Consider the following 144,179-nt stretch of genomic DNA (forward strand, 5'->3'; position numbering starts at 1 on the left):
ACAGGATTTTCATTAGTGAATTGCATAATCAATGGGAAGAGCTTGGGGAAACTATTCAAGAGCTATAATTGTTACCCTTTTCAGGCAAAACAATGATCTCCGATCCAAGAAAATTAGTTTGATAAAGTGAGATTTAAGTTGAATGCAGAAATCTGATACACACACACACACACACACATATATATATATATATAATATTGTCAATTTTTGCATATGCAGGAATGTAATATTTGGGGAATTCCAGTACCGGGAACGGGAGCAAATACAACTGGCCGAGAGCCATGATAAAAAAAATTTGGCTATGAAGAAGCAAAACCTTTTCTGGACGTGAAATTTATAGATGGAGAACAATGGCTGAAATTATAATCCTTTCTATCGTACCATATCCTTAGATCTCCATTTGTGACTGAAAGTGTCTGATGAACCAGCCTTTTTGTCAACAAAGGTTTTAAGTCCAGTAATAGAATAATACTTAATTTTTAAGTCAATTGGACATGATCAAGCTTTTAAGTCGAGTAGAATTTGAGCTAATTGGACTCAATGGATCGAAAAGTTATTTGGACCTAACTGATTCACAAAGTTTGTTTATTATTTGCGCCATATTGGATTGACAATTTGGATATGAATACTAAGTTAAATTTGGGATCAGAAGAACCTTAATGGGTTTGAGCCTTAATGGGTAAGTTAATTGATATTTGGTCCTAACTAAGCTTTAGTGGGTTTAAACTTGTCCAAAATGGAAAATTATTAGTCAAACTGGGCCTTAATGGGCTGAAAATTTTATTTTGGCTGACAGCATAATTAATTGGGCCTGTGGTAACTAAAATCGTATTTGAGCTTACTCGGCCTTAATGGTTCAAAAATTGCCCAAGCAGTTAGGTTAATGCATTTTTGGGCACGAAATTTTGCACTAAATCCAGTTATATTTGCCCTATATCCATTTTTAAGCTTATGTATCTGATTGAAAAATGAAAACAGAAAAGAAAAGCACCAGGCACATAACATAAGCATAGTGAATTTTTAATTTAACTGAATTTATGATCGATCATGTTTCAGAATTCAATGAACTAATACGTTAACTAATTGATTATGAAATTGGATTTTATAATTTTTTTCTTTTGCCGTATCTTGACATGACGGTGAAAGGGTTCAAAAAATCCGTTTTCCTTTTTAAATGCTAAAATCATTTGTTTTGGTCTTTTAACCCCCTATCATAGGGTGGACCTCAAAAGATATGAAGAGGAATGAATGTATAAGCATGTAGTTCTTCCAGTCCTGGCCGCCCCTGGGCCAAGATCTTAAACTCTTGAGGATTTGAAGCATATTTATTTTATTTATTTATTTTAATTTCAACTACTAATTATCTGCAGCCAGTCTCATGGGTTGTGTCTATAATTCTTTCACATTAAGATGATGATGAATTTCTCTACATGTATTACATGCAACGGGGAGAAAACTTTTGGCTAAATCCGTACATGTATGTTTAAACTTCCATCTAAGCATGTGCATATATATATTCTTGTAATTGTTTAAAATTCCTATGGATCTGTAACATGACCATGTGACCATGCTTAAATAAAAACAAAATGTTTGCATACAACAAATACCATGTGTTAGTTGTAATGTATTAGCAACTGCCTGGACAGTCACCTCTGCTTCCACAATGCATGTATTCTTCACTACGCAGCCAGTGCCCGAATGATAGAAATACGCAAAAGAAACAAAATTTGCCCAACCACTTTCTTGGCTTGAGGCAATAAACCAGTGACTAACTGCAAGAAAAAACAAAATTTTAAGTTCTGATACATCCATGATATAATTTATTTGAAGATTTTTTTTTTTTTTTTTTTTGAGGATGTTTGATGAATGTTATTAATAGATAATTTGAGCTTTTAGACCTTTTCCAGAAATGTGCCTGCTCTTCTGTTGATCCTGGATACGCAAAGTGAACTCTGCAAATATTTTAGAACTAGCCATAACAGTGGCTGAATCTGCCAAAGCCAAATACATGGAGATATGAGTGCCCGATCCATGTCATCTTCCTTTCGGATAAAGCTGTATTTTCCTGCATCAGGAAGGTGAACTCTAAATGAAGGAAAAGCCCCTGAAAATTATCAGACAGGATTGGGGCAAGAAAAAGTATCTTATTAATGGATACCATTTCTGATCGCCTGCAAAAAATTCTTGTGATTCATGGTATTCTGAATCTAATTGGGAAAAGTTTTCAATCTTCCAAACATGCTTGGTACTGATGGCATCTTTTATCATTGATAAGCATTCTCCTTTTCCTGAGCTCATTTCCCTCGTAACAAACACTTCAGCTCCAAATATACAAGTGTCATCCAGTAGGTATCCGTTGGAAACATCATTAAACGTTCTAATTGGGATGAACTGATCAAATCCCCATTAATGCTTTAATCTGTGAAAGCGCCTGTCTTTTTCTTCGGCATCTAGGCATGGCAAAAAGAAAATTAATTTCAAAGCATGTATCTTCTTCTATGTATATATACATTCTAAAGTTAAATACCGCTACAAAATCAGATAATATATATATATATATATATATGTTTTGAAACTGTCAGTTTCACTGCATATAGCAAATAAAGCTACATGGAACTAATACCATGAACTATCAAGTAGTTGTCCTTGCTCTGATCAAGCAAGAAAAACCTGAAAATAGCGTGGACTTCCCAACTATGACGAAGGAGAGAAGTAACATCAGCAAAAACCAAGTAGAGAGAAAGGTACTCTTTCTCATTTCTGCTTTTGTTTCCATTCGGGTGCAGGACGCACAGAAATAATAAGCTAGGCTATTGCAGTTCCCCATATAAAAACAACAGGTTGCTAAGTACCACGTAAAAGATATTAATAATACCATTTATGTCCACGAGCTTCAAATTCTCCAGATTCATACTTTTCCATGCCATTCTTTGATAAGTAATGAAAATGACTGTATCTTTAGTATCAAACGACTCGGTGCTGTTTCTGATAAAGATCTCGCAACCTCTGCAATTAGAAGTGTCATTACCATTTGTAACAGTAACTCAATAAGGGCAAAAAAATATGAGCAGAAATTAATAAAACACTGAACCAGCAAGGTATTGCATGCACAAAAGCATTGACAAAGATATTTAAGGATAGCTACCGTCTAGGCTACTGGAGACAGGATTAGCCATGGAGAAAAGTTTTGGCAACAATTTCTTAATTAGACGCAGCCTAGTAGGATCAATAAGGCTTGTTTCTTTATATATACATTATAAGGATCATATATATACCTATAAATTAAGTGTTATTCTAAACGTAATGTTTATAGAGGATTCGACTCTTATCCTTTGCTTAGAGAGGATTGTTGTGATAAATCAACAAGCATCCATTCTTTACTTGCTGAATGAAAGATTGATCATCAAGTAATTATGGTTTTCAAAACCAAAAGAAGCAATTTAATTTCAAGTAAAAGTTTTTAAAAAATATACCATGTACCTTTCCTCGCTGTCTCTGCAATCCATTGAAATGAGACTAATAGAGCAACACGCTCCTTGAAAATTCTTCCATGGCTAACTTCACATTTTTGTAAATGTATATAATAGTGGATCTCATTTTAATTTATTTTCCTTTTCTAAGAGGGTCTTCCAAATGAAAAGATTTAGATGAAGATGATGAAGTGAAATTGTGAAATTTTCTGTTAAAAACAATTAAATAAAAATAAAAATAAAAAATCTAATAGATTGAAAGCTTTTTTTACATAAATTAATTGTACAAAAATCTTTAAAAAATTAATAAGTTTCGTTATTCTTTTAGATAGGTATTTTTACAAAAAAATTCTAATATAATTTTTACCAAATATTAATAAAATTTAAATTATAAATAACATTTTCAATAATTTTTTTATATATTATTAATTTTATCATTGAATTCTATTAATCTATTATTTAAATTTTTTAATTAAAATTTTCTTAAATCATTTTTAATAAAAAATTTCATATAAATGATTTCTTCAATTTCACATAAACAATTTCATCTAATTCTTGCCGCTTTCAGATAAGCCAGCCCTAGTGGCCTCCACCAATCACCCACCGGACTGAGGGTGGGCGTCGCCAATTTAGTCAACTGGTGTTTGTCCTCATACACATCCTTCACTAATTTTAGTGCAAAATTTTCATATGCAGTTGGACTGCAATTGCTGAATTAGATTAATTAGATTTTATAAATTGAGAACGTCAAAGTCCCCAATGGTTATTTATTTCAAATATTTCAATCATGTTAAAGTTCTAGTTAATGAAAAGAAACAAAAAAGAAAATACTAACTTAATCTTTAATGACTCTATGCAATGTTGGTGTATTAGAATAGTTCATCGCAATCTCCCAGAGCCTTTGATCTTGATCCAAAGCTTGAAGGCTACCCCAAAGTAGGAAAAGAATAATTGAGATTCTTGAGCTTCATAAACACTCCAACATGTGCCCACTTGACTCCTGTAGTTAATTGAAGATCTCTTTATTTAATTTATGAGATATTATTCATTTTAATTTAAATGTTTCATGATTTTATTTAATAAAAGATATCTTATAAATATAGGTTAAGATCTTTTCATATATAACATAATAAATTCTCATAATCTTCCTCTATAAAATTAGGATGTCGCAAACTTCTTTGTTAAAAGTTAACATCCCCATCAAACCTGACATAAGTTACACACAAAATCAGAATCACACTAAACATGAGGATTCTAGAGGTGATTCCCATCGTGTAGCACTTACTCGATCAAAATTTTAGAGATAATTCTCATAGTGCAACACTTACCTCTTGTCCAACTAATGACAGCTTTATATCATTTTTAAAGATCCGTACTCAACTTAAAAAATATTATTCGTTTTGACCTAAAAATCTCATAGTTTTATTCCATAAAAAGAGTCTCACAATTATAGGTTTAGGTTTCTATATATATAATAGATTTTCACAATCTTTCGATGTGGGATTGGGATGTCATATTATTAACATATATAGCTATACATGTGACATCTTAATCCCATATCGAAATGTACCGAGAATTTGCTATAATATATATATAAAGACTTAAATCTATACTTATGATATGCCTTTTATGGGACAAAACTGTAAGATTTTCGGGTCAAAATGGACAATATTTCATATGTTGGTTACAAGTTTTCACAAATTATATTAGAGTGGTTATCAGTCAGATAAGAGCTAAATGTTACACTGTGGGAGCCACTTTTAAAATCTCGAGGGAGCTAAATGCTACACATTGGAAGTGTGATCCTGATTCAGTAATTCTATATGTGTTTTATGTTAGACTTGACGATAATATCAAACTTTAATATGAGAGAATTTATGACACCCTAATCTTATATCAAGATATTTTAAGAATCTATTATGGTATATATGTAAGATTTAAAATTCAAAGCGGATAATACATCGCAAGTTGGGTATGAGTCTCCACAATACATGTGCTTGCCCTACTTTCATAATAAACAAATGATAGAATTATTGATGTTAAAAAGGTGGTTTCAACTATTTAAGTCTAAGTATCCATTTTTTCAGGGAGATTTTGCATTCAATGGTGGTAAATGACATATACTAGAATTTGAATATAAAGTATGTCATGATACTGCTCAAATTTAGCTCTGACAATAAAAGTTTTACATCCAAATTCAGGTTTAACTAGCATTAGGCTCAATAGCATAACTGAGAAATCAAACACCTATACAAACAAAGCAAAGAATTAGACTTGGTGATTTATGTATTCTTATTATGTAAAATATTGAAATTTATATATTCATGTCTATTTTACACAAAAATTATGTATCAAAATTCATGTCGACACAAAAATATGAAATATATTCTTTTAGTTTTTGTTAAATACATATATAATTTTTGCTAAAATTTTAAACTGTATTATACTCATGTCTTTTTTTCATATTGCATTCATGTCGTATCACCATATTGTGTTTTAAATTGCCAAATTTACAAAGAATAAAGTTTTATGTTATATGAGAATTCACCATATTTCTTGTCTTATCCAGCATGTTTTAAATTGTGTGTAGGCTTTATAGTTTGAAATTAAAACATTATTTTTCAAAACATTAGTTAACCAATCTCTTTCAATTAATCTCTTTCATGCTTAAAATTCTTAGCATATTTCTTTCAAATACCTTCTCTCCATATTTTCTTCCCATCGTAATTTGAATTCTCATTATCGTTTTTTCCTAAATTTTATGTTGTATCTAATTGCACATTTAACATACATTTTGCTTTTAGAAGTAGTCAAAATTAAGTAGCAAATGGAAGACCCAAAATTTATATGAAGGCTAAATATGAAAAAACATCTCATCACAAAAGTAAAAAGTAATAGAGAAAGAATTCCAATGAAAAACAAAAAGGAAAAAGTACCTTTAGCAAGCATTACTTAAGGTACCTAAACATCAAATGCAAACACCTTTAATTCCAAGTATTTCCCTAGCAATCTGTAAACTCTGTCCAACGAACTTACCAACAAAGAAAAAAAATAACCAAATTAAACAAAATTAGCAAGTAATTAAATGGTGCTTAAAACTAAATTGGTTATTCCAATATTATAATCAATATTCACAATCTTTCAAATATTTCAAATAATATAGGTTTAAAACACCTAAAAATCCCTATAATTCAACTTTGTAACAAGAATTTCAAAAGCTTATCCAAGTATATAAAAATGAGGGAAAAGCTTCTTTATAAAAAAAATTAATTAATTCAAAGACAAGAATAAAATAAAAAAATGAATGAATAAGATAAAATCATATAAAATTCTTGTTTCTTCTCGAGAAAGAAGCGATCGAAGGAATAGTTAGAGAGGTCATAAAGAAGCTTGATGATGTAAGCCCAATGGCTTGTTGATGGTGTTTCACACCATTACTATTGTTATTTTGATGCAAATCAAACAACTATTTAGTCAAACCTAGTAGATTGGTCCATTGACATATTTATTTCTTTGTTCTCCCTCCCTTTATCTCTTTATTTCTCCTTACGTTACCATTTAGTCTTTCCAACATTGATTGCAAATTTGGTTGGTTTATGCTTTCCCCTCTTTTTTATTTTTCCTTTTTCTTTCTCTATCATTCCATTTTTTTTTCATTATCATTTGTTTGGAGAAATTCAGAAGGTTTGATCTATTTTTTTCAACAACGAAGAATCATTAAAATAATTAATAAATATATCCAATCAATTAATAACAAATTTCATTCATAGAACCCCTTAAGGAATTTTTTTTTTCATATATATAGGTATAAATAATTAGGTGGCAATTTATTTGAGCTGCAGAAACTCATGTCAAATGGAATTTCAAATCTTTGGTCAATTTCTTTTTAACATCTTAATAATTTCTACCTAACACAATTTATAATACCTTAATTTAGAAAATTTTGACATGTCACCTTTCAAATTATTCAAACATAAATATAATTTTAAATTTAATTTAAATTAAATTAAAGCAAGGTAAATGGATATGTTTCTTTCTAAAAAATTATTTTACTTTATTTCCTAAAATAAAATTATACTAGTTTATCATGGGTGCACTAATTGTTCTTATTTATGTTAATGTGTAGGCACATAAATAACATTACTTAATCACTTACAAGTTCAAAATATAAAACATATATGATTAAGATATCAAATCATAATAAATTTAAAATTTTTAATTAAAAATTTGGACAAAACATACAAACAAAAACTATTTAAATATCTCTTTTAGAATTCTTTAAACAAAATGTCCCCTTTAAGATTTTTAAGTGCCAACTATAAGGATCCGCATTTTGTTCAACCTCTCCATCTTCATAAAGCATACGTTTCATTGTCACATAATTATTTTCTTTTTCCAACGCCTAAAACAATATAAAAACAAAATTATTAATATACAAATTTTTAAACATATAATGGGTAATTAACAAAGTACATCAATGTTACAGTCCATTCCTGAATTAATTTTCAAATTGGAACTTAAATCCAAACATTTTGCTCATGGCTAAAACAAAAATCATCCATCCTCAGGACTTAGACCAAATTTATTTTTTATCTACAGTGATATTGTAAAGCAGGCTAATATGGCATTATTCCACAAGACAACATTAGCAACATAGATACCAAGCAAGCATCACCCTTTTTGTCCCATAGGGTTAGAACTTGAAAATTACACTCTCATGTTCAAAATTGTAATGGAATTTATTAAATAGTAAATGTACCTTCAATTTTGTAACTTAAAGGGCAATGGATTTTCAAATGTATAAGAAAGCAAAGCATTAACCTTTTTTTTTGTTTCTAATACAACAAATGACATTTGCATACACTTCATTGCTGACATCTTAATGATAATTAGTACTCAGCAGCATTTTCATGCAATGTAGGAAAGCAAAGAGCTCTAAAGATGAAGGAGAACAATAGAGTAAATGACATAACATGTAAAATATCTCAAACAACCAGCAAATTTGATGTCAAAACCATTACCTGATGACATAACATGTAAAATCATAATTTGAATATTACACCAAATTTGAGAAACACCCACTTAATCCAAATCCAAAAAAGAAATTCAGAAAAGGAGAAGAAAATTAAAAAAAAAAAGAATGAAAAATAAAACAAAAAGGAGAGGATTATTTTAAATAGAATATTATATGATGAAAGACCTGCCATTAACACCAACAAAAGAGAAAAATAAATGTACAACCAAATATAAATGTTGTCCACCAATATTCATATTGATATATCGTGCTATTTATATTCCCCTAATTTGTAACTTTGCACTATACACTAGGACAAAATTTAGATGAAATTTTAAGGAAAAGTTATGAAGTTTTTTGTTAAAAATGATTTAATAAAAACTTTAATAAAAAATTCAAACTAGTGGATTAATAAAATTCAATATGAAGATCAATAATATATAAAAAAAATTAAAATTTCATTTATAATTGAAATTTGATTAGTAATTATTTTAATGGTAATTTTTCTTTAAAATTCCTATAAAAAAATATCAAATTTTATTAAATTTTTTTTCAAATGTTATATATTGGATCTATATGATAGAATATTTCAATTTATTGGTTTTGATTTTCGATTTTAATTTTTATTTAATCATTTTTTATAAAGAAGTTTATAAATTTTACCTAAAAAATTAGATTTAAGCCTTTCTCCCTTGACAACATATATGATGATGAACAATACTTAATAATTACTTCACCTTATTTCATAGCAACTTAGAAATCCTACCTGTGATCCTAAATCACTAAGATGATAAGATCACTATCTTAAGGAATGACTTGATTCTCAACCTAAAATATGATAAAGTTTTATCACCATGGGAAAGTCATTTTCAATATATTTTCTTATTCAATTACCCTAAAAAAATATAGTTCACATTACCTCAAGAAACAAGTCATTAAAAACAAAAAAAAAAAAACCTGATTATTTTAATCACTTATTCTAAAAAAGATTTTTGTTATAAATTTATATTGACTAGAAAAAATATAATAGAATTTAATTAATAATTTTTTTAGAAATTATTTTTTATCAAAATTTATTTATATTTTGTAATTTTCTATAAATAACATTTAACTATTTTATAAATTGTTGATTCAATAAATATTAAATATTTTACTTTTTTTTATAAGGTTATTTTGGATATTTTATACTCTATCATTTATTTTTTATATAATACGAAACATAGTAGTTTAAAAGCACTAATGACTTATAATATTGTACAATGATAATGAAAGATCACTGGTAATCAAATCACTATGGTGATCTTATTGTCATGGTAATTAAATCATCATGGTGATATTAAAAATGATACTAAATACTACTTAAGAATTTTGTTAAACAATAAGTTATCTATTTTAAGTTAATTCATATTTGGTATTTTTTAAGTTTAAAAATGACAAAATAATAAAGGATACTATGATATCTCTAAAATAAAAATTACATTTGAGATTTTTAAATTTAAAAAATATATATCTAAATTATTAAAAAATCTATTTTAAAAAAGATATATCTTTCTTTGGCTAATATATCCAAAATTGTATATTTTGTTGTCAAAATTTTGATATTTACCACTTTCAAAGAGAAAGGTAACTCTTTTTTCTGACATGCTTTAACAAATAATTATAAATTTTAAAATCATTTTTATAACTTAATTTTATCTTTCAAATTTAGATGGATTAGAATTCTTAGCATTATTATCTATATAGATTTAAGCAAATTTTTTGAAGTAGCTTATACATCAAAAAAATAAATTATCGATGTAGACATTGTTATCATGGTTCTATGTATTTAAACATGAAGATGGACATTCAATAGCGCTTAATGCACGTCCAGGGACATTCATCCACTTTTGATTACTGTTGAAAATTTTTGTTTTTCGTTTTGGGTTGTTGTTGAGGAACTTTTTCACTCTCTATTTCTTGGCTTTTGGTATGGTATACTTAAGGAGAGATTGGGTGATGAAATCTAGGGTTTATTTGTAGAGCTTCGTTCCATGATTAAGAAATTCATTCTAATGAATTTCGGTTACTTACATTTCTAAACAAGAAATTAAGTTAAAATTAACATAATTACATTGATTAAATCTTAATATATCTTCCTAGCCACTAGACGAAGAGCATTCTTTTTGTGTGCTGTAATACTAAGTATGACATCCAAGTCTAAGTCTTCCAAGTTAATCCCAAACAAAATTTCCTAATCAAATTTGTAAACAAGATTAGCAAAGGCAAGCTCTACATTTGCAATTCCCATATGTATTCTAGGACAACCCTTTCTACCACCACCAAATGGTATAAGCTGGAAGTCCAATCCTTTGTAGTTAATACACTATAGGAAAATGGAGATTTAGTGGCTATTTTATAGCGACATTTTTAAATAAATGCCATAAAGTTTTGTGTTTTTATAAGATTAACGACATTTTTTTTATAAAACGCCACTAAATTCTTATATAGCGGCTAACGGACTCCTTAAAAAGCTCTCAAAATACTAGAAAGAAGGATCAAACTTAGAACCTTATAGTTAATAGCTGTATACTCTAACTGACTAAGCTACTCTAGTATTTTTAGTAAGGGATTATTCAAGACATTTTAGGTCAAAAAAACCTTGAATAATTCCCAATAAAAATTGAAGGAGATTATTCAAAGCTTTTTGATAAAAATACACCTTGAATAATTCTTAATAAAAAATGACATGGGATTATTCAAGGCATATTTGGCTAAAAATACCTTCAATAATCGATTATTCAAGGCGTTTTTGACAAAAAAATACTTTTAATAATTAGTAATAAAAAATTAGAGGGGATTATTCAATATATTTTTGGCCAAAAATGCCTTCAATAATCCATTATTCAAGATATTTCTAGCTAAAAAAGCCTTCAATAATGCCTAATAAAAAATTAGAAGAGATTATTAAAGGTGTTTTTGGCCAGAAACGCCTTGAATAATGTCAAAAAATATATCAGAGGATTATTCAAGGCATTTTTTTGCCAAAAACACCTTGAATAATCCCTTTTTAAAATTAAAGGAGATTATTGAATGTGTTTTTGACCAGAAAAGCCTTTAATAACCCCATTATTTAAGGAGTTTCTGACAAAAAATGTATTCAATAATTCGTTATTGAAGGCGTTTCTGACTAAAAACACATTCAATAATCTTCAATAAAAAATTATAAGGGATTATTGAAGGTATTTTTTACTAAAAATACCTTAACTAACCAATTATTCAAGGCGTTTCTAGTAAAAAAATAGCTTCAATAATCTAAAAAATAACAGGGATTATTCAACGTATTTTTCACCAAAAATGTCTTGAATAATCCTCTTATAAAAATTGAAAAGGATTATTAAAGGCATTTTTTTTCCAAAAATGCATTCAATAATCCCCAATAATGGGCAAAAATATCTTGAATAATCACTACAAGAAAATGACGTATTAGCGACAGTTTTGTAACGGTCATTCACTTACAAACACTACTAGCTTCTGTGTTTTTATAAAACTTAAGGCATTTATTATCAAAACGTTATTAAATATTCAAATAGCGATGTTGTTACTTATAAACACCACCAAAGACTTGATATCAGCGACGTTTCTCGACTAAAATGCCTTGAATAATCCTTCCTTAAAATTTTCAGTGAATACTAAAAGCGTGTGTAAACACCCAATTTGGTCCAAGCCTGGATCAATTGGGCCTGGTCCAAATGGGTAGGCCCATTTTGTTTTTGTTTTTTTATTATTTTTTTTATTTTCTAATTTACATATTTATATTTATATTTATTTTATATTTTTTCTTCTTTGTATCTTATGTATTATTTCTTTATTTATTATTACTATTTATTAATATATATATTTTTATTTTTTTATGTTAATATATATGTTTATTATTACTTAGCTATTTATATATTATTATATATATGTATTTATTATTATTTATCTATTTATATATTATAATTTATCTATTATTTATTTTTATTTATTTGTTAATATTTTGATTTATCTGATTATTTTTTAATTATCTATTAATATTTTTATTTGATTTTTATTTTTATTTTTTTCGGCTAAGATTGGATTGATTTGAAGAATCCCATCGTAAAATGGGATTCAATCAGAGTTCATATTGGATTCAATGATTGAATCTCAATCCAAGGAAGAGTTGGGATTGATCAGAAACTTTTTTGATCAATCCCTATAAATAAATCTAATCAATCCCTATAAATAGATCCACGGATCAAAGGATTGGAGGATAGAAAAGGGCAGACTCTGGCTGAAAAATAGTGAACAGAGAAGAAACAGAAGTTAAAAGGGGTTTTGGTGCGTTAGAATAAGCTCTAGTAATCGGTGAAAATTTTTGGAGAATTTTTTAGGGAATTTTTCTTTTGGAAATTTTTGAAAAATTTTCAGATTTCAATTGAATTTTTCGACGATGTTTGCATTTTTTGGTGACTTTTCTGATCAAGTTTGAATTTTTTGGCCAACTTCCCAGTTTCTGGCGACTATTTCCAGAAACTGATCAGTTTTTCGGTGAACTTCTGACGAAAAACCCAGATTTCGACGAAAATTTTTAGAATCCAACGAGAATTCAACCAAAGTTCTTTGTGGTTTAGAGGAGGGTAGAGGAAAAGAAGGGAAGAGAGAGAGAGGAGAGGAGAAATCTACTGAAAAATAGAGGGATTAGCCTTTTATACCCGTCAAAAACGACGTTGTTTTGGCGTTACTGTTCCCAAAAGATCCGTGCGTTTTACCAAGATCCGATCCGACCCGAGCGCCAACCCGCTTTCGCCCCGCGTGTGACCCGCGTCTTTGAGCTATTTCCCAAGTTGAGCCGACACCCCCGAGCCACGTCTCTAAGCCATTTTTCTTCTTCAAGTCAAGCTGAGCCGAGCCATTTTCAATTTTTTTAATTATTTATTATTATTATTATTATTTATTAATTAGATTAGAATTGTTTAATGTTTTTATTTTATTTTATTATTTTATTTTCTTTAAATAAAATTCAAAAAAAAAATTTTTGAGAAAAAGTTGAAAGTATCAATTTTCCTTGAAAATAAGCTTTCTAAAAAATATTTTTGGGGAAAAATTGAAAGTATCAATTTTCCTTGAAAATAAGTTTTCAAAAATGGATTTTTGAGGAAAAGTTGAAAGTAACAATTTTCCTTGAAAATAAGCTTTCTAAAAAATATTTTTAAGAAAGAGTTGAAAGTATAAATTTTCCTTGAAAATAAGCTTTCTAAAAAAGATATTTTTGAGAAAAAGTTGAAAGTATCAAATTTTCTTAAAAATAAGTTTTCAAAAAATGAATTTTTGAGGAAAAGTTGAAAGTATCAATTTTCCTCGAAATTAAAATTTCTAAAAATATTTTGGGAAAAAGTTGAAAGTATCAATTTTTCTTGTACAAAAACAATCATTTTTTCCTTTTTTTTATTTTCTTAAATTTTTTTTAATGTTAAATAATCCGACGATGGAGCCTCTGCAAGTGAAATAGTAGTTTTCTTGCATACTCTTGAGGTGAATGAATTTTTTCAATTTTTTGCTAAAAGTATTAGAGTCAATTGAGAATAATTTTCAATAATTAATTACTTGGTAAATTTTTAAGGCTTATTGGATAACATAAAATTAAGCTGGTACCATCTTTTGATGGGCGTTATGAGGATGCTATAACCTTCCTCACACATAACCAAACTCTCGAGCCCTGTTCTGGTTAGTAGAATTGAACCTATTCTTTTAGGGACCCTTAAGCTTAAGTGTCCCTTGAAATGATAGATTCCTTAGGTGGCCAACCGCGCCTAGATAAAAAAAATTGGTGTTGACTTCTTAAGTCAATGTCTAGTGATGGATCCTCAGATCTAGACGTTATGACAGCTTGACGACTCCACTAGGGACCTTTGAGAGTCAGGCCAGCAAATAAATTTGTGTTATCCAAAAGCCTAATAAAATTGAACCTTTTTGTATATATATGTTATTATTCATTCATGTTTATTTATGTCATTCATATGCATGTGCATAACATGAGCTCTATACCCGAGCTCTGTCTCTCTAGGAGGGAGTAAAGTACCTATTGCTTTCATGAGGTTTAATGCCTCCGCAGTGGCTAGCGAAATACTCTCACTCAAATTGAACCTTTTCTATTTGTAGCCTGTAATGGGTGAAGATTAGGGTGCCTTACTAGTCTGTGATGGACAATGATGTAAGGAGCAATTTGGAAACCTTTAGACTTTGACCTTAAACCACATAAAGTGAACCTTAGAAATGCCTAACCTATAGATAGAGCCATCACTCTTCCCTTTTAGAATTGACCAAAAGTATATGATTCATTCCTTTTATTCTGTGTGATGTTTAAATTTACGTAGTTATTTATTTATTTCTTTTTTCTGGGCATACTAACCTTTTCTCTCATTCTTTTGCATTGGTTCATGCTCATATCATATAGTTGCATAAAGAACATTTGCTTAAAAGACGATCTTCAACAAATAAATTTTTTCATGGACTCTACTGAACGACTAGTTTGTTCTTCATCCGTATTAGCACCTTGTGAGACACCAAACGAAGTAAGAATCCAGTAAAAAAAGATTCAATTGAAGATGGAGGATTGTTTACCAATCGGATATGATTTTACTTTATCTCAAGAAATATCTATCCTCTTCAAATAAAATAATCTAGAGGATTTGGTTGATATATGGAAGAAGATGAGTCCGTCAAGACAAAAGTAATTTTGCCAGAGACACGGTCATATAGCACACCTTCTAGCAGTCGTTGTTGATGATCAACTAATTAGACTTATAGCATAATTCTGGGATCCTGCATACAAGTGTTTTATTTTTAATGAAGCTGATATGACTCTAACCATAAAAAAATATTCAATTTTATTGGGTTTGTACCTCAAGGCTCCTGATAAGATATATGTCAAAACACACAAGTCAGGATTTCGTAAGGATTTGGCTCAACTCATGGGGATAGACAAAGAAGTTGTGGATTATCATACAAAGAAAAAATAAGAACAGGTTTGCTTACCTTAAAAGTTCCTTCATGAGTTTCTAGTGTAACATGCCAACGAAGAATGGGGGTTAGATATATTTGCCTTAGCCATATACAGAATGGTGATCTTCTCAAAGGTTTTGGGTTATATTGAGATAGCAGTGGTTGACTTCTTTGAGAGTGTGATCAATGGCTGTAATCCTTCAACGATAATATTAGCAGAGACTATCAAATCTTTAAGTTACTGTCATTAGATTGGAAGGCGCTTTATAGGTTGCATACAGTTATTATACTTATGGATGAAAAGTTATTTCAAATGGGGAAAAGGTGCTTTCTCGAAGCTTTATATCCACAATCGAACTTCGATCAAGAAATTCTGTGAAAATGGGTGGTCAGAATGAAAGTCTAAAAAAGAATGGATAACTTTCCTATAAAACCAGTATCGATGTAAGATGGTTGGCCCCATAGATGAATTGTGAGCCTATGTTGTATAAATGTAGGGATAATACAGTGATCCCACTTTTGGATTTATGGAGAGTGACAAATTATGCACCACTCCTAGTGAGAAGGTAGTTTGGAGAAGAATAGTTCATTTTTATGACTTATGAGCTTCATCAGTTAAATTTCTCTTACAGTGAGCTAAAAGCATTTCAGATGATGAATGAGATGATTAAAACATGGAAAAATCTTCAAAGAGTGAGTTATGGACCGTTTACTAATAAAGTACTCTAAGGTATTTGGTTTGGAGAGCAAAACAAAGACAAAAAATGGTATTCACTTATGAAAGCTTTCAACTGTCAACAGGAGAGAAACTTGAAAAGATACCATCAGAATTAGAGCTTGTAACAAAAGAATTTGAGTCTGAAAAGGGTAAGTTAAAGTAAAAAATCTAGAAGCTTCAAGAAGAAAAAAACTAATGGAAAGATAGAGCTGAAAGTCATAAAGCTAGAGTTCACAAGATTGCTAGAGAGCGTGATATAGCTGTTAAAGACTTAGCAGAGTTACACCAAGAGCATAAAAGGTTATGTGTAAGAAAAAGGGCCAAAAAGATAACCATTATTGAGCTAACTGAAGAGAATGCAAGATTGTAGTAAGAATACGTTGAATTGGAAGAAAAAAGTACCCAAGTACAGATAGAGAATAACATGCTAAATAGTTATCTGAACAAGCTAAGACAAAAGGTGAATAAACAAGAAGGCCATATTGCTGCATTGGTTAGAGAGCATAGAGAGTTATCATACTAAGTCTGGTGTGGTAAAAAAGAGAACTTAGGAAGACAGAAATACATTGAGCACCTAATGACCCAAATCTGTAAAGGGGTATGCAAGGTAAGAGAGATGGTGAAAGAGGTAGAGACATTGAAACAAGTGGTGGCCCCAGTAGAAGAACATGGACAGCGTCTGTTGAACTTCATCGAAGAAGTCAAGGCTTAGTATGAACAGATCAAACAATTTTATGGTTATAATTCTAGGATGTTAAACTCATTGTAAATAAAAGTTTTTTGGAATAAATAAATTTTTTTAGTTAAATACCATCTTTAAGGCAAATATTCTTTGCATACATGCATTTTTCATTCATTGCATTATCATTCATTACACTTAACAAAGTAACCATGAGATAGTCATGCAAATTTACTAATTTTAAGAAATGGTACTCAAGGTTAGCGAGAACCCTATCCATCGATACAACACAAGATCTAGAGCCAGATAAATAGAGCAGAAAAACTCTCACAGATTTGAAAAGCTAGAAAAAGCACAAGAAAAGATCAAAAATAAGTTGAGCAAGATTTTAGATGCTCTCAATAAGCTAAACAAAAAAAAAAGAGTAGAAGAAAACATAAGCCAACAAGTTCCCTATTGCAAGAAGTGGTTGATCCTTTGTATCTACTAGGTTGTGGTCCACCGCAAGCCCAGTCTGCACAAGAGATTCCACCATAACACTTCGTATATCCTACATATCCTAGAATGCCATTAGCCTTCAACCTAGGACATTATCATAGCTATGTAAATCTTATCTTTACTGAAAAGGTAGTAGAACTGATTCCTAATTTGGATGATTTAAAAGAGAAGGAGAAAGAAAAAGTAAAATTGATGGAGTCTCAGGGAGATCTAAAGATTAGTATGCTTGAACAAAGGTTACGGGCAGTAGAGGGGATTGGATTTTATGGCTCTGTTGATGTTGCTAGATTGTGCTTAGTCTCGAATGTAGTCATTCCGCCTAAGTTCAAAGTATCAAAATTTAAAAAATATGATGGTATAAAGTACCCCAAAACTCATATCACCATGTATTGCCAGAAGATGGTAGCCCATGCTCATGATGAAAAACTCTTGATGCATATTTTTCAAGATAACCTTACAGGCTCTGCTGCCAGGTGATATGTTCAGCTGGACAGAACCCACATTTGTTTTTGGAGTGATATGGCTCATGACATCATCAGTCAATATCGACATATTATCGATTTGGCTCCTGATCATTTATCTTTATAAAACCTGAAAAAAAGGGCAAACGAGTCTTTTAAAGAATACGCCTAGAGATGAAGAGATGTAACTTCTCAGGTACAACCTCTTCTAACTGAGAAAGAGACTACGATGCTATTTGTTAGCACTTTGAAACCTCTCTATTATGAAAAAATGATAGGGAATACAACCAAAAACTTTGTTGATATGGTAATTTTGGAAGAAATTATCGAAAGTGCCATCAAGAATGACAAGTAAGAAGGAGGTGAAGCATCCAACAAAAGAGTCTCAAAGAAGAAAGAGACTGAAGCTCAGGCTATGAGCTTTAATAGATAGCAATTTGAGGGTTATCAATCCTACTCACCACAAGGATACCTTTCATATTATCTTACTATAAATAACACTTTTCCTTACCTATACCAACCATTTGTACAGTCACTTTATCCCCAAACATATTAACCCTCTTTTAGACCTAAGAATACCATATACAGTCCTAACACTCAACTTACCATAAGATTCCAAACTCATCTAACTAACCCAATGAGTGGTTCACGGGAGCAACGAACTACTCATGAAAAACTCGTATTTGACTCAATCTCAATGACTTACATAAAATTATATCGAGAGCTCTACAACAATCATTTGATTGCTTCTAGTAAGTTAGAACCCCTCAAGCCACCTTACCTCAAGTGGTACGATCCGACAGCCCATTACGACTATCACTATAGGATTGCTGGTCACTCCACCAAAAATTACACTACCCTGAAACACAAAGTGTAACGATTAATTAAGGATGGAATGATTAGCTTTGATACAGGAGGGGTGACTGCACCAAATGTTAGTGGTAATCCCTTGCTTATTCATAATGTGAATGCTTTAAGTGAAGAACAAGAGCATCATTTAAAGAAAGAAGTGGCAGAGATTAAGATGTCTTTTAGTCAGCTGTTTGGTATCTTGTGGAAAGTTGACATGATATAACTAGTGAGTCTACACAGTTATCATGAAATATTTATAGTCGGTATTAGTTGTAAATATCATAATGGAGCAATGGGCCACTCTATCAAAACTTGTGAACAGTTTCACCAAGAGGTACAAAAATTCTTAGATTCATACCAGATGGAGGTTTATGAAAGAAAAAAAAATTTAGGAAGTATTGAGATGTCCATGACTGATAAGCCTACAAAAGTGTTTCCAAAGCCAGTGACAATTTATTATGGGAACAAGCCAAAATCAATCATAGATAAACTCATTCACAGGTTGATAACTTTTAAAGTTTTGACTTTTTCTTAATACAAGGATGATAAAGTTATACCTTAAAGATATGATTGTGATACAGTAGTTCAGAGGTAAGAAGGGGATGTCTCTAAAATTGACACTTCCAATATAATTGGTGTAGGAGGTATTACCCAAAGTGGAAGGTGTTACACTCTAAAAATATTAGAGAAGGCTAGAAGAGAGAAGGCCAATGAAGGAGAAAGATGGAATAACCCTGAAGTAGAACCTGAAAAAGATTGCCCGAAGTCGGTATCAGAAAAAGAGGTTTATGAATTCTTGAAGCTGGTAAAACATACTGAGTATTCGGTTGTTGAACAGTTGAATAAAATGCCAGCTCGAATCTCATTACTATCACTACTGATAAACTCAGAGTCACACCGAAATACCGTATTGAAAGTGTTGAATCAAGCATACGTGGCACATAATGTATCTATTGAATATGTGAACCACTTGGCTGAAAATCTAATCATGTCGAATCATATTTCGTTCAGCGATGATGAGATTCCCTCAGAGGGAAAGAGAAATGCCAAGGCTTTGTATATCACGATTAAGTGCAAAAGCCATATCGTAGCCAAGGTCTTTATTGATAATGGCTCTACTATCAATGTTATGCCTATGTCAACTTTGGTAAGGCTACCTATTGATTACTTTCATATGAAAGATAGTCAAATGATCATGAAAGCTTTTGATGGGACCAGAAGAAAAGTCCTAGAGGATATTGAGATGCCCTTACAAATTGGGCCATGCACTTTTAATATGAAGTTTCAAGTGATGGATATCTCTCTATCCTATAGTCGTCTATTGGAAAGGCCATAGATTCATATGGTAAGAACTGTGCCCTTTACTTTGCACCAAAAGATCAAGTTTAATGTAGAAGGTCAATTAGTAGTGGTAGTTGAGGAAGAAGACATGCTAGTGACCTAACCATTGAATACTCTATATGTAGAGGCTACCAAAGAAGCATTAGAATGCTCCTATTAATCTTTTAAGCTAGTTAATTCTGTTGGTGAAGGACTTAAAAATTAGCCCTTTTCAAGGATAGTGATGAGCCAAGTCATCAATAAGGGCTGGTATCCAGGACTAGGGTTGGGTAAAAACTTACAGGAAATAAAAGAAACCTCGATGGTGATAGACAATAGTGAAAGGTTAGGCCTAGGCTATGAGGTAGTAGAATGGGAGATCAAGAGAAGACCAGCAGGAAAAACAGCAAGACTAATGGTTATCCCAAACTTGTATGAAACTTTCAGACCTAAAGGATTCATATACCCAAACACAAAAAAAATATGGAAAGCACTTTTGCCCAGTTAACTATTGATGTTATTGAAGATGAAGTGGAGATTAATCAAGAAGAGTGGGTTTGCCTTTGTCTGTCAGATTATGAGCTGAATAATTAGAGTGCCACTGAAATGCCTATGACTTTTGAAACTAATACAATGTAATTGTAACATCTCAATAGCTATTTCCCAAGGCATTGGGGTGATATTTCTTGTTTGGGTCATTTATCTTTTATTATTTTAATAAAAGTTAGGAATGATGCATTTTCATTCATTTTTTCTTGTGTCTTCATTATTTCTATCTTTTCAAACACATCTTGCCAACATACCCCATTTCATCCAATTTTAGGTCCTTAAATGAACATGAAGATAATCATGATAATAATCAAGAGGTTAGTTTTAAGAATTCAATTAACACTGATGAACTTGACAATGAAGAGAATTATGAGGAATATGTTATGCCTTCGGACCTAATGAGATTGATTGAACAAGAAAATAAGCCAATTGAGCCTTATCAGAAGATAGTTGACTTAGTGAATCTAAGAGATGAAAAGAATAAGAAAGATGTCAGAATTGGTACTTCACTTTCATCAAAAAATAGACAATGTTTGACAGACCTACTTAAAAAATTTGTAGATGTATTTGCTTGGTCTTACTAGGATATGTCAAGGCTAAGCACAGAGATAGTGGAGCACATATTACCCTTAAAGCTAGAATGTAAGCCAATTCAATAGAAACTGAGATGAATGAAGCCTGAAATGCTACTAAAGATCAAAAAAGAGGTGAAGAAACAATTTGATGCAGGTTTTCTATAAGTGGCTAAGTATCCATAGTGAGTAGCCAATATAGTACTAGTTCTTAAGAAAGATAGAAAGGTACGAATATGTGTAGACTATTATGATTTAAATAAGGCTAGTCCAAAGGATAACTTTTCTTTACCTCATATCGACACACTGGTAGATAACACGACTAGGCATTCAATTTTCTCCTTTATGGATGGTTTTTCAGGGTATAATCAGATAAAAATGGCTGCAGATGATATGGAAAAAATTACTTTTGTGACCATGTGAGAAACTTTTTGTTATAAGGTCATGCCTTTTGGGTTAAAGAATGCTAGGGCAAAATATCAAAGGGCCATGGTAACACTCTTCGATGATATGATGCACAAAGAAATCGAGGTGTATGTAGATGATATGATTGTAAAATCATATGAGGATGAAGATCATGTCACCAGCCTCAAAAAGTTATTTGAAAGATTAAGAAGGTTCCAGCTCAAGTTAAACCCAGCCAAGTACACCTTTGGGATAAAGTCAGAGAAGTTACTAGGCTTTATGGTCAGTGAAAGAGGAATTGAAGTCGATCCAGATAATGCCATTCAAAATTTTCACCTTCGAGTACACCAAAAGAAGTTTAAAGTTTTTTTAGAAGATTGAATTACATTTTTCGATTTATCTCTCAACTTATCTACAAATGTGATCCCATATTTAAGCTTTTCTGCAAGAATAACCTTGGAAAATGGAATGACGAATGTCAAGTGGCTTTTGATAAAATTAAGCAATACTTGTCAAACCCTCCAATGTTGGTGCCACCTGTTTCAGGAAAACCTTTAATTCTATACTTAACAGTATTTGAAAATTTAATGGGATGTGTGCTGGGGCAACAAGATAAGTTTAGCTGAAAAAAATAGAGCTATTTACTATCTGAGTAAAAAGTTCACAGAGTATGAATCCAAGTATTTCTCATTAGAGAAAATGTGTTACGCATTAACGTGGACTGTCAAAAGACTTAGACAGTATATGCTCTATCATACCACATGGCTCATAGTAAAACTGGATCCAATTAAATATATCTTCGAAAAGCCTTTCTTATTTGAAAGAATTACTAGATGGCAAGTAATACTCTCGAAATATGATATTATATATGTAAGCCAAAAAGTAATAAAAGAGGGTGCCATAGCAGAGTTCCTTACCGATCGTGCTACTGTAGAATATGAACCAATGAGGTTGAAATTCTCTGATGAAAATCTAATGACTATTTCCCAACTGAAAAAAAGAGAGTATAGTAAAAAATGTTAGAGAATGTATTTTGATGGAGCTGTCAATGCCTTGAAACATGGAATTGGGATAATTCTGATTTCTCCAGAAGAACAATACTGCCTTGTAACAGTAAGGTTAAATTTTAATTACATAAATAACATTGCTGAATATGAGGCATGTGTCATGGGCCTACAAGCTACTATAGATAGAAGAGTGAAAGCATTAAAAGTGTTTGAGGACTCAGCTCTAGTTATATATTAGTTGAAAAAGAAATAGGAGACGAGAGATTCAAAACTTGTTCCATATCAGAAGTATATTCTAGAGTTGATAAAATAATTTGAAGATATCCAGTTTGACCATTTACCTCGAGAAGAGAATCTGATTATCGATGCATTAGCTACTTTGGCTGCAATGATTTAAATTAATAACAATACTAATATTTAGTCCATCAGGCTAGATGTTAAGGATATGCCAGCTCATTGCTCTAATGTAGAAGAGGAAGAAGATGAAAAGCCTTGGTATCATGATATTTTACAGTATATTAAAGATTAGCAATACCTAGTTTAAGTAACAAAAAATGATAAAAGGGTCATTCAAAGATTGGCTATGAGTTTTTTTCTGGATAGGGATGTTATATACAAAAGAAGTCGTGATCAAGTATTACTAAGATGCATAAGTAAAGCTGAAGCAAGAAAAATCATTGAAGAGGTGCATGATGGAATTTGTGAGGCACATACCAGTGGACATATGATAGCGAGATAGATCATGAGAGTGGGATATTATTGGTTGACAATGGAGAGTGATTGTATTGACTATACTTGTAAGTGCCATAAATACTAGATATATGCTGATAAGATCCATGTTTCACCATCTGCTTTATATGTTATAGCACCACCTTGGCTATTCTTAATGTGGGGCATGAAAGTCATTGGTCTTATCAGATTCATTTTTATGATGATAGATTACTTCACAAAATGGGTGGAAGCAGCATCATATGTAAGTATAACACGATCTGTAGTTTACAAGTTCATAAAGAGAGAGATCATCTATAGATATCAGAAAGAATTATTTCAAACAATGCCAAAAATCTAAACAGTAAGATGATGCAAGAAATATGTGCTTAATACAAGATCAAGCATCATAACTCGACACCATACCATCTAAAAATGAATGGGGTAGTTAAGGTAGCCAACAAGAACATAAAAAAGATTCTGAAAAAGGTGATCGAGACTTATAAAGATTGGCATGAGAAGTTACCATTTGCACTGATGCATATCGAACATCAGTGTGCACCTTTACTGGGGCAACCCCATTTTTTTTAGTTTATGAGATAGAAACTGTACTTTTAGTGGAAGTGAAGATTCCATCCTTGAGGGTTCTAAAAAAAATAGAGTTGAAAGAAGCTGAATGGATTCGAAAATGCTATAAACGGTTAAATTTCATAGAAGAAAAGAGATTGATTGTACTCTGCCATGGTCAGTTATATCAAAAAAGAATGATGAGGGCACATGACAAAAAGATTCGATCTCATTACTTTTGAGAAGGAGAGTTGGTCTTGAAGAAAATCCTCCTAATCCAGCACGATAATAGAGAAAAATGAACTTCGAATTAGAAAAAGGTCGTATGTGGTGAAACAGGCTTTCTCGAGTAGAATGTTGATATTGGCTGAGATGGATGGAAATGATTTACCCCATCCTATAAATTTTGATGCTGTGAAAAAATACTATGCTTGAAAAAAAAATGAAGGAAAAAAATGAAAAAAAATGAATGAAAAAGGAAGACTCAAGGTGAAAACCTTAAAAGGGCGATTTGAGTCAAGGGGTTTATCTAAGTTGAAAATCTGAAAAGGCAGCTTAGATAATGAGAATACAACATCAAATTTGAAAATTCGTTGGCATAGAGACTAACAAATTCGGAGGAGCTCCAAGTTGTTAAATACATCAGATGGTTGGATTTTCAGAAAAACCTTGAGATATGTTATCATGATTATCCGATTGTTCATTTTTGGGCTTTGTCCTCATACTTATCCTTGTAACTCTTTCTTGGCCGAAGTTTGCCAACATTTTGTTTATAAAAGACATTCTACTTCACTCTTTATGTCCATTTTCTAGCGACTGTTTCTTAACCATTCTTATCATTTTCTTCTTATTACCCTATAATGGAAGAAATGTGCAAATGCATTTTTACTTTTTGAATTTGAAATAATGATTAATGAATGAATAATGACATAAAAGATTTTTACATTACATTGAATAAGTCAAAAGTGATAAAGACAGAATCAAGATGTTCAGTTCTTGATAAAGACATTGAATTTCGAAAGAGATTTCTTACAGAAAGAATGTGAGTGAAAGAGATGATTAAGAGCTACACTTGCTCGATTTTAGAAGAGCAGCGTAATTTGGTTTTTGAAGAATCAAAGGGTTCGATGCCCAAAAAAAAAAGCTTGAGAAACTTGAGTACTACAATTGAATAGGAGTTAATTAGCCAACATTTGCATAGCATGCATTGAATTTCATATGCATTGCAGCATATAGTACATTCAAGAAAATATAGTGTATGAATTCAAGAAGCAAGGGTATTCCAACATCCCACATAAAGAAGACAGATGTGAGACATTTTAAAATCTAAGAAAAAGCTTGTCAGGTAAGTTTCTAATCCTTGAAATAAGATATCTCTCAGTATCAGGGTTGATTTGTAAGACCTTTGGGCATAATCCCCTGAAATTCTTTCAAACATGATTTTTAACTCCTTTGGACATGATTGCCAAGGAGCCATTTACTTTTCAAAAGTTGTTGAGCCTCTGATTAAAGGAGCAATTTATTTTTTTAAAGTCATTGAGCCTCTGATTATAAGAGCCATTTATTTTCCAAAGTTGTGATACCTCTGATTAGGGGCTCCATTTATTTTCTAAAAGTTGTTGAGCCTCTGATTAGAGGAGCCATTTACTCTTCAAAAGTCGTTGAGCCTCTGATTAGAGGAGCTTTAGTTATTTTCAAAGTTGTTGAGCCTCTGATTAAAGGAGCTTTATTTATTTTCAAAGTCGTTGAGCCTCTGATTAGAGGAGCATTGTTTATGTTTTTCAAAGTCGTTGAGCCTCTGCTTAGAGGAGTTTTGATCAAATCTTTAACAAAAAGAAAATGAAAAAAGAGGTCGAGTTGAGTCTTGAATGGATGTCTAAGTCTTTATGTAATTTCTGTTTTACAAAAAATGTAAAAAGAAGGGCAACTGTAGACACCCAATTTAGTCCAGGCCTGAATCAATTGGGCCTGGTCCAAATGGGTAGGCCCATTTTGTTTTTGTTTTTATTTTTTTATTTTGTATTTTATATTTTTATATTTATATTTATATTTTTTCTTTTTTCTTTTTTGTATCTTATGTATTATTTATTTATTTATTATTACTATTTATTAATATATATTTATTTATTTTTTTATGTTCATATATACATTTATTATTACTTAGCTATTTATATATTAATATATATATGTATTTATTATTATTTATCTATTATTTATTTTTATTTATTTGTTAATATTTTGATTTATCTGATTATTTTCTTTTAATTATCTATTAATATTTTTATTTGATTTTTATTTTTTTTCTTTTTTCTTTTTTTTCGACTGAGATTGGATTGATTTGAGGAATCCCACCATGAATTGGGATTCAATCAGAGTCCATATTGGATTCAATGATTGAATCCCAATCCAATGAGAAGTTGGGATTGATCAGAAACTCTTCTAATCAATCCTTATAAATAGATCCACAGATCAAAGGATTGGAGGACAGAAAAAAGGTATACTCTGGCTAAGAGAGAGTGAACAGAGAAGAAATAAAAGTTAAAAAGGGTTTTGGTGCATTGGAATAAGCTCTAGTAATCGATGGAAATTTTTGGAGAATTTTTTAGCGAATTTTTTTTAGAAAATTTTTGAAAAATTTTCAGATTTCGGTTGAATTTTTTGGTGACATTTTCGGCCAAGTTTGAATTTTTTGGCCAACTTCCCAGTTTTCAACGACTATTTTCAGAAATCGATCAGTTTTTCGGTGAACTTTCGGTGAAAAACCCAGATTCCAGTGAAAATTTTTAGAATCCGACGATAATTTAACTGAAGTTCTTCGTGGTTTAGAGAGAGGAGGAGAAATCTACTGAAAAATAGAGGGATTAGCCTTTTATACCCGTCAAAAACGACGTCGTTTTGGCGTTACTATTCCCAAAAGATCCGTGTGTTTTGCCAAGATCCGACCCGACCCTAGCTACAACCCACTTTCGACCCGCATGTGAACCGCGTCTCCAAGCTGTTTCCCGAACCGAGCCGATACCCTCGAGTTGCGTCTCCGAGCTGCTTTTTTCTTAAGTCGAGCCGAGCCGTTAAGTCGACCTATTTTCAGGTTTTTTTATTATTATTATTATTTATTAATTAGATTAGAATTGTTTAATATTTTTTATTTTATTTTTATTTTTTTATTTTATTTTCTTTAAATAAAATTCAAAAAAAAATATTTTTGAGGAAAAGTTGAAAGTATCAATTTTCCTTGGAAATAAGTTTTCTAAAAAATATTTTTGGGAAAAAGTTAAAAGTATTAATTTTCCTTAAAAATACGTTTTCAAAAATTGATTTTTGAGGAAAAGTTGAAAGTATCAATTTTTCTTGAAAATAAGCTTTCTAAAAAATATTTTTGAGGAAAAGTTGAAAGTATCAATTTTTCCTATACAAAAACAATCATTTTTCTCCTTTTTTATTTTCTTGAATTTTTTTTAATGTTAAATAATCCGACGATGGAGCCTCTACAAGTGAAACAGTAGTTTTCTTCCATACTCTTGAGGTGAGGAAATTTTTTCAATTTTCTGTTAAAAGTATTAGAGTCAATTGAGAATAATTTCTAATAATTAATTAATTGATAAATTTTTAAGGCTTATTGGATAACACAAAATTAAGCTGGTACCATCTTTTGATGGGCGTTGTGAGGGTGCTATAACCTTCCTCACATGTAACCGAACTCTCGAACCCTGTTCTAGTTAGTAGACCTGAACCTATTATTTTAGGGCCTTAAGCTTAAGTGTCCCTTGAAAGGATAGATTCTTTATGTGGCCAATCGCACCTAGATAAAAAGATTGGTGGTGACTTCTTAAGTCAATGTCTAGTGATAGATCCCCGGATCTAGACGTTATGACAGTATATTTTTGGCGGACAACACCTTCAATAATCACCTAATAAAAAATTGTCTGAGATTATTGAATGAACGCCTTTAATAATTGGATCAAAAAATTTCACAAGCTTATTGAAGTCGTTTTTGTTAAAAAACGCCTTCAATAAATATCATAACAAAATATTTGTATCATACAAATATTAACCATAAGGTTGTAGGTTTGATCCCTCATTTTAGCCTTTTTTGGGTTTTTGCAGAGATTATTTATAATTGATTATTGTAGGTGTTTTCTTGGCAAAAACGCCTTCACCAATTGCTTTAAAAAATTTTACAGAGAATATTAAAGACATTTTTCGCAGAAAAACACCCTTAATAATCCATAGGAAATATATGGAGCCGATTCTTGAATGTATTTTTGGCTAAACTCGCCTTTTATACTCTAATTAATAAATTTTTGTTGTGATTATTAAAGGTGATTTTTGTCAAAAACACCATCAATAATCCATAGACTAAAGTTTGATTGGATGCTTGAAGGCCTTTTTGGCTCAAAACACCTTTAATATTTCAGTCAATAAATTTTAATGGTCGGATTGTTGAAGGCAGTTATATCAACAAACACCTTCAATAAAATTTTATTAGGGATTATTCAAGGCGTTACCTATAGGAAAACGCCCTTCATAATCAATTTGATTAATTTTTAGTTGGTATTAATTTATACAAAAAAGACTCGACGGATTTTTAAAGGTGTTTTTTGCTCAAAACGCCTTTAATATTCCACACAATAAATTTTTTATGAGATTATTGAATGCGATTTTGATAAAAAAACATAATTAATATTCTAGATGATAAATTTTGATGGTTGGATTATTGAAGGAGATTATATCCAGAAAAGCCTTAAACAACATTTTGTTAGGGATTATTCAAGGCGTTACCCGTAGGAAAACGTCCTTTATAATCCATTAGATTAATTTTTAGTTAGTATTATTGAAAGCATTTTTTTCCCAAAACCTCTTTAATATTTCACATAATTAATTTTTGAGGTGATTATTGAAGGTGGTTTTGATTTAAAACGCCTTCTAAATTTTTTGTTAAGGATGATTCAAGTATTTTCTTGCTAAAAACGCCTTTAATAATCCCATCAAAAAAATATATTTGATATTGTATATGTCAAGTCAATTGTAGGTTTATGCCTAGAAAATATTTGGTTTTTACATGTGATACTACGAATTATATTTTGGAATTTACATAATGAACATTGTTGTATTTCAATAAATTGACCACACATCCGAAATTAAAACTAATAACGTTGCCATATTAATATACTTTTATGAAATAATCATATTCAATAATTTATTAAGTACACAGTGTATTCATATTAAATATAACAATAATATTAAAACAATACCCCAATGTACAAACTTAAAATTTTCATTCAACATGACATATTCAAAACATTATAACACTTTGTTCCTTATATATTTATATTCAACCAACAATGTCTAACCTGAAGGTTTATCAACATTGATAAATGATAATACATAATCACACCATTCTTTATAGACTTCATTTAGTTCCTCTTCCGTGAAGCTTTATTTACTCTCCCACTAAAAAAAAAAATCAAAAGTAAATGCTAAGAAATGAGAACATAATGTACATTTTTTTTTTTTAAAGATATAGTGAGTTTATGAAATTTATACTAACCTTGAATGGTGTGGTCATAAAATCATGTAACACTATCTTCTACCTACAACGAAGGACATAATATCCACATCAGTATTACCAAGTTGACGAGGTATTTGAAAATTAAATTGAGTGGGTTTAAGAAATATTTATCTATACAAACTCAATATAAAAGAATATATTTCATATTTACCAGTAATGACACTTATTTTGGTTTCTTTATCTTTTTATCGAATGCAGATATTACCCTAAATTAAAAAGAAAAAAGATTACCTAATATATAAATAAAATTACTTATGAAGAAACAGAAGATATATAATATAATAAAGTATAATACCTCTTTATAAAAGTTTGAATATCGATGTTAGGCATCACCATTGGATTAATTGAATTAAGTAAGTACGGCATTAAAGATTTGGTGTCAATCACAATAAGCACCCAATGATGACTGCAAAATAATAACAATGATATACTTAGATTACACATCAGATTAGATTTAGGTAAAGTTGGAGTAATTAAGGTTGGAATATAGCTTACTATGCATTATACGAAAGCAAATAATAATCAGTTGGTGTTTTTATGCATAGGATCATATGACTAGCATGATAAGCGACTGTCCCACTCTACTTACTAATGAAGTTAGGGTCAATAAATCTAAATCTGTTGGTCAACTGTCTCCCCTTGAGCTCTTTATATAGGAAGCTACACGATAACAATCAACACCGCTAGTTGGTATTACAACCTAATATAGATTACTACATATTGAATGTGCATATTTGTATTTATAAACTAGCCTCATATAAGCAACGATCTCAGAAGCTGATAATTCATCCAGTTCACAAAATTCTTTAACCTTCTCCATAATAATGAAAAAAATGATGGTTTATCAAATAACCCTTCCCATACTCAATGGTAATGAAGTTTTCTCCGAAAAATGTTTCAAAAAATATTTGGATAACTCATCCATGAAAGCCTAAGCAAGGGTCATACTGTGAGTTCAAACATCCTACTATAATATTTAATGAAATATAAGTATTAAAACTAAATCAATCAATATAATAAACAAATTAATATTAAAATTATAAACAATATCATAGTTCTTGGGTGGTAGTGGAGGATGGGTTCGCTTCCTTACTAGCAACGAAAGCTTTTCCTATGGGGACCATGTTGTCAGACTAGTGTACTAGCATGTTATGCTACATTGATGCCAACATGGACTCCAAAGCAACTAGTCTTTACTGTTGATCATTGAGGCATTTCTCCTAGTCATTAATTCATTGTTGTTGTTGCTTAATGATTGCTTCATATTATGCATTTCTCATTTATGGGGTTAACAAAAAACTTTGATGGCAAGATAAATTTACTAACCCCACAACCCGACTAGGCCTTTTTTTAGCCCCTAATGCTAAAGACAAAGGATCTTCGCCATACTGGGTTGCCAGTTCACCAGATTGGACTTTGGCAACATAATCATCTTAAAGGACAATAATAAGATAGGCTGTAACAACAAATCTATACAAGCTAGTATACATTCATGCATACAACCACAATGCCAATCATACATTATATTAAAAAAATAGTTATACATATAATTTTTTTTATCATTTTCTCAGTTGCTTCATCTGCAAAGGATCTATCCTTCTATAGATATCTTTTTTTCTAGACATCCCATCTGGAAACTTCTGTGCCAAAGCTTGTTGATTTTTATTAAATTACATCAATAAAAGAATCAGAATGTATGAAATGAATGTTCATAAATATTCATTAATGAGTATAAAATAAGTGTGCGAATACATATAAGCTCATACTTCACATTTGCATATCCCTTTCTCATTGTCCGATGGTGATATTGTTATTTAGCCCGAATGTCCCGTTGCTATTCTTTGATTTTTTACAAAATCAATAAATTACGTCAATCATATATGAAGATCAAAGGCTATATTGCGTAATGACTTACAAATAATTTTTTTGGTAATGGGTTTACATACTGAGAAATCTTCTAAAAGTAGATATTGAATAAAATTTGTCCAATCTTCAACACTAATCACATCTGCATATGCCACAGGTGGAATAGCCAATACATCACCTTCATTAGCCAACAGTAAAATATATTAAGTTGTCAATCTGCTTTTAAAGTCTTTGAACGCTTTCCTAGCAGATTGCAACACAATGTTTTCATAATTAATTGGGACATCGAGCCATTCCTAAATAAGTTAACACAATTAGTATGAACACATTGAATTTTAATTAAATGATTAGTTAACAAACTTTACGAAATAGTTGAATAAACATACCACAACCAACTGTCATATCTCATCCTTTAGATTATCATAAACTCCTCGTCAATCGGTGTACGTAATGAAAATCCTACAACGAACGATGGCTCCAATATGAGTAGCCATTTTAGCAGCTCCTTCAAACATAGACTACCCATTTTGATTGAAATCAACATGAATTTTTTTGTCACTCACTTTAATTTATTTATTTGGGCCCCTTTTTTTTATTTTCCTACAACTATGTCTTATGTATGTTCATTAGAAAGAGAATGATATTGTTCAAAGTCCATGATACCTGTAATGTTGATCATAATTATACAAATTATATAATATGATCGTCTAAATTTAATACTGTACATTATTAAATACAACCAATATCATACTGTGTACAGAAACAGCATTCAGTATACCAATCAGCAATGTACTTAGACACACCATTCAGCAAACCACTCAAAAACACCATTCAACATATGATTTAGCCTCTCAATATCATACAAAACCATTCAACAAAATAATATTAGACAACAAGGTTCAGCAAATCATTCAACATATGATTCAGTCCCCCAATATCATACAATACCATTTCGAAATACAATATCATACAACAAAGTTCAACAAACCATTCAGCATAGGATTCAACCCTTCAATATCATACAATACCATTCAGCAAAATAAATCAGACAACAAGGTTCAGCAAACCATAATATTTAAGGCGTACTATATACAAATAGCATACATGCAATGGAAGGTGCTAAGACAACTATGCTTACGGTGAAGTTAATGAAAATATATAAATGCATATGTAAATATTAAGGAACCAAAAAAAAATCTCTATCGATTATTATAAATAATACAATAAACTAAAAAAAAAGACTTACCGGTAGAAAAAGAGGTGTGCACTATTCATTTGTTGAAGGTCGGTGGTGACGATAAGGATAAAAAAATCAATGGTCTAATAGAAATGTGTTTAAGGGTTTGTTTTAGTTGAATAACCCAGCTTTTAATCACTTTATGTACTAGCGGTTTGTCATTCTAATATTCAAGGCATAGAAATGAATATATAAATTATTATTAAAGGTATTTTTCTAGAAACAACGCCTTCAATAATCCCCTTAAAATTTTATTAGAGATTATTGAAGGTATTTTTTACAAAAAAAAGGCCTTCGGTAATCCAAAAAATAATTTTCCAACTAAATTATTCAAGGTGTTTATCCTCAAAAAATGCCTTTCATAATTCTTAAAAATTATTAAAGCCATTTTGAGTAGAAAATCGCATTCACTGATATGTTTGTGATAAGGATGGAGTAAATTATTGATGGCCTATTATGTAGAAAATGCCTTCAATAATTATGGACTTCAAAAGTTTATAACAAATTATTGAAGGCATTTTGTAATAAAAGACGCCTTTAATAACCCCAAAAAATTTTTTTAGAGAAAAATTATTGAATGTGTGTCTTATCAACAAATTCCTTCAATAATTATGTAATAAGTTTAAAGAAATTATTAAAGGCAGTTTTTTGGAATAAATGCCTTATCTAACCATAGTTGTATATTGAAGTCTTTTTCAATAGAAGACACCTTTAATGATCTCAAAAATTTTTAAAAAAAATTATTGAAGGCAGTTGTTGTCTGAAAACGCCTTCACTAATTATCTAAAAATTTAAAAAGAATTATTAAATGCATTTTTCTTGAATATACACCTTCAATTATCATGATAAAATTTGCATTATTGTATATTGAAAGCGTTTTACAGTAAAAGACGCTTTTAATAATCTCAACAAAATTTAGAAAACGTTTATTATCAAGAAACACCTTTAATATTTATGTAGATAATTTATAATAAAAGATTTATTTTTGAATATACACATTTATTAACCGTGTTAATATTTGTGTGACATTATATTAAAGGCATTTTATAGTAGAAGACGTCTTTAATAATCTCAACAAATTCTAGAAAGAAATTATTAAAGGTGTTTATTATAAAGAAACACCTTCAATTTTTATGAAGATAGTTTAAAATTTATTTATTAAGGTGTTTGTCAGTAGAAGATGCCTTTAATAATTTTAAAATTTTTTTAGAAGAAAATTATTGAAGGCGTGTATTATTAACAAATACCTTCAGTAATTATATACTAAGTTTAAAAGAATTATTAAAGGGGTTTATCTGAAATAAATGCCTTTTATAACCATAGTGGTATATTAAAGGCGTTTTCCAGTATAAGACTCTTTTAATAATCCCAAAACTTTTTTAAAGAAAATTATTGACAGCGGTTGTTATCTAAAATTACCTTCACTAATTATCTATAAATTTTAAAAGGAATTATTAAAAGTATTTTTCTTGAATATACACCTTCAATTATCATGTTAAAATTTGTGTAGCTGTATATTAAAGGTGTTTTACAATAGAAGACGCCTTTAATAATTCTAACAAATTTTAGAAGGTGTTTATTATCAAGAAACGCCTTCAATATTTATGTAGATAATTTAAATGGAATTATTGAAGGCCTTTGTCAGTAGAAGATGCTTTTAATAATCCCAAAATTTTTTAGATGAAAATTATTGAAGGCGTTTCTATGAAATAAATGCCTTCTATAACCGTAGTGGTATATTGAAGGCATTTTCCAGCAGAAGCCGCTTTTAATAATCCCAAAATTTTTAAACGAAAATTATTAAAGGTGGTTATTATAAATAATGCCTTTAATAATTATGTACATAATGAAGTGTACTCAGTGAAGGTGGTTTTCTAAAATAAGCGCCTTCACTAACCATTAAAAATTTTAAGTTCTCGATTATTGAAGATGCCATTAATAATACCAATAATTTTTATTAAAAATTATTCAATGCGTTTGTACTTAAAATGAAATAAAATAAAATAAAAGCATTTAGTAATGGCATTTTTCTACAATAAATGCCTTCACTATCCCTTTTAAAAGTTAAGCAGTGAAATATTGAAGGCGCTTTACGCTAGAAGATGCCTTCAATAAATTACTTAAAAAAATAAAACAAATTAGTCAAGGCATTTTTCTAGAATAAAAGCCTTCAATAACCCCTTAAAATTTAAGTTGTGTAATATTAAAGGCGTTTTCAATAGAAAATGCCTTTAATAATTCCAAAAAATTTTTAAAAGGAAATTTTTAAAGGTATTTTTTTACAGAAAACCCTCTTTACTGATATTATAAGATAAAAATAAAGGAGTTATTGAAGGCGTATTATGTAAAAAAATACCTTTAATAAATACATAAAAATTTTAGATGAAATTAGTGATGGCATTTTTTATGGCATAAAAACCTTTAATATTACATAACTTTTTTGCTACAACTCTGTTGAAAGCGCCTATAATATATTCAAAAATAATTTATGATGAAATTATTGTAGGCATTTTTCTTAGTAGATGCCTTCTATAATCTAGTCCAATAAAAATCTTCCCAAGCTTAGTGCATTTAATCACCAACTTCAAGCTTTATCTTCATTATTATATTATTTCTTTTTTCAGACCAAGTACAATTTGCTTTCCCTTCCCTTCAGCTTTTAGTATTCGAGCATTATCTTTTAGAACCCTATTTCGACTATTCATTACTTATTTACTTTAGATTTTACTTTATTCGACTATTCCTTCAGCTTTTGCAATTAGCAATTTTCTTTTTAGTGTAAACAATTTTCTCCAAAACTCACCTTATTTTAACCTCAACTACAAATACTCTTGGGTACTGTCTATGTTAGCAGCAGAGTTTTACATTCATAATATCTGATAGCTGATAAATTACTTCACAAAGAGTTCTCGTTTTGTGTAAGTACTAATCTTGTTATTATTTTTTGTTTAAAATATAGTAAACTTAAGTATTGTACATGTTCATTTTCATATAAATTATTTACATACATTTGGTCTGATAATGTAGCGAGTACTAAATGGATAAAAGTTAGATGCAAAAGTCAAGATTAAGTCAAGAGTACAGAGATGGAGTGGAAAATTTTTTTTAATTTTGCATTTGAGAATACTAGTTAAGATAATATGATATTATGCCCATCTATGAAGTATGCTAATATTGAGTAACAAATACATCAAGTTATTTTTGAACATTTAATTTGTATTGGATTTTTTTTAAAATATGTTAATTGGTATTTCATAGAGAGTTTGTAACGTAAAGGTCTTCCACTCGAATTCCTTCAACTTCAAGGGCTCTCTAGTACCAATATGATCTTTTTATAGCAGATGGCATTGAAGGCATGTTGCGAAATGCTTTTAACATTCATAACTAACATTTTCATAATATTTCTCCCTAAAATGAAGGATTTAATCAGTCCAATGTTGAAATGCATGAATTTGGTGAACCTAGGATAGGTGTACATGACCAATAACCTAAAAGAGAAGCATTAGAGTTTTATAGGTTGCTTGAGGATATGAATGAAAAACATTTTGAGGGATCGAAGCATTCAAGATTTTTTTTTTGTTTATCTTTTTCACTTGAAATGCTTATGTGGATAGACGGGAAATTCTCTGACTTTATTATTAGAGTTTATGAAAGAAATGTTTCCTTTTGTAAAAATCTTTGAATCTTGTAAGGAATTAAAGAAGATAATCAAAGATTTAGGTCTCGGATATGAGAAAATTCATAGTTGTTCCAACGATTGCATGTTGAATTTAGGGGATAGAAAAAATCAAGAATCTTATCATTTGTGTGGTATTTCTCATTGGGTGGATAAAAACCTCGATGAAAGGTTGAATGAGGATGATGATGATGATGAGGTATGTGTCAAAAAGAAGCCTGTTAACAATTTACACTATTTTCCATTAATACCAAGACTTCAACGACTCTTCATATCTTCTAAAACTACAGATTCAATGAGGTGGCATCATGAAAAGTGGACAGATGATGGACATTGAGGCATCCTATAGATTATTTGGCATGAAAATCATTTCATTCTAGGTTTTTAGACTTTGCTTCTGATCCTTGAAATGTTATGCCTAGACTAGCATTTGATAGATTTAACTCATTTAAAATGATCAGTACTTCTTATAGCACTTGGCTAGTTGTATTGATCATTTCCAATTTACCAACATGGATAGCTATGAAACAATAGTCATTTATATTGTCTATGATAATTCTCAAGGAAAAAGGTTCGTGTAATGATATAGATATCTACTTACAATCTCTTATTAAAGAGTTAAAGCAATTATAAGAAAGAGTTGAGACCTATGATGCATCAAAAGAAGAGAATTTCAATATGCGTGCTGCTTTATTATAGACTATCAATGATTTTTTTTATTATGTAAATTTATTTGGTTAGAGTATAAAAAATCATTATAGTTGTCCATGTTGTGCTGCACAGACATGTTCAACGTAGTTACCTAATGGTATGAGGTTTTGTTATATGGGACATCGTCGATGGTTAGATGATAACCATTGATTTAGATTCCAAAAATATCTATTTGATGAAACTAAAGAATTGAGAAGATTGCCTTTACCCATTAGTGGGTCAAATATCTTGTCAAAGTTAAAAGATATCAATTTCACTTATAGAAAAATGACTTTATCTAGAAAAAGAGTGAAGGACATCTTTAAAGGTGTATGGCCTCGTATTACATAAGTTGGTGATACTCATACTCAAGTTGGTGATCTTGATATTTAAAGTAATAAAAAAGATGATGAAGTATATGACCCCAATAAGTTTGAGTTGTGAAAAAAAGTATCTTTTTTTGAGTTACCTTATTGGGAATATAATTTATTATGCCATAATCTTGATTTGATGTACATAGAGGAGAATGTTTGTAAAAATTTTATCGAGATAATTGTCAATGTGAATAGAAGATCCAAAGATGACTTAAAGAGTTGGCTTAACCTAGTTGATACGGGGATTCTCCTAGACCTTCATACAAAGTTGCTTCCTAATGGCAAATATCGATTGCTTGCTACTTGTTTTGGGATTTTTAAAGGTAAAAAAGATGTGTTTTGCAAGGTTTTAAAAAATGTCAAAGTTTCAGATGGCTATGCGTCAAATATATCGAGATGTATGAATCTGAAGGAGTAAAAACTTTCTTCCATGAAGTCACATGATTATCACATTTTGATGCAAGCTTACTTTTGATTGCTTTATGCTCATCAATGTCAAACCAAGTCACTTCTGTGGTAATTGAATTAAGTAACATATTTAAATCTCTATGTCAGAAATGTATGAATATGGAAGAGCTTGACAAACTTCAAGATCGAACCGCGATTACTTTATGTCATTTAGAGAAAATCTTTCCTCCAAACTTCTTTACTATTATGATGTATTTAGTTATCCACCTTTCATATGAAGCAAAAATCGATGGGCCAGTTTATTATTGATAGATGTATCATATTGAAAGGTATTATTTCTTAATAGATTGATTATGTTTTTATTGATGATCAAGCCACTCTACTTAAAATAACATATGACTAATGTTTTATGTTATAGGTTTTTGGGGAGGTTAAAGTCTTATTGTCACAACAAAGCTATCCAAAAGGTTCTATTGCTGAAGGATATTTAATAGAAGAGTGTATGATATTTTATTCTTGTTATTTGAAAGATGTTGAAACAAGATTTAGTAGACTATCGAAAAATGTTGGTATGCGGTATACAGACTTTGGCTACAATTATCTTTTTCAAAGTTTTGGACTACAAATAGGCAAAGCTGAATTGATGGATTTAGATGATAAATCTTGGGCATAAGTGCATTGATATGTTCTTTTTCATCATAACTCAATTGAATCATTTTACATGTAAGTTTTTTAGCACGAAATTATTCATTACATTAAGCATAATTTATTGTCTTTTATTTTTTTTTGTTAATACTTTATCATGATGCTTTATAATGAGTATAAAAATAATTTGAGAGATTCTGCACATTATCAACGATCAAACCCTTAAGAGCTTTATAAGTTGTTCGTTGAAAACTTTCATGAATGCTTAGGAGCAACTGTAAGTAATGTCTCATTATGAGAAATCTATATAGAATGCTTACGGTATAAATAATATTAATAACATATATATAGTTATTCCACTTTTATAGGTTTGGAGTGGAAGGCTTGTTAGTGAAGAGGTGAAGTGTCTTTCATACGATTTGAATCGGATTGTGAAATGATACAAAAGTTTCATCATTAATGGATTTAGATTTCACACTAAATCTCATGCGAGATTTAGAAGTACATAGAATACAAGAGTTGTTGCGACTTCATCAACTACTAGCTATGCTAGTGCTAAGGATACAAACCCTTTTGAGAAAAATATTAACTATTATGGCATGATTAATGACATTATTGAGTTAGATTATTATGACAAGTAAAAAGTTATCTTATTTTAATGTGATTGGGCTGATGTGAATAGTGCAAAAGGTATTAAGAAAGATCAATATGGATTTACACTTGTGAATTTTTTTTCGATTAATTCGTACTGGACAACAACTCATTGATGAACCTTATATTTTTTTATCTCAAGTCAAACAAGTATTTTACTCTAAAGATCCTAAAAAATTGGGTTGGTTTATTGTTTTTTGAAACACACCTAGAGACTTATTTGATATGAGATTAGATACCAGAAATGATGTTGAACATGAAACTGAATGTTATCCTTTTGTTAAACAAAACTTGGATGAAAATATCTCCAGTACCTATGCTCAACAGGTCTGCGAAGATGTTACCGAAGACATCTATGAACCATGAAATGATGCATCTATAATTTTTAATTTGAGTGTTTAAGACATAATCTAGTAAATGATTGTATGTAATTAATATCACATTCGCTGTTGTATAATTATTGTATTCTAAATTATACATTGTCTTTTGATTTAATTAAATCGATATGTTTTTTTATATATCATAGGTTTTTGATTTCTTAACTTCTCAACGGCTTTATATATGTTTTAAACTAATATCTTTTCTATATTCACTTTTATGATGTAGGTAAGCTATAATGCGGAGAAGTAGGTTGAAAAAAAAATATATCAGAGATATTAGTTTAAAACCATCTACGGCACCTATAGATATTGGCTATGGATTGAATCTTTTGAAAAGAAATAAATGTACTGTCAGATCTAACTTCGTCACTTCTAACCCTTCAACTAATATTGGATCTGACAATACTAAAGGTCAAGGTCTAGATAATATCCCATTAATTTATTATGCTTTAAATTTGAATACAGGTATGATATACTCCAATTTTAGAATTCAAGTATAATGATAAAAGTTTTACGATTTTACAAATTTATTTTTTATTTATTGCAGTTGATAACAATGGTCAATGGAGGACCAGAGTTTGGACAACTTTGAAAGAATTGTTTGCACTACCTCCTAATGAGCGTATTATAGTGTCTGCAAACTCTAATAGGCAACCAATTGGTAAAGAGGCTCAATTGTTGGTCGAATTTCTAGGCATGCTAGCCTGTAATGGAATGAAATTACCTATTCATTATGAAACATGGCATAAAGTTCCAGAATAAGTTAAGGCTGATGCTTTAAACTTTATTGAGGTATTAGTATAATTAATTAGAAATAAAATTTTTTTTATTTTACATTTTATTTACTTATTCAAACTTTTCTTATTGTATTATTACAATCAAGATTTGTATTTGAAATACCAATTTCATTTGTGCTTAAATCATTGGAAAAGAAATGGAAAGATTATAAGCATAGTTTGAAGAATAAGTATTTCAATCAAAATATTTTTGTAAAGGCGATGATGAAAAATCTACCACGTAATGTGATTACGTGAAAATATGAACAATTAGTTAGATTTTAGTTCTTAAAAAAAGAAGAGGTACTAGTTTATAACTTTGTATAGTATAATGAAATGAAGAAAGCGTTTTATGGTTTAAGTTGGTAATATTTGTATTTCTATCATATATGTAATTATTTTTTATGACAAGAAAGAGAACAAATTGGGATTGATAGCAAAAAGCAACAGAAATATTCCCACACAAGTGGATCAAAAAGTTTTGCAAGAAAACAGAAAGAAAAGTAAGTTTATGATAATAAACTTATTCTAATGAATGAACTTTTTCTGCCATTAAAAGGTAAATATGTAAATTAACAGTTATTGTTTTGTTTTAATAGTTTCGATAGTTTCAATATATGATATTAAACTTATCAAAAGTTTTAAACTTAGTTGACACATATGATATGTATGAAAAAGTTATTGTTTACGTATATTTAGGTAAAAATACAAATTTGTTGTTATTATTGTATTTTAACAGTTTGGATAGCTTCAATACTTGATATTAAACTTGTCCGATTGATTGAGCTTGGTTTCTATGGTTGATATGGGAGAAAAAGTTGTCATTTATGTCTATTTAGGACTATTTTGGCATATAAAAAGCAAATATACAAATTAAACTTTTGGATGGCTTTCAACATATTGAATGGATTCAATCTTTGATATTAAACTGGGAGAAAATAATTGAATTTGGTTTCCATGATCGATATATGTGAAAGCCCAAAATGTTTTTATTGTTTGTGTATGTTTAAGAACTATTGTGTTGTTACGAGGTCAAAATATAAATACATTAGATTTAAATTATTCAAAATGTTAATACTTAATTGATAGGCTTGATATGCATGGATAAGTTACGGTTGATATGTATCCCATCAAATAATATATGTTTTTGTATAGGAGAATGAGATGGGTGGTACAATTGGACATGTGAAACTTTTTCGCATAGCACACCCAAAAAAAGATAGATTTTACATGAATGTCGAAACGCAAGAAATTATGATAATTTGTATCATCTATTTTAACAAAAAATTAATATTTACTATTTTTAACATATTATCAATTAATCATTAAACTTGATAGTTGTATATGACAAATTCACAGGAAAAAGCAAAAGAGAAAATGGCTGCTGAGATTGAAGTAGCATCTGATGGTTCTCGTAATATGCAAGAAATGGAAAATCAGATATTCATAGAAGTTGCTAGAAAAGACAGGCATGGATGGGTCCGAGTCCTTGGATTGGGTCCAACACCATTTGCCTACTATGGATATAGCTTTCAGCAATTTACATCATTGGCAAGTCAGTCTTCACAAGATATTTCAATATTGAGGGGGGAGTTACAAACTATGCAACAACGTTTTCAATAAATTGAAGTAGAAAGAGAATAGGAGCATGCCAAAATTGAGGAAGAAAGTGCTAGAATAAAGCAAAAGCATGCAAAATTTCAATAGTTGCATGATCGAGTCTATCATCTTATGAATTTTGTACAACAATAATTTTCAGGAAATGATTTGGGTGCTCCACTAACTCAGGTATTATATTTAGTAAATATTTAAATTTTTAAATATAACAAAAGCTTACAATGAAGTGTTAAAAATTATATGATATTATTCAATAGGTTCTTGAACACGCTAGTGACCAAGGTGGAAAATTTTCTTCATCAATTGGCAGCCAGCAAAATGTATGTAGTTATTAATTTCATGCATTTTAATTTTTATTTTCGTAATGTTTTTAAAATATTTGAATGTTATTATATTAATTATTAAACTTTGTATTAATTAGATGCATACTTAAATGTGAATTAAATTTATATTAATTTCAGTTTCTAAATTTAAGCTCTTTAATGAAATTAAAATTTATTAACAGAAATTAAAAAAAATACATTTTTACATAATGGCAGCGTTTGCATTCAACAATATTGCTGAATGAATAATTTAATGGCATTTGTATCGTAAAATGTTACTAAAAGTAGCGGCGCTCTTACCAGCAAACGCTGCTAGTAAGTGGTATTTTTTATGCAAACGCAACCAAAGTAATGTCGTTTTTCTCATAAAAATGTCACTAAATTAGCAATGTCTCAAATATACAAAAGCCGCTAATATGGAGGCGTTTTTAGATACAAATGTCTCTAAAGTAGTGGCGTTTTCAGTTACAAATGCCACCAAAGTAATGACATTTTTCTCATAAAAATGTCACTCAAAGATACAAACACCGTTAATATAGAGGCATTTTCAGATACAAATGCCTCTAAAGTAGCGACGTTTTCAGTTACAATCGCCACCAAAGCAACAATATTTTTTTTATAAAAATTTCACTAAATTAGCGACGTCTCAAAGATATAAATACTGCTAATATGGAGGTATTTTTTTATACAAAAGCATCCAAAGTAGCAACGTTTTCACTTACAAATGCCACCAAAGCAACGGCATTTTTCTCGTAAAAATGCAACTAATTTAGCGGCATTTCAAAGATAAAAACACAACTAAAATGATGGTGTTTTTTTTTAAAACGCTATTAATTTTTACGATGCGTGTATAGCCGGCACTCTAAGTGGCATTTTTCACAAACACTATAAATCTATTAGTGGCATTTATAAACGTCGCTAAACATTAAAAAAATGCCATTAAAAACCTGTAGTGAATGGGCAAAAATGCCTTGAATAATTTCAAAAAAATTATTTTTAGTAACATAAAACTCCCCATTTTAAATGTATTTTAGTGGCATTTTTAAAAGGAAATGCCACTAAATAAGGTATTTAGTGGTGTTTTTAAAAAGGAATGCCATTAAAAATTCCCCAAAATTCCCAACCCTACCATTTTTGTCATTTTCAGTCTTACGCATTTTACATTTTTCTAGTCGATTCTTTTCATTTTCAGCCTAATTCTTTTTTATTTTTTATGGGTTTCCTCTCTATTTACGGCCTTGATCTTCTTATTTTTCATGAATTTCCTCTCCATATAAATTTCCTCTTAGCAAGTAAAGTCTTGAGATGCTAATATCATTTACAGTTTGTAGAGCTTGAGGAACTAGAAGAGCTTGAGGCAAGGCTTGGTTTGTTGATGAAATTATTTGCAGTTAGTAGTCAACAGAGATCAATTTCCTTTCCATTTATTTAGGTCCACTTGAATCTTAGCTGCAGTTTGTCTCTCTTTTGAGATTTCTCTAAGCTAAAATCATTATAAAGAACAAATTAAAAGCAATAAGTTATATTTAATAAATTGAAAGTATCTATACTTTATGGTTCAAATTTGGTGTGGTACTATGATTTTTACCTGAAGTCAATTGGCTTTGATGGCCATAGTTTTAGGTTCCTTATAAAAAAAAGGCTCAATACCAACAGCAAACATGTTGCACCAAGGGCATAATAATTTCAATATTAGCTCTTTCAATCAATCCAAAGAGTCGAACAAAATTCAACTATGGCTCAAAGATATTGTTAAAGTGGTTCATTTCACTTAATTATTAAGGATGGTAAAAATAGAGATAGAGGTGTTTTAAATAGCTATTTATCAAATACTTTTTTGTCGAATGTTTTTTTGCTTTTGTTGGATTGTTTATTTTTAATTTTTTTTCTCATATTGTATATTAATATGTAAAAATACTAACATATTTTTTTTTTTGTTTATTTTCAGTTTGAGATTAAGGTTTGCTCATCATCAATTGCTCTATTTCTATCAATCTTGTTTTTGCCCATTACTATTTTAAATTTGTAAAGATATTTCCCTTTTCAACAAAAAATCACATTTGATTAATTCAAGTAACTCATTAGGAGATCTAAATTTGTTACTAATTTAAGTGTAATATTTAGTTTGTTTTCATATAATTTATTATATAATTTTGGTTTGATAATATAGCAAGTATGAAATGGATAAGAGTTGGATGCAAAAGTCAAGATTAAGTCAAGAGTACCAAGATAGAGTAAAAAATTTTCTTAATTTTGCATTTGATAATGCAAGTGAAGATAATATGATATTATGCTCATGTTTGAGGTGTGCTAATATTGATTGGCAAATCTATGAAGTTGTTTTAGAGCATTTAGTTTGCATTGGATTTATCTTAGGATATGTTAATTGGTATTTTCACGGAGAGCCTATACCATCAAGTTCAGCGACTAGAGTTTCTTCAACTTCAAGGGCTCTCCAACACTAACATGATCCTATTAGACAAGATGATATAAAAAGCATGTTGCAGGATACTTTCAACATTCATAACCAACATTTTCATAATTTGTCTCCTCAAAATGATGGATTTAATGAGTCAAATATTGAAATGAATGATTTTGATGAACATGGGATAGGTGGAGGTAACCAACAACCTAATGGAGAAGCATAAAAGTTTTATAAGTTCTTAAGGATATGAATGAAAAACTTTATAAGGGATCTAAGCATTTAAAGTTATCTTTTTGTGTGTGTATTTTTCACTTGAAATACTTATGTAGATGGACAAGAAACTCTTTGACTTTATTATTGAAATTTATGAAAGAAATGTTTTTTTTTGCAAAAATTCTTAAATCTTATAAGGATTCAAAGAAGATGATCAAAGAGTTAGGTCTTGGATATAAAAAAATTCATAGTTGTCACAATGATTGCATGTTATATTAAGGTGATAGAAAATTATCAACAATCTTGTCATGTATGTGATAATTTTTATTAGTTTGATACAAATCTTGAAAAAAGGTTGAATGAAAATGATGATAAAATTCGTATTAAAAAGAAGCCTATAAAGGTTTTACAATATTTTTCATTAATATTGAGATTTCAATGACTCTCATGTCTTTCAAAATTATAGATTTTATGATGTGGCATTATAATAAGTGAATGGATGATGAATCATTAAGGCATCATGCTGATTCTTTGGCATGAAAATCATTTTACTTTAAGTTTTCAAACTTTACTTTTGATTCTCAAAATGTTATGCTTAGACTAGCATTTGATGGATTCAATCCATTCAAAGTGGTGGATACTTCTTATAGTACTTAGCTAGATGTATTGATTCCTTACAATTTGCCATCATAGATTACCATGACGCAACAATCATTTATTTTATCTATAATAATTCATGGGGAGAAAGGTCCAAGAAATGATATAGACATCTACTTACAACCTTTGATTGAAGAGTTAAAATAGTTATGAAAAGGAGTTGAGACTTATGATGCTTAAAAAAAAAAACTTCAATATACGTGCTGTCTTATTATAGACTATCAATAATTTTTCTACTTATGCAAATTTAACTAGTTGAAACACCAAAGGTCGTTATGCTTATCCATGTTATGCTACGTAGACATGTTCGAAGTGATTACATAACGGTAAAAAGTTCAGTTATATGGCATATTGTAGATGGTTAGATGATAATCATCAATTTATATTTCAAAAATATCTCTTTGATGGAACTAAAGAGCTAAGGAGAGCGTAATTACCAATTATTGGGTCTGATATCTTGTCAAAGTTAAAAGATAATAATTTTATTTATGAAAAAATAACTCAATCAAGAAAAGCAGTAAGAGAGTTCTTTAAAGGTATCCAACCTCGTATTTTTCAAGTTGGTGATACTGATATTCAAGTTGGCAATATTGATTTTTAAAGTAATAAAGAGGAAGATGAAGAAGATGACCCCAATGAGTCCGAGTTATGAAAAAAATAAGTATCTTTTTTTACTTGCATTATTAAAAATATAATTTATTATGTCACAACCTTAATGTAATGCACATAGAGAAGAATGTTTGCAAAAAGTTTATATGAATAGAAGATCAAAAGATGACTTAAAAAGTTAACTTGACCTAATTAACATGGAGAGTCACCCTGACCTTCATCCAAAGTTACTTCCTAATGACAAATCCCGATTGCCTCCTGCTTGTTTTGGGATGACAAAAAGTAAGAAAATGTGTTTTGCAAGGTGTTGAAAAATGTAAAAGTCCTGGATGACTATGCATCAAATATATCAAGATGCGTGAATTTGAAAAAATGAAAACTTTCTTCATTGAAGTCACATGATTACCACATCTTGATACAAGACTTACTTCCTCTTACTTTATGTTCATCAATATCAAAGCAAGTCACTTCAGTTATAATTGAATTAAGTAACATCAATATCAAAGCAAGTCACTTCAGTTATAATTGAATTAAGTAACATACTTAAAGCTCTCTGTGATAAAGTTCTGAATGTGGAAGAGCTTGACAAACTTCAAGATCAAGCCACTATTACTTTATGCCATTTAAAGAAAATCTTCCCTCCAAACTTCTTCACTATTATGATGCATTTAGTTATCCACATTCCATATGAATCAAAAGTTGGTGGATCAATTTATTATCGATGGATGTATCCTATCAAAAGGTATTATTTATTAATAAGTTGTTAGTGTTTATGATACCATTCTAATTAAAAAGATATATGACAAATATTTTATGCCTTAGATTTTTAGAGAGGTTAAAGCTTATTATCACAATTAATGCTATCAGAAAGGTTCTATTACTAAAAGATATTTAGCAGAAAAGTGTATAACATTTTGTTCTCGGTATTTGGAAAATATTGAAATGAGATTTAATAGACCATAAAAAAATCTTGGTATGTAGCATATTGGCTTTGCCTACACTTATCTTTTTGAAAGTTTTGGACAACCAATAAGCAAAGCTGAAGTGGTGGAGTTAGATGATAAATCTTGTATACAGGCACATCGATATGTTTTTTTTCATCATGATTCAATTGAATCATTTCGCACGTAAGTTATTCGTAAAAAGAAACCATTCATTCTATTAAGCATAATTTATAAACTTTACTTTTTACTGTTAATACTTTATTTTGATGCATGTAGTGAATATATAAATAATCTGAGAGCTCGTGCACATTATCGACAATCAAACATTCGAGAGCTTGACAAGTTGTTCACCAAAGATTTTCATGAATGGTTAGAAAAACTATAAGTAATACCATACTTTCCATTTTGAGAATTATACATAGAATGCTTAGGGTATAAATAAAATTAATAACATATATTTTATTCTACCTTTGTAGGTTTGGAGTGGAAGGCTTGTTAATAAAGTAGTAAAGTATCTTTCACAAGGCCCGAATATTATGAAACAATACAAAGGGTTCATCATCAATGTATTTAGATTTCACACTAAATCCCATGAGAGAAGTAAAAGAACACAAAATTCAGGAGTTGTTGTTACTTCATCAACTACTAGCTATGCTAGTGCTAGGGACATAAACCCTTTGAAGAGAAATGTTAACTACTATGGCATAATTAATGACATCATTAAGTTGGATTATTATGGCAAGAGGAAGGTTGTCTTATTTTCATGTGATTGGGCTGATATGAATAGTGTGAGAGGTATTAAGAAAGATTAATTTAGATTTACAATTGTGAATTTTTCTCGATTAATTCACACCGAACAATAACTAATCGATGAACCTTATTTTTTTCTCTCAAGTCAAATAAGTTTTTTATTCTGAAGACCTCAAAGAATCGGGTTGGTTTGCTGTGTTTCGTAACACACCTAGGCATTTATTTGATATGGGACTAGATACCAAAGATGATATTGAATATGAAACTGAATGTTTTCCTTTTACTGACCAAAACTTGGATAAAAATATCTATAGTACCTTTACTCAGTGAGTCCGCAAAAATGTTGATGAAAACATTTATGAACCATGATGGATCATCTATATTTTGTAATTAATATGTTCAAAACATAATGTAATAAATACTTTTATATAATTTATATGACATTCACTTTTATATATTTACTGTGTTATGAATTATAGATTATCTTTTAATTTAATTAAATCGATATGTTCCTTATATATCATTGGTTATAATTACTTAACTTTTCAATGTCTATATATGTTCTCTAGATATGTTCTTTATATATAATTGGTTATATATACAATGTTTGAACATTTCAATTTTTAACTAATTTTTTTTATAATGTAGCTAAGTTACAATGCCGAAGAATAGATTGAAGGGAGTATATATCAGAGATATTAGTTCAGAATCATCTACGACACCTATTGATCTTGGCCATGGACTGAATCCTTTGAAGAGAAATGTGTCTATTATCGGTTCTAACTTAGTCACTTCTAATCCTTCAACTAATATTAGATTCGGTAATACAGAAGGTCCAAATTTAGAAAGTATCCCACTAATTGATTTTACTTCTAATTTGAATGTAGGTATCGTAAACCCCATTTTTAGATTTTGATTATAATCATTAAAGTATTGGAATTTACTAATTGACATTTTATTTTTTGTAGTTGATAACAATTGTTAATGGAGGATCAGAAGCAGGATAACTTTGAAAGAATTGTGGACAATACCTCCAAAAAAATGTATTATAGTGTTTGCAAACTCTAATAGGCAACAAATTGATGAAGAGTGCCAATTGCTAGCTAGATTTTTAGGAATGATTACCTGTAATGGCATGAAATTGCCCATTCATTATGAAACATGGCACAAAGTTCCAACAGAAGTTAAGGTCGAAGCTTTAAACTTTGTTGAGGTATTAGTATAATTAATTACATATTAGAAATATTAATTTTTTTAAAATTGGTCTATAAATTGTAACTTTTCTTTTTGTATTGTTATAGTCAAGATTTTTACTTGAACTATCTACTTCATTTGTGCTTAAGTGATTGGAAAAGAAATGGAAAGACTATAAGCATAATTTGAAGAAAAAATATTTCGATCGAAATAGTATTGTAGAAGCCACTATAGATAATCTACCCCATAGTGTGATTAGGTGGCAATATGAGCAGTTTGTTAGATTTTGATTCTCAAGAAAATAAGAGATATTAATTTATAACTTTTAATATATTTTTAATAAAAAAAGGTATTTTATGTTTTTAGTTAGTAATATTTGTATTTCTACAATATATAGGATTGTTTTTTATGACAGGAAAGAGAAAAAATTGAAATTGCTAGCAAAAAGCAACAGAAATATAACCACATGAATGGATCAAAAAGCTTTACAAGAAAGCAAAAAGAAAAAGGTAAGTAACACATCAAATAAAAAAGTTATCGTTTATATCCGTTTAGCACTTTTTGTGTTATTAAATGGCATAAATGTAAATATGCAATTATTTTTTTGTTTTAACAGTTTGAACAGCTTCAATACAATATAGTAAACTTGTTTGAATTATTGAACTTGGTTTCCACGATTGATATGTGTGAAAAGTTAGCATTATATCTTTTTAGGACTTTGTTGTGCTGTTAAAGGGAAAAAATATAAATATACAGTTATTTTTTTGTTTTAATAGTTTGGATAGCTTAAAAACATGATATTAAACTTATCCGAATCTTGGTTTCTATTATTGATGTGAGAAAAAGTTATTGTTTATATCTATTCAGCATTTTTTTGTACCCTTAAAAGGCCAAAATGCAAATTTTCTTTTATTATTCTATTTTAACAATTTAAATAGCTTCAATAAATGATATTAAACTTGTTTAAATGATTGAACTTACTTTTCATGGTTGATATATGTGAAAAAGTTATCGTTTATGTCTGTTTAAGATTTTTTATGCTATTAAAAAGCCAAATGCAAATTTGTATTTATTATTTTGTTGTAATAGTTTAGATAGTTTCAATACATAATATTAAACTTGTTGAATAATTGAACTTAGTTTTTATGATTGATATGTGTGAAAAAGTTACTGTTTATGTGTTTTTAGGACTTTGTTATGCTGTTAAAGGGTAAAAATGTTATTTTGCATTTATTTTTATGTTTTAACAATTTAGATAGCTTAAATACATTATATTAAACTTTTTGAGTGATTGAACTTAGTTTTCATGAATGATATGTGTGAAAAAGTTATTGTTTGTATCTGTTTAGCACTTTTTTATGCCATTAAAAAGCTAAAATGCAAATTTGTGTTTATTATTCTATTTTGACAGTTTAGATTGCTTCAATATATGATATTAAATTTATCCAAATGATTGACTAAACTTCGTTTCCACGGCTAATATGTGTGAAAATGCTATTGTTTATATCTTTTTAGGACTTTGTTGCATTGTTAAAAAGTAAAAATATAAATTTGTAATTATATTTATGTTTTAACAATTTAAATAGCTTCAATACATGCTATTAAACTTGTCCAAATGTTTGAATTTAGTTTCCACAATTTGATATGTATGAATAAGTTACAATTTATGACTGTTTAAGACTTTTGTAACGTTAAAAGGTAAAAGTGCAAATTTACAATTATTCTGTTTTAATATATTAGATAGCTCCTATTACATTTTGTTAAATGTGTCCAATCATTATTGCCACACTTGATACGTATAAATAAGTTATGGTTGATGTATATTTAACAAAAATAGTGTTTTTTTTATGTAAGAGATTGAATTAGGTGAAAAAATTGGACGTGTGAAACTTTTTCAATTAACCTACATAAAAAAAAAATGGATCTTACCTAAATGTTAAAACACAAAAAATTATGATAATTTTTTGGATTCATTTTTTATAAGGCGTAAATATTTACTATTTCAAATATATTATGAATTAATTATTAGACTTTATAGCTTTATTTGATTAATTTACAGGAGAAAGCAAAAAAAAAAAATAACTATTGAGATTGAAGCAGCACTCGATTGTTCTGTCAACATACAAGAATTGGAAGATCGAATTTTCACAGAAGTTATAGGAAAAGAAAGACATGGATGGGTCCGAGGCATTGGATTGGGTCCAACACCATTTAGCTACTACAGAAATAACTCCCAACAATTTACATTCTCAACAAGTCAATCTTCATGGAAAATCTCAATATTGAGAGAAAGATTGCAAACTATGCAAGTGAGCAGCAAATGGAAGCAGAAAGATCTGAGGAGCATGCTAAAATAGACAAGGAGCGTAAGTAGTTGCATGATCAATTTAACACTTTTATAAATTTTGTGCAACAACAATTTCCAAAGAACAATCTATGTGATCCACCAACTCAGGTATTATATTTAGTAACTATTATATTTTTTAATATTAGAAATAGTTTATTATTAAATGTAAAAACTTGTTTTACTTTTTTCAATAGGTTCTTGAGTAAGTTAGTGATTGTGGTAGAAAAAAATACTTCATCAAATGACAGTGCTCTAAATCTAAGTAGTCATCAATTCATACATTTTAAATTCCTAGTTAATGTACTGAAACAATCTAAATGTTAATGTATTAAACTTTATGTTATATGTATACTAAAACAAGTTATGTATTTAGATATTTAAATATTTATAATATTTAGTTTATAAATTTAAATTCATTCTTATGATTTTGAAAATATTTATCTATTTTTTTATTTAATTATAGTAGTAAATCTTAAAAAAAAAAAAAGGAGTAAATTCTCTCATTTAGCAGTGTTTGTATGTAAAAACGCTATCAAATTAGTGACGTTTTTATAAAAATGCCATTAAGTTTAGCTGTGTTTATACACAAATGCTACTAAATATATTTTAAAATGCCACTAAATTAGCAGCATTTGTGACTTCAAATGCCGTTAATTTAGTAGAGTTTTTTCTTAAAACACCGCTATTTTCTCTTACGCAAGAATAGCCTGCACTTTTAACAGCATTTTTTACAAACACCGCAAATCGTATAGTGGCATTTAGAAATGCCACTAAACATGAAAAAAAAACACCACTAAAAACTTATTTCCCTGTAGTAATAGAGCTGCCAATGAATCTCTCCGGATGAAACTCTTCTGGGTTTTCCCGGGTCTCTTCCTACTGCCCATGAATTCACCTACACCAAGGTTTTGGCAGCTATCTCGTACCCTCCTACCTTGCACTCTCGCATTGTTTCTCTTGGCAATAATAATGAAACTACCGGATGCAATCTGAACGTTTCTTTGTTCACAGCTTTAAGATAAGTTAGACCTTGAACATCATCTTCATTTACAAAACCTTTTTTCCCAATCAAAATTTTGACTTCCTCTTGAATTTTATTCGAACACCACGGATTTTTCATTAGAACGGTCATGGCCCAAACAACAGTGGCGGCGCTAGTGTATGTTCCAGCAATAAACACATTCTGCATCAAAGAACAGACGTCAGACCTGATCAACTTATATGCTCCTATGATTAATTTGAAGCTAGAAAACTAATGATGATATATAAACTTAAAAAATTTGGAGATAAAATCATGAGTCATGACCATTAACGCAGCTTTTATGCGATACACAGTGAGATTAGTACTTGTAAAGTCACGATCCTTGGAGATCTGTAGTAAGATATCGACTATGTCATCTTGCTCAGGTTTTGGCCTGTTTGGATCAAGATGTTTATCAATGAATTCTTGATAAAAGGTATCAAATTCTTTGAAATTCTTTTCAAGACGATTGAGCAATCTAGAGAATCTATAAGCCCAATCCATGAAAGGAAAATAGTCAGGAATGCAGAAACTGGCGAACAGGACTTCACTTTCATTAAGCAGCCCGTGTAATCTGCTTCTTTCAGTTTCCTTTTCTTCCTCTTCTCCTTGATACTCTTCTTCATACCTCTCGCCGAACCCTACTCTACAAATTATTGTACTGGTAAGACGAATCATGGCCTCACTCAAGTTAACAGGTTAACAATCAACAGATAATTTGAATTTTTTTTAATCTGGCGAGCAACTTCATGTTCTCGGATGGTACGTAGAGTTTGACTCTGTTAGAGTTGAAGAGATGAACAGCACAAATTTTCCTGATCTCCCTCCAATAAGCATTATATGGTGAAAAAACTATATCTGAACCATTATAAGATAATTTATGGGCAGCACGTAAAGTAGGCCTGCTACGGAAATCGAGGTCATGGGTTTTCATAACCTCTTTAGCCATTTTTGCTGAAGAAACTATCAGGGTTGACCTAAATCCAAGTCGAAACGACATTAGATCAGAGCCATATTTTTGAGAGAGTTTCCAAAGAAAAATATGAGGGGCAGAGTTATCAAGCATCTGCAAGTGCAAGTGACCAATCAAAGGAAGAGCTAGCGGGCCAGGGGGTTGAAGAACATTGTCATTGTTTCTACGTTTGAGGAGAATGAAAAGGGCTAGAAGAAAAAACAGCAACACTACTAATACCTTTGTATATTCGTAATCTATTACTCAATCTATATATAGTGAAAATTGAGATGAGGAACAGTCCCTTTATATAGACTAATTAGCTCGTGACTTTTGAGACCCAAAATTTTACTAATCAATCAATGCTGCCAACGTATCTATATACTGTTTGGATTTTGGAACGTTGTTCATGCATGCATGGTAGAAATTAATTGCTGCTTTTACGATGGTCTTCGGTTAAATATATAGTTGAAAATTAGCTTCTCTTTTTCTCTCTCTCTTTTAATGGAAAATTTGTTTTTTAATCATTATGGTTTTGACAATTTTGCTTTCTATTAATTGCTTTCTATTTTCTTATTACCTGCTATTTGATTGAAGGGAGAGTGAAAATTGACTTGATACTAATTTTCGTATTTTGAGTACATAAAATTATTGCGAGGAACAAAAAGCATGAAATCAAAGATAATGCTTTTGTATGGTATGAAACAATTTTCTGTTTCAAAAATACAAGGTTGAAATTAAGGAGGTGAATCTGTATAACCTCTTTCTTTCTTTCTATGATTCATGATCATGCAAGAAAATGAAACTGTAAAATACATAAAGACAATATATCTTAAGATTGCATATATGTAGTTTGTATTAAATCATAAAATAATCTTGTCATTAGCATTAACTGGCATTGCATGTATCTATTATTTTATTTGTCTGTTCATGTATTTGTACTTACTAGACTATACTCTTGTAGCTTAATGTACGTTCTATTATATATAGTTAAATTTGAAACTATGCCTGCCAACTCTAATTCTCTATTATCACTTCAGCTATATATATTCCAATAACGTTTCTCATTAATTAGATACTTTTTCTTCCTAAATAAAATCAGCATGTTGGATAAGTAAATTACTAATATATGCCAAAAGAAAAATCAATTCAGTTATCAATATATTTCCTTACACTTAAGCTTTTTCACAATATGCTATACAAATTAATATTACTCATTTGTCACTACCGTCTAACCCAAAGCTTAATTGTATAAAACGTTTAACCCAAACCAAAGCGAGGGGCATAACACTAGTATATTTAACAATGTTCAATTAGCTAGCTAGGTTTAAAAAATTCATTGTAATTTTAGTTGACGACGCATCTCTATTTGAAATAATTAAGACACATACTTACTCATTCACACATCAGGAAGCTGGAAAGGTTAGGGTTCCTTCCATTCTTCAAAATCAGATTCTTCGTAACCCAAAATAATTCTTAAGGTATTGAGTTGAATTTCAACCCTAAACCCAATGTAATCACTAATCACTACTCAAAATTAATTAAGTCTATCCCAACTGATTAATTTATGCGGCCCAAGATAATACCTAATTATTAACAATGAGTGGTTAGTGGGTACTTATGTGTGCTGCACTGCTTAAGGTATTGGAAGTTAATTAAAATATTATTCTAAAAAATTTATATTTTATGCATTATTTTTATCGAATTTAATAATAAAAAAATAATGCATTAATTTTAGTTTTTTTAAATATCATCTTAATCGGTACTTAGTAATGAATCAGAGCAGTCGTAACCCCTAGGCGCAGAGAACTATTAAGGATCTTTAAAATGTTATCAATCGCTATCACTTTTCCTGATGGTTCATTTCTCTTCACTTCGTCGTAGAGTAAACGCCCCTCTCATCACTTTGTCTATTTTCATTTCTCTTCATTCTTCAAATTAAATCTCTCTCTCTCTCTCTCTCTCTCTCTCTCTCTCTCTCTTTATAATTTTTAAATGATATTGAATATTTCTAATTTTAAATACTAATTTTAGTATATACAATTAAACAAAATATTTATTTTACAATTTTTTTTATCATTCCTAAATTGACTTTAATGATACAATGGTTGAACTTGAACCCTTTGATGCGAGGTTCAGAGCTTCAAACAATCATTATTGATTTGGTTTGATTATAACTTTTATAATTTATAATTTTATTTATAATATTTAAAATTATTTTTATAATTATTCCATAAGACTCATTGAACGATTTGATTGAGACTCAAAATTTTAACATATCAACATCTGAACACTTTGCATTAAGCTATTCATTTAAATCAATTAGGGGGGAAAATTCATATATATATATATATATATATATATATATATATATATAAGGCAATTGTCTCACCATTGATCTACATTTCCTCTATAAGAGAAATTTAAAAAAAAAAAAAAAAAGGCCCTGATATTAGGCAAGTACAAGTTTTTAGTGCATGACCTGATCATTAAACTCTTTGTGCGATCTGATTCGCCAATATTTAACAAGTAAACCGATGCGTTGCAACCGCTCAATTTTCTCAAGAAGCTGGAAGCAAAGAAAAGAAAACCGACTGTGTATCCTTTAACCTTTTGCTGGGCCTTGGGATCTCCCTACATCAAAACAAAAGGATTCCTTTCAATTTTCCTACTTTCATTATTAGGTCTCAGTCACATCGCAAAAACAATAGTTTCACAATGCTATAATTGAAGGGGGGAATTGCCCACTTCATCACTTGCCTTTAAACAAACAACTGCCAAGCTCACAAATATGATTTCGTCCCTCTGCTCTGGTAATTAAAACCATCTAACTGATTATAATAAAAATTCTTATTTTCTTGATAAAATTTCTTTGATAATTACCAACCTTTTTCTTTCTTTTTGATTAATCTTAATTTTCGTATAAACTTCATCTTTGATTAGCTGATTTGCTGCCAAACCTAGAGTACACTATTTGGTGATATATTTACAACCCTCCTTCTCAATCATCCAATTTTAAATCAACAATATATGATGGTTCCATTATAATTTTTTCTTTTTTGCTTCAAGTTTGAATCTTGCTCTCTCTGTGTAATTGTTCAATAGGAAATGTTAATGTGCGAATCTGTAGATTCATTTCTTGGGATAACAACTTAAGGTCTGGTTTGGAATGGTGAAAATCATAATGAAACCACCTGACATGACATGGTGCCGTGCGCTGCTGCTTTTGGGAATTTCTGTTTTCGGATAATTATTATTACCAACGTTAGTTGATTTTGGTATCCAAGTGTAGCTCTTTACAAACTACCTAAAGACTTTTGTGATTCATCTTGTTGGTGGTTAATGATGTCTTATGCAGTATCATGTTGGATGAACCGCCATAGTAAGAATTATTCATTAATGCGATTATATAAATTTATATAACTGCATCACGAATTTGTTATATTTCTAAAGAAATACCTTGAGATTTCATGTTATTGATCATAAACTATATATGAAAATGTGAGCTAGTAATTCTGAAACTTTATATACCTTTTTAGTTTTATGTATTATGAAATGCGGAAAGGAATATATAGTTAGAATTATTAGGTTTAAGGCACTTGGACTTTTGTAAAGCAAAGGGTTAAGAAATTAATGAGATAGATAACATACACAGCTGTAAGAGCAAAATATTCTGGTTCTAAGAAGCTTAACAAAGAAAGTAAATGGAGCAGAATTTCTTTTTACCCACAAAGTTGTTTTGGGAAGAAAGTAGGGGCACTTAGCTCTTTTTTATATTTTTGCAGACATGGTTGTTCGGTTGAAATCAATGCATTATTATTATTATTATTATTATTATTATTATTAAATAGCAGATAACTTTCTCTGCATCCACATATATCCCCTCCCCGTCTTGCAGAAGCCAATACCTACCATAGGAACTTTCCCACTTAGTTTCATTCACGACTCTTAAAAGTGTCCTTTGACTAAAATAAGGCCTTTCCATTGGTATCGTTTTGTTCCAACACACACCCTTATAATTAGTTTCTTCAGTTTTCAATTGTACTATGACTTCATCTTAATCGATTTTTATAAGTATTTTCCTTTCTACTAAAAATTTTATTTTAGCTCCCGTTTCAAAACTCTCGTATTTATCCATCCATATTATTAATTTTAATTATTTTCACTAAAACTTGGATCTTTGCTCAACCTTTTACCTCTCACACACTAACAACTCTTCAACTTTTTTTATTTCCTTTTTTATTTTTTATTATTTTTTTAACATAAAAAGTAAAGGTGATGTCACAGGATTTTTTTTTTAGAAAAATAAAAAAATAAGATATTAAAATAAAATTATTTATTAATTAATTTTATAACAAAAATAATTAATAAAAATGTCCATCTTTGTAATAAATAAATTTCTTATTAATTGATATTATAACAAAAAATAATTAATAAAAGTTGCCAATCTTTTAAATTAATTAAAAAATAATTATTTAAACCCTAATATTTAATTGAATATAAAATTATAATACGCACTAAAAAACATATTATATGTATATTTAATAAAAAAACATAAAACTATCATATAATGTTTATATGTCAAAACTTTAAGAAATAAAAGCAATATGTATTCTTGAAAATTATGCTCAATTATTCATTTATTTTAATATTTTTCTCTTATATTTATTTATAGATATAAAATTTTGAGCTTTTATCAATTTGTTATTGTTTATTATAATGCAAAAGATAATAAATATTTTGTATATTAAAATTCATACTATAAAATTTTCAAATTTTAGCCCAACTTTGACCTCTTCTTAGTTGACGTTTTGGTTTTTAACGACGTTTTTTTAATCGTTTAATGGTGTTTTATTAGCACCACTATAAGGTTGCGGCGTTTTCGAAAAAACACCTCAATATTAGCGGCGTTTGTATGTAAAACGTCACAATTTTAACAATGTTTATATCTTAGAGACGTCGTTATTTTCAATGACGTTTTTATGAGAAAAACGTTGTTTCATTGATGATGTTTATAACAGAAAATGCTGCCACTTTGCATGATGTTTGAATATGAAAATGCCTCAATATTTGCGACATTTGTATCTTTTAGGCGTCGTTAATTTAGTGGCATTGTTATGAGAAAAACGCCATTGCTTTAGTGGCGTTTTTATAAAAAATGCCACTGAACTAGCGGCGTTTGCTGAAAAAAAGCATCGCTACTACTAGTGGTGTTTTATGCTATAAACGTCACTAAATTATTTATTTAGCGGCATTGGACAACGCAAACACCGTCATTATGTAAAAGTATTTTTTTTAATAAATTTTATAATAAATTTTATTTTCAATAAAGAGCTTAAATTCAGAAAATAAAATTAATATTAACTTTATTCACGTTTAAATATACATCTAATTAATACAAAGTTTAATAATTAATATAATAACATTCAAATATTGTAAATACATTAACCAATAAAAAATTAAAATGTATGAAATGGATGACTACATACATTTTGCTGGCTCCCAATTGATGAAGAAAATTTTTCACCTTGGTCACTAACGTGCTCAACAACCTACTGAATAATACCATACAATTTTTAACACTTCATTGTATGCTTATTTTTTATTTAAAAATTTTAATATTTACTAATATAATACTTGAGTTGATGGAGCACCAAGTTTATTTTTTGGAAATTATTATTGTACAAAATTCATAAGATGATCAAATCAATCATGCAACTGCTGAAATTTTATACGTTCTAGCTCCATTCTAGTACGTTCTTCAATTTTGGCACGCTCCTATTCTCTTTTTGCTTCCATTTGCTGAAAAATGTTGTTGCATAGTTTGTAACTCCCCTCTCAATATTGAAATGTCTCGTGAAGACTGACATGCTGAGAGTGTAAATTACGAAAAGTTATATCCATAGTAGGTAGATGGTGTTAGACCCAATCCAAGGCCTCGGACCCGTTAATGCCTTTCTTTTCTAACAACTTTTATGAATATCTGATTTTCTATTTCTTGCATGTTGAGAGAACCTTCAGATGCTACTTCAATCTTAGCAACCATTTTTTCTTTCGCTTTCTTCTGTGAATTTGTCATATACAACAATCAAGTTTAATGACTAATTGATTATATGTTAAAAATAGTTAATATTTATTTTATGTTAAAATAGATGATACAAATTACCACAATTTCTTATGTTTCGACATTCATATAAGATCCATCTTTTTTGTGTATGTTACGCGAAAAAGTTTTACATGTCCAATTGTACCGCCTATATCATTCTTCTATACAAAAATATATGTTATTTGATGGGATACATATCAACCGTAACTTATTTATACATATCAATCATGTCAATCAAGTATTAAAATTTTGAATAACTTTAATCTCCTTTATTTATATTTTGGCCCTGTAACAACACAATAGTCTTAAATATACGCAAAGAATAAATGCATTTTGGGCTTTCACACATATCGATCATAAAAACCATATTCAATTATTTTCTCCCGATTTAATATGAAGGATTGAAGTCATTCAATATGTTGAAAGGCATGCAAAATTTATTTGTATATTTGCCTTTATATGCAAAAATATTTTCAAACAGAGATAACTAACAACTTTTTCTCCCATATCCACCATAGAAACCAATTTCAATCAATCAGACAAGCTTAATATCAAGTATTGAAGGTATTGAAACTATTAAAAATCAACAATAACAACAACCAAATAATAAATGTATAAATATACGTAAACAGTAACATTTCATACATATCATCTGTGTAACTAAGTTCAAAACTTTCGATAAGTTTAATATCATGTATTGAAACAATCAAATCTATTAAAACAAAACAATAAATGTTAATTTTCATATTTACCTTTCAACAGCAAAAAAATTCATTAATTGGAATAAGTTAATTATCATAAACTTACGATTTCTTTTTGCTTTCTTCCAAAACTTTTTAATCCACTTGTGTGGCTATATTTCTGTTGCTTTCTGCTACCAATCCCAATCTGTTCTCTTTTATGTCATAAAAAATAATTGCCTATATGATAGAAATACAAATATTACCAACTTAAACCATTAAACACTTTCATCATTTCATTATATTATACAAAGTTATAAACTACTGCCTTTCCTTTTCTTGAGAACCAAAATTTAACTAGTTGTTCGGGTAGATTTTGCATCATCTCCTTTACAGTACTATTTCGATCGAAATACTTATTCTTCAAACTATTCTTATAATCTTTCCATTTCTTTTCCAAGGACTTAAGCACATATGAAGTTGGTATTTTAAGTACAAATCTTGACTGTAATAATACAATAAGAAAATTTTGAATAAGTAAACAAAATGTAAAATAAAAAATTTGAATATATCTAATTAATTATACTAATACCTCAATAAAGTTTAACGCATCGACCTTAACTTTTTCTGGAATATTATGCCATGTTTCATAATGAATAGGCAATTTCATTCCATTACGGGCTAGCATGCCTAGAAATCTAGCCAATAGTTTATCCTCTTCACCAATTGGTTGCCTATCAGAGTTTACAGACACTACAATACGCTCATTAAGAGGTAGTGGCAATAATTCCTTCAAAGTTGTCTGACGTCTAGTCCTTCATTTACCATTGTTATCAACTACAACAAATATATAATATATTTGTAAAATTGTAATACTGTTATGATTATACTCGAATTCTAAAATTAGAGTATATCATACCTGTATTTGAATTTAAAACATAATCAATTGATGGGGGTACTATCTAAACCTGGACCTCTCGTATTACCTGATCCAATATCAGTTAAAAGATTAGAAATGACGAAGTTAAACCCAATAGTACGTTCATTTCCCTCCAAAAGATTCAGTCCATAGCCAATATCTACAGGTGTTGTAGATGGTTCTGAACTAATATCTTTGATATGTTTTCCTTTTAACCTACTTCTCCGTATTGTAGCATACCTACATCATAAAAGCGAATATAGAAAAAATTTTAGTTCAGAAGATATATAAAGACATTTTTAATTTAAGAAATCAAAACCTACGATATATAAAAAACATATCGATTTAATTAAATCAAAATATAATGTATGATTTAGAAGACAATCATTAAACAATAGCGAATGTGACATTATTTACATATTATTATTTACTACATTATGTCTTAAACACTCGAATTATAAATTATAAGTGCATGAAATCATGGTTCGTAAATGTCTTCAGTAATATCTTTGTGGACCCACTGAGCGTTGGTACTGGAGATATTCTCATCCAAGTTTTGTTCAGCAAAAGGATAACATTCAGTTTCATGTTCAACATCATCTTTGGTATCTAACCCCATATCGAATAAGTCTCTAGGTGTGTTTCGAAGAACAACAAACCAATCTAATTCTTTTTTATCTTCAGAGTAAAATACTTGTTTGACTTGAGATGAAAATACATAAAGTTCATCGATAAGGTGTTGTCTTGTGTGAATTAATCAAGAAAAATTAACAAGTGTAAATCCATACTGATCTTTTTTAAGACCCCTCTCACTATTCACATCTGCCCAATCACACTGAAATAAGAAAACTTTCCACTTGTCGTAATAATCCAACTCACTGATGTCATTAATCATGCCATAATAGTTAACATTTCCTTCTAAAAGGTTTGTGTCCCTAGCGCTAGCATAGCTAGTAGTTGATAAAATCACAATAACTCTTGAATTTTGTGTACTTTTAAATCTCTCATGGGATTTTGTGTGAATCTAAATCCATTGATGATAAAACCTTTGTATCGTTTCACAATCCAATTCAGATCGTGTGAAAGACACTTCACTTCTTCACTAACAAGCTTTTCACTCCAAACCTATAAAAGTGGAATAAATATATATGTTATTAATGTTATTTTTACTGTAAGCATTCTATGTAGAAAAAAAATAATGAGAAGTATGGCATTACTTACAGTTGCTCCTAACTATTCATGAAAGTTTTCAGCGAACAACTTATCAACCACTCGAGGGTTTAATCATCGATAATGTGCAGGATCTCTCAAATTATTTCTATACTCACAATAAAGCATCATGATAAAGTATTAACACAAAAAAAAAACACAATAAATAATGCCTACTGTAATGTATAATTTGCTTGCTAAACAACTTATGTGTGAAACGATTCAATTAAGTCATGATGAAAAAGAACATATCGATGTGCTTGTGTCCAAGATTTATCATCTAACTCCACTAATTTAACTTTACCTATGGGTTGTCCAAAACTTTGAAAAAGATAATTGTAGGCTGAGTCTGTATGCTGCATTCCAACATTTCTCAAAGGTCTATTAAATCTCGTTTCAACATCTTTCAAATAACAACAACAAAATGTCATACACTCTTCTACTAAATATCTTTCAGCAATAGAACCTTTTGGATAGCGTTTGTTACGACAATAAGACTTTAACCTCCCCAAAAACCTATAACATAAAATATTAGTCATATGTTATTTTAAGTAGATTGGCTTGATAATCAATAAATACGTAATCAATATATTAACAAATAATACTTTTCAATAGGATACATCTATCGATAATAAATCGACCCACCAGCCATTGCTTCATATAGAAGGTGGATAACCAAATGTATCATAATAGTGAAGAAGTTTAAAGGGAAGATCTTCTTTAAATGGCATAAAGTAATCACAGTTCGATCTTAAACTTTATCAAGCTCTTCCACATTCATACATTTTTTATATAGAGATTTAAATACGTTACTCAATTCAATTACCACAAAAGTCACTTGTTTTAACATTGATGAGCGTAAAGTAATTGAAAGTAAATCTTGCATCAAAATGTGATAATCATATGACTTTAATGATGACAGTTTTTGTGCCTTCATATCACACATCTTGATATATTTGATGCATAGTCATCTAAAACTTTGACATTTTTTAAAACCTTGTAAAACACATCTTTTTTTACTTTAGAAATCCTAAAACAAGCAGCAGACAATCGATATTTGTCATTAGCAAGCAACATCAGAAGGAGGTCTGGATGAATCCTCATATCAACTAGGTCAAACTGACTCTTTAAGTCATCCTTGGATCTTCTATTCACATTAAAAATTATCCCGATAAAATTTTTACAAACATTCTTCTCTATGTACATCAAATCAAGGTTATGGCGTAATAAATTATATTCTTAATAAGATAACTCAAAAAATATATTTTTTTCACAACTCATACTCATTGGGTTTATCTACTTTATTATTCTCTTCATCACTTTGAACATCAAGATCACCAACTTTTGTATGACTACCATCAACTTGCATAATATGAGGTTAAACACCTTTAAAGATGTCCCTCACTCTTTTTCTTGATGGAGTCATTTTTTCATATGTGAAATTGATATCTTTTAACTTTGATAAAATAGTAGACCTACTAAGGGGTAAAGGCGATCTCTTTAACTTTTTAGTTCCATCAAGATATTTTTAAAATCTAAATCGATGATTATCATCTAACCATCGATGATGTCCCATATAACAAAATTTTTTATCATTATATAACCACATCGAACATGTCTGTGCAGCATAATATGGACAAGCATAACAATTTTTTGTACTCTAACCAGATAAATTCACATAAATAAAAAAATTATTGATAGTCTATAATAAAGTAACACGTATATTGAAGTTCTCTGTATTTGATGCATCATAGGTCTTAACTCTTTTCCATAATTACTTTAACTATTTAATAAGAGATTGTAAGTAGATGTCTATATCATTACCAGGACCTTTTTTCTCAAAAATTATCATAGACAATATAAATGACTGTTACTTTATAGCAATCTATGGTGGTAAATTGTAAAAAATCAATACAACTAGCCAAGTACTATAAGAAGTACTCATCATTTAGAAAGGGTTGAATCCATCAGATGCCAGTCTAAACATAATATTTTGAGGATCAAATGCAAAATTTGAAAACCTAGAATAAAATAACTTTCATGCTAAAAAATCTACATGATGCCTCAATGATCCATCATCCATCCACTTCTCATGATGCCATCTCATTGAATCTACAATTTTAGAAGACATGTAGAGTCATTGTAGTCTTGGTATTAATAAAAAATAAGGTAAAACCTTAACAAGCTTCTTTTTTATATATACCTCATCACCATCATCATTCAATATTTCATCGAGGTTCTGGTCGACCCAACGAGAAATATCACACAAATGACAAGATTCTTGATTTTTTTTATCCCTTCAATATAACATGCAATCATTGGGACAACTATGAATTTTCTCATATTCGAGACCTAAATCCTTGATCATCTTCTTTGATTTCTTACAAGATTCAAAAATTTTTACAAAAAGAAATATTTCTTTCATAAACTGTAATAATAAAGTTAGAGAGTTTCTCATCCATCCACATAAGCATTTCAAGTGAAAAAGATGAACACAAAAAGATAACCTTGAATGCTTCGATCCTTCAAAAAGTTCTTCATTCATCTCCTCAAGCAACCTATAGAACTTTGATGCCTCTCCTCTAGGTTGTTGGTCACGTACACCTATCTCAGGTTCACCAAATTCATGCATTTCAACATTGAACTGATTAAATCCTTCATTTTTGTGAGAAAGATTACAAAAATTTTGGTTATGAATGTTAAAAGCATCTCACAACATGCTTTCAATGTCATCTGCTATAAAGGGATCATGTTGGTAATAAGGAGCCTTTGATGTTGAAGAAACTATAGTGGAAGACCTTGACAGTATAGAATCTCCATGAAAATACCAATTAACATATCCTGATAGAAATCTAATACAAATTAAATGCTCATAAACAACTTGACACATTTGTCACTCGGTATTAGCACATTTCACATATGAGTATAATATCATATTATCTTCATTTGTATTCTCAAATACAAAATTAAAAAAAATTTTACTACATCTCTGTACTCTTTACTTAATCTAAACTTTTGCATCCAACTCTTTTCTATTTATTAGTTGCTACATAATCAGACCAAATGTATAGAAATAATTAATATGAAAACGAACATGTACAATTGCATAGTTTACTATGTCTTAAACAAAAGATAATAACAAGACTAACACTTACACAAAACGATAACTCCTTGGTGTGAAGTAATTTATCAGCTACCAGATATTATGATTGTTAAAACTATGCTGCTAACGTAAACAGTACTCAAGAGTATATGGTATTGAAGTTGACATAAGGTGAAATAAAGTGGGTTCTGTAAAAAAATTTTTCATGAAAAAAAAAATCGTGATTTCCAATAGCTAAAAGAATAGTTGAATTAAGTAAAAGCTAAAGTCAATAAGTTATTAATAGTTAAAATAGGGTTCTAAAAGATAATGCTCGAATATTAAAAGCGAAAGAAAAGGAAAAGTAAATTGTACTTGGTCTGAAAAGATATAATAATGAAGATAAAGCTTGAAGTTGGTGATTGGATGCGCTAAGTTTGAGAAGATTTTTATTGGATAGGATTATGGAAGGCGTTAACTAACAAAAAATGCTAACAATAATTGCCTCATAAATATTTTTTGAATATACTATAGGTGCCTTGAACATATCACCACAAAAATTTTAACATTGTTATTGAAGGCGTATATCCAAGAAAGACACCTTTAATAAATCATATCACAGTTTGTAGTTAATTACTGAAGACAATTATAGAAAATAACGCCTTTAATAATTTCAATAAAAAAAATTTTGCTGATTATTGAAGGTGTCCTTTATTATGACACGCCTTTAATATACCACGATGGTAATGGAAGGCGTTTATTTGAACAAGCACTTTCAATATACATTTAAACTTAGTAATCCATTACAGAAGGTGTTTGTTAGAAACAAACGGCTTCAAAAATTTTTCACTAAATATTTTGAAAATTATTAAAGGCATCTTCTATTATAACATACCTTCTATATACCACTATACATATTGTAACACTGTTATTGAAGGTGTATATTTAAGATAGATGCCTTTAATAATTCCTATCATAGTTTGTATATAATTACTGAAGGTGATTTCAGATAATAACGCCTTTAATAATTTTTTTAATAAAAGTTTCCATGATTATTAAAGGCATCTTTTATTATAAGCCGCCTTCGATATACTATATTAGTAATCGAAGGCGTTTATTAGAAAAAGAGCCTTCAATTACTAAAGGCGTTTATTAATAACAGATGCCTTTAAAATTTTCTCACTAAATATTTTGAGAATTATTAAAGCCGTCTTCTATTGTAAAATGCCTTCTATATATCGCTACATATATTGTAACACTATTATTGAAGGCGTATATTTAAGATAGATGTCTTTAATAATTCCTATCACAGTTTGTATATAATTACTGAAGGTAATTTTAGATAACAATGCCTTCAATAAATTTTCTAATAAAAGTTTCCATGATTATTAAAGGCATCTTTTATTATAAGCTGCCTTCGATATACCATGATGGTAATCGAAGGCGTTTATTAGAAAAGGCACCTTCAATTACTGAAGGCGTTTGTTAATAATAAACGCCTTCAAAATTTTCTTACTAAATATTTTGAGAATTATTAAAGGCGTCTCTTACTGTAAAATACCTTCTATATACCGCTACACATATTGTAACACTGTTATTGAAGGCGTATATTTAAGATAGATGCCTTTAATAATTCATATCACAATTTGTATATAATTACTGAAAGTGATTTCAGATAACAACGCCTTCAATATTTTCTCAAAAAAAAATTTTCAGATTATTAAAGGCGTCTTTTATTATAAGTCACCTTCGATATACCACGTTGGTAATTGAAGGCATTTATTAGAAAAGGTGCCTTCAATTATTGAAGGTGCCTTTAATTACTGAAGGCGTTTGTTGATAATAGACACCTTCAAAATTTTTTCACTAAATATTTTGAGAATTATTAAAGGTATCTTCTATTGTAAAATACCTTCTATATACCACTACACATATTGTAATACTGTTTTGAAGTCGTATATTTAAGATAGACGTCTTTAATAATTCCTATCACAGTTTGTATATAATTACTGAAGGCGATTTTAGATAACAACACCTTCAATAATTTTTTTAATAAAAGTTTCAATGATTATTAAATGCGTCTTTTATTATAAGTCGTCTTTGATATACCACGATGGTAATCGAAGGCGTTTATTAGAAAAGGCACCTTCAATTATTGAAGGTATTTGTTAATAATAGACGCCTTTAAAATTTTTTCACTAAATATTTTAAGAATTATTAAATGTATCTTTTACTGTAAAATACCTTCTATATATCACTACACATATTATAACACTATTATTGAAGGTGTATATTTAAGATAGACACCTTTAATAACTTCTATCACAGTTTGTATATAATTACTGAAGGCGATTTCAGATAACAATGCCTTTAATATTTTTCCAAAAAAAATTTTTCGGATTATTAAAGGCGTCTTTTATTATAAGCCGCTTTCAATAATTTGTTATAAATTTTGAAAATCCATACTTATTGAAGGTGGTTTTTTTCTAAAAATGCCTTTTATAATTTCTAAAATTTAGAAAAGGTATTTTTTTTATAAAAATCGCCTTTAATAAGTTAGGTGCACAATTTTAAAGGCTTATAATTAAAGGCATCTTTTTTGTAAGAAACATCTTTTATAATCTCCAATAAAATTTTTAAATGATTATTGAAGGCGTTGTTCCATGGAAATGCTTTTATTAATTAATTTTATATTCATTTTCCTACCTTGAACATAGAAAGTTACAGAGTCTTGGTAAACAGAACGATTAGAAGCTGTGTTATTCTACCAAATAAATCAAACCCTTAAACACATTTCTATCAGACCATTGCTTTCTTTCTCTAATTCCTCACCTCCGACCTTCATAAAATCACCACTGCAAACCTCTGTTTTAAATTGGTAAGTATTTTTTTTTAGTTTACTATATTATTTACGCCTTCAATAGAGAATTTTTGTTTTCTCAATTCCTTAATATTGGCATATGCGTTTATATATTTTTATTAATATTGGCAAGTATGTTGTTTCTATGTAGTATGCATTCCTCTAGGTTGTGGTTTGCTAAACCTTGTTGACTGATATTGTATTGTCGAATGATATTGTATGATATTGGGTGTCTGAATAATATTTCATGCTGAATGATTTGTTAAACTTGTTGTCTGATATTATTTTGTTGAATGGGTTTAAATGGGGGTTGAATGGTGTTTCTGAGTGGTTTTGTTGAAGGGTGTGTATGAGCACATTGTTGAATGGTGCGTTAAATGATTTTTCTATTCTCAGTATGGTATTGGTTGTATTAAATTAAGTACAATGATCAATTTAGAGGGTCATATTGTGTAATTCGTATAATTATGATCAATATTACAGGTAATATGGACTCCGAACATCATTTTTCTTCTAATGAACATGCAGAAGAAAGAAGTGTAGGCCAAAAAAGAAAGGGAAGGGGCCCAAATAAACAAATCAAACTAACTGATAGTAAAATTCATGTTAACTTCAATCAAAGTGGACAGTTTGTGTCGAAAAAAGCTGCTAAGATGGCTACTCATATTAGAGCCATCGTCCGTAGGAGGATTTCAATTACGTACACCAATTGGCAACGAGTTTCTGATTATCTAAATGATGAGATATGGCAGTCCGTTATGGTATGTTTATGCAACTATTTCGTAAACTTTGTTATATGGTCATTTAAATGAAATTCAATGTGTTGATACTATTTGTGTTAACTTATTTAGGAATGGTTCGATGTCCCAATTGAGTGTAAAAAGATTGTATTACAATCTGTTGGAAAAGTTTTCAAAAACTTTAAAAGCAGATTGACAATCCAATATATTTTATTAATGGCTAATGAATGTGATGTTTTGGTTGTTCCACCTATAACATATGCAGATGTCATAAGTGTGGAAGATTGGATAAATTTTATTCAATATCGACTTTCAGAAGATTTCTCGGTATGAAAACCCATTACCAAATTAAACCATATGCAGATGTCATAAGTGTGGAAGATTGGATAAATTTTATTCAATATCGACTTTCAGAAGATTTCTCAGTACGAAAACCCATTACCAAATTAAACCAAGTTTATAAGTCTTTATGCAATATAGCCTTTGATTTTTATATGTGATTAACGTAATTTCTTGATTTTGTAGAAAATCAAAGAATAACATCGGTACATTCGAGCCAAATGGTAATATCACCATCGAACAACAAGAAAATGATATGTAACTATGAAGTTTAAGCTTGTATGTCTTCGCACACTTGTTTTATACTCATTAATGAATATTTATGAACATTAATTTCATACATTCTAATTCTTTTATTACGGTAATTTAATGAGAATCAGTGAGCTCAAACACAGAAGTTTCTAGATGGAATGTCTAAAAACAAGGATATTTACGGAATGATGGATGCTTCGCAGATGAAGTAATCGAGGAACTGATAAAAAAGATTGTATGTATAACTACTTTTTTACTATAATGTATGATTGACAATGTGGTTGTATGCATGAGTGTATACTAGCTTGTGTAGATTTGTTTAACAGCCCAACTTATTATTATCTTTCAGGATGATTATGCTGTCAAAGTAAAATCTAGTGCACTAGTAACCTAGTATGGCGAAAATCATTTATCTTTAGCATTAGGCGCTAAAGAAAGGCCTGGTCGGATTCGTGAGGTTGGTAAATTTATCTTGCCATCAACGTATTTTGGTAAACAAGCAAAAACCCCCACGAATGAGAAATACATAATATGAAGCAATAATTTTGTAAGCAACAGTAACAAATTAATGACCAGGAGTAACGCCTCAATGACCAACAGCAAAGACTCACTGCTTTGGAGTCCGTGTTGGCAGCAATACAACAGGTAATGCCAGTACCCCAGCCTGATAGCATCATCCACATACAAGAAGCTGTCGATGCAAGTAACGAAGTGATCCCATCATCTACTACCACCCAAGAAGTAAGATTTTTGTTATAATTTGAATATTAATTTGATTATAATATTGAGTGATTTAGTTTTAATACTTATAGATAAGTTTAATATTGTATGAGGATATTCAGCCTCAACGTCTGACCCTTGCCCAAGCTTCCATGAATGAGTTAACAAAATATTCGTTGGACAAATGTACCAATGAAAACTTCATATCCATTGAAGCTGAGGAAGACTTATTTGATAAACAATCATTTTCTTTCATTGGTGTGGATGAGGTGAAAGAATTTTGTGAAATGGATGAATTATCAGTTGCTGAAATCATTACTTATATGAGGTAAGCTTATAAATACAAATATGCATATTAATATGTAGTAAGTTAGTATTAGGGTGTAATACTAACTAGCAGTATTTATTGTTATCATGTAGCTTCCTATATAGAAAGCTAAAGGGGAGACAATTGACGAACAGATTTCAATTCATTGACCCTAACTTTTTTAGTGAGCAGAGTGGCACAGTCGTGTATCGTGCTAATCATGTGATCCAATGCGTGAAAAGATCGGGTAATTATTATTTGCTCCCGTATAATGTGTAGTAAGCTATATTCAAACCTTAATTACTCCAATCTGCTCCATTCTATGATCTTATGCTTATTCTAAGTATATCATTGTTATTATTTTACAATTGTCATTGAGTGCACCTTCTTAATTCAATTAATCCAACGAGGATGCCTAACCCCGATATTGAAACTTTTATAAAGAGGTATTACAGTACTTTATTATATTATATATGTTCTGTTTCTTCATATTGTAAATTTTTTTTTAGGTTCCCAATAATTTTTTTCCTTTTCAATTTAGGGTAATATCTATATTCAATAGAAGATAAAAAAACCGAAATGGGTGTAATTATCGGTAAATGTCAAATTTATTCTTTTAATACTGAGTTTGTGTAGATAACTATTTTCTAAACCGACTCAATTTAATTTTCAAGTTTTTCGTCAACCCAGTAATACTGAATGTGGATATTATATCCTTAATTTTATGTGGGAGATTGTGTTACATGATTTTATGATCACACCATTCAAGGTTAGTATAAATTTCATAAACTCATTATATATTCAAAAAAATAAAATTGTACATTATGTTCTTATTTCTTAACATTTACTTCTTATATATTTTTTTAGTTGGAAGGTAAAAAAAGCTTCACAGAAGAGGAGCTAGATAAAGTCTGTAAAGAATGGTGTGATTATGTATTGTCATTTATCAATTTTGATAAACCTTCAGGTTAGACATTGTTGGTTGATTGTAAATATATATGGAACAAATTGTTATAATGTTGTTAACATATAATGTTGTTAACATGCAATGTTGAATGGAAACATTAAGTTTGTACATTGGGGCTAGATATTGGTTTAATATTATTGATATACTTAATATGAATATAATATGTGTAATTATTAAATTAATAAGTACGATTATTTCAGAAAAATATATTAATATGGCAACGTTATCAGTTTTAATTTCGGATGTGTGGTAAATTTTTTGGAATACAACAATGTTCATTATGCAAATTCCAAAATGTAATTCATAGTATCAGATATATAAACCAAATATTTTCTAGGCATAAATATACAGCTGACAATAAACATTTTTTCTAGGCATAAACGTACATCTAACTTCACATATCAATTATGTTTATTTGATGCGATTAATGAAGGCATTTTTAGCAAGAAAACGCCTTCATTCACCCATACGAAAAACATTGAAGGCGTTTTTTACCAAAATCGCCTTCAATAATTCCCCTAAAAAATTATTGTCTGGAATATTAAAGGTATTTTGGACAAAAAACACCTTCAATAATACCAACTAAAAATAAATCGAATGGATTATGAACGGCATTTTCCTATGGGTAACACCTTCAATAATCCCAACAAAAAGTTATGATGGCATTTTTGGATATAGCCGTCTTTAATAATCCGACCATTAAAAATTATCCCTGCGAATATTAAAGGCATTTTGAGCTAAAAATGCCTTTAACCAACCCATCCAAGCTTTGTTTATGGAATATTGAAGGCGTTTATTATAAAATCGCCTTTAAAAATTCAAAACAAATTTACTGGATTATAGAATGTGAGTTCGATCAAAAATGCCTTCAATAATCGACCCCATATTTTTCCTATCGATTATTAAAGGCGTCTCTTAACGAAAAACGCCTTCAATATTCTATGATAAATTTTTTAAAGCAATTGGTGATGACGTTTATACCAAGAAAATGCCTAGAATAATCAATAACAAATAATATGTGCCTTAACCCAAAAAACCCTTGAAGGACGGATCGAACCAATAATTTTATGGTAATTAAACATCTATACGATGCTAACAATTTGATAAGCTTAATATTGGTTGAGCTTTTGAAAAAAATAAATTTAATAAGACTGAAAAAAATTTTGGTCTAAATATTAACATTGTTTCTTGTAGACAACACCTTCTTTAATCTCATACAATTTTTTATGACGTGATTATTGAAGGCGTTGTTTGTCAAAAATACGCCTTAACTATTCATCGAAACTTTTAATAAAAAATATTCAAGACGATTTAATTGAGAAGCGTCTCTAATATCAAGTCTTCGTTGACGTTTATAAGTAACAATGCCACTATTTAAATATTTAGTAGCATTTGAATAATAAACGCTTGAAATTTTGTAAAAACACAGAAGCTAGCGACGTTTGTAAGTGAAAGACTACTATAAAATTATCGCTAATACATCATTTTGCTGTAGTGGCCTATGCACATGTTAATGCCTTTTCATTTCTTCAACCCTTTTTATCTTTTTTTTTTATTTTTTATTTTTTTCTTCTCTTTTTTTTGGTTTTTTTCTTTTTTTTTTTTCCTAAACATGCACGTATGGCTTACATAGGAAGATTTTTTTTTTTTTGGAAAAAATTATAAAGTTGATGTTTTAACAAAATTATTTATCAATTGATATAAAGACAAAAAAATAAAAAATGCCAATTTTTAAAATTGATGAAAAGTTCAATTACTTTTTTTATCCAAATGCTGAATTTGATATAAAATTATAATATGTGAAAACAAAACATTTTAAATGTATATTTAATAATATATATATATAACAACTTTATAGTATGCGGATGTTAATAACATTAAAAAATTAAGATAAATATGAATATGTATGTTTAAAAGTTATGCTTGATAATTCATCTATTTTAATTTTTTTTCTCATATACATCCACTATAAATCTTACAAATCTGACCAACTTTGACCTTTAGCAATCCTCATGCTGGGTTCTCACCTCTTCAACTCTTTTTTTTTTTTTTTTAATCTTTATCTTTATCTTCTTTGCCTTTGTTTTATGAACACATATAATAACAACGCTTTTTGGAGCAATTAAAAAATAAGATATCATTCTTAAGTGGATTTAGCTTTCTTTTGTTTTTTTAATTGTTTATTTTAATATTTTTAATTATATTTAAAAATATAAATTTAAAAAGAGTGAATTTGGATTTGATTTATTATATAAGGTGTTAAAATGAAATGCACACATTATACACAAATTAATTGATAAATTTTCATTAATAATTATATTTTTTTTAAAATTATAAATAAAACTATACTAATTAATTTATTAAATACATCATTAATAAAACCGCAACAATGCATAGATGTACTTCTAGTTATGATAAATTTTAAATTGGTACACAACAAAAACAATGCTACAAAAATAAGCATCAGGTACATATTTGATGCCAATTTGAATAACAATTTTCCAGTTGTCATCCATTGATATCTATTGAAAGAGAATATATTACTTATAATTATAGCATTATAATTAATCAATTATGATGTTAAAATAATGTATGATTTATAAAAAAAAAAAAAAAAGAATTATATGAAACCTATATTATAAGTAATGATTTTTTATAAATAATTTTAATATAATCGAACAATTATAAAATTGTAATAAAAAATTAACAAGTGATGAGACAAGACATAAAAATGATATTACTAAATGACCTCATAAAAAAATATTGAACCATTCCTATTCAATGTTGAATATTCATCTGCTTTTGTAAAAACCTTCCGTTCAAATACAGTACAATTACTTTCCATCAATGAGCTATTAATTCGATATTATCGAAAACGATTTGGCATATTCATTTACTTAAATAACATAAGCCTTTGGATTCAATCCAAAATTCGTAATGCAGTGTGTTAACTAATATTAAGTGATTTGGCATTTATGAAAAAAAATGTTAGAATTACTAACTACTTAAGTCAATGCTTAGACTTACTTGCTAAGGAATTAGAAACCAAAGAAAAAAAACCCAATAACTTCATTACTAGCTTAAATATTGCTTTTTGACAAACAGATTTTAGAAACACATAACCTGATTCATGATTGGCCTGTCATCGCAAAACGCCGAAGCACTCCGTGACGCGACAACGTCCGCGTTAGTTTTAAAAATTGAAACGTCAAATTACGACGTTTAAGGGAGTGGCAGTCCCGATATTAACGAAACCAATCGGGACCATTATCGTCAATCCATTCTCTGGTTTTCTGTTTTAATTTAAACCACGCCAACGGCCCTTTTCAACTCTCCTGTTACCAACCCTTTTTTTTTTCTTTTAGTTTTGTTACTCATTTTTATTTTACAGGTCTAGGGTTTCTCTTCGTAGAAAATGTTGCAGAAAACCTCTTTTCCTGTCTACAAGTTGGGGGAGTTTTCGGAGCAACTATCCAGGTCAACCATGGCTTGATTCTTTGATTTTTCCGGTACAATTCTCTCTTCAAACCCCCCTGTTTATAGCCAGTTTTACTTTTACCTCTGAAGCTGGTTTGCTTTGAGTGATCTTTACCCCTTTTTACAATAGCTGGACACCTGAAAACTTGAGATTATTCATTTAAAGATTGATCTGGAGCTGGTTTTGTGGTGTTTTGTTGAGCTTATTATTGTTTTATTGAGTTGCTTTTGATGGATGCGTGGGGTATTTTGAGTGTTGTACCTTTGTTTCTTGAAATTGCTTCAACTAATATCATAATTTAAATTGTTTTTTTGGGGATTTCTAAGAGTTGCTAACTTACAAGGCTTTTCCCCTCTTTTCTTTTTCCCTCTCTGCTTCCAAATCTAGTAGCTGAATGGAATATGCTTCCGTGTATGCCATCGCTGCCTTTTCGTGTTTGTTTTTCTTTAGTGTTTTCTATACCTGAAATGCTTTCTTTTTTGCCCTTTTTTATTTTTTTCCTAACCCAGGGGTTTTCTACGGGTGTTGGTTTGACCAACCAAAATAGAAGCCTCTTTCTTGACCATGTGATTTTCTTATAGGGTTCCCCTTGGATTATTTTATTATCTCTTTTACTTGGCTCTTTTAATTAAGTGACTGGTGCTTGTTATGTGCTACTCACTTATGTATGGTTTTTTTCCTCCCATTTTAAGTATGACCAGGAAAAAAAGGTTTTACTGGAGATTCATCAATCAATAATAGGTTGCCCATTTTTACTTTCTCTTGTTTGACTAGTAAAATGAAATCCTTGGTGAGCTTTGCCGAAGCAGTAGTGGATGCATAAAATTTATGCTGTCTACTTTTACAGGGGTGGCATTCTTCAAGTGGATATGTATAGTATTTCTGAACATCCAAATGCAGAAACAATCCTGGTAAATTTTCTTAGTAATTCAAGACAGTTGCTATTGGGTATTTTAATCAGTTAAAAAAAATCTTGTTTGATGGTTTGCTTGGGCTTCTCTTATGTATTCTTGTGCGTCTTGTTATTATTCTTGTATTCCTGTAGATGTGTATTATCAATGACATTTGGTGTATTGAGTTTCAGATTCAAGTTTCTTGGCTAAAACCACATAGGAAAAGTCCACTTCTTGAACAAGTATAAGCTATGTACCAGGAAGGAGCGCCTGAGTTTGTTATTGATCAGGGAATGTACTACCCTACTGCCACCAACTATGGATATAACTGTACTGGTAATTTAAATTCCTTCAGTGTGATGTACATGGGTGGTACTTATAGAATCTCAAGTGTATCCTGTTTATTGTATTTGGACAGGTTTTGAATCACCCGTTGAATGGGAGGACCACCAAAATATTTTTAGTGCGGATGGTCCAGATGTCCAATATGTGGTGGGTAAACTAATCTTTCTAACTCTATAATAGATACATTTGAATAGTCAGACATGCATTCAAGACAAGTTGCTTCTTAGTGATTTATCATTTCAAATTTTGCTTAAGGCCTGCTTTCTCTTCTTCAGGGTGCCCAAACTGAAACTTTGCCTTATGTATGTTACACACCTAGCTATGGATATGCACAGTCTCCATACAACCCATACAATCCTTACATTCCTGGTGCTGTGATGGGTGACAGCCCATTTGTAGGGGCACCACAATATTACACTGTTCCCCCTTATCAAAACCCCATATCTCCAACTGCTTATGTTCCTTTTGTTATTCAACCTGATCGCATTCGAAATAGTTCAACAGAATCTTTGTTTGATACTCATGCTTCAATTGCTAATAGACCTGATGGAAGAGGAGTTAAACATGGTCTTGCTTCAGCATCTGTAGTGTTTCCTAGAAACACTTCAAAGTCTGCTCCAAATCAGACAGATTCCATGAACAGGGTATTGGATGGACAAAGTAAGCATTCTGCAGTCCATGGAAACTTTCTTGATAGTTCTGGTCCAGCTACAGCACGTGTTCATCAGGTGCATTTACTTAGGTTCTAATTTAAACTTACATTGAATTGGACTTTCTTGAATTTTGATGAAATGCTGTGGCTTCTTACCAAGTACCGCATTTGAAGGTTCTTATCAAGTAATTATTTTTGTAGGGTAGAATTGCTTCTGGGTCCATTCAGCCCATTGGCAACATTCCTGGTGGGAAACTTTCATTTCATCGTTTTCAATTAAAAATGGATCTTCCTGTTGGTAATGCCTTCCCTGACTATGGATCAAGTGCTCCTGGACTTGGTGCACTGGATAATCTTCAATCCAAGATCCATGTTGGCAGGGTTTTGAGTGATGTGCATGGATTCCCAGATACATTGGGTGAACAGAATCGAGGTCCTAGAACCAACAGATTAAAAAACCAACTCATGGTTAAAGCCTACACAACTAAAGCTGGAAATAGTGATGATGCTGAAGGAAACGTCATTATCTATACTGACCAATATAACAAGGATGATTTTCCAACTGACTATGTTGATGCAAAGTTTTTTGTAATAAAATCATATAGCGAGGATGATGTACACAAGAGCATCAAATACAATGTTTGGTCATCTACACCACATGGGAACAAGAAACTGGAGAGTGCTTTTGAAGGTGCACAGAAAAAAGGTGTGGGGAAACCTAGCGGCTGTCCGATCTTCCTGTTCTTTTCTGTGAGTTCTATACCTGTTTGGATATTACTGGACTTATATTGACTTATGTCATTATAGATTTTTGTTAAATATAAGTGGCTTGCAATTTTCTGATATTCATTAACTACTTCAATGTGGTACTTTGTCCACACAGGTTAATGCCAGTGGACAATTCTGTGGTGTTGCGGAGATGATTGGCCCAGTTGACTTCCAGAAGGATATGGATTTTTGGCAGCAAGACAAGTGGAGCGGAAGCTTCCCTGTCAAATGGCACATCATTAAAGATGTTCCAAATAGCCACTTTAGACACATCATATTAGAGAACAATGAAAACAAGCCAGTGACTAATAGCAGGGATACACAAGAGGTATGTTCAGAAATTTAGCTTTCTTCTAATTGAAGGCAAACTATGAACATAGAAACTAGTTTACTATTCTTTTAAGTTTATTTCTCCTGAGTCTTGACATGGCAATCAAGGTTGGTGAATTTTGATTTGCTTACTCCAGGATTATGGTCTTGATAAGACCTTCATGTTGTTGTTTTGTTTCTTATAAAATGTTTGCCCAAGTGCAGATAATGTACAAGCAAGGTATGGAGGTGCTGAAAGTATTCAAAAATCATACAATGAAGACCTCTTTACTTGATGACTTTATGTACTATGAAAATCGTCAAAGAATCATGCAAGAAGAGAAAGCCAGGCTACTAATTAAAAGATTTGACAGCCCTGTCCTAGCACCTGCATTGGATCCTGTCAATAAGCTAAACCATGTTGAGCTACTTCTGAATGACAAGGAGAAAACTGCCAAGCAAAGTGATCCTGACATGTTGAAGAGAACTGTTCCTTCATCTAGTCAGCAGGTGTCTGCAGATTCTGATATAACTAATGCAAGAACAATGGATGAAAATTTAGAGCAAATTGCTAACAATGCTGCAGCTACTTTAAAGATTGGCTTGCTCACTATAAATACAAAGCAGGATGAGTCTAAACCTTCTGCGGATGCTACAGTTGGTGCTATGAATGCTACTGCTGTTGAGGTGGTAACAGTAGGATCAATGCCTCTGAAAGTCAATGGTTTTGCTGAATCTTCTGGTTTTCTAACAGTTGGTACTATTCCTCTTAATCCCAAGATCCTGCAGCTTGGGGAAGGAGGTGTTTCTGCTAAAAGGTGTACCACTAATGGTACTGAGGCTTATGATTAACTGGGGCTTATCTGTCGGCTGGAACATACTCAAACCTGGTTGTTATGATGCAGTCTTGACTGTTGTAAACCTGAGTGTATCATGGTACTCATTGTTACAGAATTGTTAGTGTAAATACTTGTTCAGGTCAGCTTTTGCTGTTTTTAACTCCCCCCCCCCCCCCCCCCCCCCCATCTTTACTTACCCAAGCTGGTTTCCAACCCATGGATACTTTAAACTGACAGAGTGTTTTAGTTTTTTGTTGTTTTTTTTTTTTTTTTGCGGGGGGGGGGGAGGATTGCTTTCAATTTCGTTTATGAAATTGCGGGAATACTCTAAAATTTTATTTTGCATTTCAATATTGATGCAAAGAATTCGCATTTGTTTTGCAATATACACCATATTACCAGTGTTTCTCTATTTGAATGCCTACTCTTTTGGTTTGGTTTTTGATTCAGAATTCTTACTTGATTTTGGGAGCTTTATTGGATCATGGTTCTAACAGAGGTTGCCATATATATTGCATTGTGATTGGAAAGGGCAAAATTGTTCCTTAATTTGTGAGAGTAAAGAAGTGGAAGAAGTGGGTATAATTTAGAAATACTCCGTAAAGATGCACTAGATGATGCGATGTCGTTTACGTCTAATGACTAATGATATATCATCAAACTCTCTAATTCTAACGAGGAAGAAGCAAGACTCACTCAGTCACCTCTGATGGCAAAGCCAGATGTTAGACAGACTGTGTTAACACAGGATGATGAGTTTTTGATCATTGGTTGTGATGGCATTTGGGATGCAATGTCAAGCCAGTTTGCTGTCAAAGGCAGCAAGATGACCCGGAAGAATGTTCCAGAGAATTAGTCAATGGAGCATCTTGCCTGAATTCATCAGATAACCTCAATGTATATGTTACCTGCTTTTCCTCCCCCGCTCATGTTGAGTCTTGTCCTGTCCAACCTCTCTGAGGAGGCGAGGAATAGATTGAAGAGCTTGTTAGAATGCAATTGAATGTAAACAACAATTATTTCTTGTTTATTTACCGTTACTCCTACTGGGAGAAAACATTGCAATCTGTTTTTGGCTGAGTTTAGAAAAAGCAGCCAGCAGTCTTGTAGAATATCAGAGGCATTTTTTTTAATCATGTTATGGGCGTCTGGTCTGGAGGTGTAATTATTTTTAAGAGTTAATTATATTTTTGGTATATAAATTAAAAAATGTATAAATTGATACAAGAAATAAAGAAAATGTACGAGTTCTTTGGGTCCGATGAGCCCATTAACGTTTTCGGGCATCTTAGTTGGAAAATCAAAGGAAAAAGTCTGATCATAACCAACGGATCAGATTGGTATTTCATCTGTACCAAACTCCAAAAATCCAGGTTCCAAATATTCTAGTATTCCTCGTGTCTTTTATTGTACTGGGAAGAGCAGCATCTAAGTCATGGTCAGCATCTAAGTCATCTGTATACCTTCTGAGGTATGCGCTACGGTTTCATTTAAAAAAAAACTTATGGGTGCTGAATCGACTTTGATTATAAATATTTAGAAAGATTTGGAGATGGGTGTATGGGTTTCTTTGTTTTTCTTGTTTTCTTTTGTTTTAATGTTGTGAAGGTCTTGAATTATATGGAGAAAATGGTTATAAAACTGATCCTGCTATTGAAGTGGTTGTCTCCGTTTCTGTTCTGAATGCCCTTTAAAAAACTGTGATTGACTATTCTATTTGTAACGTCGAAAATGGCATTTGCTAGTTGTATCTTTTTGGGCATATATTTTTTTAAACAAAATGAAAAGAAAAAAAGATGATTTCTTTTTTTTATCTTTATTTTTAAAAGAATATAATCTTTTCCAATTCTCTTCAATTAATCAGTGTTGAAAATACCCACTTGATTACTATATGATATGCTTTGATCTTTCAGTCTTCGGATGAACTATATTAGTTGCCTTCCTAGTTCCTAAAGGCTAAATATCACATTAGAGTTTTATCTTTCTAATGTTGCTTTATTACATTCAGGCAGTTCTTCATTCCTCCCACATGTGCCATGAAGCTAAGCATTCATTTGCTGCCCATGGTGTGAAATTTTCTTCTGTTGAGGTTGATTTGCCCGCCATGATGGCCCAAAAAGACAAAGCTGTTTCTAATCTTACCCGTGGTTTTGAAGGTCTATTCAAGAATAACAAGGTAAACTATGTCGAAGGCTATGGTATGTTCATTTCTCCCTCTGAGGTTTCCGTAGATACTCTTGAAGGTGGGAGCACTGTTGTAAAAGGCAAGAATATCATAATTGCCACTGTTTCTGATGTCAAATCTTTACCTGGTATCACCATTGATGAGAAGAGAATTGTGTCATCAATTGGTGCTCTAGCTTTGTTCGAAGTCCCTAAGAGACTCATAGTCATTGGGTAGGCTACATTGGGCTTGAGATGGATTCTGTCTGAGGCCGACTGGGCTCAGAGATTACTGTTGTTGAGTTTGCCCCAGATATTGTTCCAACAATGGATGCAGAAGTCCGCAAGCAATTCCAACGTGCACTTGAGAAGCAAAAGATGAAATTCATGCTCAAAACTGAGGTAGTTGGAGTTGATACTATAGGAAATGGTGTGAAGTTGACAGTTGAACCAGCTGCTAGTGGAGAGCAGACCACACTTGAAGCTGGTGTTGTTCTGGTCTCTGCTGGTAGGGTTCCATTCACAGCTGGACTTGGCTTGGACAAGACAAGAGTGGAAACTGATAAGGCAGGACGAATTTTAGTCGATGAAAGATTTGTTACAAATGTACCAGGTGTTTATGCCATTGGAGATGTAATTCCAGGGCCTTTGTTAGCCCACAAAGCAGAAGAGGATGGTGTTGCTTGTGTAGAGTTTATAGCTGGTAAACAGGGCCATGTTAATTATGACAAGGTCCCTGGAGTTGTCTACACTCATCCCGAGGTTGCATCCGTTGGGAAGACTGAAGAGCGGGTTAAGGCACTTGGTGTTGATTACGGTGTTGGGAAGTTCCCTTTCTTGGCAAATAGCCGAGCCGAGGCTATTGATGATGCTGAAGGAATAGTCAAGATACTGGCTGAAAAGGAGTCAGACAAAATTCTGGAAGTCCATATCATGGCACCCAATGCTGGAGAGCTCATCCATGAAGCAGTTCTTGCCATTAATTATGATGCATCAACTGAGGACATTGCACGCGTGTGCCATGCACATCCCACAATGAGTGAGGCATTGAAGGAAGCTGCAATGGCCACCTATGACAAGCCAATTCATATCTAGAAATGTAGATTTTACTGTGTTATTCTTTTTTATATTTGTTTGAGAATTTTCAAGATGACTTAGTACAACTGTTCACTTTGTTGTTTGCCCTTACTTGAAGCAGATGGCATGCTTGAATAGAGATTTATTCATCCTTCTCTATTGTCTAAATGGCGTAATAACACTGCATGTTCAGTCTTCTGTTTGATCATTGATGTGCAATTAATAACAACACGCTCTGGTGATTCCTTGTTATACATACAATGCAGTTTCCCATACCTTGAAGGGGCATGTTGAGCTAATATTTTGTTGGTGTCAATACATAATTTGTTAATGTGTGAAAGGTGAAAAGCTGCTGTTTATAGGGAGGCAGGATACGATGGAAACGATTTTAGAGAACCATCTAAGTGTGAACAATCATCAATGACAAAATATTTTAAAAGACAAATTTGCCAAATGCTTACATTTCATTTTAATAATTAATAATAACATTTGATTCCCGGATAATATCTTTGGATTAGAAATAATAGCCGGATAATCCCATCCCTCGATTATAATTTTAGGAACACAAAAGCGGGCTAGCCATATTGGAATTCTTTAATTGTTACTTAGGTTGACTTGGGCGGATTTGGGATGGAATTGAGTCTAAATTTTTTACCATTCCATATTTGTGATGTCAGATGTGCAATCAGCCAATCACTACCAATCCAATTGCTTTTCATTTTTAGATTGAAACAAGTAGGGAAGGAGTAAGGGTCGATTAATTAGTTTTGCACCGTTGATTTTACGTTCGCAAACTCAACCACTCTTGCTTTTTATTTATCTATTTATTTTTGGTCAAGATAAGTTTAAGAGGAGGAGTGGGTACTCAAACCGCCAATTTAATTAGATTTATAGATTTATTAAAATTTTCTACAAATATTTTGAACTTACATATTGTCTACACACAAAATCTGGAGGGGGCTCGAACTCGGGTGCTTGTGCACCAAGGCCTCACTCTTCCTTCTCTCTTTACCTTATCTCACTTTTATTATTTCATCCACCAGAAAGAACACAGAAACGGAAACGATAAAAGAAAAACAATGGCCTCTTTGGCTCAACAATTCACAGGCCTAAGATGTCAACCACCCTCTTCTCGCTTTCCGGAAAAACGAAAGCGAACACAAAAGGTGGGTGCTTTTGCTTCTCCCATAGTTTCAGCTGTTGCTGTCTCAAATAAACAGACCAAAGACAGGCGTGAACTCAAGAAGATGTTCGAGGAAGCCTACGAACGCTGTCGTACTGCTCCTATGGAAGGCGTTTCATTCACTCTTGAGGATTTTCAGACTGCTCTTGAAAAAAATGACTTTGATTCTGAGCTTGGAACCACGGTTTGATTTTGCTTTTTCTTCTTTTCGTTTGGTTCTTCTATTTGATTCAATGTTTCAAAATTTATAGCTTTGGAATAGGAATTATTAGCGGATTATGTGAACTTGGTTCTGATAGTTCAAAATAGTTAAGATTGAGATTTTGTTAGTGGATGAACTCAGATGAGGTATTTTATGTGAATTATGTCGAAATTTTGATTGGGGGTGGGTTTGGTTGGATTTTGAGTTTATATAGTTTTATATTTTAAAGCCTTTTTTTCTCTTGTTTTTCTCATTCTTGCTGATTTTGGCTGTGATGAAGAGCAATTTAACTTTAACTTGTGTTGTGCATGATGTTTTATAATGCCAATGGAAAAATGTATATATTTTCAGGCAAAAGGAACAGTTTTCTTTACGGATGCCTATGGGGCAATGGTTGACATTACTGCAAAATCTTCAGCATATCTACCAGTCCAAGAGGCCAGCATTTACAAAATTAAACATGTGGAAGAAGCAGGTATAGTTCCTGGTATAAGGGAGGAATTTGTTATTATTGGTGAAAATGAGGCTGATAATAGCTTAATCTTGAGCTTAAGGGCCATCCAATATGAGCTTGCCTGGGAACGATGCAGGCAGCTTCAAGCTGAGGATATTGTTGTCAAGGGAAAGGTGTGTATTCTATGCCAATTGTATCTGCTTTTGTGATAATGTTGAAACTCTTATACGGCAAATCGTATCTTTTGTCTAGGGATTCCCCTTGAATTTTATACTTATTCATGTATTCTCACTCAGTGCTCTTTGACTAACTGATACATGCATGTAGGTTGTTGGTGCAAACAAGGGTGGAGTAGTGGCATTAGTGGAGGGCCTTCGGGGATTTGTTCCTTTCTCACAGATATCATCAGTTAGTTCTGTGATCCCAACTGCATATTTTTGACACCCTGTGTTTTACTTGCACTAAATTCCCTTTGAGATCCATGTTTTGCTGTTGTATGTTACCCACTATTCCGTATTCAAAATCTGATTTTCTTATGTCAGTAGTTTTATGAATTGTTCATCATAACTTAGGAGTAACAAGTAATCCAGTTTCTCATGAATTGCATTTTGTCCAACTAGCTCTGTATGGTTGTACATGGAAATTCAAATTATCCTTAGTAATTTATTCTTTCATGCCTTATCAGAAATCCACTGCAGAAGAGCTTTTAGGTAAGGATCTTCCTTTGAAATTTGTTGAGGTTGATGAGGAACAGTCCAGGCTTCTCCTCAGTAACCGCAAGGCCATGGCTGACAGCCAGGCACAGCTAGGAATTGGATCAGTTGTTCTTGGAACTGTTCAGAGCCTGAAACCATTTGGTGCATTCATTGATATTGGTGGAATTAATGGCCTTCTTCATGTCAGTCAGATCAGTCATGATCGTGTTTCAGATATTGGTACAGTTCTCCAGCCTGGTGACACTCTGAAGGTGACTTATGTTATCAAGTTTATTCTTAGCAAGAATTTATGCTTCTTAGAAATGTATTTTAGAGACCATGTCAAATGATGTAGGTCATGATACTGAGCCATGACCGAGAAAGAGGCAGAGTAAGTCTTTCTACAAAGAAATTAGAACCTACCCCTGGTGACATGATTCGTAATCCAACTCTTGTTTTCGAGAAGGTAGTCTCCAATAATCTTCTCAATCCTCTTTTGCTATAGCATTGTAAATTAATTCATGTTGGATGTCGACCTTACTTTGTTGTTATGTATTGCATTTACCATGCATTTTTCTCTGATGCTTTGAATCATCTCAGTATAACAACCGTTGATTATGGCTTTTCCTTTTATTTTTTCTAACAGGCTGAAGAGATGGCTCAGACATTCAGGCAGAGAATTGCTCAAGCAGAAGCTATGGCTCGTGCGGACATGCTTAGATTCCAGCCTGAGGTAAAATCTTAGTTGCTACGTAGTTTGCTCCTTGTAGAAAGGATGGGGTTAGATTATTTGCTATCTGGTTAAATTGAGCGTTCCCTTTGTGATAAATCTTGCAGAGTGGCTTTACTCTGAGCTCTGATGGGATATTGGGTCCCCTTACATCAGACTTACCAGCAGAAGGTTTCGACTTGAGTGATGTTCCCGAAGCTGAAGATTCTTAATTCTTTTTTGTAAAATTGGTCCAATTGCTTTAGTACAGCCAAATGAGAAAACAATGCCTCACCTCACTTTCGCTGCGCAATTTAGCTTCGAGTCTTTCACCAATTCGGATTTAAAAAAAAAAAAAAAATTTTCCTTTGACCACCAGATCACTGGTCCATGTAATTCTAGTAACGAGGGTAAAGCCCGAGCTGCTTGATAAAAAACAATATTCTGTAATACGAGAGTAGAAAGTGGGGGTAAAAACTAGAGAGCAAGTGGAAGGAAGTAGGCCGTAGATTGCTGGTTTCGCCGGAGGATATCAATTTCTAAGTGTAAAAAGCAAGGATCTGGGCCTCCAATTTCGTCTTTTAATACCCAAAATAAATAAATAAAAGGTGATTTAGCATCCTGACCAAGGATTGTACGTATAAATACATTCTCTCTTTCTGAGGCAAAATTTTCCTAGTTTCATTCTCGTCAGGCTTACTAGAACAAGTGAAACAGTAATTCACTCAAAAAGCCAATAGATCTCAGTAGGGTAACAATGGCGTGACATGATTGCAAACCCTTAATCATCATCCCTGCCATGGATTAAGTTGTACAATTCCAAACTACTAGTTGGTCTAACTACAAGCCAACAAAAATCGCAGCCATGGATTTCAGGACAAAATAAATATCACCAGGATGAGGATGCAGTCACGAATAGATGAACGTAAAGAGGAAAGAGAAACGTAATAACAGAAGATCTACCAATGTGAACGAAGAAGAGTTAAAAGACAATGAATTCAGATTCAGCGAGAATGTCTCCTTGGGCATGCAATTCTAATATTACATAATGCGAATTAGAACCTAACCTAAATTGGAAAATAATCATCTGCCCCGAATAGCTTTTACAAATTAGACCCCCAAAAAAATGCAAAATCAGAAACAATGTTCGATAATAATACACCGTATTACCATTACTAACAAAATTTCTAGCATCTCTAAAATACTGAAAAAGGCGGGAGAAGAGCGAGAAAATATCAAATATTGGACACCAACTACGCTAAATACCCAAGCATTGATGATTCTTTTAAATGGCATATAACTATATTGAAAAAAATGGGAAATTATTCACAACAAAACATATTATAACAGACCATGTTTATGCTTTATTCATTTAAAAATGATGATACAACAGTAATTTTTTTTACTTTGGGCCATAGCTTACATTTAGAACACCTTGACAAGACTAAACTTGCGAAGCTGCAATGAGCCTTGCACTGCACGCCTGATCTTCAAGTCCATTAATATTGCAGATTCAGAATCTGCTCCTGCCTCCTGCATTTGTTTTTTTTTTTTTTTTTTTTTTTGAGAGAATATCTCCATCCTCATATGTATCATTTCAACTAAACGCTGCACAGGACACCTATTTCATCTATTAAAAATCTGTAAATGCAGCCTACCTCTTATGGTTTTGGCCTTTCATATTTATACCAAAAGTTTTACATAAGGCAAGTTTATAGGTAAAATATATATACACGTGACAGCAACTAAATTCACTGACCAAATCCTATATTGACTCAACTATATACACTCTTATGCCCGGCCAAATACCAGAGCATTCATCACTTCACCATAAGCCTCCTTGCTTGCAGCTCTTACAATCCTTTACACTTGGGCACTAGGAGATTGTCATAGCACTGACACCAATTTTTAATATAATTACAAATGAGGAGTATAGTTCTCAACCTAACAGCAGAGCATGGCTTTGTGTAAAATTGGAATTCACAGGGCATATCAACTCAAATCAAAACCAGCATCTGCATTTATGGCATACAACAATTTGGTTTCTAGTTGCTCTTTGCTGCACCATAAGCACATAAGTTTCGAAGTTAATCATACTATCATAAAGGGAAAAGTGAGTATCTAAATAAATGACTATGGCTATGATGAGCAACTTTTTATCAGATTTTGTTTGCTAAAATATATTGACTTCTGATTTCTTAGCATGCCTCATGTTAAAATCCTTGGAAGTGTGAATTATCAACACCACAAACAGCAATTCAACGAGATGCCATGACATTGACTAAAGCTTCTCATCTCAAACTCTTACTCTATGACAAGCTATTTAAAGATAGAGACAAACCTTCTATACGGTGGAAGCTTTAGAAGGTTCATACAAGTAGCTGATGTCGGTAATCAGTCCAATGCTTCTTCAGAGGCACTACCAGCGGCTCTGCAAAAGAGCCAACGGCAAAATTTTCAATTTCTTATTGGATCTGAAAGGGAAAAAAGAATAAAGAGGTGGGAAAAGAGAAATAAGTAGTGTTCTATTGTGCTTCTGTTGCTGTCAGCCACCTGACTAATAAGTTATCATATTTCCAGAGTACATTTGGTACAATTATTACCTCTGTATGTAAAATAAAGGTTCAAGATATTTGAATCCCAGCAACGGTCCTCGAGAACACCCAGTCACAAACCTAAAAAGAACCTCATCTAGTTATTATCCTCTCTCATGTTAATTACACTTGAAGCTAAATAGCCAACAAAGAAAGACAAAAAGCACACACATCACAGATGATGTAACTCACTTAAAAATTTCTTCTCATTTTCCAGCGAAAAATTTTTAAGAACTTCCCAAAACATATCGGTGACATAGTGCACCTGTCAAAGAAGTGACAAATAAGCAGTTAAAAGCAAATACAAAGAACTGACAATTGATCATAATGACAAGATAGGGTAACAAGTTAATTCAGTAACAATTTGTACTCCTGTCATGTCAACAGGAATAAAACTAGGATAAGTCAAATCACATTTTGGTGCCTAATAACTCATTCCAATTCAACAAAAAAATAGATGAGAGGGGGAAAAAAAACTTACACCGTTATAGCCACCCGCATAATTGGTGTGGCATCGTAGGTCATCAACATCCAAGCTGTCAAGTTAACCTGATATCAGAAGCTGCAAAGAAAATAGATGTCAAAGATTTAAGTGAAGTTCAAAATGACATTAAGCAGGTGCACTCAAGTGATTAATATTCATAATATGAAAGATAAGAACATGTTTCATGCAGGGTGAATGCAATAATAGTTTCAAGATCTCAAACCATCACAGAGAAGATGTTAAGAATTGAAGACAAGTGGCTTGCACTAAAAAGTATAGTTGAATCAAACTTCATGTTAGTGCTAGGAAAAGTGAAAAATGTTTTAAGAGAAATGACAGAATTGCAAATCTCGAGCAATTACAGCAGTACATAGGGCATAACAAGTTGGACGTTCATTAACTTTTTTAAGTGAAGGAATTCCGGCAAACACCACCTATCATGTTTAATAGGCAGATAATGACCTCAAAGTAAAACTATTGAAAGCAAAGTGAGTATAACCTACGAAATTTCAAAGTAAACCCACAATACCTGCAATTCATGTTCATTGAACATATCAATCCAATCTTTCTATATAAGCTGTTGAAATCCACTAAGGAAATGAGAACTTTGTTGCCGTATCTGCAATGACATCATTTTATTGTGTCATCATCATGAAAGGTTTAAGACATATGCATTAAACTAATTACAAATGAAGGATCTCACTACCTGAAAATTCAAACGGTGGTTAGATACAAGGAGAATAAATATGATGACATTCTCATTAGTAACATGTATGTTTTTGCCTCCTGCTAGGAGCTCTTCTTCTGTTTGCTCTCCATATTCATTATTCACAATTACAAAGTAGAGCTCCAACTCCATGATGTCCCCTTTATAATGCTGAAAATCATAGCATGGAAGGTACGAATTAGAAGGCTAGAGCCTTAACATGTAGACTTCATGAAAGGATGACCACACAAACAAAGTCACTATTTTTCCATTAAGTATGAATACAAGAGATATAAAAGGCAGGTCAAGAAAAATCACCTTTAAGTAAATAACATGGCGATATAACTCTGGGTCCAACGAAGGCAAGTCATTTAAATAGTTGTAGCTAATCAACGGAAAGGAAAAATATACATGTATCAGCGTCTCTAGAGAGGTCTTTCAGAGTAGAGGAAATCATTCAAAAACTTACTTTTGTTTCAATTTGCTCAAGAAGAATGTTGTGAATGGTATATCCACAAGAATCCCATCAAACATGGCCTACAAGGTAACGTTATGCCTAATTAATAAGCCCTGCAATGGATAAAGCTGAGATAGCATAAAGGCAAATTAAATATTAGATATAAATACAGGATTGCACTGAATAGATTAACCTTCTGTAACAGAATGACATACCTTCGCTGGAAGTGTTCCCAAGAAATGGAAAAATTGGATGTGCTGTTCATGTATCATTCCTGATCCAGGATTAGGGTATAGGAGGTGATCAGATGTTTCCTGGATAAGTATGCCAAGTAGTATGTTAGAAGAAAATAAGTATGCCAAGTAGTATGTTAGAAGAAACACAAGTTATAAGAAAAAAACAATGCATAACAAGTGAGGAAAGTTAAAGGATCCCTATAAGTGACAAACAAAGTTGACTTTAAATGAAAAAACAAGAAAAGATAATCTACCATAGCAGACTCACTAGTCTCAGAAGACATCCAGTACCAGAGGGTAATAATATATCCATTTAAATTCCATGGTCTCTTCTACATCTTTATACAATGTTCAGATTCCAATCAGTTAAAAAATCCATCTTTATCATTTAAATATTCCATTGAAACATCTCTTTCTTTACAAATCAAGCCAAGCACATATTTGTTATTTTAAAAAAATATATGATCAAGAAAATCTGATTATTCTTTATCTTTCCCTTGTTCAGCAAGAACTGAAAATTGATCTTCCATCTCAACTTGTTTGATCAGAAAAACGCCCGCCATCTTAAACCTTATCATCACTTGAGAAAGGTAAGAAAGCCATTAATTGCATCTTTACCATGATTGAAGTTTAAAAAAGAAATCGTGGATATATGTCCCAACCAGCATAATAAACCACTCATGTATGTGACAAGAAGGGTAAGTGGTAGCATAGATTAACAACCTTAAATAACCCATACCACACATCAAATGCAGCTCGAGTAATATCCTCCATAAAGTCTTTGAAAATTCCACCACTATCAATCCCAGCCTCCTCTTCTCCAAATTCATTGACAAATGTTACACGAATCTGTACGGAAACAAATAAAACAGATTATATCATTGCTGGACTGTGTCAAGAGGGCAGAGACCAGATTCAACAAAGCTACTAAAGATAATAAAGTTTTCATATGTGAGAATACTTAAGTAAAGCATACCAATCCTCTAAGATCCTCTCCAGACAATGCACTCATCTGATTATAAGCATCTTCCAAAATGTGATCCCTTCGTATTCTGAATCGATTTCTGGGAAAAACACCATGAGCACCTTGTCTCTGCCTAACTGATGCTAATTGTGACTGGTAGATGGAGGTATAGAGAGATGATACAAAGCAAAGCAAATAGGAAAGTAAATATCAGTGAAAAAGAATCCAAATGCTAGAAAATTTTCCCAGGCAACTCTCCAACCAACTAGTTCAAGGAATTCATATAACGATAGTCATAACAACAGCTTGATCTTATTCTTCAAGATCCAAAAGTTTCCAACTAAAGATTGGAAGCAAAATTTGCTAATTACTCACAGTGAATATTTTAACTCTGCTAGTGAATGGAATCAAGAAAGGTGCTTGCTTCAATATGTCACATGCTTTTGTACCTTCCATTGCAGCCTGCTAGGGAAAATTGAGATAAGAACAAACAAGCTGCATAAAAGTTATTGATACTTGCAACTTAAAGCAGCAATTGAGAAGCTACTACCTGAGAAATAAAAAAGTCATTTACACCATCAGCATGAAAGTCGGTGTGGGGAGTAAACTGTTGCCGACTGTTCCAATCTTGCAACTATAAGAGCAGTTTTAAATGAAAAAATTCAGAAAGGAAAAAAAACAGTGTAATGTTTTCCCAAATGCCATTGTTTCAAGAAATGCATCATTCTATTTATTTATTGAGCACAGCCCATATAATTTGTTATATCATGCACAAGACAAAATGTCAACAAATGGGAAGCCAGAAATTCAACAAGTTACACTGGCTTCTACCTGGGAGAGGAGCTCAGTGGCTACCGTACCAACCCTATTTTGTGTAGCTTCAATAGGGTGCCTCTTACGAGCAAATGTGTTGGAGACAGATTTCCCAGAACTAGGGTGAGCTGAAGGATTCACCCATAGGAGCTGCCACAAAGCCTGTATCAAGGAGGAAAACAGAAGTACATGAATTTTGGTTAGACCATTAAGCAAGGTCACTCCAGCACAAGCAATTCTGTAGTAGTCATAACAATCATGGTTTCCACCAATGCTATCATATGGTAAATGGATATCCATAAATTATGTCCTTAATCTAAAGAAAGTCCAGTGAATAAAAGATGTTTTTCTGAATCAAAACTAAAAATTGCTTTACAGTTTAAATAATAGTTTGTTGAACTAAAGTTTCCAAAACAAAGTCACCTGTCTCAGAATGACAATTAGGCATCTGAAATCCTTCAGAGAAAGTGGCTTCTCCTCCTCAAAAAACTCCTCATTATCAACTATCATAAGCATGTGCCTAATCAACCACAAAGAAGCTCGACTAGTCAGTCATCAATCTGAAAACACCAATAACCATTTATAAAAATAAGTTGAGAATGAAACACACAAGAGGAATTGCACAAAATTATTCTGCCAGAAATCAAAAGAAATCAACCAATCATCTTACTTGTACACTGGACAGAATACGGACAGAGGTAGCAGCCAGCTGGGTGCATCTCCCAAGAGGTATGAAAATCGCTCAGCAAAGGATGACCACTTTTGATTTAGATGACATCGCTTCATAAAATTCCAAAGCACCGGTACAAGTTCAGTTCTGTACGCTAGTATGGTCATGATTCTCTCTAGAGGTAAAGTATTGAATGTAACATGCAGAAAAGCACAAGCAACAGCAACGGCTGCCACTTCCTTATCATCTGGTCCTTCATTATGTGAACCACATACAGTGGAAATCCCTCCAAATAACACATTAGCCTGCCCAGAAGAATCAAAATTTGAACCATTTCTTTGATTTTGAAAAGAAAACACCAATTTCATAAGAATGGCCAAAGTCATTTTCAAACTAACAGAAAGCGTCAAGACAGGCTACCAATTGCAGAAGAAAGCGTGAATCAACAGCATTGGTTATCTGTCGTTCCAAATTATCATCCAACGTTATTTCCACTACTTCATCACCTATGGTCATATCATCCTCCCCAACTGTAGAACCTGAAGCCAAATATTTATGCATGTGCACTTCAATGAACCAATTTAAAAGAGGAGTTTTGTGTGCAAAATATCAAGTTATAGTTCCTGTACTGCAACCAAATTTATAAATTTCTAGTTGAGGAAGCTAAAAAAACACCATCAGCATATAAAAGGAGGAAACAGAAAGAGAAAGATGCCATATCAAGAAGCAAGGCATACTTTCTCTGCTTGAAGACTTTATTGGAGGAAGAGATTCCAACAAGAAAGTTGTAACTGCTGCGAGGTCTATGGCCTGCTCAAAATAAAAATAAATAAATAAAAGTAAAAACTAGCTTAAAAACCTAATTACATTAAAAATTGATTTTTTTTTTTAACATAAGAAGCAGATTAATGCAAACATAAAAGTAAATAACCACATTTAGTGCAAACGTAGAAGCAGCTTTGATGGAAATATTAAGATTACAACTGAAAAAAAATTAAGAGAAGGAAGTCAGGGACGTTATTTGGGTCCATTCAATATCTCAACGATATGCTTGCATTTACTTATGCACCTATGGAAAAGCTAGTAGCAGAAAAGCATCTGATTCAATTAAAACAAAAATCAGCTTCTTACCATTTCAAATGAGCAGTCAGGCTGAGATAAAGCAGCACGTGCTGTTTCTAATATATGACCAAGGAGACAGGCATACCCAGGAAACTCGTTTGATGTATCAATGGGAAGCACATTAGCATGGTTTTGTACGCACAATGCCATCTGATTAGTGTAGTATTGGGTCAAGCTCTGAAATGCAAAAACCTAGACAGTAAAACATCATAAAATTATAATCTGCAACAAACATAAAGTGGAAATAAAAATTATGCTGCAACAGAAAATTTGCTATGAAAATAAGATTTGGGAGTTTTGCAGCATAAACAAAAAGAAAAAAAAAAAAAAAAAAAAAAGGATATGAGCAATATGTACAGCTAGCAGAAAAAAGGGAAAAGAAGTAGAAACAACCAAGTAGAATAGAATGATTATGCTTAGAAGTTTTTCAGCACCACATGCCACCACCATGGAGACTTAATTAAGCTCAAAGAAACAACTTATAAAGTCTCAAACAGGTAAGACACAGAAGAAATCTACCATTTTAAGTATGGAAAAAGTTGCTATAAGAAAGGGATTTTAACGATCAGGGATGAGAAACTCCAATGTGGATCAATATTTGAGCAAATACTATTTTATATTTTATTTATTTATTTATTATTTATCTATTTACTTATTTATTTATTTATTTTTAGGTTTATCTTTTTATTAATTATTATTTATTTTTTTGTTTATCTTTGATTTTTTTTATTTTTTTTATTTGATTTATCTTTAATTTTTCTAGTGATAATAGGATAATAGTAAAAGCTAGTAATAAAAATAAAAAAAATAATAATAACTCTTTGTTGTGAACTGGTGTTTGTAGAATTGGTGTTAGTTTTAATTTGCAATAGGATAAATCTGATGTCTTCTGATAATACAAAAATCCAATCAAATGTGGATTCATAGTTAATCAAAAGCTCTACTAATTATTCTCTATAAATACATCCTTGAATCATACACATAGGAGACAGATCAGAAAAACACAATGTTTAGGGAAAAATACAAAAAAATTGAAGAAAAAAGTATCACACAAAAATAGCCAGAAAGTCTAGAACTGTTAGAGAAATTTTAGGGTTTAAAACAGAAATGTTTGCAATTTTTTTCTAAAAATTTTTTAGAAAATTTTCATATTTTGACAAAATTTTCTAGTGACATTCATCTTTTTCGACAATATTTTCCAATTTTTGATGGTTTTTTTCAATTTTTAGTGAAACATTCAATCAGATTTTTGGGTTTCTAGAGAGAAAAAGAGAGAAAAATGAAGAAGAAAGAGAGAAAGCAGAAGAAGTTTAAAAGGAAAAGTGATTTCTGTCCTATTTATACCTAACCAAAACTACGTCATTTTCGCCTTAGAAGGTCTTAGGATCTGCGTGTTTTTATTCAAGTCAATCTGACCCAAGCGCTAACTCGCTTCTGTCGATTTGAGTTCCAATCGATTCCTTTAACCAAGTCGAGCCTTCGAGCCATTTTTGGTTTTTTTTAATTTTATTTATTTATTTAGTTATTATATTTATTTTATAAGTATTTTCTTTGCATGATTAAATTTTAAAAAATAAAAAAATATATAAAACAGAATAAAATATTTTTTTGAGAATAAATAATAATTATCTAATAGTGAAATTTTTAAAAATTTTAAATGGTAAATTTCTATAAAATTCCTTGATGAAAAATTTTAAATTTGTCTCAAATGACAGAATAATTGAGATAAAGTTTCGATAATAATAATTAATATTTATTTTTAATTAAAAAAAGAGAAAAAATAAAAAAAATTTTAATATTAATATTAATAAAAATTTTGGAATTAAATACAAATTACCCAAGGATGACATTCTTAAAATTTTCAAATAAAAATTTTTTTAAAAAATCTCTAGATGAGAAATTTTTCTAAATTTGTCCTAAATGATAAAATAATTTAGATAAAATTTTAATAAAAGTAATTGTATTCTTTTCCAAATAAAAAATTTTGGTTGAAAATATTTGATAATTATCCAATGATGAGAATCTTAAAAATTTCAAATGATAAATTTTCTAAGAAAACTCTAGGTGAGAAATATCTTTAAATTTATCCCAAATGATGAAAAAAATTTAAATGAAATTTCAAGAAAATATTTGTCATATTATTTTCTTTCCAAAGAAAAATAAAAAGAAATTTCTAAATAGACCCAAATGGTGAAAATTTTAAAAATTCAAAAGAAAAGATATTTTTAATTTGGCCCAAATGTTGTGATAATTAGATATATTTTCAATAAAAATAAAAAAATAAAGAATAAAAAATAATTAAATCTTTTTTCAACGGCGAAACCGCTTCAAAAAAACAAATGAGATTTTTGAATACTTTTGAGGTGATGACATAATTTTTAAAAAATCTACCAGATTGATAAAGAATCTTAAAAATTATTTTCAATATTCAACATTAAATTTAAGACCATTAGCATCAAGACTTTAGGATAATTTTAAAAAAATAGTACCATCATTTGGATGGGCATGTAGGGGTGTTATAACCTTCCTCATATGTAACCGAACTCCCGAACCCTATTTTGATTAGTAGATTAAAATCTATTCTCTTAGAGACCCTTAGTCAAGCTTAAGAGCTCCTTCAAATGATGGATTCATTAGGTGGCCAATCATACCTTGTTAAAAAAGATTTGTGGTGGCTTCATTTGTTAGGTCTAGCTATAAGTTTTCGAATCTATACGTTATGTTAGTTTGGCGACTCCATTGGGAACCGCTAGAAAGTCAGGCCATAAATTTTAAATTTATCATTTGGTCTAATGGTTTTAAAGTGTAAAGCTTGTGTTATTTGTTTACTAACGTTTTTCTTTTTTTTGTCTTTTATTTTGTTTATGGGGTTAACAATTATATGTTTCTTCACGCACACTATCACATACATTTGTATTACATGAGCTTTATACTCGGGCTCTATCCTTTTTAGGAGGGAGAAAATACTTATGCTCTTGTAAGATGATAATCTCTACAATGGTTAACGAAATACTCCCACTCAAATTGAACCCTTTTCGTTGGCAGCCTATGATGGGTGAAGATTTGAATGCCTTACTAGTTTGTAATGGAGCATGATGTAAGGAACAATTTGAGAACTTTTAGTGGTCAAAGTCATCTAACCTTGTATATAATCTACACTTAAGAGGCCATCCTTAAGATAGAGCTTTTCTGTCCATTGATAGATGTACGTCAAAATTAAGACAAAAGAAAGAACAATTTGGTGATCTAACCATCTTGTTTGATTAACTTTGTGCATTCGCATTATCATATCATGCATCATTTTCATTGTCATATTTAACATTGTGCATATATGAAATATTTGCCACATAATAGATCTTATCCATGGAAATATACATTGCATTCATGCATTGGAATAGCAAACACAAAGCACTTTTGATAATGTAATTGTGGTGCTTAAGATTCAATGATAGTTTCACCAAGTAAGAATCCAACTCACCAATACAATACAAGAGCTCGAGCCAAACAAATGAAACAAAAAAATTTTAATCATCTTGAGAGGATAGAGGAAGCTCAAAAGAAGCTTGAAAGAGAGTTGAGTAAGATTTTAGATACCTTAAACAAGTTAAATAAAAAGAAGAGGATAGAGAAAAATACTAACCAATAAGAGCATCCATCACAAAAGGTGACTGATCCTATATATCATCTTGGTTTTGGGTTACAACAAGCCCAATCCACACAAGATCTACCATCACAGTAATTTACCTATTCTGTAAGGTACACATATCTCAGAATGCCATCAACTTCAAATCCAGGGTAATACAAAAGTTATGTAAATATTTTTTTTACTGAGAAAGTAGTAGGACAAATATCAATTCCCAACTTGGATAGGCTAGAGGAGAAAAAAAAGCTGAGGTTTAAGAAGAATGAGACTCTAGAAGGCTCAAAAGCTGAATAGAAAATGAACTTGTTAGAGGAAAGATTACGAACAGTGGAGGGAATTGGTTTTTATAGTTTCGTGCATACAACTAGCCTTTGTTTAGTCCCAGATGTTGTTATTCTTTCGCAGTTCAAGGTTCTAAAGTTTGAGAAGTATAATTGTACAAAGTATCCAAAAACTTACATTACCATATACTATCAAAAGATGACTGCCCATGTAAATAATGAGAAGTTGTTAATGCACGTATTCTAAAACAGCTTTATTGGCTCTACTGTTAGGTGATATATTTAGTTAGACAGGATTCATATCCAATCTTGAAGTGATATGGCTCGTGACTTCATTGGTCAATATCAACATATTATAGATCTAACTCTTAATCATTTATCTTTACAAAATATGGAGAAAAAGACCACTGAATCATTCAAAGAGTACACTTAAAGCTGGAAAGATATAACTACTCAAGTACCTTTTCTAACTGAAAAAGAGACCACAATGTTGTTTGTCAGCATTTTGAAATCTTCCTATTATGAAAAGATGATAAGGAATGCAAAAACAAATTTCACCAACATAGTGATATCAAGTGAAATCATTGAAAATACTATTAAGAATGACAAGTTGGAAGGAGGAAAAGCTTTCATTAAGAAAGTTCCAAGGAAAAATGAGACTGAAATCGAAGCGGTGGGCTTTGACAAACAACAGTTCAAAGGTTATTAGCATTATCCACCATAAGGTTACTCTCCGTACTGTCTTGCAGTGAATAATACCTCATCCTACCCATATCAATCAGTCCCACTGCCATTTTACTCACTAACATATCAACTCATTTTTTACCCTAAGTTCCTATATATAACCTAAACAGTCAACCTCTAACAAGACCTCAGATTCATCCTGCTAACTCAACAAGTGGATCATAAGAGCTATGAACTATTCGAAAAAAATATATATTTGACCTAATCCCTATAACTTATACGGAGTTATACTGAGAGCTCTACAAGAACCACTTAATTACCTTCAGTTATCAGAGTCACTCAAGTCACTTTATCCCAAATGGTATGATCCTATAGCTTATTATGACTACCACTATGGAATTGCTGGACATTCCATTAAAAATTACACTGTCTTAAAGCATAAAGTGTAACAATTGATCAATGATATAATGATAAACTTGATACATTAATGATAACAACACCTAATGTTAGTAGCAATCCATTGCCCAATCATAATATCAATTCTCTAAATGAAGATCAAAAGCGAGTTTGATCCAAAAAGGTTTGGTAAGATTTAACGAATCAGTAAGGCAAGATATCAACTAAAATATTTCATTTGATCACATAGGGACATAATTTTGAAAAAAATGTTAAGGTTGGTTGGATATTGCTTGTCATTTTGAGATTTCTTTCAGAGTAATGCTAAGATTTTTTTTATGTAATAAGATTTTATTTTTTATCATTTTAATAAAAGGCAATTATGATGCATTTCATTACATTTTCTGTTTCATCCCAACCACTATTCCATGTTTTATTTTTTTTCCATGTCTTTTTATTTCCATTCTCAATGATGAATGCTTAAACAATGATAACAATAATTTTAGGATTTAATTTTAAAAACTTATTCACATTGATAAAGTTCAATATGTAAAAACTATTTGAGCGAAAGAAGTAAGCTGCTAGCAAATGTGAAACCGATATGTCTTGAAGACATGCAGTCCTTTAGAAAGATCCATGAGTTTTTTTTTGTTCAATAGATGATTTTCAAGAAAAGCATTTACATTTGAGATAAAAAAATGATCGTTTTTCTTTTACCATTCATAAAACCATCCATTGCTATCCCTTTTGAGCCTATTATGATTTTTTTTTTTCTAAATAATTCCAGCCATGAATAATCTTCCATACTAGGTGGTAAATTTTAAGAAAAACATACCTAAAAAGGGAAAAAGGCGAAAGATAACAAAAGGTCTCAAAGTTAATAAAAATAAAAAAAATAAAAAAATGAATGCCACAAATGAGTTGAGGCAAAGTAATGAGAATCTTTTTGTAAGAAAAAAGAAAAAATAGTGAAATGATATGGAATTGGGTAAAATGCCAAGTTGCATCAAATGATAAGAAATTATCCTTCTAGTTTGAACCCTTTTTCAACATGTGTTTTAAGCATATTTTATCTATTTCTTTCATGACCTCTTACCATAGTTGACATTACAAACTTAAAATTTTTATTTTGATCAAATGTGAATGCTCGAATTGAATAATTATATGTTGGGCTAAGGCATGCTTATGATGGAACAATGGAAACATGCTATGAGATTGATGTGTGGAAAATATCAATAATGGATGAAAAAATGAGAAAAAAAAATAAAAAATAAAAAATAAAAAATGAAAAAAAAAAGAGAAAAAATGTAAAAAGAGATAAAAGGAATACTTAAATTTGAAACCCAAAAGGACATTTTGGATAAAAAAAAATCTAAACTAAAAATTGGTTGGACAGTTCTAATATATGAAAGATCAAAAACATTTGAAGATCCTTCAAAACTGGAGCAAGATTCAATGAGCTCAAAATGATTTTGAAAGTTAAGGAAATGAGTTCTTGAAAAAAAAATTATGGATTAATGTTAAGAATTGTCTAAGTATTTATTGTTTGGACATTGTTGTACCATTCAATACCATCCCTAATGACATATTATTTTTGCCCATTTATTTTTGTACCAGACTCATTCTTCATTACTTTTTTTTTTTCAATTCACCTTGTGTTCTCTTATTTTTTCATCCTCAGAATAAATCGAGCGAATATATGATTGCATCATATTTGTCATAATTTGAAATGATAATGTATGAATGATAATGTTCATGAAAGATTCCTATATTCTTTTGAAAAGAAATCTATGATGATAGGAGGTAAAAAAAGAGATGACAAAAACATGAAAAGATGATTTGGAAGGACGCACAGTGTGACCAAGTGATGAATATGGTGATAGATTGGTTAACACAATCTAAGAAACTTGTGAATTGTGATCAAGTGATGAAAATAATGAGGATCAATTGATGAAACTTATTCTAAAATTGCTACATTAAAGAGCTAAAAAGGGAAATGAGAGATGGTGAAGTCTTGAGAGCCATGTTGCCATAATTAATTAAATTTTATGACATCTGTATTACATGTATTATGTTGAAACTGCTAGCATTGAATTGATCTTTATTTTGAAATGACAAAACATTAAGCTAAATAAGCTTGATCAAGATTTTGAAAAAGATTTATTTAGTACATGTTCTTAAGTTTTATTTTTGGTACTAAATAAATAATATATTTTTCAAAGTGTAAACAAACCTTTCTTAGTTTTCATATTTCTCAAATCAAATTTATCTTTAAAGATTATTTATTTGAGCTCAAATGAAAGTCCAATTATTGTTTTTAAAATGAATTTATGCATTTTGGACTTAATATAATTTTAATAATATTGGTTTTGATAAATAGATTAACTTCAAAAAGTTGTTTTATAAGAATAAAGTTTTTCAACATTGAACTTATTTTATTTTTTTGTACTAATTCACAAAGTTTTAATATTTGAATTTTATATGGTTGAAAAGCTCTTTGAGTCTACTTTCTAATGGATTAAACAAAATCAAAATCCAAATTTTTTTTAACAAAAGATTTTCAATTTTTACTAGACACTCTGTAATTATCTAAAAACTGCATAAAGGTAGCTTTGAAAATTTACTTTAATCCATATACAATGAATTAGTTGATGAATTTTATATGGATAGAAAGCCTTTAAGTCTAGTTTCTAAATCTTCAAACGATTTGTGATTTAGATTTGTATAACTCAAGAATGATCAAATTACTGAGTAGAGTGTAAAACAGGATAAAATAGAGTAGCTCGACCGGATTGATCCCCTAGGTTACAACATCGATCCCCTAGCTGAACCAATCGATCGGGTCCCTTACTTGATCGATCGAGTCATTTTTTTAAGTAAAAAATGGTACAAAACTTGAACTAATCGATTCCTTCATGGAAGGGATTGATCGGGTCTGGGTAAAAACTTTCTAACAGCTAGTTTTTCATGTTTCCAACGGGCATTTCTTATTCCAAACCTTCCCCAATGGCTAGCACTTTAATTTTTTTATATATTGGCCACTCCAACACACCAAAAAGGTTGATGAATCAAGAGAGCAAGATAAAATAAGTCATACTTTCATTCTCTCAAAGAAATCAAGAGTTTTATAGCCTAAATTCAATATCCTTTGTATTTCTTTTATCCAAACTATTATTGTGTTTCATTCATTATTTTTTTTTTTATACTTAATTAGACAAACACTCAACTTTGAGAGATATTTTAGTTTACAAAAATTATTTGGGTTATCTTGTATGCAAGATGTAAGGTGTCCTTTTCATATTGTAAGGGTAAAGGTTGCTATCTAAGCCTTAAGAAAAATATAGAGATTTAGTGCAAGATAAGTTTGTATCTTGTAAAAGTTTTTCTTCAATAGTGGATTGAAGTTTTTGGTGTGGATAACCAAGAAAAAAAGACATAGATGCCTTATAGAGAAAGACTGAACCTCTATAAATCATTATGTTTAATTTCTCTATCTCTATCTCTTTACAATTTTTTGTTATTTATATTTGATTTTAGGTTCATTAATTGTTATTTTTGCATTATATTTTCATCAAAAATGCTTATTGTTTTAATTTTCATTCAATTATATTGAAATCATTTGTTTGAAAAGAATTTGAAGAAATTCAATTCACCTCCCTATTGGATCACCATCTCACCTAAAAAAGCTAACAATTGGTATCAGAGCTTTGGTATCTTTTTGTAGGTTTAACCACCTTAAGTAACGATCCAATAGTTAAATTTAGGTTCAAAGATAGTGAGAAAATTCTCAAAGCTCTTATATTTGATAAATTTAAATTTTGTGAATGGAGAAAAATGATGAAAATGTTCATAATGGCCTAAGATTTTAGAACTTGAAATGTGGTTGAAAAAAAACTTGAAGCTCCTTCCAAAGATGCAAACTACATGAAGCAAATAATGGATTATGCAATGGCCAAATGCATTCTTTATGGAGCTCTTGACTCTCATAACTTTAACTTGGTCTCAAATTGTTTCACTTCAAATGAGATATGGAGAAAGTTGGATGAGTTATTCGAAAGATAAATTTTCAACCATGCATCATGTCTCATGACTATTAAGGACCACTTTTTATTTTTTTTATTTTTAATGTCAAATGACCACTTGAACAACTTTGTTTTGTCATTTGAAACTTGTTGGAATGGTTCAAGTTAGTTAAGAATGAGCTTGACTAGTTATGAGATTTATTAAGATATTTTTCAAGAAAAAATGAGCTTTAAAATATCAAAAATAAAAATCTTGAAAATATTAAGCTTTGAATGATTTATCCTATTGTATTTTTCATAAATATATTTGTGTGAAAGATTTTGGCATGATAGAAATGATTTTGTGAATTTTATACATATTAATTTGTGATTGTTCAACATGCCTATATAACCATGATGTTTAAAATTGCTCAATTTGTTTATAATGTTTGGATCTTGTGAATTTTTTAAACTTGATTATGTTATACATTATTATTTTTACTCTTGATTTGTGATTTTAGAAATTGATGATCATCTTGTGTTTAAATCATAAATATTGATGCTTGATTGTTCATCTTTTCATTTTTTTTTAAATAATCTTGAAATATGCTTTAATTCTTTATCCTTATTAATTCAAGATTTATTTCTTCTCTTGTGTTGATGATTGATGAACTTTATGTGCTTAAGTAATATATATTGATTTTTAGTTCATTTATGTTTTTGGTCAAGATATGTGCTCATATGATGATTGGTTCAACTTGACCTTCATACTTGTAATTTAAAATGCTTGAATTGTATATCTCTTGATTGTGAAAGATATTTTATGAAATATGCTTATTTTTGTGTTTAAATGTTTGATTGATTTTATGAAATATTTTGGATCTTTGTGCTCAATTTATATATCTCTTAATTTTTTATTTTGAATATGATGAACTACTTGTTTATAAATGAAATATGTTATTAGTTCATCTATTGTTCTTGCCAAGTATATGCTTATGTGATAAACATTACTTATCTTTACTTGACATGCTTGCAACATGACTTAAGTGAGTGATTTTCTTATTATGTTTACTTTTAGCTTAAGTTATTATTGATTATGGCCTATAATTGTGTAGACATATTTATGCTTTTGTGCTAAAATTTTTTTAAATATGTTTTTTATGGTAAATATGTCTTCCTTGAGTTTTTTATTTTTATATGGCCTAAAATTTATTTAACATATTCTTTAATGATTTATTGAATATACATAAATATTGAATATGTCTATTTTGTGTTCATGAATGATCTAAAATATTTGATTTTTGCACATTGCATAAGAAATTTTACTTTGTGCCATTCATGTGCTATTTGGTGTTTAAATTGATACATAGCCTCTAGCTTAAGTATATATTTCCCTTGCAATTGACAACTTGTGCTTAATGAGCAAAATTTTCTTTTGCCTATAATGACTTAGAATATGGAATTGTTTTTCAACAATTGGTATAATTTTTATCAATTGATTTTCTTTATGCTTCAAATGAAAATCTTTTGTTAAGAAATTTTTCTAAGTTTATGCTTGGAGAACTTAAAATGAGCATAAATGAGCCTACATTTTTGGAATTTCAAGTGGAATATGCAAAGTAAGTCATCTTCATCAATCAAGCCCAAATGCATCGAAGACTAGCTCAAATGATATGGAATAGAGAATTCAAAACCTCACTCAACTACAATGAGCACAACATCATAGCTTGATAAGAATGGAGATAATTGTATTAAATTTTTGCTATGTGCCTATGATTTATAATGTTTAATGCAAGATTTGATAAATGTTTGCTTTGATATGTGTAAAAATGAAATATTATGTTTGAATTTATCAACAATTTACACAAAATAATCACCAAGCTACTTGATAGAATTTATCTTAATTTTGTTAAATGTTTGGATTGATTAATATTCATACCTAGTTCTTAATTGCTTTGATTACTAATTTTTACTGCATGAATATTCGTTTGAATCTTTGAACATGGCTATGAGTTGAATATATTAATTTCTTGATCTTTCAATTGCCTTGACTCATGGATTATGAATTACAATTTTAAAATTTTATATACATGTTCATTGATTGAGTTCACTGAGATAGCATGTACCAAATTATGTCTAAAGATTTACATTTTTTTGGTATATTGCTATATGTGATTTGAAATGTTTTTGCATATACTTGTATAATTTTGATTGAAATATATATTTAGATACTTGCATATGTTTAGATTAAGTTCATTGCTATACATTGAAATAAATAAGAATATATTTGAATAATTATACTATTATTATTTCTTTGCCATAGTTTATGTGTTTGTCATGTTTGAAAAATGCTTGAATAATCTTTGTTATAACATGATGATAATTGAACCTTATTGCTCAATAGTATTAATGCTTTATTAAATACATATGAGCTTTTAGTTCTTGTTTGGATATGATAGCTTATGAAAGATTACTATTATCATTTATGCATATATTGAATGAATTTTTCATATCTTGAAGTATGTATGCATTATGAAAATTGTTGAATAAAATTGGTAACAATTGGTATCAAAACTATTAAAAAAATTTTTTTAACTTTCATGGACACTCGTTTATGTGCTTATCATTGATATAGCTTGTATCTTTCATGCAAAATTGTATATGCCTTAAATTGAATAATCTTTATTTTGGAAAGAATGAGAAATTTTAGAATACAATTTTGTTTTTTATTTTGTGATAACAATTAATATGTTTTGTGATAATATATCTTTAACAAATGGTATCCTTAACAATTAGTATAAGCTTGTATACATGTGCTTGAATTTATACGTAATTGATATAGATATTTTAGGTTCTAAGCACATATTATGATAACATGATTTATTAGTAAGTTGCATATCATTTATTATCTTTTTGCTCATAAATTTCATATGGTTAGGTTAAATAAATGATTTTGTGCTATAACATTTCAATTGGATATGCTTATACTTTTATGTTTGAATACATATATTTGAACTTAATTGTGAACATCACTTGATTACATGCATTCAAAATACTATTGATATTATTGGTATCAAGCATTTTATCTCATGCCTTAAATTGATCTCTTTTTTTTTAGAAATGACAAAAAAAAGAAAAAGAAAAGAGTTTAAATATATTTCTTTTTGTATGCTTATAGCAATTGATATAGAAATTTAAACATTTTGTATAAAAAATATAAACAAAAAAGAAGAGAAATGTTTTATGAATATATTTGTTAATGATGCTTCTTTGTATTTATTTGCTCATCAATATGCTCATGCCTTTTTGCTATGACAAAAAAAATAAATAAATATCATATGAACAAATTTGCTTGTGTTTGATATGTATATGTTTGATTGTACTTATTTCATATATTTGACTAGGATATATTGGTTAAGTTATGTTGGATTACAATGCATAAATTAAGGGAAAGTTTTGCCATGCATTGCTTAAGGGGGGAGTTTTTCAAAATGTTTTTCAAAATCTTGAATATTTCAAAGAAAATATTTTATCAAGCAAATTTATCTTTAAGTTTTGTCATATAAAAAAAAAAAGAGATTGTTAGCATCAAATTAATCTTTATTTTGAAATGACAAAATATTAAGCTAAATAAGCTTGATCAAGATTTTTAAAAAAAAATTATTTAGTACATATTCTTAAATGTTATATTTTAGTACTAAATAAATAATATATTTTTCAAAGTGTAAACAAACCTTTCTTCGTTTTCATATTTCTCAAATTAAATTTATCTTTAAAAATTATTTATTTGAGCTTAAATGAAAGTCCAATTATTCTTTTTAAAGTGAATTTATTTATTTTTGACTTAATACAATTTTAATAATATTGATTTTAATAAATAGATTAGCTTAAAAAAATTGTTTTATAAGAACAAAATTTTTCAATATTGAATTTATTTTATTATTTTTTTGGTATTAATTCACAAAATTTTAATATTTGAATTTTATATGATTGAAAAGCTCTTTGAATGTACTTTCTAATGGATTAAACAAAATCAAAATCCAAATTTAAAAAAAAAAAATTTTTAATTTTTACTAGACACTTTGCAATTGTCTAAAAATTACATAAGAGGTAGCTTTAAAAATTTACTATAATTCGTATACAATGAATTAAGTGATGAATTTTATATGAATAAAAAGTCATTTAAATCTAATTTCTAAATCTTCAAACGGATTATGATTTGAATATGAATAACTCAAAATATAATCAAATTAGTAAGTAATGTGCAAAATAAGATACAATAGAAAGCTTGATCGGATTGATCTTCTAAGTTACATGATCGATCCCCTCGCTGAACCAATCAATCGGGTCCCTTACCTGATTGATCGGGTCATATTTTTCAAGTGAAAAATGACACAAAACTTGAACCAATCGATCCCATCATAGAAAGGAGTGATCAGGTTTGGGTAGAAACTTTCTAACAGCTAGTTTTTCATGCCTTCAACGGACATTTCTTCTTCCAAACCTTCACCAACAGCTAGCTCTTCAATTTCTCTATATATCGATCACTCCAACACACCAAGATAGTTGATGAATCAAGAGAGCAAGATAAAATAAATCATACTTTCATTCTCTCAAAGAAATCAAAAGTTTTAAAACTTAAATTCAATATCCTTTGTATTTCTTGTATCCAAAATATTGTTGTGTTTCATTCATTATTTTTTTTTTGTATTTTATTAGACAAACACTCAACCTTTAAAGGTATTTTAGTTTGCATAAATTATTTGAGTTATCTTGTAAGCAAGAAGTAAGGTATCATCTTAATATTGTAAAGGTAAAAATTGTTATCTAAGTCTTGAAAAAAAAATAAAAGTTTAGTACAAGATGAGTATATATATTGTAAAAATTTTTTTTCAATAGTGAATTAAAGCCTTGGTGTGAACAACCAAGAAGATAAAACATAAATGTCTTTTGAATAAAGATTGAACATTTATAAATAATTGTTTTTGATTTCTCTATCTTTATTTCCTTATAATTTATTGTTATTTATATTTGATTTTATGTTTATTAATTATTATTGTTTGCATTATATTTGCATAAAAAATGCTTATTATTTTAATTTTCATTTAATTATATTGAAATCATTTATTTGAAAAAAATTTAAAAAAAATTTGAAAAAATCCAATATATTCCCATCTTGGATCACCATCTCACATAAAAAAGCTAATAAGAATAATACACATGTAATTTGGTTTGGCTATGCACTTGTATCAGGCAATGAATATATCAATCATGATTTAAAATATGGTATCTGTAGTATTGTGAGAATCTAAACTATTGTATTTGCATCATTAAGAAAGTATTTGCATCATTATCATTGCAAAGTTTTGACTTTGATGAAAGATTGAAAATTTTCATTACAAGGGATTTTGAACTTTTGAAAGAAAGCATAGCATGCATTGCGTTTCTGAATGTTTAATACATAGCATGCATTGCATTTAAAAATGTCTAGTGCATGAAGCAAAAATGTTTCAAAATTTCTCATGGAAAAGATAAATATGAAAATTTTCCAATGAAAGAATTTCAACATTTCATTTAAAAAAAAATACTTTTGAGGTAAGATTTTGATTATTAGAAAAGAATATTTCTAAATATTAAAAATGATATGTAAGACTTTTGGACATAACCTCATAAAATTTCTTCAGACATGATCTATGACTCTTCTGAACAAAATTGTCGATGAGCTTTATTTATTTTTTTCAAAGTTATTGAACTTCTGATTATAGGAGTTTTATTTATTTTTCAAAAGTGGTTGAACCTCTGATTAGAAAAGTTTAATTTATTTTTTAAAAATCGTTGAGCCTCTGATTAGAAGAGCATTATTTATTTTTCAGAAGTCGATGAACCTCTTATTAGAAGAGTTTTATTTATTTTATCAAAATTGTTGAACCTCTTATTAGAGAAACTTTATTTTTTTCAAAATTATTGAACCTCTAATTAGATGAACTTTATTTATTTTTCAAAATTATTGAGCCTTTAATTAGAAAAGCTTTATTTATTTATTTTTCAAAAATCGTTGAGTCTCTGTTTAGAGAAACCTTATTTATTTTTCAAAAGTGGTTGAACATTTATTTAGAAAAGCATTATTTATCTTTTCAAACTCATTGAGCATCTGATTAAAAAAGCTTTACATATGTTCCAAAAGTTGAGAGCATTTGCTTAGAAGAGTTTTTATATTATTCAATAAATCTGAGTGTCTGATTTGTGAAAAAAAAAAAAACATGTCGAGCTAATTATCTGAATATAATGGGTGTTTATGTCTTTGCATAATTTTTGTTACACAAACACTACACAGAAAAACAGTTGTAAATACCCTAATTGATTCAAACCTATGCTCATTGTGCCTAATTCAATAGGTTCTAGATTTTCAAGCCTAATCATTCATTATTTTATATTTTATTTATTTATTATTTATCTATTTACTTATTTATTTATTTTTAGATTTATCTTTTTGTTGATTATTATTTGTTTTTTTGTTTACCTATGATTTTTCATTGGTTTTTTTATTTGATTTATCTTTAATTTTTTTGACGTTAAGAGAATAGAATAATAGTAAAAAATAATAATAATAATAAATTCTTGTCGTGAATTGGTGTTTATAGAATTGATGTTGATTTTAATTTGCACTAAGATAAATCTAATGTTTTTTAATAATACAAAAATCCAATCAAAGGTGAATTCATAGTTAATCAAAAACTCTACTAATTATTTTCTAAAAATACAACCCTGAATCACACATAAAAGAGATAGATCAGAGAAACACAATGTTTAGAGAAAAATACAAAAAAATTAGAAGAAATAACATCACACAAAAAAATCTAAAACTATTAGAGAAATTTTTTGAGTTTAAAACAAAAAGATTTACATGTTTTTTCTGAAAATTTTTTTAAAATTTTTTTTAGATTCTGACGAAATTTTTCGGTGACATTCATATTTTCCAACAATATTTTCTAATTTTCGATGATTTTTTCTAGTTTTTGATGAAACATTCGACTAAATTTTTGGGTTTCTAAAGAGAAAGAAAATGTAAGTAAAGAGAGAGAAAAAGCAAAAGAAGTCTGAAGGTAAAAATGATTTCTGGCCTATTTATACTTTACCAAAACAATGTTATTTTTCCCTTAAAAGATCTCAAGATCCGTGTGTTTTTATTTAGACCAACCTGACCTGAACCCCAACCCACTTCTGCCGACCCGTTCCAACCGATTCTTTTAGTTGAACAAAGCCTTTAAACCAGGTCTCCTAGCCATTGTGTCTTCAGTCGAACCGTTTCAACTACCAACTCAAGCCATTTTTTATATTTTTTCTAATTTTATTTATTTTATTTATTTAGTTATTTTATTTATTTTATATGTATTCTCTTTACATGATTAAATTGTAATAAAAATAAAAAAATATAAAAAGATATATATTTTTTAAAAAATAAATAATAATTATCCAATAATAAGATTTTTAAAAATTTTAAATTATTAAATTTTACAAAATTTTTAAGTGAAAAATTTTATCTAAATTTCTCCTAAATGACAATAATTTAGATAAAATTTTGATAATAATAATTAATATTTATTTTTAATTAAAAAAATAAAAAATAAAAAAACATATTAATAAAAATTTTAAAATTAAATATAAATTATCCAAAGATGAAATTTTAAAAATTTTCAAATAAAAAATTTCTTTAAAATTCTCTAAGCAAAATTTTTTTTAAAATTTCGCCTAAATGAAAAAATAATTTATATGAAATTTTAATAAAAATTATTATATTCTTTTTCAAACAAAAAAATTTAATTGAAAATATTGATAATTATTCAAAAATTAAAATCTTAAAAATTTCAAATGATAAATTTTCACTAAAATCTCTAAGTAAAAATTTTCTTTAAATTTGTCTTAAATGATAAAAAAAATTTAAATGAAATTTCAAAAAAAATGTCATACTATTTTATTTCCAAAGAAAAATAAAAAAATTTTAAATAAACTCAAATGATGAAAATTTTAAAAATTTTTAATTTGATCCAAATGATAGAATAATTAAATATATTTTCAATAAAAATAAAAAATAAAAAAAATAATTAAATATATTTTCAACAACTAAATCTCTTTAAGAAAACAAATGAAATTCTTTAATACTCTTGAAATGAAAACATAATTTTTAAAAAATCTACCATATTGATGAAAATTTTAAAAATTATTTTCAATATTCAACATTAAATTTAATACCGTTAGCATCAAGCTCTTAAGATAATTTAAAATAAAATAGTACCATCATTTGAATGAGCATGTGAGGGTGTTATTACCTTCTTCATATGTAACTGCACTCCCGAATCATATTCTAATTAGCAGAACTTATTCTTTTAAGGGCCTTTAGTCAAACTTAAAAACTCCTTAAAATGATATATTCATTAGGTGACCAATCACACAGTTAAAAGAGATTAGTAATGACTCCATTTGTTAAGTCTAGCTATAGATTTTTGAATCTATACGTTATGACACACATACTCGAATACAAAATTTTTCCCAAAAGAACCTTTAACATTTATATTTTCCTGCACCAAAAAATTAAGATGGTATTAGATAAGCAGCAAGCAATTATTAAATCACAAGTTTTACAAAGCAACAAAGATAGGGATATCAAAGTGGCTACATAAATATCATATCCAATTAGAGGAAAACAAAACCTAGAAACAAGATTGAAAATAAAGTACCTTTACTATTGGAATAACTTCTCTAAATAGAGAGAATACATTTCTTTGCATAAGATAACCAATTGTCTTACAAGCCCATGGCAGTTTAGGATCAAACAACAAAACCAATGCATGAAGCAAGATGGCTGTTGATGCACTAGACTCTTCTAGAGTCATCAAAAGTTGATCTTTCAATTGATTTCTATCCAATAAAAAATTAAGTAATATTACTTTCAAAAACAATTTGAAAATACAAACAGAATATATGAGTCTATTAAATTTTACTAGACATTATAGGGCAAAAGCAAAATACATTGAATGAGAAAGGGGAAGATAGAGAGAGAGAGAGAGATGAGGTGCATAACAATAGATATATTAAGCTATCATCAAGATCAGGCATTCTTTTTTCCCCTTGTTTCTTTTTCTATTTTCAATCCCTGAGATTCTAAACAACATCTAAACATAGAAAAAAGAACGCAAGCTCCATCATGTAATACAAAAATAAAAGTGAAAAATACAACAACACCCAGATGACAAAAGAAGGTTAGAGGCACTAACTTGTTCGGATGTATAGCCTGAATACAAGCAAATGAGAATAACTTTAATTTGTAGGCAACCAAGAAATGATTGGATGAATAGTCCAAGCATGCAAAGAGTCCCACAACATCCCCTGTTGCATAATTATATGCAGAAGTTAGAGTAAGAAAGAAAGATAAACGCTACCATAATTCTATGCAAAACACAAAAAAAAAAAAAAAAATCACACAACAACTCATCATACAACAATTCAAGAAGGGGTTCTGATAAAAATACCACGATCTCAAACAAAATGCTGAAGTAATTGGCAACAAGAACTGAAAAATCATTTATATTCCGATCATTAAATAAGAAATTAGCTGGCGAAGGAACTCTGAGTCTGGACCAAAACAATGCCTGCATAAACAGAGACAATCTGAACAAAATCAGAAAATCACATGAAAGAACAAGCCATTTAGAAAAGCAATAAAACAGGCCAAAAAAATTGTTTCAATTCACTGTATTGATATTAAACAGAATTCTCATTGAAATGAACCAAAAGAATTCTTCACTGAAAACACCGTAAAGACACTATAGATATCCAAGTTTACCTGTCTACGTTTTGGCAGTGCTCTCCATAGGTTTGGTAGAACTGCTCTCACACCTTGGCATGTTCAGTTTCTACTACCTTTCTCCCTCTGAAGTATTTCTGTAGCTAGTAATTAGTCAACAATTTGCAAAATATATGCCAGCAAGTTCTTAAAGGCAAATCCAAACAACCATTTTATTCAGCCTAATAGAAAGAAATAGATAAAAGATTCTCATATACCACCTAAGCCAATGCCAATTCAGTTAGCAATGAGTATTTGGTGTTGTTAACCATAAAGCAGATATATTTAAGAAAAAATCAACAGAAATGACTAAGAAGCCAACAACATGCATCTTCAGATACAAGATCACACACAATAAAAGCTTAAATAGACAATGTAGGGTCGTGATTTAATATATTATTCATTGCATGGCCTTGCTAGCTTGGAGGATATTTGAGCATTTTAATAAAGCACAGGCTATTAAGCTTACTTGTACAGTTTAAACCTGATCGCTTAAAAAAATCAAACTTATGGTTGAAGAAAATAAGTTTGAACTAGGAAACAAAACCATACAGGAGAATAAGGTTTCTTGAGGTGTTTGGAAAAAAGGAAAGTCATTCATTTATTTATCTATTGAGAAGCAAAAGCAAAAGTTTAGATATTTATACACTAGTCAGCAACGACAACGGTACCATTTTTCTTCTACCAAATTTATAACGTTTTAAAACATGTTAAAGCACATATCTTTCCCAGTAAAACTTGATTATTACTCTAATTCCTTTCTCAAGAATCAACAACATCAACTAAGGATTTTATCATTTAAATACCAACATGCATCAAATGCCTTGGCATTGAATCTCTTTCATAACAGAAGGCAGTTACAAGGAAAACATTTGGTAGACAACAATATCAGTTCACTGTATTATTTGCATTTCCCCTCTATCACATTGTATAGCCCAATGATTTCATCCAGCATAACAGAAGAACCTATACATAGTACTTAATCAATGCAACATATCCAATGTAACCAATTTTGTCCCACTTCAAACAAACCTACAAAATTCGGGAAAAAATGACAACATCAAAGCATTGTTATTCGCAGCTTTCCATTGCATACACTTTTATTAAAACTAAAAACGGATTTGTAACCAGTGTCTTCAACTATTAACAAAAAAATAAAAGAAAAAACAAGAGTAATTATTAAAGGGAAAGAAACTGATTAATTCAAATTGAGAAGAACAAAAGCAAACCTGAATCTTGAGAGCTGCAAAATTCTGCTGGCGCAACCAGAGGCGGCGATTCCGCTTCAATTGCGTTTGTTCTAGAAGTTTCTGCCTATCTCTCTCCTTCGAGCTCCGACCTCCCAAATCAACTCGTTTCCGACTGGTCGGATCACCTGTGAAGAACATTCTCGAATCTCACCGCCTCCACTAACCCCTAAATACCGTAACAGTCAATTTTCCAGAGCGCAAATTAAAGGAATTCCTTTGATTCAATCAACAAAGAGTAGCCCTAAAAAAATGTTTCCCTGAGAATGAAATAAGAGATCGCTGAAGGAAAACAAATTAAAAGATAGAATTTTGGTGTCGGATGGAGAGAAAATTGGAGATATAATAATAAATAAAGTAAAAATAATACGACGAAGGAAGGGAGGAAGGAAGAAGAGTTGGAAGAAATTTCTGGCACTTCGATTCCTTGAGCGTGAAAATAATTAATTAAAAGGACTCCTACTTCTTCTGGTTATAGCAAAATTTTGAAACATATTCCGTCCCGTTTCCTTTTTTCCTTCACAAAAGGAAACCACGAAAACGTTCCGTTTTCCTCTTGAACATATGCTTCAAAGAAAAAAAAAAAATCCAATATACTACTCTCTACATGCTCTTTGTTTGCGAGGCAAATTATTTTTTATAACTAATAATATTTATTTATTTTTTACTTTAACTCTAAACCCTTATTCTAATAGTTACGAATTTCTTTGAATAGAAAATATTTTATGATTAGCCAATGAGTCAACTATATGTATTCCATATATAGATTTCCTAAAAATCACAAATTTTCTTATCAACCTCGAGACAAAAATTAAAAAAGATTTGGTGAGTCTAACTTACATTATAGAACATTTGGACATAATTTAAGAAAAAAAATACACGTGAACACCCAGACGTGAGAGTATTTTAATTTGTTAGTAAAATTCAAAAACTCCATAGAAAATCAAACTCATTAGGAGGCCATATTTCAAGCAAGTAGGCCCAAACAGCTACCAATTGTGGGTCTGGCCTAATGAGTTATGATGAAGCCCATTAAGCCCAACTAAAATACTGAATTAGTGATTCTGGCCTTTTTCATCTGGGCTTTCAACGGGGACCTGTTATTAGTAACAAGCCCAAAAACAATGAAAAGAAGAATAAAATAATTCGAAAATTGAGCAACAATCGGTCCTACACTTAAAAATAAACGAGGGATTTTATTTTACCGAAAAAACCAAAAAGGGTTTGACCTCAAAGTTTCAATGAAAATTCAATGGTCAGACTGAAAAATAAAGACCAAGTTTCAATGCCAAAAGCAATTACGTGTTGCTGCAAATTAGCATTTGCCAATTTAATTATTATCTAAATGCAACAATTAATGCTTGTGGAGCTGACTCTTTTGCCTCAATCCACTTGAATTAGGTAAGCTTCAAATTTTTGGTTAAAATTTGCATAGTTGACCACCCTATCAGCTTTGATTTTGTTTCTTTTACTTTCTTAATTAATTTGCTTGGATTTTTTTTTTTCATCTTCTAATTAGAACTTTGTTTCTGACTTGATCACTTTGTTCAAATTTAATGGTGCGCTTTGGAAAATAAAATCATTCCAATTTCAAACTGTAGTACATGGAATTTTAATTGCAAGTACATTTTTTTTTTTCAAAAAAATTTAGGTAACACTTTAACCGAAATTTATGGCACACTTTAATCAGTCAAAGCTGAATTTAGATCATTGTTATGAAAGCAATATTTAATTGTGCTTCATTTATTGACAAGAAAATCATACAAATATTGCGATGTACATGTTTTATCATATCGAAAGCTTTATAGATTTAAAATAGGTATTGAAACTTTATGTCACTAAAAAAAAAGCATCATAGTCTAAGTTGCTTAATATAAATTTTGGTTTGCCTAATGTTTGGATTCATCATAAAATTAAAGCTATGTACAATCACTAAAATACCATGGCACAATGGGCTGTAGCATCCACATTTGATGGTGTTTTGGGGTTAAAATAACGGTAGCTAGATAAGTTTTTTTTTTTTTTTTTTCATTTATATATTATGAATAAAATAATGGCCCTATGCAACTTTGATTGGAATTAATCAAATTATAATGCTGGGGCTTTAACCAACCGAATGTCAGAAATGCCAAGGATTGAACAACTAAGTATGTTTCAATCTTGGCTTTCCACTTTGGAGGGATGGCCGAGTTCAAAGTATGTGAAACAGGCATGTTTCAGCATCTTTCCTTTCTAACAACTCTTTTAGGTGGTCAATCACCGGCAGGCTAACCAGTAACCAGGGTCAATTTGCACAAACATTTCTTTCTTTTCTTCGTTTATTAGGAAATTAGATCAGGAAAAAAGAGTCCAACTGTGTAATAATAAAATAATAATCGGCTTTGCTACCTTACAAAATTTTGTAATATATATGGAAGATATTAAATTTTAAACTACCTCACATGCATTTTCACTTGGAATGGAATTGCATCATCAAATACGTATGTTTGAGTCACAATTCAATGAATCAATCATTCCCATTTTACTCATCTAAGAAAATTTTGCCACATACCAAGAAATTAAAAGAAAATTCATTATAACAAACTATTTTTTATATGAAATTTGGTACAAATTATTTAGCATCAGATTTGATATCAAGAATTGACAGCTTTTCTCTTCTTATTATAAACCATAATATTTATTACCCTTTTGAACATTTTGTTTGTTTCCGAGTTCAGTTGACTGTATTAAACAGATTAATTACGGTTTTGATTTCAACTTGAATATTAAACCTTGAACATCAAACACTGGAAGATTTTATAGTCTACATGTATTAATATCTCAAAAAGATTATGGAATTTTACTTCCCCAAACCGTACAAGTCAAAATTTTCTAACTATCTTGAAAATGAACTTGGTTGGTCATGTAACATTTGTTGATCAAGCATCATCAAAAGTAACATCGATCATCTAATCTGACAACATGAATTATGAATTTTAACTTCACTTCACTCAAACTAGGAATCGAAGGAGAAAAAAGGTGATTAATTATGAATTAATTAATTGGGAATTTTTTACCAACATATATATATATATATATATACACACATATATTTAGAAAATTAAGTAATCTTAGTTATTAAATAAACCCAAACGTAGAAAAAGGACAAAGGACAAAGAAAATTAGCATTTAAAAGAAATCAAATTGCATGTCGTTTTCCAGCTTGGATTTCATCAATTGATGTGCCATTGAATCTAGACGAGGGTACTTGAGTTTCTTCCTTAGTCATATTCCTCCATGCCCTTAAACATCATAATCTTAGGCCTTTTATTTCTTTATGCATTTACTGTAGTTAAGTCTCCATTACTATACGTCAACTTCGTCATCTTCATCGTCATCATCGGTCATCGTCCTTATTATCGTCATTTTCACATCTAATCTCATCATCTCCAGATGCCTATTTGAACCAATAACAATTGGAGATGTTCGTGTTAATTTGCACTTCGCCTACTTATTATGGGGATGCTAATTAACTATAAAAAGAACTCTCTAGTCTCTAATCTAAGATTTAGATAATCTGGATCCCTTATCCAATGAAAGAAATCAAATTTTGCAAAGGAAAGATACATACCATATTTGGATCACCCCATCTCCCTCTTGAAAGGTCACCAACCCTTAAAGTGGGTTAGTCCCCCCACTGCACTATATGTCTAATCCAAACGTGGTGCTGCCATATCATCCACCGTATCTGATCTCCCCAGCTCTGGCAACAGTGTGAAACTCTGACAATCAAATTTACACACCAGCTTGGGTTTGATCAGCAAATTCCTTCATTTGAACGATCAATTCCACAGATGTGATCATATTAAACTAAGTAAACACGTTAACATAATTATCAAAGACCAGCTTGCCTATTTGTGCAGCAACAATATGCTTTAGATGTTCTGATTATAATAATCTTCTTATATAAAACTGATTATCAAAAATTTTTTTCGAGTTAGAAACCAACATAGTTACGTATACTTAAATAAAAACACTGTAGGGGAAACAAAGGCAAATCGTTTAAAGCTTTATATTAATGCATCGAAGAGACGAGACATTGGGTGCTCGTCTTTTTCTTTGCTGCTTTGGCGGCTTTTTTAATTCCATTCTCAGCTAAATCAAAGCATGCACCTGCTTGACATAAGGATTTCTTGTTTAATTTGGATGATTGATTGAATCCCCCCTATCCCATGAGAAAGCCGAAAAGATTGCATCGGATAGTTAAAAATGTTGTTGAAATATATTCTTTCATTGGAATCAGCCAATCAAACCTGTGAGCAGTAAGCCTGCCCGACCCAACAAAGGAAAGTTATTAACTTACTATGATGAAACATACAAGATATTGAATTGTTTCTTTAATGAAAAAAAAAACACTGGAAATTAGTAACTAATATCAACATCTACAAGTTAACAGCACAATCATTTTTCTTCCAATAGCTTTTTCAGACGATTTTTAGAGTAATCAAGCTAGCCACGGTCAACATTTTCTCCTATGGGGGCTATGGCTACTAATGATTTGATGATTTGTACAAGTATTATGAAAGATACAATGGATTGATATAATTGGACCCAACTGTCTAAACTATTTTTTCTTTGAGAATTATACAGTCGTCAAACTATGATAAAATTCTTACACCTAACATGTATATACTTGTTGTGGAATATATACATATATATATATATATATATATATATATATATATATACACGCATGCCTAATTAAAGAGTCAAAGAAATTGAGAGAACAAAGGAAAATTAAAGTTTAAAACACATAAGTTTCGGTCAAAGACGCTTCAGATTGAGAAAAAGAATTAAAGGAAAAAAAATCATACTATTAATAAGTCCATTAATAGTTAATGGTAACTATTCAGAAAAACAATGGGAGAGATCGATTCCTGTCTATTGACACGAACACACCGTCCAATTAGAATTGTCAGCCACATAGGCCCTGAAAACCCGGGCCAGCTTTTTGACTAAAGACTAGGAATGAAACAATGGATGGTTGTCACTCTCAGGAACAACGTCAGTTTTTAGTCCTCTTCTCTTGATATTCTTCTTTCGCGGTTGCCGGCTTTCGATGAGATTGATTAATAATTACTTTATCTTGCAACAACAAAAATGATTGTTTAAGTTGAGGATTTTGAAATAATTAATTTTGACTTTGATATTGTTAATATTTTCAAACTTTCAGCCATTCACCAAACTGATTTTTGCTTTAGGTTCTTTTGAATCCAAATTGTAGGTCTATTACTTCATGAAATTGGTCTAGGAAATGTAAATTTTGTCAGCATCGCTAAATGACAAATTGATCTAGTTAAGGTACTACCCTATATCTTTATATTAGAGATAGGGGTAAAGACCTTTTCTTCTGGGCCTTCTTGCTGCCTTTGCATAGTCAGCAGTCTCCGTTAAAAGAAAAAAATTATGGAGTTCAATGATTCAACATAACTGAGGTTTGGGTTTAAAACTTGATTAAGCTTCTGACCCACACTTAAAGTTTAGTTGCTCAAAGTGAAAACAAAAAATAAAATAAAAAGGCTGCATGGAAGCACTTGATAGTAACAAGTGCAAGCACAAAATCATGATTTTCAATAGCCTACCGATTATGACTTAAAATATTTCCATGTCAACATTTCATTTGCTTATTACTTTTTTTTTATTATTTATATATTTCTCTAAGCATAATCACATAACTTATGATGGTCAAAAGTATTTAGTCATTGAAATTGCTTCTCAGTTTCACATCAGAAGAAATTGTTGGCACCCTAACTACAAAGTGGTGTAGCTTTTAGGTATAATAGATCAATCCAATCAAATTTTTGCGACTTAAAAAGGGTAGTTTTCAAATGAATTTATTATCACAAATTAAATGTTTTAAATTTAGGATCAATGATAGTAATTACTCTTTTAAGGATAAAAAAAAAATGGTAGTATCTCTTTAGATTTTAGTAAACCTAATAATTTTTAATATGATATGATAATATGATATAAAAATAATACGAATAAAAAATACAAAAATAATATAATTTAAAATTTTAGCAAAAATCATAAATAAGTTTAATAAAATAAAAATATATATATATTTTATATTTTTATATCAACATGAAATGTAACAAATAATTTTCATGTAAAATACGATATAAATACATAAATTTTTAATATTTTATATGATAAAAATACATGAATTATCAGATCTTGATTTTAGAAAGATTAATCCAATTGATAAGAAGAAAATTTTCATTTTTTTATTAATTAAGTTTCATTATTTATAAAGAATATTTTAAAATTAAAATTTTAATTACATCATGTTGATGTGAGAGAATAGATCTTTAAAATCACATAAAAATGAATTAGGTTCAAGAAAAATATGGATTACCCCTAATCATGTTAAAAAAATATATGTACTAAAAGCAATTAAAGAAAAAAGGAATAAGGAATCTCCAAAAGACTAATGAATTGTATAAACATTTTTGTTTATGGTTTTGGAACGGTGAAAAGAATGTGCAGTGATGAGAGTTTGTGTATAAATTGAAATGGAAGTGAAAGAAAAAAGTGGTGTTTAATAAAATCCCCGTAAGGTAAGAAAGAAAGGAATGGGGGACAACGTGTGTCCAAGGGAATGAATTTCGTGTAATTGTTATGTTATGCTTTTCCCCTTCCAGTCCCCTATTGGGGGGTAACCAATTAAAACTATAATAATAATAATTAATTAATTAACAAAACCTCGGAATCGCCCTCCCTCGGGACCTCCACTTTTTTTCAAAAAAAAAAAAAAAAAGGTCCTTTTCACACTTAGTACATTCTCTATCCAACCATTATTTTAGTTATCTTTCCTTTTCCTCTTAATTTCTTCTTTATCACTAATTACAGCTTGGAAAACAGGAATTAATTATTTATATATATGAGCCAAGCTTTTCAGATAAATTTTAATTTTTTAAAAGAGAACCCAAAAGTCAATATATATATATATATATTCGATATCCATATTCTAAATGATCAATGATAACAATAATTATATAATTCTTTGTAATTATAATATATTGAAAAAGCCACCATTATTTATTTCTTTGGTGATGAATGATGCTGATCTGCATCACAACATAAAAAAATATTTGTTTAAGCCTTAAAGATAGGCAAAGAACTTAATTGATATGAATGGTAGAATGATTTGCTGAGGAATGAGGGATTTTTTAGAATTTGTATCTAGGCAGGCACTCACATTATTCTATTTTTATATACATATTCCTAGAACTTCATTTGGCAAGGTTGGTTTTAATCTTACATTTTAATACTGCTGATTGATTTGGACAGATAAATAGGGCATATGTAGTTTAGCTTTAATTTGATTAAATGAAATTAGTTTTGCTTCACAAAATTTATAAATATTCTAGTTTCTATTGAAACAATTAAATTCATATTTTTATTATTTTAAAAAAATAAAAACAAGAATAATTAGCTTAACATAATTTGTAGGAATATAGTTTTTGCCGAAAAAATTTGTAGAAATATAGGTATTTGAAGATTATAACTATTAGGCGGGTCCAATAAACTTTGGGTTTTCTTCTTTGTTTTCATCCTTTTATTTTCTTTTTCTAGAAAGTAGATGCGTACAAACTAATAGTTGTGGTGGCATGCATATTTGATACTCTATTGAAGCATGAGAATATAACACCGTCCAAAAAATCCTTAATAAAAAAAAAAAAAAAAAAAGGAAGAACAATTCCTCCAACCATAGAAAAACAAAAAGATGTCCCCTACAATATAAGAGACAAACCATGGTTGGTATTGGATACCTGAGTTATATATAGGAGGATCTAAAGCATGCATATAAGATTGGATACCCTTTGAGTTATATATAGGAGGATCTAAAGCTTGCATATAAGCAACAACTTTTCTCTCTTGTTATTATTATTAATTTTTTATCCTAACTATGACAGGTGATGATTGTGACACAAATATTTTTGTCTTTAAATGTTTATCTAGAATTTTTTTTTTAAACAATAAAATGAATTTATGACAAATTTTAAATGTTTGTCATTTTTCCAAACAATCTTTGGAATTTTGCTTATTTATATATATCTATATATATATATATATATATATGAGAATAAATATTTTTACCCCAAATGTTGAAAGAGGTACGGAGTTTTTGTTACTTTGTTTATTATATTAAACTGTAGCCTCATGTGGGGTAACAAAATTCTATGGATCGATATAAAACTGGTCATCTACAAATCTATAACAAACGAGGTCGATACTTGAAACATGAGTCATTCTTTCATTTGGTTTGGCTTGTAAAATCACCAATGTTATCATTCCAAGATGTAATCAATTTTCACGAGAAAGAAATTTCTAGGCAAAAATTTTTTTTTCTAAGTCATTATTTAAAGTGAACCGGATTGATTTGAGCTAGATCATTTCAACTTAAATCATTTCAAATTTTTTGATATTTAGATCGGTTAGAATTCAAATTCTATTATGTTGGGGTCTTATGAGTTTGATAATCAATTTATTTGAATTTGAATTAAATTATTGTGTTTTAATTTTTAAAGTCAGATTAATTTAAGTTTGAATTAACTTTTTAAATTGTTCGAGTTTAAATTAATTCAGATTCAAATTAATTTGAGTTTTAACTTTTTTACAAACAAATAAATATAAGTCGAATTCAATTAAAAAATTGAGTTTCCGGATTCGAGTCAATTTTACAAAATATATATATTAAGAACATTTTTTGTAAGGTTAAAGTAGAATTTTGTATATTGATTAATAATGGTCCTTAATAAAAGGCTAAGAATCAGTGGGCGAAATCCAGAATTTTATAAACTGCTATGGTTAATTTCTGTTAATTTGTTTTGTTGTTGTAAAGGAAATTAACAGTGTATATATATTTGGCCTTATTATATATAAATTTGGCAAAGGTGAAGCAGTGCATAAAAGTTGAAGAAAGACCTATGAATTTTGATCATTTTTGTGGACTCTCTCTTCGATCGATCGATTGCTGTCCATAGAGAGAAGTTTAAGAGAAAATCCACTAATGGCCTTTTGACTCACAATTCTCACCCATTTATAAATGTTTTTAATTCTCTGTTGGAAATCTATCATCAATAAAATAAATAAATAAATTCTGAATTAGAAATTAGACAAAAATATTGCTATATGCCAATTAATTAGCAAATTAAAAACACCATATAACTCAGTTCAAACACCACAAGCAAATCAAATCCCACCAAAATGAAGAAAAAAACTATTTATATATTATAATAATAATAAAATAAAAGCAAAAGAAAACGTGTGGAATTAATTTTCTTCCAGTGGTAACTATATGGTCCACCTCACTGCAAATCAAGCACCCTTCTCGAAGGTTTATCAAATTTCATTTAGTTTTGTGACTAACAATTAATTAATACAATAATTTAATGAAGCTTTATACCTTCTGTGATTGGCAATTAAAGCGTTAATTTAATCTGGCTTATTTATATATGAAATTTAAAAAATTAAATTCAATTACATATGTTTACAAAGTATATCTTTTATTTAAGACCTGTGTAGTGAAAACAAATAGTACGCCAAACAGAACTTTTTCTTTTTTTCTTTTTTTTGATACTTGAAATCAAACACGAGGACATTTTAAGAGATTATTTATTTTAGTATTATTAATTGAAAATTTTTTATGGATCGAATGCTGATATGATCGCACTTTCGACCCTTTACTATTTGCTAACTATAATTACTACCAAGCTTAAGTGTTTAATTAAAAACCCAAGTCCTTTGGCTCTTCTCTCTTTCACACGCTGACCTTTTCCTCCATTTTCAAACCCATCTCCATCTATAAAACCCCACTTCTCTATCTTCCCATGTATTAATCCAACTCTCTCTCTCTCTCTCTCTCTTTATTTCTCTTTATCTATATCAAAACGTTTGTCTTTCAAACTTCAATCAATAGGACTCTCCTTTTAAGGGAAAATAATGGATGTTAAAGCAAGGGGTTTTAGCGGAAACGTCCAAAGTGAAGAAGATCAGATGGACTTGATCAGAAGAGGTCCTTGGACTGTACAAGAAGACTTTAAACTCATCAATTATATTGCTACTCACGGCGAAGGTCGATGGAACTCTCTTGCCCGTTGCGCAGGTAAATACTATTATTCATATGTCATCATATTTATTAATTGGCCCCTCTCCTTTTTTGTGGGTTGGTGCTGATATTGAACGTGTGGCCAAGGAGAGAGCTTTTTTCTAAAGTACAACTGGTTGACAAGTTGATTTAACTTTGTTTTGCGGTCCTGTCGTCATCTTCATGTGCTTTCCTGGTTAATGAAATGAGCTTTTCATCGCCATTAACGAAAGTGCAAAGCTCCTGCTTTTCTTTCTTTTTTAATCCTCTCTCTCTCCTCTCTTTTCTAGCAAAAGTGCAAAGTTTCTGATGAAAAAAGAAAAAAAAATCTTGTTTTTTAATTCTTTCTTTATTTTCTCCAATTGCTTGATTGACACTGATCAGGATTGATCTGTATATAAGAAATACCAACTTGAAAAGTAAAAGCTGCACATTCCATGGAAAAGCTACAGCATATTTAGAGAATTTGTGGCTTTGAATGTGAGGTTGATGATGGAGAACTCAATTATAAAAGTTTTTAAGCAAAAGATGCAACTCATGAAAAAAAAAAAAAAGACAAAAGTAGTGCAGCTGTATAGGAGAAAATGCGCTCTCTTTTTCCCCTAACATTTGTTTTCAAAATAACTTTACCAATAACTTGTCGCCTCTAAACAGAATGAATTTCAATGAAACAGGTCTCAATCGGACAGGAAAGAGCTGCAGATTGAGATGGTTGAATTATCTCCGCCCCGATGTTCGACGTGGGAACATCACTCTTGAGGAACAACTTTTGATTCTTGAACTTCACTCTCGCTGGGGAAACCGGTATATGTTTTTACCTTAAACTAAGTCATGAACAGTTTATGATTTTATTTTTTTACACAATTTACGGAGATTTTTATGTCCTTATTATTTCTCTTGTTTTAACCCTAAAGGGTTTTTTTTTTTTTTAATTGAACGATTACAGATGGTCCAAAATCGCCCAACACTTGCCTGGAAGAACCGACAATGAGATTAAGAACTATTGGAGAACCCGTGTCCAGAAACATGCGAAGCAACTTAAATGTGACGTGAACAGCAAGCAATTCAAGGACACCATGCGTTACATATGGATGCCTAGGTTAGTTGAAAGAATTCAAGCTGCTGCCGCTGCCACAGCCACCTCCACAACTGCTGTTACCGTAGCCTCTACTACCACCACCTCCGCCTCCCTCACCACAACCGCCAACGTGGGGACGGGACAAATGATCTTACCCCTTGGGGTTATAGGCAATGGCTTTGGAGGCGCACAAGTAACCCCAAGTTACACCCCTGAGAATTCCAGCACTGCAGCCTCATCAGACTCTTTTGGGTCTCAGGTTTCACCGGTTTCAGATTTGACTGATTATTACAGCAGCATCCAGGTTAACAATAACGACCCTAATCCGGATTATTTCCAAGCTAGCCAAGTTCGTTGCTCTGAGTTAATAAGTCCCTCTGGTAATTACTACAACCAGGGCATAGATTTTCAGTCCATGGATCAGCAGAACGACCCCTGGCTAGATGGTGGTGATGATGCATCCGACAATTTCTTGAATGCAGAGGATATTTTGTTCTTACAGCAGCAGTTCAACTTCAACATGTGAAAAATATCATTAAATATATACTAATAAATGGGGGGAATGAAATTCAACTGTGGAGCCAAAAAAAAAAAAAACAGAAAGGAAAAAGTGTGAGAAGAGGATGCAGTGAGAGAATTAGAGTAAATTTTAGAAAAGAAAGAAAAATCAGAAATATATTTTAGAACACATGTAGAACTTGTCTAATTGTGGATTACTTTTGTAATTTTGTTCGTTTGTCTTTCTATTTTTTATTTGGGGGGGTGGGGGGGGGGGGGTGGGACTTGTAATTTGATGCTTTTGTTTTAAATTAATGTCATTCATTAATATTGACTATGGTTTTCTCCTCTTTTTTTTTTTGGAGTCTAAGAATCATGCTTTAAAAAGTAAGTTAAATAATGGATAGATGTGTATAATTGGTTCCACCATATATACATATTAATATTGTTAAGACTTTTGAGAGCTTGTCCATGGCTACGGGGCATGAAATACAGACCCTAGTACTCTGCTATAAGCTTCTAGATTACAAAAAGACAAAGCTTAAGCATGGTTTAGAATAGACAAATAAAATGTTTGTTTTGGGGGGTGGGGGGACACGGAGGCATCCGTTTTACGCGTTAAGTTGGCCATTCAAACAATCTTCTTATCTTGTTTAAATTGAACCAAAGTAAGAGGTATAATTGCAAACACCATTAACTAGTTTTCTTTTGTTTGCCTTGGTACGGACAAAGTGTTTTGCTACATATCCCGTTAACCATACAAGCTTTTCTATTAGTAGGGTTAAACTAATTTTCATTCCCATGTTCAGAGCAGATCAAGTGTTCATGATACAGATTCGACCCAGTTGATTTTTTTATAACTTTTTGAGAGTTTGATGTGATCAATTTATTTATATTCTTTTTAATTTTTTTAAAATATTACAAAATATTTTATTTTAATATATCAATATTTTAAATTAAAATTAATTAAATTAAATTATTTAATAATGAATCAAATTGGAACAAAAAAAAGTTTTCTAAAACTTGACTTTAATCGAGCCATGCAAGCCAAACCTATAGACAAATCTAATGTTGATGAGGGTAAAATTATTTTTTTAAAGTATTTTTTATTCTTCTTTTTTTTTTGAAAATTTTTAGGGGATGATAATAAATTAATTTCCAAGTGTGAATAGGAAATTTTAAATGTATTTTTGATATTAAATGTATTCATTTTTAAAATTTTTAAATTAAATTTTTATAAAATATTATTGTGATTTACTATATATAATATTTATATATTGATATAAATTCTAATCAATAATAATATTGTTATTATTGATACAATCAATTTATAAAATAATAAGTACTTTTAAAAATAAGTGGCACTTAGCACTTGCGAGAATAACGAGTAGGTGAAGCACGTGATGGATGGTGTGGTGTGGGAGAGAGAGGATGGCGGCTGGGAATCTTTGTAGGCAGCGTGTGTATGGAAGCAGCTTAGCCAGCGACGCAGTCCCATTTGTGTACGGTGTTAAGATGATGACACGGTCTTTTTAAGGAATTAAAACATAGGTAGCACCACGTTTTTTTTGTTTTTGGACTGAAAGCACTTGCAACCGCAACCATTGGAACAGCCCTATGCAACAATTCCACGTCAGGCTTACCTTACTACCTTATTAAAAAATTAAAAAACAAAAAAAATTCTAAAAGATCTCTTAGAAAAATATCTCTTAAAATATATTTAAAAATAAAAAATAAAATTTTTATTAAATTTAACTCAAAATTAAAAAATTATACTGATAATATATTAATACTAATAAATGTATAAATATCATATAAAATACTAATTAAATCATTTATTTGTCTTTTATGAAAATTAATTAATTTTCTTTCTTTTCTACTTAAATTAATCAACTTAATTACTAGAAAATTTGATTCTAATTGATAAGATATCAGTTAAAATTACTGATATATATATATATGTTAGATCAATAATTGAATTTTTACGTGACAAGAGAACTTTTCTCCTACCATCTTTATATCATTTTCATTCCCAACATGTGTATAAAACTTCAAAAGTAAGATATTCTTCTACTTTGGAAAATGGTTAACAAATTACCTTCTTACATTACATGGCATCTACACCCTTGATTACTTAAGTTGATGAAATTATTAATACCAAAGCATTCGATTACATGCAAAGATCAAAGATATCAAAACCAGTACAACTGGACTCCACAACAGAACAGAGCAAGGCACTTGCCTTTGAGCCACGCCACGTTCAGGTTTTTACCTTCTTCAAATCAACTTTTGAAAAGCCAAATCTTTTCTTTCTTTCTTTCTGATGATGATTGATGAGGGCCCACCTCTTGAAGTGATATACAGCTTGCGGTCAAGATGTGGGGTCCTGATAACTCCACGTGGAGATCTAGGTGGCATCTAATGCTATCATTGGATGGGACCTAATAATATTTGTTTGATATTATGAGCCGCATTCCGTTATCTAACTTAAGTAAAAACTTTCTTTATGATTTAATACTTAATAAGTTGAACTTATTAATTATTGTTTGCTAAAATTTATTTTGATTAAATGAAATTAAAAAGAGAATTTTATCATTAGTTTATATATTGATGGAATATATAATAAATCATTAATTAAAAAAATTTGCTCCTCTCTCTATTTATAAAAAGATTTTTTTATCTGTTAATATTGTTTATTAAGTTAAAAGATTAAGAGAGAAAAAAATTTCATAAAACATCATATGTAAAAATTATATTATTAATCAAGATATAATTTTTTATTAATTTAAAAATTATAAAAATCATTTTATTTTAAGATTTTGAACATTAAAATAATATAAAACTAATATTCGAATCAAATAATTAAAAAAATCTATCAATATTTTGTGGGTCCACTCTTGTGAATTTCCTTGTTTTCATCCGACCCTTAACAGTGGACTGCTACTGTTTGAAAAGTACATTACAATGTATGATGTATCTTTCTAGGGAGTGGGGGTCCTTCGGCTACTGCCATGCAACCCTGTTACCTGCGCAGGTGAAATGTGATTTTCCTAGCCTCGTTCAGATTTTTTTTTTGTCATGAAAAGTTTAATAGCAGAATATTATTTTATTTTTAAGTTCAGAAGAAATCATTCATTCACAAAAAATTTTATGAATTTTTAAAAAAAATTTTAACTTATAGATTTTTTATCAATAAAAGATGAAGGAGATCAATCAGGTCAACAGAAAAAAAAAAAAAAATCTTCCCTCCCACCTTGAATTTTCTTTGAGATGTTAATGTAACGCTTTATCCCTTAAAAAAAAAACAACAAAGAAAGAATATGAATGGAGAAAAAGTAGGCATTATTAGGAAATAAAGAAGAAATGTCACAAGGATGTCTTTGATCCGGATTTCGATCTTTTGTTTTTCAAATTACAATATACTTTGTTAGTATTACCGATAAGTGTAATATATTTTTTATATAATATGATCAAAAATAATTTTTAACTTTTTTAAAATATATATTTTAAGAGATCTTAACAATATTTTTTTTTTACATCATTCTAACGTACACATTCAAGATATTATTTTTAGGTATTATTCGTAAAAATTGAATTTTTGTTGACAAAAAAAATCTCTTTATCAATTGGATAAATTTTGATTTACGTACTATCTTTTAATCTAAATACACTTGTAAACAAGAAGATAGGGAAGCTTTGTTAACCTTATTTTGAAGGGCGACCCTTCAGTACTCATTTTTTTTTTTGCTGGTTAGAATCGGTCTATTTTATAACTTAATTACTCTTTTCTCAATTTAACAGTTGCTTAAAGCCTTCTCTATAAGTTTGATTTCGTATATCACCTAATACAATTCTAGTAGTGGTAGAGACCATCGGCAATACAAACTCTAATGTGGTGGAATCACTGTATTTACATCACTAAATTTAAAACAGCTCCTCCTTTATGGGCTTTAGTTTTTGGGTTTCAAGATCAGTTAACTTATACGAGGTTTAATAAAAATTGTCGACAGCTGTATGATTTGATGATAGAATATTAAATTATTTTTAATTTTAGCAATTAAATTTAATTTTTGACGATCTGAAATATATTTTTAATTTTTTAGTATCATTTGAAGCCAACTGACACATACATGCATGAATCCACTCTACATATGATTCCAATCTCTTACATTTTTATTTTTCAGTTGCGTGAACTTTAGTTTTAAAAGCGATCCTCTAAAGCCAGCTCCTAGCCACAACTTTCATGGAGTTTCAACGAAAAGTTATCAATCAAATGAATCAGTGTCACATCTTTCAATTTCTAGCTTCCAATTATCATGTTGCCTAAAATGTGTGGAAGATCTTTCCAACCCGTAACAAGTAAACTAAGTGCTCATGTTGGGGTTGGTTCCACTATAAGTAAGAACATATGTTTTATCATGCTTATCCTTGTCTGACATTAATTGACACAAATTTTATGACTTATGGTTATGGTCCTAATAGCTAGCTAGTAATTAAGGAACAAATTTTGCAACATACTATGCAATTGATGCATAATTACCAAAGAGCGCTCTTTGTATCAAGCTCTATATATTACTAATAGAGAGGAGAAGTCACTCAAAATAAATATGTTAAAACCAAACAAAAAATTAATGTCTACATTTTGTCCAAAAGCATGTGAAGCCATGTTGACAGGACGTAGAGTATATATATCAATAACTAAATGCAATGTGAAATGTTGATTAATTAAAAGAAAAAATAGTTATTAGATATATATGGTTTTTAAAAAGAAATTTTCCTTAAAGTTTTATCCATGTATATATATATTTATACACATATATAATTGTAATTAGATGCATGATAAATTAGTTAGATAGGACAATGATACAACTAACATATTTGGGTTGCATGTTCTTTTGATCTTGATCCACAAGTATTTTAGAATAAGAGTTTGTCTTTAAATTACAAAGGGCGAAAATGAGCACTTTTCTGCTCAATTACGCTAACGTGAACAGCAATTAAGGGAATTGCTGTCCACAATTTCATACCTGCTCAAACATTTAATCAGCTTAGTGATGCTTCATCTGATGCTTCTGCTTCCTAACTTTCATTACCTTAAATGGAAATGAAGTTAATGTATATGAAAAGTCATAGTGCGTACCACAATTCAACTCCCCTTGTTTAGCTAGCTAGGTGCACATGTTCAAACCACAATAATAATTGATAAAACGGGTAATTCGTTATACCTTTTTTTTTTTTTCAAGTGAATTTTAAGTAATGCAAATATCTTTTTCTTCTAATTAATTACACTTAAAAGAAGTACAGAAACAAATCATTATAAAGTACTAACAAGAATTAATCTTATAGATTAGAGGAAGAGTTTTTTTTTTTTTTTTTTATCAATTAGGGTTCAATCTTTGTGAAAAACATATCAAAAATAAATTTTAAATATACCAAACTAACAAAGAAGAGTGTGCCTTTAAGATTGTACTTCCTGAAAGGGATTAAATCTAAGTAAAGCCCAGCAATAGCTATGGTTGCAAAAAATAAAATATTAAAATTAAAATATTATCTATTTATTGGGAGAATCAAATTCTGTACGGTGTGTTCTATCGCGAGAAGTACATTTATTTGTAGAAATATTAAAAGAGAAGGGCACTCCAAATTGAAAGAATCACTGTTGTGGAAAACGAATGCAATAAGAGAGACGAATCAAAAGCTCCATTTCTACAGCTTAAATTAATCATAGCTTTAGAGATAATTGTAATTTTATTATATGGAAAGAGTGAGGATGACGAAAAGGATTATTATATCATAAACCTTGTTCTAACTAGTTAACAAAACGATTCTTAGTAAAGATAAAGTAGCCTAGTTGATTGACTACAAAGTGTAGGTGTTTAAAAGAAAAATTAAAGTCTTCAATTTCTTAACATAGCGGTTAGGAAGGCTTAAGAATATAAGTGGAAGCTTGAATTCTATCATCTTCATCCTTTTATTGTTGAAAAAAAAGAAAAGAAAAATTAAACCCTTAGACAAACATTGGTCAACCAACTGATTTTTAATCTATTTTTTATGCTAATGATTTTAATCGTATATAGTTTAGTATACATCCATTTGAAAACGATGTTCAACGTGAAAATTTGACTCCAATTTCTTTCAAAAGTAATCTAGAAAAAAGAATTAAGAAAGGGGAATTTATCTCAATAGTTTAGTTTATCTTGATCTACATATTGCATTAGGTTTAAGCTTTTCACCTAACCATTTTCATTTCCATATGTTTGTGGGATTAAGGTGAGAAACACACAACAAAACTTGGGTCTTTTGCATATTCCATGATGATGAATAAGTACAGATGATGAATCCGCTAATTGAACTTTTGGAATATGTCATTAGTGTATTCAGTTATATCTTAAAAGTTGGCAACTTTGCACTTATATTTGACCGCCAAGCTCCTTACCATTGATGATGAATTGTTGACAATTTAATTGAAGATTTAGATCCAAACCTGCCCTTAACTTAGATTTTTTTCTTTTTTTTTTTTTTTTTAATGTGGATGGTTGGGCTTCCTAATTACATTGGGTTCAAACTTCAAAACAGACCCTAATTAAAAGGAAAAAGAAGAGTATTCCAAATCAACATTCAATTTTTATTTTTGGAATATTTATAGTTTTAATAATTATCTTTATTTTTTTACTTGAAATTGTCAACATCCTAATTCTTATAATTAGAACTAACAAATATACAGATTAAATTGATTGAAATTATGATATAATAGCTAAATTCATAATATTGAGATTGTATAAAAATCAATTTTGGACTTCAACCAAGACAATATAATGCAAAGAGAGGAAAGTTTTTCTTTAGATGAACAATTAAACTCCATGTTAAGCAAAAGTAATATTTTTCTGAAGATAGAAAAATATGTCATTTTGTATGATGTGAACACAAATAATCAAATTCTATTCCTTCACAAAACTAATTTTAAACTAGAACAATATGGACCCAATTTCATCTCGTAACCTTTTATTGGGACAAAATGGAATGTTTTATCTTTTTTACCACAAATTAATTTTAAAGGGAAAAAAAAAAGAATTGCCTTTGGAGATTGGCTCGCATCCTGAGCGTCCAGTTCCTCGCCCTAAGACTTGAACCCATGCCCTGGAAATTGGGTGTGCGCCTGACACCCTGGATGTTCCTGGTTTCCTTCGTATTTCAACCTCTTGCACTTCGACAGGAACCCTTGCTTGCACCGCATAGCACACATAGGCTCAACCGGTGCACGGTCCGTGACACTTGCATGGTCCAGTATTTATTGCTCTGTATATTTATACACTTTCAATGCTACATTTGATTTGCAAAGTCATGAAAGTTAATTGAAAATCCACAAGGAATTAAATTAATTTTGAAATGTGATCTTTGGTTTTATTTTATGATTCCTAATTGTTCTGGTTATCTTAGTAGCATGCATGCATTCCCTTGTGTGTGTGTGTGTGCGTGTTTTCTTTTTTTATCTCTTCTGATAAAGGAAACATGCAAGGGGCATCTGAATAAAGCAGCCTGAGCTTGAAAGAAAACTGAGCTAATAGTCAAAGCTTTGAAATTAGATAAAAACTAAAATTAAAAAGGACTTGCATTGGACATGTTCAGAATCAGATTCAGACATGAACATTGAACAGGGTGCCAAATGCCAACTTCTAAGGCATAGAATAAGGGACCTTTGGGATTGTGATTAGGAGCCCAATCGCGAAGCAAGAATGACCCCAATTCGAGTCCAAACTGAAAATGAGGAAGAATGCACATCTGTCAAACCACTCAAAGCCCACACTACTGAGACCTGAATGTAATATCTTCACATTCAATCATTCATTTCCGTAGTAGTCACAAAAAGTAAAAAAAAAGAAAAAAAAAACTATAGAACTAATACTTTGTCACTTTTTATATATGGGTTCCACGCGCCACAGAAGCCCTGCATCCATATCTAGACATTTGAACTCTGGAACCCAACATCAAATCGAGAAGTATAAACCTGGTACCAAAACCAAATTCCATTAATTCCCGGGTGAGGCTACAGAGTTTTATAAAGTTTAGGAAATGATGTCTTAAAAAACATCTTATTGGTTTTTTCATGGTTAAACACTGCCCAAGGGAGGACGATAGTTTGACTAAATCATCTCATTCTGCGAGCCACAGAAACTTCAATTTTATGGACTTTTGACAGACCATTGAAAATGAAAAATCCCTACTAACTGCTTGTCATACCCATCTTGTGGAGTATGGCATTCGATTCCCCAGTCTTAAGGTCATTTCCTCCATTGAGAGACACTCGGCGGTCAGGACGCTAAGGTAAATCTTGCAAAAGGACCAGGACCTTATGGATATATTATTGTTCATAGGTTTATTTTATTTATAATACTAACTTTAGTCATTCAGCTAATCAGCCATAAAAGAAGATTTTCTTAGGTGCCATGGATTCTTTAGAATAATGTGGTGAATCTCATTCCTCGGTTCAAGTCATCCCTAGAATTAACTGCACAACGGAATGCCAAAGCTTGGAAAAAAGAACTTTTTCAGTGGTGACTACACTACGCTGATATAACATAAACCATTACCCCATATCCCGAACAGCAAGTATACATTGATTACATTCTCTTCCTGCAAACAAAAACTATGGGAATTGGGAAGGGTTACAGCCATTGGTTTTTTTGTTTTCATCAACTCGAATGAATGCCATCAAATGAAGAATATATTTTATAAAGCAACTCTTCTTCTTCTTCTTTTTTGTTGTTATTCCATTATAAATGGATAAACATGGGTTCCTCCTATAGAAGCCTATCCACTTTTCAAATCAATGTATGAACTTCGATCGGAGAAAAAAAGTCAGATTTACGGGTCCTTATACTAAGAATAATTGAAATTTTATTTAAAATTTTTTTTTATTCAATACAATATTTTTATTAATTTAAAAAAATGCATTATTACTAGTTCACAAAAATGTCCACCCGCTTTCCTCTTCAAACTTCAAAGCTTTCATCAATTGGGATTTATTCGTATTAATTTATTATCATCAATCATAAAAAGAAGAACATAAACAATTAATCAAAGAATTCTTGTGGCCAAGCTTGTACATTAATGCTTACTTCTACTCAAAAGATTGTAGTCCAGCCCACATCCAGACTGTCCTTGGCCCATTCAAATAGTCATAGAACATCTATTTAAGCCTCTTACAATCCAAAGGGTACAGTCCTCTCTGCATCTAAATAAGCGATCAAAGGTATACATGTGTAAAATAATTTTTTACACATTTTTTTTTATAATTTCATGCGTAATTAATATTTTTACATACCAATGTTAGATTTAACAATCTACCTATATTTTCAAGCATTTAAAGTTTCGAATTCATTCAATTTTTTTGTCCTTTCGATTAGAATAATATTTTTTCAATATATATTGGTAGCTGAAGTTTTATTATTATCAAACAAATAATTAGATATTTTTTATAATTAATTTAAATTTTGGCATGTGTAATATCTACATGAAAATATATAAAATTCAAGAGTCGAATTAATAAAATATAAATCATATAAAAATATAAAAACAATATGTATATGATGCACAGATGATACCAGTTATCCCTTTTTCACTGTTATAAATCTAGAAACATATAATTGGTAAATTTCATATATATATATATATATATATTCTATGCTTAAATATCAAATAATGAGATGTATGATTGGATTTTTTTTTTTCAAAGGGAAGCCGATATATCTTTTTTTTTTCTTATATTTGGTATCTCATCTCCAATTCCTTACGATGACCGAAAATTTTTCTTTTATCAGGATGCATGAGGAAAGATTGTACTTGAACTCCAACACAAACTGAATAACTATTCAAATTATATGTATCATATAATAACGGAATAACTACAGAGACAGATACACACACAGACAATATATATATATATATATATTCTAAAATGTATCATATAGAAATTAAAGAAAGACAAAATTCATTGTTCCTTAATGCATCTTCCAAGAAGAAGCCTTCATTTGGATTGGGTTGAATGTGGCTCTCCACCGCACTCCACCCCTAAAAACGACAGTGTTTATATATCCAAAATTCTTCTAATAAGCAGTGGTAGTTTCTACTTTCTACATTGTTTTCTTCTAGTTTCATGTTAAAAATAAAAATCCTATGTGCTGTTGCACTGAAGATGGAAATGGAATCCAACTAAAACTATGACAAAAATGCTATCCGCATTTCAATTTTCTTCCTAGACGTAATTAATGATTTGATCGCAAAGCATACCCAATTTTCAATTCCCTGTCAAAAATCAAAGCTTTGCAATATATATTTTTTTATATATAATATTTTGGGTTTTTGATTCATTTGGGTATTACTGCTTTTCAAAAATGATTTGAAAAACAAAGGTCCCAAAGAAAAAAAAAAAACTAATGAATGAACCTTGGTCTGTTACACAAAGGTGGTAAAAAGTTTGTAAAATAAATGGGCCCAATGTTGCGAATACCTAACACAAAAGAGCTGAAATAGGATAAAAGAGAAATCATGAGGCTGCACCTGGCCTCAACCCCTCAATTCAAGCTTTAGCTTTTATGTTGTCACATCCCCTCCGCCCCCACCCCCTATTTTCACTGCCAGAAAAACACAGAGAAGTAAATGGCTGAGGCTGGGGCAAGTTTATAGGCTTCCAGCTTTCCAATCCCCACTTGTGGACACAATCATATTGTGCTAGAAACTCATCTCTTCCCACCCTTTTTGGCTACACGAAATTCTAAAGTTAGTCTAACAACCTAATTATTGTCAGTACTATCCAATTTGAGAATTCTTTGTTTGACAAAACAAAGCTAAAAGCTGAATTAAAAAGATTTTTCCCAGGCAAATCAAGAATAGAAATATTGTGACTGGTACTTCACAATCTTCTTTGGAACGTGATTTTATTATGAGATTTTATGTCGGGTTACATATATATATATATATATATATTTATATATAACCTTTTTTTATAATCATATTCATCTCAAAATTTAATTCAATATAATCTTGAGCAACAAGGTTTTCTAGTGAAATCGTGGAAACAAACTTAAGTCTTAATTTTATGAAAAAGTCAAATATATGATCTCAATATTAATTTTAATTTAATTAGTTCATACAAAATTATTATAAGATAATACTTAATAAGTATCGATTTCAAATTTCAAATATTTACAATTTTTTTATTATCAAATTATGTTTTTTTTAAGAAAAATTAAAATGGATCATACTACAAAAAATCTAATTGTCTAATTGGCTGACAAGGCTATGTAGTAAAGAATTGAAAAACATCCGATTAATTTATGTGCATGTAAGCATTTGAACAGTGTAAAAGTGTGGGGATAGTATTTTGTTTTTTTTTTAGGGGGGGGGGGGTGTGATTTGTGGGATTTTCTCCTCAGTATTCCGTATGTTTGGGTCGAATGTATATGTACTGTTATATTTCAAAACCATATTGAAATCATTTCAGGTCCATGTGAAGTCTACATCTTTGCTTAATCTATCTATGCACACCCTCATACTTATTTTCACGTGATTTTCAAGACAAAATGCATGTTAGATTAATATCATATAGCTGGAGCTAGACAAATGTTGAATCGGTATATTCTTTTCGGGTAGGGCTGACATTTATTTTGTTTATTTTTTCACAAATAATTGAAGTGATAGGTTTGGTAAACCAAGTCATTATTCAAGCCAAACTGCCTATAAAAGTTATTCGATGATGCTGACATGTTCCAATATATAGTATAGGAATCTCCACAAGTTAATTTATCTGAAGGTGAAATGTGAAAAAAAAAAAAAAAAAAAAAAGAAGTAAACCTATATTTGCTTCCATGGTAATTCATCATTTTTGTTTGTTTAAGTTACCATGTATCTTCCCCTCCCATTCCAATTTCTGGTGGTGGGAACCCTAACTCAAATTGCTTGTTACCCTATTAACTAGACTTTGTGTGAAATGAAATGCACATTAATTTTGAGTTTTCTAACCCATACGGATTATATTGGTCTAATAATCTTATTGGTAAAGAGAAATTTTTTTTTCTTTTTAATTTGTGAATCAATATTCAATTTTTGTGAGAAATATTCCAAAATTAAAATTATGAAGGCTCTGAATGAAGAAAAAATATGCATTGTTATGATTGCCTATGAATGAAGGACACGGTATCCAAACATATACATTTGTGTGGGTAGATGGTTGGGTGCACAGTTGAAATCACTTTGGATTCCATTTTGAAGGGTTTACCAAGTTTTATATACAATACTTGGTTAAAGATTTTTTAAATAAGCAATTGCCTAAAATATTTATTAAAAATAGCAATCTACATTTCCAATATATAGTTCATCTTTTGTTTTTTGCTAGGACAGGAGTTCTTAGTCAAGACAAGTTGTCCAAAATAGTGTTTGAAATGGCATGAACTCCGATCACTTTAGTCCCTCCCTGTCAAAGTGGGTTTTTCTGAAGTATATATTTATGCTGTTTTGTACTGATCATCGTCACTCATCAGTTACTAGCAATGTTGCATAGTGAATTTTCAACTGCTTTGGGGCTTACATGCCAAATTGAGTATAGTCTTTCATTTATATCCCACTTGTTTAATTTGCATTAAAGAGATAGAGATGAAATTAAGGAAATTAAGTCTGTTTCTTTCTTCCTTTTCTTGGTCCTTTTTTGTGCTGATGGAGCTCAAGTGCTCAACACATTCATAAAGGTCAGTGTGGAATAAAAAATCCACTTCCCACGGTAGGGTGGTAATCAGCTTTTCTTTGGTACAACAAAAAAGTGTGTTTGGAGAGAGAAAGAGTGGGGGAAAGAAAAACTCCAATAATACAGTGGATATATGTTACGATGTTGTACATTAACATTAGAGCAGGCACGAGGAGAAACTCTTACACAACAGATCTGAGAGAATATTTATTCTCTCACTTCTCAGCCCCAACAACATATAAAACAACGAAACTGATGCCTGCAAAGCATATTTTCTGCACATATACTAACAATTGACATTGATGGCCTTAACAGAATAAGAAAGTGAACGATTTTACTGTTAATAAAAGTAATACCAAAAAAAAAAAAAGCTTCAAAACCGATAGTACTTTCATTACAAAACTCTACCTCAAAAATGAATTTCACCATTTCTTTCCTAAATTATACTACATGTTATCAGGAAGGTATAAGGCAAACCCAAACTAGGATTTTGATCAGATTGTCCTTTGCTGACATCTGATTACACAATTTTTGAGGAGAGATGATGATTAATTCAAACAGCTCAGGAGGGATAGACAAGGAAGGAGAAGAAGAGAAGGGCGGGAATGGGATAGAGGAATTCGCAAACTCTACATCAGAATGTTGTGATATAGAGGTTACAAAGAAAAGGAAAACAAGAACAAGAAACACTAAACGGGGTCTTACAAGGTCAAGAAAAGGTCTTACAAGGTCAAGAAGATAAAACGTAAAAGAATAACAAAAAAAAAATTGAAAGAAAAGAGTGAAAAAAAAAAAAAAAAAGCTCAGGTAGGATAGCACCAAATTAAGATGAACAAGCCACTGTCAGATAGGAGTTGTTGGCACCAAATTGGATTAATCCACCAATAATTCCATTCTTCAACAGTACTTGCTTGCCCTTGAACATACTCCCATACATCAGTACTAGGTGACCTGCATGAAATACATGACAAGATTTTAGCGAAAGAAATGAATTGATAATTCCTAAATTAATCAATTTGTTTTTCAATTTGAGTTCTGCAGATATAAATTAATTAGTAGCAACATGAAAGAAGATCGAAGAGCTTGAAAGTGGGAGAAATTTCCATTTGTTTTCTAATTATTTCGATTATGAAATGTTTGAACCTGCTGAAAGTGCAAAAGAAAATGCATATACAAAGGTAGGGCTTTAGGAATATGTTTGACAAGAAATGATGAGAACCCACAGAGAAAAGATGAGAGCTTTGACATTCTACAAAAAGCTTTTTCTCATACCCTGTGGAAGCTTGTGGTTTGCTTTCTTATCTGGAAGCTTTTCTTTTTCCTCCATATTTTCTAGAGAAAGACAGGTAATGAGAATTATAAGCACAGGTAAAGGTTAAAGTCTGTTCGTTGGAGAAAAGTGAGAGATGGGGTAGGCTTATAAAGCCAGAGGGCTGACTCTCTGAGATATCAGTGGGAAAAGGGGAAGATTTGGGGTAGCCCATGGATCTGAAAGCAGCATGTCCAAACCCAAAAATAATGATAAAGGTCGTTCAATTCCGTATAAGAGCATCCTTTTAATATATAGAATTAGTGAAGTTTTAAAATTTATTAAATGGAATTAAAAGATAATTTGTTTGCATTTTTCTTATAGTATGATTAGAAGTATTTTTAAATTTTATTTGGATTTTTTATCCTAATATCTAATATAAATATGTAAAAACCAAAGCTTTTGGTAAAAATGAAAAAAATCCTATGTGATCGGTTTAAAATATTGACATGTAGATAATTTTAAAAATCGTCACATTACATCTAAAAAATATATTTTATTTTATTTTATATATTTTTTATTTAAAAATAAAAAAAATTAAATTGATTATATTTATATTTTTATTATTAACCTTAATTTACTCTCAATTTAATTCACATTAAAAGTATTAAAATTTTAAAAAATTTTTTGTTTGATAAATTAAATCAATCAATATATAATTAATAATTAATAAATACTACAATTACAATATAAAATAGTTGATTCTCTAATAAATTATTTGATACATTTATATTTGATTAAATATTGTATCTAATAATTGATGTATTTCATATGTAAATATATAAAGCAAACATAATTCAAAAAACTAAATTGATTATATTTATGTTTTTATTATTGATTTTAAATCACTTTCAATTCAATTCATATTAAAAATATTAAAATTTTAAAAACTTCTTATTTTGACAAATTAAATCAATCATTATATAATTAATAAATTAATAAATACTACAATTACAATTATAAAATAGTTGATTCTCTAATTAATTATTTGATACATTTATATTTGATTAAATATAATATCCATTTGATTAATTGATGTATTTCATGATTTATTTCATGTGTAAATATAGAAAGCAAATATATCAAATTAATTCTCCATAATTAAATGAATGGAATAAAATATTTTATTCATTTATATTTGATTGATACATTTATATTTCATTAACTATGATTTCATGGATTTCATTTGTTAAAATACTAATGCACATTGATTTCATTTGTTTTCATTTGTAACGTTTTATAATTTTATTATTTGATATTAATGCATGTTGATTTAATTTTTTTTATTGCTATTATTAAATGCAATAAATTTATTTTATTTTTATTGTTTTAAATTAAAGGATCTTTAAATGTTAATGGCAGAATAAAATATTTTAATATAAAATAACTTGTCATTGTTAGACAATTATTCACTCATAATTTTTATTATTTCAATATTAATTTTTATAATTTAAAATTATCTTATTAATTGATTATATTTATGTTTTTACTATTGACTTTAAATCAGCCTCAATTCAATTCACATTAAAAGTATTAAAATTTTAAAAATTTCTTAATTTGACAAATTAAATCAATAGATATATAATTAATAATCTAATAAATACTACAATTACAATTATAAAATAATTGATTCTCTAATCAATTATTTGATACATTTATATTTGATTAAATATAGTATCCATTTGAATAATTGATGTATTTCATGCATAAATATAGAAGGCAAATTTATCAAATTAATTCTCCATAATTAAATTAATGGAATAAAATATTTTATTAATTTATATTTGATTGATAGATTTATATTTCATTAAATATGATTTAATTTGGTAAAATATTAATGCTCATTTGATTTCATTTGATAAAATATTAATGCATATGGATTTCATTTGATTTCATTTGTAACGTTTTATAATTTTAAAATCTAGATATTACTGCATGTTGATTTAATTAAAATTTATTTTATTTTATTGTCATCATTAAATATGATAAATTTAATTTATTTTATTATTCTCAATTAAAGGATTTGTAAATGTTAATGGCAAAATAAAATATTTCAATGTCAATCAACTTACCATTGTTAGACCATTATTCACTTATAATTTTTAATATTTCAATATTAACTTTTATAATTTAAAATTATCTTATTAATTAACCTACAATACACCTTTTGTATAACTAGCTTTAGGTTAAGCATAATGCATCTTTAACTACTTTTCATTAATTTTGTATCTTTTAATAATTACTCAACTCTACTTCAATTTTTTCTTTGATTTTTACTTTGTATCATTTTTTGGTCTGTGCTACCCAAAGGTTATTCTCTTTTTATACTTATATTTTATATTTCTTTAACTATGATATTAACTTTTTCTTTTAATATTTTTTGTTGATGATTGATTTAAAGATGATTGGGTATATATAGGAAAAATCTTTCACTAGTAGAGTCACTATCATGAAAGTTGATATTGCTTTTAGTTGGTACTATATGTCGTGTAGGTGTAACAAGAAATTATCTAAAGTTGACAGGAAATTTCAATGCTATTCCTGCAATGTTGATGTCCCTAATCCAACTCTAAGGTACTTAATAGTTATATTTTTTATATTTGATACTTAAAAATTTATTATTCCATTATGATAATAAAAATATTTTAAATTATTATATTATATTTATAATTGTAGAGTTTTGCATTTTTTATAAGCACAAGTTGAATATTGAGGCATATGATAGTTCTAGAAGGGTGATATTCATATTGTTCAATACAAAAGCTAAGGATTTAATTAATAGAGATATTAATGATCTTTATGAAATATCTATTAAGATATTAAGTTAAAAATTATTTTAATATTATTTAATATTTAAATTAATTGAATCATATATTTATACTTATGATTTAGGAAAACGGAGATTATAAAATCTAAAAATTATTTGAAGATCTCAGAGATAAAATTTATGTGTTCGAGATAAGGGCACCCAAGTATAATCTTGAGACAAGTGGTACCAAATTTACAATGAATAAGGTGTATGATTTGATCATAAGCTTAAATGTCAAAAATTATTGAAAGAGATACGTATAAACTTATTACAATAACTATGTTTGTTATAAAGTTATATAGTCTAGATAATAACTTAACTATTATCAAATTATAGATTACTGTTTTATCCATCTCTTTACCTCTATCTATGAAATCTATTAGCTTATCAAGTAAAATGATACGTACTTCAAAAATAGCAAGAAATACTGGAAAATCAATTGTTGCATTTTTTATTCAATAATAATTTATAAAAAACTCTTTTATGAAAAAAGTTTGTATGCGAGATTGATTTTAAAGATAAAATTTTTAATTTCTTGAAATCGAAAATATTATTATTTTTTGTTTATAGATTATTTGGATTCAATAAATTGTAATTTGAGTTTTCTTTAGAATTAATGATAATTGCATAAGTATATTTAATATATAATTTATTTATTATATTATATTAAAATATATAAATTTTAAAAATGATTATATAAGTTATGAGTTATTCATAAACTTTATAGCTTATATTATCATTTAAAAAAATTATATTTATATAAGATTTATTGATATATGAATATATTTTTGTGCATCGCATGAGTTTAAAACTAGTCTATACTTATATTAAAAGCAATCAATCATGTAATTGTTTGAACATCTCTTTAATGTCAATAAAAATAATTAAGGGACAAATTTGGGAAAAAAAATCTTCAAAAGCTTTTCATTTCTTTTCTTTCTTCTTATCTTTTTTTTTTTTCTTTTTCTCTTCCATTCTTTTTCCATCTTTCTTTTAGTTTCTCTTTTTCTTCTCTCCTACCCGAATTTGGGCCTTACCTAGTAGCCAATCAACACCAGTTTTTTCTTCTTCCTTTTTCTTTCTTTCTCTTTTCCCTTCTTCTTTCTTTTTTTACCAATCAAATCTTTGCCCAAACAGTCTAAGTCTTTCACTATTCAGTCGAAATCACCTCTTTTTATTTTTGTTTTTATTTTCCTTATTCTTATTTTTTGCTAGGTTCCTTATAATTTGTAAGGGTTGTGGTTTTTGCTCTTTTTTTTTTTGTTTTTTGTTGTGAGTTTTATAAAAAGTTTTGGATATGGCAAGGCAAGTATGGCAATATCAATTCTGATGGGAATGGTGAGTATTTTTTTCCTTTTTTTTTTTATTTATGGCATAAACTCTTTATCTCAAGTGATTATTTGGTTTTTATCTTTTAATTAAAGCACCAAATATTTGATTTCTTGGTTATCTTTATTTTCAGTATTTTTCAAATTTTTTCTCTCAATTTTTGGTATGTTTTGACATCTTTCTAAGGTGAGTATTTTTTTTTACTTAATTAAGACATTAAATATTTGATTTCATTTTTTCTTTATAACTTTGTTTCATTTACCTAATTTAATTTCGTACATCCAAAAAAAAAAGTGTATGAAAATGTGTTCTAGGTTTGAATGTATTTGATTTGTTTGGCTAATTATTTTTATCATTTGTTTGATATGGATGAAGGTATGTTTTGAGTATAAATTTGGTTTGAGTTTGTGTTGTAAGTTATTTTCATTTTCATGCATGGATTTCTTGCATATTTGCAAAGTTAGGGCTTTTCATTTTTTTTTTTTGTTTTTCTGTCTTTCTCATAGCCATCATTGTTTTTTTTTTTTTTTGGGGTTAGCAAGCTTGAAGAAAAAATTTTGAACATGGAATCTAAAAACCAAATTCTTCCAAACCCTATTAAATTCACTTGTTTAGAAGATTTCATAGTATCCACCAATTCTAGTCATTCTAGTAAGATATAGCATATACATTTTTAACTTTCCTATCTCACTTTTCATTATGTTGATATTTTCTATTATCTTTTTGCTTTGTAAATTTACAGAATGTGAAAAATGGTCGTATATGGATGAAATGAACAAATCAAATGTATGTTACATATTTGATTTTTAAACTTATTATCATATTTACGTGGGCATTGACTTGCCTGAGAATGATTTTATAGAAACATCCTTATGTAAATAAAGGAATCAATTTTGACTTGCCTGAAGTGGTTGCCAAAGTACCAAACATTCTGGGTGAGATTTTTCTCTCTTTTTGGGCTATTTTGTTCTTAGTTGAATGGTTTAACATATTCTTGATTTTTTTGAGGAATTCTACTATTTAGGCATGAGCCACGTTGGAGATAATATGTTTAA

The 144,179-nt window shown here is 30.0% G+C and overlaps 4 protein-coding genes, 1 long non-coding RNA gene and 3 pseudogenes across 20 annotated transcripts; 4 read left to right on the plus strand and 4 right to left on the minus strand.

Moving 5' to 3' along the window:
• Positions 1 to 1,389: 1,389 nt before the first annotated feature.
• LOC111298312 (uncharacterized) lies at positions 1,390 to 3,204 on the minus strand (annotated as a pseudogene).
• A 7,402-nt stretch (positions 3,205 to 10,606) lies between these two features.
• Positions 10,607 to 75,225, minus strand: LOC111298311 (cytochrome P450 83B1-like; annotated as a pseudogene).
• LOC111293629 (YTH domain-containing protein ECT4-like) lies at positions 74,656 to 79,023 on the plus strand. Of its 4 annotated transcripts, XM_022886478.2 has the most exons (9): positions 74,656 to 74,836; positions 75,498 to 75,546; positions 75,653 to 75,716; positions 75,890 to 76,034; positions 76,117 to 76,190; positions 76,319 to 76,771; positions 76,897 to 77,445; positions 77,579 to 77,791; positions 77,998 to 79,023. In XM_022886478.2, the coding sequence occupies exons 4-9, from the start codon at positions 75,950 to 75,952 to the stop codon at positions 78,622 to 78,624; spliced, it is 2,001 nt and encodes a 666-aa protein (XP_022742213.1). In that variant the 5' UTR covers positions 74,656 to 74,836; positions 75,498 to 75,546; positions 75,653 to 75,716; positions 75,890 to 75,949; the 3' UTR covers positions 78,625 to 79,023. The 4 variants fall into 4 exon arrangements, with proteins under 4 accessions (XP_022742213.1, XP_022742204.1, XP_022742197.1 ...); XM_022886469.2 differs by lacking the exon at positions 75,498 to 75,546 and having other exon boundaries at positions 75,580 to 75,716; XM_022886462.2 differs by lacking the exon at positions 75,498 to 75,546.
• Positions 79,024 to 80,516: 1,493 nt separating this feature from the next.
• On the plus strand, positions 80,517 to 81,991 carry LOC111298603 (dihydrolipoyl dehydrogenase 1, mitochondrial pseudogene; annotated as a pseudogene).
• Positions 81,992 to 82,703: 712 nt separating this feature from the next.
• Positions 82,704 to 85,739, plus strand: LOC111293620 (small ribosomal subunit protein bS1c-like). The gene is made up of 7 exons (XM_022886438.2): positions 82,704 to 83,218; positions 83,588 to 83,863; positions 84,018 to 84,098; positions 84,376 to 84,657; positions 84,741 to 84,851; positions 85,032 to 85,118; positions 85,223 to 85,739. Exons 1-7 carry the CDS (start codon positions 82,931 to 82,933, stop codon positions 85,325 to 85,327), a joined length of 1,230 nt encoding a protein of 409 aa, XP_022742173.1. The 5' UTR covers positions 82,704 to 82,930; the 3' UTR covers positions 85,328 to 85,739.
• Positions 85,740 to 86,374: 635 nt separating this feature from the next.
• LOC111293573 (E3 ubiquitin-protein ligase UPL6-like) lies at positions 86,375 to 113,356 on the minus strand. Of its 13 annotated transcripts, none has more exons than XM_089745054.1 (24): positions 113,216 to 113,356; positions 111,987 to 112,084; positions 111,673 to 111,792; positions 111,418 to 111,529; positions 93,150 to 93,317; positions 92,756 to 92,828; positions 92,439 to 92,557; positions 92,019 to 92,323; positions 91,772 to 91,868; positions 91,367 to 91,510; positions 91,086 to 91,169; positions 90,911 to 90,997; positions 90,548 to 90,688; positions 90,295 to 90,420; positions 89,551 to 89,649; positions 89,348 to 89,415; positions 89,197 to 89,263; positions 88,879 to 89,049; positions 88,702 to 88,791; positions 88,170 to 88,250; positions 87,881 to 87,953; positions 87,698 to 87,769; positions 87,436 to 87,525; positions 86,728 to 87,153 (listed from the first exon to the last, which is right to left on the minus strand). In XM_089745054.1, exons 3-19 carry the CDS (start codon positions 111,723 to 111,725, stop codon positions 88,741 to 88,743), a joined length of 1,965 nt encoding a protein of 654 aa, XP_089601180.1. In that variant the 5' UTR covers positions 111,726 to 111,792; positions 111,987 to 112,084; positions 113,216 to 113,356; the 3' UTR covers positions 86,728 to 87,153; positions 87,436 to 87,525; positions 87,698 to 87,769; positions 87,881 to 87,953; positions 88,170 to 88,250; positions 88,702 to 88,740. The 13 variants fall into 13 exon arrangements, with proteins under 13 accessions (XP_089601187.1, XP_089601180.1, XP_089601175.1 ...); XM_089745049.1 differs by having other exon boundaries at positions 93,150 to 93,332; XM_089745050.1 differs by having other exon boundaries at positions 93,150 to 93,332; positions 111,673 to 111,811.
• Positions 113,357 to 123,120: 9,764 nt separating this feature from the next.
• On the plus strand, positions 123,121 to 125,053 carry LOC111298602 (transcription factor MYB108-like). The gene is made up of 3 exons (XM_022893330.2): positions 123,121 to 123,383; positions 124,040 to 124,169; positions 124,312 to 125,053. The coding sequence occupies exons 1-3, from the start codon at positions 123,221 to 123,223 to the stop codon at positions 124,967 to 124,969; spliced, it is 951 nt and encodes a 316-aa protein (XP_022749065.2). The 5' UTR covers positions 123,121 to 123,220; the 3' UTR covers positions 124,970 to 125,053.
• Positions 125,054 to 138,049: 12,996 nt separating this feature from the next.
• Positions 138,050 to 139,087, minus strand: LOC149514173 (uncharacterized). The gene is made up of 2 exons (XR_016328463.1): positions 138,950 to 139,087; positions 138,050 to 138,628 (listed from the first exon to the last, which is right to left on the minus strand). It is a non-coding gene; the product is annotated as an uncharacterized LOC149514173 (long non-coding RNA).
• Positions 139,088 to 144,179: the final 5,092 nt, after the last annotated feature.

Source organism: Durio zibethinus, chromosome 16 (genome assembly GCF_047325235.1).
Source record: "Durio zibethinus cultivar Kanyao isolate XHJ-2024 chromosome 16, ASM4732523v1, whole genome shotgun sequence".
NCBI classification, from domain to species: Eukaryota; Viridiplantae; Streptophyta; class Magnoliopsida; order Malvales; family Malvaceae; genus Durio; species Durio zibethinus.

What these genes read in the sequence shown, in the direction of transcription:
- LOC111293629 (XM_022886478.2), top strand. Translation starts at nt 75,950, where the DNA reads ATGTACCAGGAAGGAGCGCCTGAGTTTGTTATTGATCAGGGAATGTAC. An exon ending in CTATGGATATAACTGTACTG is followed by an intron (nt 76,035 to 76,116) that starts GTAATTTAAATT and finishes GTATTTGGACAG; the next exon opens with GTTTTGAATCACCCGTTGAA. An exon ending in GTCCAGATGTCCAATATGTG is followed by an intron (nt 76,191 to 76,318) that starts GTGGGTAAACTA and finishes TCTCTTCTTCAG; the next exon opens with GGTGCCCAAACTGAAACTTT.
- LOC111293620 (XM_022886438.2), top strand. Translation starts at nt 82,931, where the DNA reads ATGGCCTCTTTGGCTCAACAATTCACAGGCCTAAGATGTCAACCACCC. An exon ending in CTTTCTCACAGATATCATCA is followed by an intron (nt 84,099 to 84,375) that starts GTTAGTTCTGTG and finishes ATGCCTTATCAG; the next exon opens with AAATCCACTGCAGAAGAGCT. An exon ending in AGCCTGGTGACACTCTGAAG is followed by an intron (nt 84,658 to 84,740) that starts GTGACTTATGTT and finishes CAAATGATGTAG; the next exon opens with GTCATGATACTGAGCCATGA.
- LOC111293573 (XM_089745049.1), bottom strand. Translation starts at nt 111,725, where the DNA reads ATGATTTTTCAGTTCTTGTTGCCAATTACTTCAGCATTTTGTTTGAGA. An exon ending in GCATTTTGTTTGAGATCGTG is followed by an intron (nt 111,530 to 111,672) that starts GTATTTTTATCA and finishes ATTATGCAACAG; the next exon opens with GGGATGTTGTGGGACTCTTT. An exon ending in TTGAGCAAATTGAAACAAAA is followed by an intron (nt 89,264 to 89,347) that starts GTAAGTTTTTGA and finishes TCCGTTGATTAG; the next exon opens with CTACAACTATTTAAATGACT.
- LOC111298602 (XM_022893330.2), top strand. Translation starts at nt 123,221, where the DNA reads ATGGATGTTAAAGCAAGGGGTTTTAGCGGAAACGTCCAAAGTGAAGAA. An exon ending in CTCTCTTGCCCGTTGCGCAG is followed by an intron (nt 123,384 to 124,039) that starts GTAAATACTATT and finishes TCAATGAAACAG; the next exon opens with GTCTCAATCGGACAGGAAAG. An exon ending in CACTCTCGCTGGGGAAACCG is followed by an intron (nt 124,170 to 124,311) that starts GTATATGTTTTT and finishes GAACGATTACAG; the next exon opens with ATGGTCCAAAATCGCCCAAC.